This window comes from Oncorhynchus tshawytscha, linkage group LG03, assembly GCF_018296145.1.
Source record: "Oncorhynchus tshawytscha isolate Ot180627B linkage group LG03, Otsh_v2.0, whole genome shotgun sequence".
Lineage (NCBI taxonomy): Eukaryota > Metazoa > Chordata > Actinopteri > Salmoniformes > Salmonidae > Oncorhynchus > Oncorhynchus tshawytscha.
In genome coordinates this window covers 16,635,611-16,759,776 of record NC_056431.1, presented here as the reverse complement: position 1 = coordinate 16,759,776, position 124,166 = coordinate 16,635,611, and the positions used below count along the sequence as shown (strand labels likewise).

General features: G+C 43.1%; 6 protein-coding genes and 1 non-coding gene across 15 annotated transcripts; all 7 read right to left on the bottom strand.

Moving 5' to 3' along the window:
* Nucleotides 1-7,598: 7,598 nt before the first annotated feature.
* On the bottom strand, nt 7,599-13,045 carry LOC112228747 (T-complex protein 1 subunit gamma). Of its 2 annotated transcripts, XM_024394359.2 has the most exons (15): nt 12,919-13,020; nt 12,144-12,194; nt 11,055-11,116; nt 10,898-10,948; nt 10,742-10,804; nt 10,534-10,630; nt 10,167-10,284; nt 9,855-10,041; nt 9,574-9,723; nt 9,351-9,483; nt 9,161-9,242; nt 8,875-9,055; nt 8,448-8,693; nt 8,231-8,362; nt 7,599-7,903 (listed from the first exon to the last, which is right to left on the bottom strand). In XM_024394359.2, the coding sequence occupies exons 3-15, from the start codon at nt 11,106-11,108 to the stop codon at nt 7,811-7,813; spliced, it is 1,587 nt and encodes a 528-aa protein (XP_024250127.1). In that variant the 5' UTR covers nt 11,109-11,116; nt 12,144-12,194; nt 12,919-13,020; the 3' UTR covers nt 7,599-7,810. The 2 variants fall into 2 exon arrangements, with proteins under 2 accessions (XP_024250127.1, XP_024250117.1); XM_024394349.2 differs by lacking the exon at nt 12,144-12,194 and having other exon boundaries at nt 12,919-13,045.
* On the bottom strand, nt 8,005-8,140 carry LOC112246330. The gene has a single exon (XR_002952906.1). It is a non-coding gene; the product is annotated as a small nucleolar RNA SNORA15 (small nucleolar RNA).
* Nucleotides 13,046-13,411: 366 nt separating the features above from the next.
* Nucleotides 13,412-18,048, bottom strand: pdia7 (protein disulfide isomerase family A, member 7). Its single transcript, XM_024394335.2, has 12 exons — nt 17,740-18,048; nt 17,078-17,156; nt 16,648-16,765; nt 16,457-16,564; nt 16,183-16,312; nt 15,777-16,016; nt 15,127-15,309; nt 14,935-15,043; nt 14,723-14,851; nt 14,547-14,626; nt 14,402-14,459; nt 13,412-14,281 (listed from the first exon to the last, which is right to left on the bottom strand). Exons 1-12 carry the CDS (start codon nt 17,895-17,897, stop codon nt 14,192-14,194), a joined length of 1,482 nt encoding a protein of 493 aa, XP_024250103.1. The 5' UTR covers nt 17,898-18,048; the 3' UTR covers nt 13,412-14,191.
* A 1,031-nt stretch (nt 18,049-19,079) lies between these two features.
* LOC112228712 (uncharacterized protein C10orf95-like) lies at nt 19,080-28,155 on the bottom strand. 2 transcript variants are annotated; one of them, XM_024394272.2, is made up of 8 exons: nt 28,049-28,155; nt 25,173-25,367; nt 24,930-25,014; nt 24,668-24,857; nt 24,338-24,491; nt 19,813-20,123; nt 19,621-19,723; nt 19,080-19,502 (listed from the first exon to the last, which is right to left on the bottom strand). In XM_024394272.2, exons 2-7 carry the CDS (start codon nt 25,309-25,311, stop codon nt 19,715-19,717), a joined length of 888 nt encoding a protein of 295 aa, XP_024250040.1. In that variant the 5' UTR covers nt 25,312-25,367; nt 28,049-28,155; the 3' UTR covers nt 19,080-19,502; nt 19,621-19,714. The 2 variants fall into 2 exon arrangements, with proteins under 2 accessions (XP_024250040.1, XP_024250048.1); XM_024394280.2 differs by having other exon boundaries at nt 24,338-24,419.
* On the bottom strand, nt 28,050-39,214 carry LOC112228725 (GON-4-like protein). Of its 5 annotated transcripts, none has more exons than XM_024394302.2 (9): nt 38,550-39,214; nt 31,869-32,168; nt 30,800-30,874; nt 30,616-30,666; nt 30,468-30,518; nt 30,028-30,333; nt 29,538-29,705; nt 28,652-28,859; nt 28,050-28,155 (listed from the first exon to the last, which is right to left on the bottom strand). In XM_024394302.2, the coding sequence occupies exons 2-9, from the start codon at nt 31,881-31,883 to the stop codon at nt 28,145-28,147; spliced, it is 885 nt and encodes a 294-aa protein (XP_024250070.1). In that variant the 5' UTR covers nt 31,884-32,168; nt 38,550-39,214; the 3' UTR covers nt 28,050-28,144. The 5 variants fall into 5 exon arrangements, with proteins under 5 accessions (XP_024250070.1, XP_024250089.1, XP_024250079.1 ...); XM_024394321.2 differs by lacking the exon at nt 38,550-39,214 and adding an exon at nt 32,683-32,814 and having other exon boundaries at nt 30,978-32,168; XM_024394311.2 differs by lacking the exon at nt 38,550-39,214 and adding an exon at nt 32,683-32,814 and having other exon boundaries at nt 30,800-31,203.
* A 2,152-nt stretch (nt 39,215-41,366) lies between these two features.
* On the bottom strand, nt 41,367-101,081 carry LOC112228706 (atrial natriuretic peptide receptor 1-like). Of its 3 annotated transcripts, none has more exons than XM_042310883.1 (22): nt 100,175-101,081; nt 98,203-99,040; nt 74,549-74,736; nt 73,493-73,606; nt 71,032-71,167; nt 57,300-57,394; nt 55,155-55,290; nt 54,872-54,956; nt 54,579-54,699; nt 54,401-54,475; nt 54,188-54,265; nt 53,948-54,052; nt 53,576-53,647; nt 53,179-53,338; nt 52,861-53,016; nt 47,321-47,489; nt 43,558-43,704; nt 43,347-43,470; nt 43,147-43,215; nt 42,849-43,023; nt 42,655-42,753; nt 41,367-42,519 (listed from the first exon to the last, which is right to left on the bottom strand). In XM_042310883.1, the coding sequence occupies exons 2-22, from the start codon at nt 98,966-98,968 to the stop codon at nt 42,362-42,364; spliced, it is 3,228 nt and encodes a 1,075-aa protein (XP_042166817.1). In that variant the 5' UTR covers nt 98,969-99,040; nt 100,175-101,081; the 3' UTR covers nt 41,367-42,361. The 3 variants fall into 3 exon arrangements, with proteins under 3 accessions (XP_042166817.1, XP_042166819.1, XP_042166821.1); XM_042310885.1 differs by having other exon boundaries at nt 98,203-99,017; XM_042310887.1 differs by having other exon boundaries at nt 98,203-98,977.
* A 7,432-nt stretch (nt 101,082-108,513) lies between these two features.
* On the bottom strand, nt 108,514-117,875 carry LOC112228698 (interleukin enhancer-binding factor 2 homolog). The gene is made up of 14 exons (XM_024394247.2): nt 117,631-117,875; nt 117,183-117,354; nt 116,815-116,877; nt 116,614-116,656; nt 116,283-116,387; nt 111,882-111,959; nt 111,648-111,750; nt 111,286-111,351; nt 111,028-111,144; nt 110,718-110,796; nt 110,464-110,551; nt 110,070-110,246; nt 109,573-109,663; nt 108,514-109,472 (listed from the first exon to the last, which is right to left on the bottom strand). The coding sequence occupies exons 2-14, from the start codon at nt 117,185-117,187 to the stop codon at nt 109,306-109,308; spliced, it is 1,182 nt and encodes a 393-aa protein (XP_024250015.1). The 5' UTR covers nt 117,188-117,354; nt 117,631-117,875; the 3' UTR covers nt 108,514-109,305.
* Between the last annotated feature and the right edge of the window lie 6,291 nt (nt 117,876-124,166).

Sequence of the window (124,166 nt, the reverse complement as noted above, 5' to 3'; positions counted from 1 at the left end):
GAGACATACCCCAAGCGACTTACATCTGTAATCGCAGCAAAAGGTGGCGCTACAAAGTATTAACTTAAGGGGGCTGAATAATTTTGCACGCCCAATTTTTCAGTTTTTGATTTGTTAAAAAAGTTTGAAATATCCAATAAATGTCGTTCCACTTCATGATTGTGTCCCACTTGTTGTTGATTCTTCACAAAAAAATACAGTTTTATATCTTTATGTTTGAAGCCTGAAATGTGGCAAAAGGTCGCAAAGTTCAAGGGGGCCGAATACTTTCGCAAGGCACTGTATATATACTGTATTCTATTCTACTGCTCATCCATATATTTATATATTCTTAATTCCATTCCTTTACTTAGATTTGTGTGTATTATTGTGAAATTGTTAGATATTACTTGTTAGATATTGCTGCACTGTTGGAGCTAGAAACACCCTATACCCGCAATAACAACATGTGTATGTGACCAATACTTTAAAAATATATATATTTTATGGCTTTTTTAGTCGAGCCGTATCAAATACGTGTATATACAGTGGGGAGAACAAGTATTTGAAACACTGACGATTTTGTAGGTTTTCCCACTTACAAAGCATGTAGAGGTCTGTAATTTTTTATCATAGGTAGACTTCAACTGTGAGAGACGGAATCTAAAACAAAAATCCAGAAAATCTCATTGTATGATTTTTAAGTAATTCATTTGCATTTTATTGCATGACATAGGTATTTGATCACCTACCAACCAGTAAGAATTCCAGCTCACACAGACCTGTTAGTTTTTTCTTTAAGTAGCCCTCCTGTTCTCCACTCATTGCCTGTATTAACTGCACCTGTTTGAACTCGTTACCTGTATAAAAGACACCTGTCCACACACTCAATCAAACAGAATCCAACCTCTCCACAATGGCCAAGACCAGAGAGCTGTGTAAGGACATCAGGGATAAAATTGTAAACCTGCACAAGGCTGGGATGGGCTACAGGACAATAGGCAAGCAGCTTGGTGAGAAGGCAACAACTGTTGGCGCAATTATTAGAAAATGAAAGAAGTTCAAGATGACGGTCAATCACCCTCGGTCTGGGGCTCCATGCAAGATCTCACCTCGTGGGGCATCAATGATCATGAGGGAGGTGAGGGATCAGCCCAGAACTACACAGCAGGACCTGGTCAATGACCTGAAGAGAGCTGGGACCACAGTCTCGAAGAAAACCATTAGTAACACACTACGCCGTCATGGATTAAAATCCTGCAGCGCACGCAAGGTCCCCCTGCTCAAGCCAGCGCATGTCCAGGCCCGTCTGAAGTTTGCCAATGACCATCTGGATGATCCAGAGGAGGAATGGGAGAAGGTCATGTGGTCTGATGAGACAATAATATAGCTTTTTTGGTCTAAACTCCACTCGCTGTGCTTGGAGGAAGAAGAAGGATGAGTACAACCCCAAGAACACCATCCCAACCGTGAAGCATGGAGGTGGAAACATCATTCTTTGGGGATGCTTTTCTGCAAAGGGGACAGGACGACTGCACCGTATTGAGGGGAGGATGGATGGGGCCATGTATCGCGAGATCTTGGCCAACAATCTCCTTCCCTCAGTAAGAGCATTGAAGATGGGTCGTGGCTGGGTCTTCCAGCATGACAATAACCCGAAACACACAGCCAGGACAACTAAGGAGTGGCTCCGTAAGAAGCATCTCAAGGTCCTGGAGTGGCCTAGCCAGTCTCCAGACCTGAACCCAATAGAACATATTTGGAAGGAGCTGAAAGTCTGTATTGCCCAGCGACAGCCCCGAAACCTGAAGGATCTGGAGAAGGTCTGTATGGAGGAGTGGGCCAAAATCCCTGCTGCAGTGTGTGCAAACCTGGTCAAGAACTACAGGAAACGTATTATCTCTGTACTTGCAGACAAAGGTTTCTGTACCAAATATAAGTTCTGCATTTCTGATGTATCAAATACTTATGTCATGCAATAAAATGCTAATTAATTACTTAAAAATCATACAATGTGATTTTCTGGATTTGTTTTAGATTCCGTCTCTCACAGTTGAAGTGTACCTATGACCTATGTGCTTCTACACCTGCATTGCTTGCTGTTTGGGGTTTTAGGCTGGGTTTCTGTACAGTACTTTGAGATATCAGCTGATGTACGAAGGGCTATATAAATAAATTTGATTTGATAAAAAATGACAGACCTCTACATGCTTTGTAAGTAGGAAAACCTGCAAAATCAGCAGTGTATCAAATACTTGTTCTCCCCACTGTATATGTGTTATTTGTATGGCACACGAGACCCCTGTCATCTCAGTGAACCAATCCATTGCGGAGGCCGAGACTCAAAGACTGCATGGTCAATCCGGCATCTGAAGTGGCCTTACAGCATTTACTGTGATGCAGCCTCTGCAGACATCAGGGCTTTCATACTTCATGAGTTTAGCGGAGCAGAGCTGTTGTCAAGGAAGTGAGTTTGTGTTTATACAGGACGTTCTATCTTAAACCAATCATGTCAATGCGGAGCTATATGGAGCCCTACGCATTGTTACAAAATTTGAGAGGTGCACAGCGAAGTGAGGCCATACGTAGCCAATGTGATTTATAGGATATTTATTTATCAGGATATTTTCTAATTGCAGGCTGCAATGTTTTTATTTGTTGGCTTCATGTAGGCTATTTTTACATAGTTGGCAATGGCAATAGAAGTTAACTTTTAGATTTGTATAATTTTCATTTAGATTTGGATAGAATTTTGATTAACCACATGGCAATGATTTTGAGATATGAATATAAATTAAATGAAACTGTTTCATGAAAATGTGCATATGAAAACCATAACTGGCACGCAGATCAGTATTAGCATTCCACGTGAGAAAGGTTGCCGACTCCTCGTGCAGAGCCTGTTTTGTTACATTGTTTGTTAGCTAACTCAAGTCTTATTGACCACCGAACGTTGCGAAGACTAGATAGCTAGCCAGTTAATTTATATATTTGTTTTTATGTACGTTAGCTAGCTAAGTTACCCATGATATGAATACAACTTATCTGCTGTCGACATTAGGAGTCGATTTGAGAGCACTAGTTAGCTCCAAAAGTGGTTAGTAGCCTAACTTTGGCTGACAGTGCATTCAGCAATTGAAGCAATTGTAATGACAGTCCACTACAACATACCAGGGAGTTTCTTGATTAGCAAGGGGTAGTCGGTGTTTAATTTCATTGTGTATTAAAAACACAGTTTGAGATCATTGTGAGGGGATTTTGCCAGTAGAGAGGGGAGTTGGGCTTCGCAGGAAGATTTTGTCCAGGTTTGCAACAGTAACTAAGAGGGGCGGGGTTGAGCAAAGGGCCAATTGGGCCTATTAGATACGCTTTTATTTAAAGTATTTTGCTCAATGGATCAGGAAGGAAACATGGTTTATAACATACAGGTGAACAGACTGTTGATATTTTTTATTGAAGTGTGTATGGCTACCACTGTAAGCAGACAATGTTTCAGAATTTGGGCAGTGCAGCATAAGCATAGGTTCGAGAAAAAGTCAATGCAAAAAAATCACAATTTGCAATTGTTGTCTTTCATAAACTTTTTGTCTGTCGGATAGACTAGGCTTACAGCAAATGTCACTGCAAAAGTTTAACATTCTGCCGTCATCTACAAAGACATTTGATCAAGTTCGCTATTGCTATTTCCTTTAGAAGACTTCCTCGGGTTAATTCTAATACTTACAAAGTATACAGAATATAAGGGCTCTATTGTCACCATAAAAGGTGAATGGGCATTTTTCAGGCAACATTTTTTGTATAATGTTTTTGATGTACTTTTTACCCCCTTTTCTCCCCAATTGGTAGTTACAAGTCTTGTCCAATTGCTGCTACTCCCTTATGGACTCGGGAGAGGCGAAGGTCGAGAGCCATGCGTCCTCCGAAACACGACACTGCCAAGCCACACGGCTTCTTGACACACTGCTCACTTAACACGGAAGCCAGCCACACCAATTTGTTGGAGGAAACACCGTCCAGCTGGCAAAGTCATCTTGCAGGCACCCTAAGTCAGCTTGCAGGCGCCCAAAGTCAGCTTGCAGGCACCCTAAGTCAGCTTGCAGGCACCCAAAGTCAGCTTGCAGGCACCCAAAGTCAGCTTGCAGGCACCCAAAGTCAGCTCGCAGGCTCCTGGCCCGCTACAAGGAGTTGCTAGAACGCGGTGCAACAAGGAAATCCCGACCGGCCAAACCCTACACTAACCCTGATGATGCTGGGCCAATTGTGCACCGCCTCATGGGTCTCCCAGTCACGGCCTGCTGTGACACAGCCTGGGGTCGAACCCAGGTCTGTAGTGACACCTCAAGCATTGCGATGCAGTTCCTTAGACCACTGCACCACTCGGGAGGCCTTTCAGACAGAATTGTAATGCTTGTTCACGTGCACATTTTCAGGACGGGTCTGATTTATAACAGAAACATGCACCAAGTTTATAAATCCCTATTTTTGTATGTGCTCAGTCTTTTCAGAAATGCCGCACACAGATATTTAGTGTGAAATTTACACAACGGTTATAAATGAGACCCATGTAAAAGCCATGATCCCTTAAATCCACTTCAATTAGTGTAGATGAAGGGGAGGTAAAGAAAAAATTATTTTTATGCCTTGAGACATGGATTGAATGTGTGCCATTCAGATGGTGAATGGGCAAGACAACAGATTTAAGTGCCTTTGAATGGGGTATGGTAGTATGTGACAGGCGCACCGGTTTGTGTCAAGAACTGTAACACTGCTGGGTTTTTCACGCTCAACAGTTTCCCATATGTATCAAGAATAGTCCAGTACCCAAAGGACATCCAGCCAACTTGATACAACTTTTGGAAGCATTGGAGCGAGCATGGGCCAGCATCCCTGCGGAACGCTTTTGACACCTTATGGAGTCCAAGGAAGGTGTTTCTAATGTTTGGTATGCTCAGTTTATACTTTGTACTTCTCACATCACTGATCACGTCCCTTTTTCTGGCCCTCCACTGAGAGCAGCCGTGGATATGGAGGTGGTCCGACCCCAAGCTCCTATTACGGGGGTCATGAGTCTCCCCCCATCCTCTGTACTGGCTCCAGGGCCTCTGGTTCCCAACCTCCAGCCTACCTACCAGCACAGACGCCTCCCCTCCGCAGCATCCAGTGAGGCCAGCATGGGTGAGTCAACACACTTAACAGCAGGTGCCGTCTGTTCATCCCCCCTTAAACGGTGTCAGACACAGGTGCGTAGGTTTTAAAAAGTCATATCATGCTCAAAAAGCTAAATCAAAGGATAAATACTCACACACTGTTGAAGAGTTTGGAAAAATGTAACAGATGCTAATACCTTCATTGCTTTGTAACGATGACTAACGTGCTGATTTCCTCTCCAGAGCTGGACAGCGGTGTTGACCCAGAGACTGGAGAGAGAGCCCAGAGATGACAACACCACTTCTGTTTCTACCTGGCCTGATCCTGGAGATCTGGGTCAGATATATTCAGTGTTATACAATGAGTGTCTAGAACAGGTCAAGTGGTTTGGAACCTGGCTGTACAGACTATCCCAATGTTGTGAAATACTTTTCTCATCCCTTTACATTGGTAGGTGAACAAGCTTTAAAAAGTATCCATCAAGGAATATGAGGGGACGATTTTTTATTAGGGTGTATTGAGGCTTCTGGTACACTGCCATATGCTTCTGTACAGGGCTGGGAAAGGCACAACTTGAAATGGCATTTCATTGCTCCCTTTTCTCATATTCTGAGCCATTGGCCAGATGAGTCAACAAAGAAGGCTCCCTTCATATAGCTTTGAATGGTCTTCTCAGGTCAGCGTATAGAGACGAAGCCCAGGAATCCATGCACTTGCACGGTCTGTTGACACGTACAGTACCAGTGAAAAGTTTGGACACACCTACTAATACAAGGGTTTTACTATTTTCTACATTGTAGAATAATAGTGAAGACAACTATGACATAACACATCGAATCATGTTGTACCAAAAGTGTTAACAAATCAAAATATCGTCACCCTTTGCCTTGACAGCTTTGCACACTGGAATGCTTTTCCAACAGTCTTGAAGGAGTTCCCACATATGCTGAGCACTTGCTGGCTGCTTTTCCTTCACTCTGCGGTCCAACTCATCCCAAACCATCACAATTGGGTTGAGGTCAGGTGATTTTGGAGGCCAGGTCAGCTGATGCAGCACCCCATCACTCTCCTTCTTGGTCAAATGGCCATCACACAGCTGGAGGTGTGTTGGGTCATTGTCCTGTTGAAAAACAAATGATAGTCCCAAACCAGATGGAATGGCGTATCACTGCAGTATGTGGTAATAACCAGCATGGCAAAGTGGGCCTTGAATTTGAAACAATCACTGAGTGTCACCAGAAAAGCACCCCCACACCACTTCTTCCAAGCTTCACAGTGGGAACCACACATGCAGAGATCTGTTCACCTACTCTGCGTCACAAAGACACAGCGGTTGGAACCAAAAATCTCAAATTTGGACTCATCTGACCAAAGAAACTATTTCCACCTTTCTAATGTCCATAGCTCATGTTTCTTGGCCTAAGCCAGTCTAATTGTCCTTTAGTGGTTTCTTTGCAGCAATTTGACCATGAAGGCCCGATTCACACAGTCTCCTCTGAACAGTTGATGTTCAGATGTGTACTTGAACTCAGAATTTATTTGGGCTGCAATTTCTGAGGCTGGTAACTAATGAACATTTCCTCTGCAGCAGAGGTAACTCTGGGTCTTCCTTTCCTGTGACAGTCCTAATGAGAGCTAGTTTCATCATAGGGCTTGGCTTTTGCTACTGCACTTAAAATTTACCATATTGACTGACCTTCATGTATTAAAGTAATGGACAGTCATTTCTCTTTGCTTATTTGAGCAGTTCTTGCCATAATATGGATTTATGGCCACCCCTACCTAGTCACAACTGATTGGTTCAAACACATTGAAACAAATCCCATAAAATGTTAAAAATAAAACACTTAAAGCAAACCTGTTTATTGAAAGTCATTCTAGGGGACTACCTCATGAGGCTGGTTGAGAATGCCAAGAGTGTGCAAAGCTGTCAAGGCAAACGATATTTTGATGTACTACATGAGTCAATGTGTTATGTCATAGTTGTCTTCACTATTATTCTACAATGAAATAAAGAAAAACCCCAGAATGAGTAGGTGTCCAAACCTTTGACTGTATTTTTGTAAAGTTAAACAGTAAAAAAAAAAAAAAAAAAAGTTAACCATGACCTATTGCATGGTTTTATGACTTCCTTAAAGGCCTATTCAACAGTCAGGGATGGGAGTAAATGCCCAGATAAAATAAAATAACCTTTTGACATAACCAGAAGTAATATTTTATCTGTACTCCGTTCTTGTTTTTCAATATGATGGTGAATTGCAATGTCTTTTCCCCCATGCATTTAACTTTAATAAAGCTGAAGACAATATTTTTTATGGCGGTTGCTCATTGAGAAACAGAACCTAAACAGGTTCTACTTTTTTGAGCCTTTTTTTCACTTTAACAGGGTACTACAGTGCTATAAACAATACTCATGGAAGATACTTATTTAATCTGACATGACAAGAGACAATTAACTGAGTGAGTCAAACAGCATTCGATTAAAATTTTATAGCAAATCAAAAACACATGGCTACAGCGTACGCTTGACTAGCGAGACACATACTTGGTTGACAATCGAGGCCAAACAATGTTTTTTGGAAAATAGCATCCCAAAAGAGAACAGTAGGCTGTCCTATGTACACTAGCACAGTCTGTTTGCCCACTGGTCAACCAACCCATTCCTTTCCTCCTCCTCCCATCTTCACTCAGCTCCCTGTCCTCCTCCAGCCTGGTCATCACCTTTCTTCTTGATTCCAGACACAATGTCATCAATGCGGAGGAGCAAGATGGCCGTCTGAAAAGGCAAGAAGAGACCAAAATTACATTAGTGGGGTTCATGGACACCTTTTACTGTTTATTCAAATCATAAAACTAGACTAAATGTGCTCTGAGTTTCATTGCATTCACTTTGATGTGAAGAAGATAAGGCACTGGGAAGCACTCATCCTTTAGAGTAGTAGAAGTGAAAATGTTCTTGCATGGTGTCTGACTGCATTCACAACAGACAAGGTAACACAGAATTCATCCATGCCTTTAAAAAAAATATTGGAAACATTCAAGCATTTGTGGCAGATATATTTGACATGATCACTTTCAACAGCAGCCCATTGGCCCCCCTTACCTCCACAGCAGTCTTGTATGTCTGGGCCTTCACAGCCAGTGGCTCACAGATGCCTAGCTCCATCATGTCTGCCAAGGTGCCAGTCTCTCCGTTCACACCCCATGATGCACAGGCCTCCAGGGTGTGCTTGGCCTACAGAGGGTAAGATTAATACAATGATTCTGCTGTGCCCAACAAAATGACAAAGATGCACATTTTAGAGTAAACACACGCATACCCTGAGAGAGGTGAGCACGCGAATGGTGGAGGCTCCACAGTTTTGGATGAGTGTACGGGGGATAACCTCCAAGGCCTGGGCCACGGCACGGTAGGGCCACTGCTCCACCCCGGTCAGGGTCTTGGAACGCTCCATCAGCCTCTTGGACACAGCCATCTCCACCGCCCCGCCTCCAGGTAGTAGAGATGGGTCCAGAAGCACGTTACGACACACCTGCATGGCATCCTGCAAGTTACGCTCCACCTCCTGAGGGACAGAGAGAAACACAACACTTTGTTTGGATCCACAATGAAGCATTGCGAGTGATAGCACACCATGAGGATCATTCATTCTGTCTGGTTACGGTCTGCCTGACTATGAGCTGCTTCTGCCGTAACGGAGACCTCTTGCTATAGTCTTTGTGCATGAGGGGTAACTTGTTACGTACAGCCAGTATCTCTTTGCTGGCGCCTCTCAGCAGGATGGTGCAGGCTTTGGGGTCTTTGCACTCTGTGACGAAGGTGAAGTACTCGTCTCCAATCTTCTTGATCTCAAACAGGCCAGCGCCGGTTCCCACGTCCTCCTCACGCAGCTCGTCTGTACGGCTGGCGATGCGAGCCCCACATGCCCTGAGAAGGAGGATAATGATATCAGCGTTAATAGTCCGTTAACAGAATATATAGAAGGATTAATAGTCATCATATCTTTAGAATACTGTGTGGACTTGACCTTACCTTGAAATGCGGTTGTTGTCAGTCTTTCTGACACGGCGGATGGCTGTGATGTTGGCCTTCATCAGATAGTGCTGTGCCAGGTCTGGGGAGATGAGTGGAGAGATGAGTTTCTCTGGTCAGTGTAGGGGTAGCTTTGGAGGATTAAGAGCAGTTTGTAGAGAATTTTACATAGTGTGTGCGCGCGTAGTACCGGAGATGCCCTTCTCAGTGAAGATGAGGTCTGGCTTGAGGCGGATGATGTCTTCACAGATCGTCTGGATATACTCTTCCTCCATCTGAAGGATCCTGGAAAAGTCTTCCTCACGTGTGATCTCAATGTCAGTCTGCATAGGAACACAACATTTATTGGCTAGTACCTGCTACTGTTATGCTTATACTGCATGTGTGCATGACTGTACACGCGTTTTCAATACCTGGCTCTCGCCCTTCTTGTACTCCAGGGAGCAGTCCAGCAGGATGATGCGGGGGTTCTTGATCATTCTGCGCATTCGGGGGTGAGTGACGTCCTTGTTGACCATCACGCCTTTTAGCACACATGAGTCCTCAATGAAGCCACCAGGCACCTACAACCATAGCAAAACCACGAGGAATCAACCAACCTGGTGTCACGATCCCAATGACCACACCTTTGTCACTGATATCAATCTTGTAACTGCAAGACATTTAACATATACACGCAAATGTTAAAGCTCACCTTCTCCACTTTGGCGTACAGCTTAATGTTGATTTCCTTGCGTCCGTGCTCCTCCAACTCCACAGTGCGCACGGCGTCCAGGGCAATATTACACGCCATGGTAGACCAACGGCTCAAGGCCTTGGTGCAGATGGCAGAGTTGATGATCTTCAGCATCTGTGCCCTGTCATTCACATCCACCGGGGTGCTGGGAGGGAACAAAGACAGTCGGTCAATAGAACTGAGTGTAAAAGTTTATGAGGGAGAATTGTGTGTGTAAGTGAATGCAATTGAGTGTTCATCAGTAAGTGTGTAAGTGTATGCAATCTATACCTGATGTCTTTGAGCATGTCGAGCATGTCGTCCAGGGCGTGTCTGTAGGCACTAATGATGACTGTGGGGTGCATCTGCTGCTCCAAGAACTGCTCTGCTACAGACAGCATCTCTCCAGCTAGAGACAGACCAAAGATTGAAAAAGAATGTTAACCAAGAGCTGTTTTAAAATGTGCAAACAGTACGATGCTTAGAGGACGATTGATGAGGCATAAGAATCAACATGGGCCCTCTGAGTAGGAGTGCCACAACATCCAATCCTAAATAGCCTGAAGCTCAAAAGGGTACATTGACTATGTTGACTGGATCTCAGTCATTTCCATGTCAATCGAGTGAAATGAAATACTTCCACTACCAGGCCACTTACCAAGGATGATGACTGACGTGGTGCCGTCTCCCACCTCCTCATCCTGGGTGCGGCTGATCTCAATCATGGACTTGGCTGCCGGGTGCTGCACTTGGATCTGTGTTTGTTTACAGGAAAAGTAACTTGAACAGACCTGAATTTGTTTACATGCACTGATTTGGAAGATGGTGAAAGGGTGCTGATGGGAAATGTAGTGCAGTAACCTCACCTCTCGGAGGATGGCGTTGCCATCATTGGTCATGACAATGCCGCCCATGGGGTCTAGCAGCATCTGTTAATAGATGGGGAACGGTTAAGACAGATACTTCAATCCCAAAGTTACGCCAAAATAGAACTGTGCCAGGAATTGTGTCCTGGTACAAACCTTCATCATGGCTCTTGGTCCCAGGCATGTTCTGATGACATCTGCTATTGCCTGTAAAATTAGACTTCGTAAGGCTGCAGGAATTTCTCATGTTTCAGCAAACATCAGAAAGAAAATTATGGGGGAAGGGGAAGTCGGAGAGGTGCGTCATCTTTACCTTTGCGGCACCGATGTTCCCTTTCTGAACCTTGCGTCCAGACTCCCTTTTCATATTCTGGCCTGAAGAGAGAAGATAATTGAGGTGGTGACAGTCTCTTAACTTGGCCTAAGCTCAAAATTACTGACCATGATGCTGCGGTTTGTACAGTGCATTTGGCAACTTGACTGACAAATTGTAGGCCGATAAGTGTATAGTTAGAAGTAGAGGTCGACCAATTAATCGGAATGGCCGATTTCAAGTTTTCACAACAATCGGATATCGGTAATTTTGGACGCCGATGTTGCAGATTTTTTAATATTTTTTTTTTTTTACACCTTTATTTAACTTGTCAGTTAAGAACACATTCTTATTTTCAATGACGGCCTAGGAACGGTGGGTTATATTAACCAGGTGAAATTGTGTCACTTCTCTGGTGTTCATTGCACGCAGAGTCAGGGTATATGCAACAGTTTGGGCAGCCTGGCTCATTGCGAACTAATTGGCCAGAATTTTACGTAATTATGACATAACATTGAAGGTTGTGCAATGTAACAGGAATATTTAGACTGATGCATGCCACCCATTAGATAAAATACGGAACGGTTCCGTATTTCAATGAAAGAATAAATGTATTGTTTTCAAGATGATAGGTCATTAATATGGTCGAATCTGGAAACTAAGGCTCGCATTTCTGTGTGTTATATAATTAAGTCTGATTTGATAGAGCAGTCTGACTGACTCATTCAAACAGCACTTTCATGCGTTTTGTCAGCAGCTCTGCGGTTTATGACTTCAAGCCTATCAACTCCCGAGATTAGGCTGGTGTAACAATGTGATGTGAAATGGCTAGCTAGTTAGCGGGGTGCGCGCTAATAGCATTTCAAACGTCACTCGCTCTGAGACTTGTAGTTGTTCCCCTTGCTCTGCATGGGTAACGCTACTTTGAGGGTGGCTGTTATCGAGCCCAAGTAGGAGAGGTACGGAAGCTATACTGTTACACTGGCAATACTAAAGTGCCTACAAGAACATCCAATAGTCAAAGGTATATGAAATACAAATGGTATAGAGAGAAATAGTCCTATAATAACTAGAACCAGAACTTCTTACCTGGGAATATTGAAGACTCATGTTAAAAGGAACCACCAGCTTTCATATGTTCTGAGCAAGGAATTCAAACGTTAGCTTTCTTACATGGCACATATTGCACTTTTACTTTCTTCTCCAACACTTTGTTTTTGCATTATTTATACGAAATTGAATACGTTTCATTTATTTGAGGCTAAATGGATTTTTTTATTGATGTATTATATTAAGTTAAAATAAGTGTTCAGTATTGTTGTAATTGTCATTATTACAAATACATATATTTGTAACATATTTTAATCGGCAGATTAATCGGTATCGGCTTTTTTTGTCATCCAATAATCGGTATTCCACTTCTGAACTTACATTTGCAAGATTGGCAAAACGGTAGCTAACGATGGTGCAGACACAGACCCGAACCAGATACTGAGCCCATCCCCCCAAAACGAGGAGACACTAGAGAAATAGCGCACCTTTGATCTAGCTAGTAAGGCAGATAGCAAATTAGCATCCATTAAAAATTACCCGAAGGGTTTGTTAACTACGTTAGATGCTGTGCATACCATTACCAAATAGAACACTAGCAGAACAGCAGCCCTGTTTTTTCCCCAAATTGGATGAAAGTGTGTTGATTGTTCCGCTAACTACGCAGCATGACTGTCACAACTCGAGACATCACTGGCTAGCTAGGCCCGAACCCCGCGCATGAATAAAAATGCTCACAAATGTAGCAAAATACACTTAAAACACTTCTGTATTTAATTAATTGATAAATGTTGTAACTTTGCTTATCACTCACTCAACACGACGATTGGTCTTCCCATCATTTTGGCAGCGTGCGTTGATCAGCCGCCTACCAAGTTCTCTAAAGCAGCAAAGGAAAGGCTTATTTGTTTGTGGCTGGGCGGGTTGGGCAAGAAATGACCAATTAAGGACGAGGAAATTTTGATGAACAGCCGTACAACCCAATCTGCGTGTGACTACGAAAGAGGAAGTCGCCAGTGGGCGCTATCTTCAAGTTAATATTGTTTTCCTCGTATGATTACCCTATCAAATTAAATCCTATGTCGCCCTATCAAATCAAATCCTATGTCGCAGTACATATATGGACATTATATAGAAACCCAATAAATGACCAGCTCTGTGGTATCAATTATGTGCATGAAGGCTTAAAGCTACCTGTATCTTCAAACGTTTAGCTATATTTACTAGGCTTACCATTTAGTGCTCGTCACTATTACACGCGCATGTTTTGCATTTTGGGATATGTAGTCCAGAAAGAAACAAGCCCATTCTGTGACGTCTTTTTTATTTATCAAATAATACCCATGCATTGGACATTGCCTAATCTTCAAGTTGATAACTCTTTTCATGCAAGACATCTCAAATGATTTCAATAGTTAAATTTGATGTAAAACATGAATCTCAAGAGGTGCTAGCTGATGTAACTATACATTCTATGAAAAATAAATAATACCAATAAATATCACTAATTTGATAACAAATACAGAGATGTCTCTAATAAAACGTACTAATATGTGGATGATGTGCTATATTGTGTATGTAACACAAAACAAAATAGAGTGATATGGAGTGTATTATAGTAAGTAAATATCAAATGGAGTTCAATATGATAAATTCAGTACAATGAGGGGACATTTCAAACTTTAAGGTTGCCTCTCCTCCAGAAGAGCAGGTGAGATGCTTGGCATAAAAGTCCAACTGAAATCTAAGCCTGTCCATAGTGCTTCAGTAGTCTTCACCCTAAATCTGAATTTCCCAAACTCTGTTCCTTTTACCCCCTTTTTCTCCCTCATCGCTGCAACTCCCCAACGGGCTCGGGAAGCGAAGGTCGAATCATGCATCCTCCGAAACATGACCCACCAAAACACACTTCCTAACACCCGCCCGCTTAACCCGGAAGCCAGCCACACCAATGTGTCGGAGGAAACACCGTTCAACTGACAACTGCATTCAGCCTGCAGTCACCCGACCAGCCACAAGGAGTCGCTAGAGCACATTGAGCCAAGTAAAGCCCACCCCCCCCTTTCTTCTCTCTCTTCATTGCGCTCTCACAAGTCTTCTCTGGCATTGCCCAGGATAAGGGGATGTGTGGCCACCTCCTTCAGATAGTTGAGGAAATCATTCACCTCACTGCCACCCTATTGACATATACGGATGGTTAAAACCGTGAAGAAATGTATCAGAATATTGATTACAGAGCATTAAGTGTTATTTAATCCATGTCCTTTGGAGGAGGAAAAGTGGTGCTGTAGCCTAACCTCGTATTTCCGAGGCTGGTCCTTCTGTCCTGCTGGGACGAAGAAAATAGTGGGGAAACTGGGAAGAAGAAGAACAACAGATGAGATTAAAATAGCAGATTACAGAGTAGTAGACATAGACAATAGACAAAAAGTAGAGGCTCACCCCTGGACATCGTAGGTTGGAGGAACGTCGTTAGCAGTGGCATCCATCTTTGCTATAACAATGTGGGTGTTGGCGGACAACTGTAATGAAGAAGAAAAATCTAAATAATGAGCTTCTGGATGATGGTTTGTAACTTTCAAAACCAGCTAAGCAACACTTGCAGATGTGAACCTCACCTGTTCCCCAAGCTCTGTGTATTTGGGCTCCAGGCTTTTGCAGTGTCCACACCACGGTGCATAAAACTCAAGCAGCACATCCTTGGAAGGGTTGTTCACTAACTCCTCAAAGTTGTCCGCCACCACCACCTGCAGAGGCAAAAGGGATTTGTTTAAATATCTTCCTACCATATTTAAAAGCGACAAACGTTTGTTGGTTCTATTCCGCTCACCTTGACTGGGCCGTCGTTGTTTTCGGGAGCAGCCTCTGACTTGACCTGCCTCTTCAGTTTACCAGCAAAGTAGTCCTCCAAGAACCTCTCCAGGGATTTCCCGTCCCGTCTGCAATGGACGGACAGATGAGCAGTGTGACAGCTGGCCAGACTGCATAAGGGTCTGTGATGGTCATGTGTTATTTAACTCACGTGAACTCCTCCTGCATGCTGTACTTGTGGCCCTCCCGGTTCCTGATGGTGATGAGAGGCAGCTTTCCCCCGTCGGACGTCCCCAGGCCAAACTCCTCCTCCAGCTCTTCCTGGAACTCAGCCCTGTTGGCCACAGCGTAATTCAGCCCCTGAGACTGGAACTGAGTGGCCACTTTCATCACCCTAGGGAGAGAGAAGGGGTAGTGAAAGAGTGATGGAGAGAGAAAAGGAGAGAGGAAGGTATAAGGTAAGAGCAGTTTCTTCCCCCGTGCTGCAGGTCTCACCATCAGGTTCATAGGGACTGTGTGACTTTACACCATGCCATCATCATTCTGTAAAACCTATAACCGCACTATACTGCAATTGCACTTTGTACACCTCTGCACAACACTACATATACACACACATCACGGTAGCATCCATCCCTGTGCATAGATTGATAAATTCCTACTGTAAATTGTATATCGTTACTGTAAATCAGTGTATAATGTAGAGTTCTTTGCTTACTTATATTGTATGTAGACTTTGTGCAAATTCCTCTATCTGTATATTGTCTATAGATGGCAGCACCATTTCACTGAGTCAAATTCCAGGTATGTGTATATGTAATTGGCGAATAAAGGTGATTCTGAAAGGAGAGCAGCTCTCACCTGTTCCTCCAGTAGTTGGTGCCCTTGATGTTGCGGAGGTAATCCACGTCGTAGTAGGCCACCAGCAAGTCCCGTCCCCTCATGTTCTCTCTGTTCTCAGCAGTCAGATGGGGGCACAGCCCAAACACATTATCTCTGATGAATTGACGGAGAGAGGCGATCGAGACAGCCTCATCAGACTTGACCAAGCTGTCCTCAAACTTGCTGTTGAGTCGCGGGGGCCGAAAGAGCACCACCGTGCTGGTTAAGAGAGACACGAGGATTGTGACATCATTATAAGGTACTACTACTTGGCAATAATCTATGATGTCATATCCAACTAATGTGCCCTCATAGTCTAGTGACCAGAGGGCTGAAGGTTCAGAACCCAGGTGGGATTATATGTAAGGGGAACTACAGCACATACTCTGATTCCACGCCGTGTTTGAGGCCCAGGCTCAGGTCTGCAGTGTGGGCAAAGCGGTGGCTGTCTCTCATGGCACTAGACGCCTTCAGAAACTCAGCCATCTGAGAGCTGTCAGCACTTGAGAAAAAACCTAACAGCAGGGAGGGAGAATATAAGTCACTCAAATAGTTCATAAAAAATAGACCTTTTTAAAATAAAATATTTGCATACAGTTTTTTGTATTTCAATAGACTAAAGGATCTCTACTTTGCTGTGATTAATAAAGTGAACTCACCAACCACACTGGCTTCAAAATGGTTGACGAATGCATCTAGGTCTCTCTCATTGTGCAGAGGAACGGAACTGGGACCTGCCTGTTTTTTCATGTAGCTCACAATGCCATCTATGGGAACATGGGACAACATTAGATGAGTCATACATACACTAAACCACAAAACAGAACAGCAATGATTTTAAAGTAGCCACCTGCACTTCTGGGTCCATCATAAGCAGCAAAGTCCTCTCCATTGCGGAAAATTTTGAGTGTGGGGTACCCATTGACCCCAAAACGTCCACACGTCTCAGAGTTCACTGTGCAGTCTACCTGGGGAAAATGACAGAAACCATTTATCAATATACCGTTAAATAGCAGTGCATTCAGAGTGGCGGTATCCAGAAGCAGCCCTGATGTTAAAGCTACTGTGGGAACAAAGATAAAAGAGAAGTGACACAGCTACCATGTACAGTTGATCCCCAAATTTTAAAGCAATACCAATCCTGGGGAACAAAAACTGGTAAAAAAAAAAAAAAGTGTAAAAGGTACACATTTTGAACAAATGGATTTTAACTAATCTGGATGCAAGGAAATACAATGCATCCTTTGGGGTATCATGTGTAGACAAACTAGTATACTCACTTTAGCTAAAGACACTGTCCCTTTTAGTTTTGTTGCTGCAGTTTCATATTCTGGGGCTAGTTGCTGGCAGTGACCACACCTGAAAGAGAGATGAGATGGAGGCGCCATACAAAGAAAAGGAAGAGAATGATAAAATGTCACATGGGAAAAACGTTAGAGGCAATAGTGTGACAGCTGAGCTATCAGGTGGCTCAGAAAAATGTATAAGAGAGACCTAGCCTAGTTATAGTCCACTACTCAAATATGTCAGAGCAGAATACACTGACTCAAGTCATGACTCCAATTATAGCTAACTAGATCCAATTATAGCTAACGTGATTTAGTGTCAGTTCACTCTCAGAAGTGAACTGGTAGTGTAATAGCTAACACGATATATCTAGCTAGAATTAGTATGCACTGTTTATGGCGAAAATAATAATCTAACACTGTTACAGTTTGAATTGAGCAGACACATTGAGTCAAGATAGCGAGCTAGAGAGTAAGACAGTTTAATCGGCTAACGTTAGCTGCAGTTCTAAATGCAAATAGTTCATCTACAACAGTGTGCGGTATAATACATATTAAAATTAGGAATGAATTTGTATTTACTATACATGTTTAGATGGTCGTCTTTCCTTGTATGCTAACGAATTAGCTACAACGCTAGCTATAACACTGCTTACCAAGGCGCGAAGAACTCCACCAACACAGTCTCGTACTCTGCTACCGTGTCATCGAAATCAGAATCCCCGAGCTCGAGCACGTCGCTGGCGGCTACAAAGACGTTCTGCTGAGCCACCGCAAAAAGCAAGAACATGCGAAATGGACCCAACGTACCCATCGCAGCAGAATTAAGTGCTCCCAACAGCGATATACTATAGCTGATATCCTCTGCTTTTCACTACCTCTCACTGCTCTGCATTCAAGTTCACTGCCGGGTGGGAGTGTGTAGTAGAGCTGTGACGTAATCAAGAACATCTGTGTGTGTCTAGATGTGCGCCTTGGAGATTGCACTCTTATAACATTTCTCATAAACGAAAGGGAATTCATCAAAAAGGCAAACGGATAAATTACGTTTATTTTGTATAAAATATATAACTCTTGTACAGGTATTATTACCGTTCATATTTCCCATATTGTGCCAAACATGCACAACTCGGAGAACTGGAAAAAAAGTATACAAAACATTTTTCAACACTGATACCGATACCGATTATTGGAGGACCAAAAAGCCAATACCGATTAATCGGACGATTTTAAAAAATGTATTTGTAATAATGACAATTACAACAATACTGAATGAACACTTATTTTAACTTAATATAATACATCAATAAAATCAATTTAGCCTCAAATAATGAAACATGTTCAATTTGGTTTAAATAATGCAAAAACAAAGTGTTGGAGAAGAAAGTAAAAGTGCAATATGTGCCATGTAAGAAAGCTAACGTTTCAGTTCCTTGCCCAGAACATGAGAACATGTGAAAGCTGGTGGTTCCTTTTAACATGAGTCTTCAATATTACCAGGTAAGAAGTTTTAGCTTGTAGTTATTATAGGAATTATAGGACTATTTCCCTCTATACCATTTGTATTTCATTAACATTTGACTATTGAATGTTCTTATAGGCACTTTAGTATTGCCAGTGTAACAGTATAGCTTCCGTCCCTCTCCTCGCTCCTCCCTGAGCACGAACCAGCAACACAACGAACAGCCACCATCGAGATTGGATCCCCCGAGCTGACAAGGTGAAAATCTGTCGTTCTGCCCCTGAACGAGGCAGTTAACCCACCGTTCCTAGGCCGTCATTGAAAATAAGAATGTGTTCTTATCTGACTTGCCTAGTATATAAAAATATGAAAAATCGGCGCCCAAAAATACCGATTTCCAATTGTTATGAAAACTTGAAATCAGTCCTAATTAATCGGCCATTTCGATTAATCGGTCGACCTCTAACTTAACCTTTGCCACACTAAGAGACTGTGTACCCTAGTCCCTCAGTAGTGCATTTGAGTGATAAGACAAAGGGTGTATTTATTTTAATAAATTAGTGATGTACAGTTACACAGTGCTCACTGTTTAAAATTGGTTATGGTAAACTTGAAAAGCTGCCATCTTTCGAGCTGCTGGTGTTGCTTCCGCTCAGGTGATTCTGATATGAGTTTATTAAGTGTTCATATGCCCTCAATGTTGCCTCCAGATTTCACTAGCCTTGAACTGGTTTCTGGAAGTTTATATGTGGTATGAATATACTGCAGTCACAAATATCCTCTCTTGCTCCTCTCCTTTGAAGTGTCTGAACTTGGTTCTGTCCTTTTTGGGTTGGTTCTGTCCTGCTCCTTGTCTGTGACTGTCTGCTGTTCAGTGGCCATAGTTTCGTCCTCTAAGTTGACCTGGTAGGCAGCGGTGCGGAACAGGCTCAACAGGTCCCGAAACCGCCGAGACACCTGGACAGGAGAGAGGTAAAGTAGTCAGTGGACTAGGGTTCATTTCACAAGCCAAGACTTTTCAACAAGTGCATTACTGTTGGATCTTTATAGTTCGGTTACAAAAAACAACCTTCACCTCATTGAGTGTTTTATCGCCAAGTTGGGTGGAAATTGCCTGGAAAGTACTCTGATTGGCACCTTGCTGCTGACAGGTGGTTAGAATGACACGGTCAGCATCCCTGTAACCCAAAGAGGATTATCACTCTTTAACAAAAACATTTTAAAACATTAAACAAAGATCAAACATTTTCAGGCTTGTCTCTCTCACCTTGTCCAGAGTATGACCTTCTCCCCACTGGCAGTGAGGGAGATGTTTTTGGCACACACGGGGATCAGAAGAGGGGTTGGGACAAGGCTGCAGGGGGTTCTCCATCTCCCCACTAAAGGGTGTTGGGGGGCCATCAGACACCCCCGAGCCTTCTCCATCCCCCGTACTCCTCTTCGGCGAGGGGCTGTGTTCTCTCCCCCCATCCTTATCCTCCTCGTCATCCTCAATTTTGTCATCCTCCTCTTCCTTCTCCTCAGGGATGGAGAGTGAGCCTTCCTCAGGACCCTCCCATGAAGGAGCTCCTTGCTCTTCTGAAAAGCATAATGGTTGTTTATCTGCAACGTGTAAAAGAGTTTAAAGGGGGGCTGAACTTCCTGATTTGGCTCTAATATTTTTGGCTTGTTCAGAAATGCAGCAGCCATGACTGAAGCCAAACGAGAGTTGTCCAACCGGCCTTTACCACCACAGACCACTTGTATGGCGCTGTGTAGGCGAGCGGTTTGCTGACCAGAGTGCCCTATGGTGGCTGTGGGTTATGGTATGGGCAGGCATAAGCTACGGACAACGATTGCATTTTGTCGATGGCAATTTGAATGCACAGAGATAATGGGCCTCAGGATCTCGTCAGTGTGTTATTTATCCGCCGCCATCACCTCATGTTTCAACATTATAATTCACAGCCCCATGTTGCAAGGATCTGTACACAATTCCTGGCAGCTGAAAATGTTCAATTTCTTCCATGACCTGCATACTCACCAGACATGTCACCCATTGAGCATATTTGGGATGCTCTGGATCGACATGTACAACAGCGTGTTCCTGTTCCCGCCAATATCCAGCCACTTCACACAGCCATTGAAGAATGAGACAACATTCCACAGGCCACAATCAACAGCCTGAATAACTCTATGTGAAGGAGATGTGTGGTGCTGCATCAGGCAAATGGTGATCATACCAGATACTAACTGGTTTTCTGATCCACAACCCTACTTAAAAAAAAAAGTATCTATGACCAACAGATGCATATCTGTATTCCCAGTCATGTGAAATCCATAAATTAGGGCCTAAATGTTTTTTCATTTGACTGATTTACTTATGAACTGTAACTCAGTAAAATCCTTGAAATTGTTGCACGTTGCATTTATATTTTTGTTCAGTATAGATAACTTGACCAGGTCTTGTGTCTTGAAGTCATCTAGACTAGCTAGTGCTAGCCAACTTATTTCGCCATTTAACTTCAGCCGGCTGGTGTGCGACCGTGGCAAAATTGGTTTGACATCGATTAGCTTCTCTGGGGCTAGTTAGGGACAGTTGTCTCATTAAATGCTTCCAATATTTGTATATGCAATTCTAAAATGCATAGTTGGTTTTTAAGTCATAGACATTTCATATCGTCTGAGATCCCCAAGGATTGGAAAGCTGCCGCAGTCATCCCCCTCTTCAAAGGGGGAGACACCATGGACCCAAACTGTTACAGACCTATATCCATCCTGCCCCGCCTATCTAAGGTCTTCGAAAGCCACAAACAGGTCACTGACCATCTCGAATACCACCGTACCTTCTCCGCTGTGCAATCTGGTTTCCGAGCCGGTCACGGGTGCACCTCAGCCACGCTCAAGGTACTAAACGATATCATAACCGCCATCGATAAAAGACAGTACTGTGCAGCCGTCTTCATCGACCTTGCCAAGGCTTTCGACTCTGTCAATCACCATATTCTTATCGGCAGACTCAGTAGCCTCGGTTTTTCTGATGACTGCCTTGCCTGGTTCACCAACTACTTTGCAGACAGAGTTCAGTGTGTCAAATCGGAGGGCATGCTGTCCGGTCCTCTGGCAGTCTCTATGGGGGTGCCACAGGGTTCAATTCTCGGGCCGACTCTTTTCTCTGTATATATCAATGATGTTGCTCTTGCTGCGGGCGATTCCCTGATACACCTCTACACAGACGACACCATTCTGTATACTTCCGGCCCATCCTTGGACACTGTGCTATCTAACCTCCAAACGAGCTTCAATGCCATACAACACTCCTTCCGTGGCCTCCAACTGCTCTTAAACGCTAGTAAAACCAAATGCATGCTTTTCAACCGTTCGCCGCCTGCACCCACACGCCCGACTAGCATCACCACCCTGGATGGTTCCGACCTAGAATAAATATGTGGACATCTATAAGTACCTAGGTGTCTGGCTAGACTGTAAATTCTCCTTCCAGACTCATATCAAACATCTCCAATCTAAAATCAAATCTAGAGTCGGCTTTCTATTCCGCAACAAAGCCTCCTTCACTCACGCCACCAAACTTAACCTAGTAAAACTATCCTACCGATCCTCGACTTCGGCAATGTCATCTACAAAATAGCTTCCAACACTCTACTCAGCAAACTGGATGCAGTTTATCACAGTGCCATCCGTTTTGTTACTAAAGCACCTTATACCACCCACCACTGCGACATGTATGCTCTAGTCGGCTGGCCCTCGCTACATATTTGTCGCCAGACCCACTGGCTCCAGGTCATCTACAAGTCCATGCTAGGTAAAGCTCCGCCTTATCTCAGTTCACTGGTCACGATGGCAACACCTAACCGTAGCACGCGCTCCAGCAGGTGTATCTCACTGATCATCCCTAAAGCCAACACCTCATTTGGCCGCCTTTCGTTCCAGTTCTCTGCTGCCTGTGACTGGAACGAATTGCAAAAATCGCTGAAGTTGGAGACTTTTATCTCCCTCACAATTTCAAACATCTGCTATCTGAGCAGCTAACCGCTCGCTGCAGCTATACATAGTCTATCGGTAAATAGCCCACCCAATTTTACCTACCTCATCCCCATACTGTTTTTCTTTATTTACTTTTCTGCTCTTTTGCACACCAATATCTCTACCTGTACATGACCATCTGATCATTTATCCCTCCAGTGTTAATCTGCAAAATTGTAATTATTCACCTACCTCCTCATGCCTTTTGCACACAATGTATATAGACTCTTTTTTTTCTACTGTGTTATTGACTTGTTAATTGTTTACTCCATGTGTAACTCTTGTCTGTTCACACTGCTGTGCTTTATCTTGACCAGGTCGCAGTTGCAAATGAGAACTTGTTCTCAACTAGCCTACCTGGTTAAATAAAGGTAAAAAAATAAATAAAATAAAAACATTTGGCAGCATTGACAAACATTTTGACCATGTACATTGTAATTTACTGATGGTACCTAACTAGCCCCATAGAGATATTGAATGTCAAACCAAATTGACCATAGGCATTAAAATCAGGTCGCGTGCAGCTGCGCTCCGAACTGATGATTACTTGGGTGCTGCCAGCTGTGGGCAGGATTGAAATAAACCCAACCCAAGGAAAACAGTACCCTTCATTCCGTGACATACAATTATTTCCTATCATCTCGCAAATCTCAGTTTAGGATAAGACTGACTTTATGAGTCTTATCGATGCCACAATGCCGTTTTCAAAACGAGAAGTTGCTTTTTAGGGGCAGTCTCTCATTAATGTTTTGCATTCTATAGGCAACAATGTATTTTCAGCCATATTACTTATGTACATTGGTTTTGCTTTTGACCAAATAATGACAACAACCTTACTTCATACAGCATTGGAAGTGCAATTCTTACCAGAATGCGACACATTTTTATTTTTATTTTATTTCACCTTTATTTAACCAGGTAGGCAAGTTGAGAACAAGTTCTCATTTACAATTGCGACTTGGCCAAGATAAAGCAAAGCAGTTCGACACATACAACGACACAGAGTTACACATGGAGTAAAACAAACATACAGTCAATAATACAGTATAAACAAGTCTAATATACGATGTGAGCAAATGAGGTGAGATAAGGGAGGTAAAGGCAAAAAAAGGCCATGGTGGCAAAGTAAATACAATATAGCAAGTAAAATACTGGAATGGTAGATTTGCAGTGGAAGAATGTGCAAAGTAGAAATAAAAATAATGGGGTGCAAAGGAGCAAAATAAATAAATTAATTAAATACAGTAGGGAAAGAGGTAGTAGTTTGGGCTAAATTATAGGTGGGCTATGTACAGGTGCAGTAATCTGTGATGAGCTGGTAGGGGAGCTCTGTCTGGCTGAAGTGCTTCAGCCCCAGTACAATGAGTATGGAACAAAAATCCACATTGCGAGTAAATATCCAGTCTTTAGTCAAACATTCAACCATGCAAGGAAGAATTTGATGCTTGGTTGTAGCAGTAAAGATGACATAGGCCCTCATAGTTCCAACTATGTCGGTGAACGGTCATTGAATGGGTTTGAGAGAGACGGGTTAACACACATTCAACACGGGTTAACACACATTTAAGTGTTTATATTCAGCTTAATACTGAGCAGGCATCACTGACATAAAATACTCACGTTAGGCATAGCTATTTTTGACCAGGGACTGTGTGTAAATGAGGATTGTTTTTGAACAGGTTGCTGTTGTTTGTGAACATGAGCTCCTGTGGAGTTTGTCTCCCCACACAGGACGTGCTGCATGTGTAAATGTGTGTGTGTGCACGTACCTGTCCTCTCCGCATGTGTAGAAGTTGTTCTTGGTGCGCGGAGGGTGCAGTGCGGGGTCCAGGCTGCAGTGGGGCAGGAGCTCTGGATAGAGGAAGACGGAGCAGGTGGTGAGCAGCCAGGCCGTCTTAGCAGGCAGCAGAGGGTATGTACGCACTGCAGGGACAACCAAACACTTACAATCAAGCAATTCACAAACCCACCCTCTGATACATAGATAACACAAAACAGCTACACACAGGTTATCGATTCCATCTTTAGTACATACAATTCAGATTCTCACGTCTTTACATATGAACCACACACACACACCAGACCTCCCTGTTCATTACCATTGTTAGAGCGTGTTTGAGGCCTGGCAGGGGGGGTTGGAGAAAGAGCGGATGGCGAGACAGAGCTCTCCTGCTCCTGGACAAGAGACAGTGCCCCCTGGAGGTTTCAGGCCCTGAAAATGCTGCTGAAGCCTGGATCCCGGACTGACCTGATCGCCTCCTCATGCTGGGTAAACGCCTGGAGCTTCTCCTGGGTGGAAGGCACACAGAGACTAGGACTTGAGAAGGGTATATATAGATAGAGCGAGCCTCAGTAACTCACCAGGTATTGTTTGGTGGTGGGCCTTGTGGTGCAGGGCCTCCACAGGGCTGCACAGCAGGTTCACCTGGGTCAGCAGCTGTATGTACTGAACAGAGACAGACAAAACAGGCAAGGAAGGGGGGGTCTGTGAGTCTAAATAATTAACATTATTGGTGTCAATAATAAAGCAACTTGAAAAATCTAAAATGTTGTATTCCACCAACTACAGTTCCTCAATTAGGTTTTACAAGCGGGCCAACCTACCTGTTGGACTTGCTTCCACAGCTGGAGTTTCTGGGCGTGGTCGAGCGCGGGGCAGCACCATGGGAGGTGATACTGTGACGACGGGGGTGGAACGGCCAGGAGTCTCCTGGAGAGCTCTCCGCTGCTGCAGAACCTCCATCTGCTCCCTCACAGTATGCTGCCTCTGTCAGCATGTTAGCCAGTGGCTCCTGAAACCTGCAGAGGTCAGGGGTCAGGAAGGGGAATAATAATCATATTGATGACATAATACATTCCATTTTTATAGCACTTTATTGCATTAATCATCGGAGTGCTTTAAAGCATAAAAAAAGACAAGCAATTTAGAAAAACATCATTCATGAGATGGAAAGTCCTGAGAGGGTGGGGAAAGTTCATGGCTTGAGTGGTCATCAGAGGAAGATGGTTGTAAGGGGAGAGCAAGAAAATATGGCAGGCAGGCAGCACTGAGTCATCAAGGTGTCTCACTGTCCCTCCCGTCTGTGTGGCTTCTCCTTAGTAGGGATCGGATTAAGTTTTGAGCTCAGCTACTACAGTTCATGGACTCCGTAGTAACGTTAAGTGTAGCTAGCTAGCTACGCCTTCACTACTACCAAAATGAAGTACCCATTGGATGAATCTAAGACAGACATGTGGCGCCAGAAAGCACACCACATTTCAATAACAATTTAAGAGTAGCCTTGTAGGGAGGATTCCTCCCTTCGATCCTCATCACTGCAAACCGTCTTGCTTCAGGCTTATCTCCATCCCAAACCTCTGGACACTGACTGGCATTAGAATATGGTCATTTAGCAGACGTTATACTGATATTTTGGGAGATATGTGGCCCATGTGGGAAATGAGACATGCCAATTGCACGCTCCCTCAAAACTTGAGACATCTGTGGCATTGAATTGTGTGGCAAAACTGAGCATTTTAGAGTGGCCTTTTAATGTCCCCAGCACAAGATGCACCTGTGTAATGATCATGCTATTTAATCAGCTTCTTGAAATGCCACACCGATCAGGTGGATAGATTATGTTGGCAAAGGAGAAATGTTCACTAACAGGGATGTAAACAAATGTGTGTAGAAAATTGAGAAATAACTTTTGTGCATATGGAACATTTCTGGGATGTTTTATTTCAGCTCATGAAACATGGGACCAACACTTCACATGTTGCGTTTTTATGTTCAGTATGTTTGGATTATGCAATATTCTTCTTAAAATGCTCTAGTCTACGCAATGGGATCTGACTGAGGTTCTTTGCGTAGCTATACGTACTTTTGTGCACTGAACTTTTGGAACGTGACAAAAGCGTAGCTCCGCTTGTGTAGACTGAAATCACAGTGGAGACCTAACCCCCTCTACCCACCTCTTATCCTCCTCTACTTTCCCTAATGTTGCTGAGTCATTAGTGGTAGCACTGTCATAGTGCCCTGACTCCATAGTGTGGAAAAACCTGTCTGTCTCTCCCCACGTCATACTGCCTAGGTAACATTTAGAGACACCCATTACAGCCAGGACCAGGACACAGTGACGCAAACGTGTGTGCGCGTGCGTGGACAGTTGCTGGAAGGAAGTAAAGCTCTCTCTGCTCCTGTCAGTTCAGAGACGTGGCCTGAAAACGGCACGTCGCACACACAGAGATCTCTCAACAGACGTCACAGTTCAAACATCAAAGTGGGCACATGTGCCAACCAGCTACTGAACACCTGGTGCACTGGGAGTGTGTGTGAGACACAAAGTGAGTTTGTTAGCGGTGTGTGTCTTCTGTTAGTAAGTGTGAGTTGCTGTAGCTCCAATGTGAGTCCTGTGTGTTAGTGTGGATTGTAGCTCTACTGTGAGTTCTGTATGTTAGTGTGGATTGTAGCTCTACTGTGAGTTCTGTGTGTTAGTGTGGATTGTAGCTCTAATGTGAGTCATGTGTGTTAGTGTGGATTGTAGCTATACTTTGAGTTCTGTGTGTTAATGTGGATTGTAGCTCTACTGTGAGTCCTGTGTGTTAGTGTGGATTGTAGCTCTACTGTGAGTTCTGTCCACCTCCTGATACTTCTGAGGAAGAGAAAACACCAGAGCATTTCTCTGCCTCCCTACCCAAGCAGATACAGCACCCCTCTGCTGCTCTGTCCCGAAGGGAGGACTTGGTGTGTGTGTGTACGTAATTTCAAGTAATTCCTAGAATGTCATAGATGGATAGGCTCAAACGCATGAGTGGCTGCAGTCACGTATCCTGCAGTTGTTCATAACACATACAACAGATGGCCAATTTGGCCCACCAACCAGCACAAAGTCAACAAGAGGACCGTATTTGTAGAAAAAAGGAAGCAAGGGTGAGCTAAACAGTCACATCCATTAAGGTCTGGGATAGATAGCACTGTTGACTCGAGGAGAACCAGGAAGCAATGGATTATTTGGCTCATAATGCTATTATTATTTTTATTTTTCTTGTCACAAGTACAGTGACAAGAAAGTTATAGCAAATTCTAGTTGCTTCCTCTTGTTGTTTACTCCACATTAAAAGCTCTATATCATTATTAATATGAGGTACTGGGTTGGTGGACCAACTCCGTGACCTTGTGGTTAGTGTCCACCCTAAGATCGGAATGTTGGGAATTCGATCCCCAGCCAAGTCATACCAAAGACTGTAAAAATGGGAACCAATGAGCGTCTGCTTGGCACTCAGCATTAAGGAGATAGATTGGTGGTAAGGCCCTGCAATAGACATCCTGTCCAGGGGGTCTATTTGTACATCAAGCTGCCTCATGCTACAGAAACAGGAGATCTGCTCCTACAAGCTGTTCCGGTTCAAGGCTACTTACTTACTGGGTTGGCGGTACACTTTTTGAAAGCCCTTTCTTTCCCGAGAGAAATAGGGAAAGGGTCAGGGTAGAATCATACCGAATGGCTTGTGGAACGTTGAATTGCGGAGCGCTCAGGGGTGGAGCAGCTTCCTCCCTCTCTTCATCTTCTTCGTGCCCATTCACTATTAGCTCATCATCCTGGAACTGAAGGGGTAAAAAGAGTGAGATTCAGAAAGAGAGATTTTTTTAAAAGAAAGAGACTTGCAGATATGATCCCATAATCCTCCTCACTGTCTCGAAAAGCGAAGGAGACAAACAGGAGCAGAGCAGTGGGGGAAAGGTCAAAATTAGCAAAACATGACAGAGCAAACAAACAGAGAGCAATTAAACCAGCTACACACACCTTCCGTAAAACATGTACACACACACAGGTTAAATGCAGCTCCATCTGTCTTCTACTGCCTGCTTGACACTTGTCAGTGTTTGGAGGAGTGCCAATTTTTTTGTGCATTTCACTAATAAAGTATTTGCTCCTAGAAAAAATTAATCCATGGCCCATTTTTGAGAATGATGTGTTCCTTATTAAGCAACAGTGTAAAATCATGTTGCATCGGTTTCTACATGGTTGGACTATTCCATTTCAATAGTACACTGCCCATCCTTGAACCCTCCCTCATTATCCCCTTCTTTGAATCTTAACCGTCATTCTCCATGTCAGATGTCATGAGGCCCTGCAGCCACTTGCTCCAGTCGCAGTCCTCCAGGGCCAAGCTGTAGTCGTACATGTCAGGCGTGATGTCAGGGGCATGTAGCTCCGCCTCCAGCTTGCCCAGAGGCACGTTCCTCAGGGTCCGTTTGGGGCAGGTACGACATGCCACAAGGCTAGACCCTGCACCTTCAGTCAAAGGCTGGAAATAGATAGATGGAACCAATGAAGAAAGAGATTCACATTGACTTTGGTCCTGATATGGCTGAATAGTGTCCCGATAAGAGTCCGGTGATTTCCTGGTATAGCTGAATAGTCTGCTAGTATTCATGGGTTGCACATTTCGTCACAATATTGTTTTGAACGTTCTCTTGAGGACTGATGCCCGAATGAACGTTCTACTCAATGCATTGTCAATAGTGGTGATGAAGATTTAATCAAAAGTGCATTACAGTGGCTTGAAAACACAGTGACAATTCAAAAGGAGGCAAATAATTAGTAGGAAAACCTTTTGTCATAATTGTGATGTCACCAGATTGACTTTAGATGCAGTATAACTTTAGCTAGCTAGCCATGATTGAGGGGACATCACTGAATTTTAGCTGGCTATTTTTGACAAACTTTGCTAGCTAATGGAAACATGGCCCTCTCTCTAAAGTGAGTTTGACGACATTATGATGAAAACATTTTTTTCAACTCATTATTTTCTACTTTAGCACTGTCATCCTATTTCCAAGCCACTGTAGTGTAATTATCCCCTGTCCAAAATGACTTGGCATCAGTCAGGCACAAATATGGCTGAGGCGTCTGTAGAAAGTTCATAACAATAGCAACGAAGTGACTAAGTGATGGAAGTGCAACCCATTAATAGTTTAAATACCTGGAAGGTTTCGGTGCAGATGGGGCTGAGTTCCAGCTCTTCCTCCACTGCATGAAGCTTCTCCAGGAAGGTGCAGACTTGGGCCCTGAGGGTCCGGGCAGGGCCAGTGGAGGACGGGGGTCCCGTAGGAACAGTCTCCACCCTCAGATGTCTGGGCTGCCTTGGCTTCTAAACATAAACCAAGACCAACATTACAGTAAACTCTTACTCATCCAGTGCACATTGTAAACATTAACTCAGTCAGTTAACTCTGACCCTGTATATAGTAGGTTTACTTACTTATTTATATTTCTCGTGTGTTTTTGTTCTACCTTATTTTCTTTAGTATTAAATTTTTATTGATTACTGCATTGTTCGGTTGAGAGCTGTCAAGAAAGGCATTTCACTGTACTTGTGACAAGAAAAATAAAAATAATAGTAGCATTATTTTCCCCCCAATCATTTCAATAACTTTCAAACAAAGGCCAAATGCAGAGGTGCAGTGTGTTACCTGTCTGGGACTGTCAAATCTGTCCTCTTCACACTCAGAGTGTCCAGGGGTCCTGGGCCGCGCCCCTAGGTCACAGCATGGCGATGAGCCTGTGATGTCCACGTCGCTCCAAAACGACAATGTCAAAGGCATGACATTGTAGTCACATAGCACACCCTTTTGACTGATTGAACAGAATTGATTGACTAACGGAGCAGAGATGAAGCTCTTCCTCACCTCTGCAGTCTCATGCTCCTTATCAAGGCAGTACTCTTCATCAGAGGAGTCGTCCTCCTCTTCCATAGGGATGTCTACAAACTGGGGGGGCTGGGGAGAGGAAGCAGGGAGTGAGATGAGAGGGAAAGAGCGAAACAGAGAGACAAAGCAACAGAGACTACACAAAACAGTGAGGAGTAATAAAATATTTGACATGACTCTAGCACTGTGTGACAGGGACATACCTTCACTTCAAGGGCCCTTTTGATAGGATAAATATTCCAGGTGGGGATGCTCTGCAAGGGAAGAAGAAGCCGCTTTAGACTATTGAGATGAATCCAGGAAAAAATATTAAGAGGTAGCTAGCTGCAAGTTGTGTTACTAGAAACCCACCACCCCTTTTTCTACCCCCTCCTTCAGACTGGAGCGGGTCATCTTGGGCTCCTGAGGGAAGCAAATAGAAGGTAAAAACATTGAATTCAGGCAGAGAGAGAAACCATTATAAACATGCAAGTGATATCAGCAACCAATTTCTGAGTTGTACTGTCAGTATAACTTGCTGTAAGTTGACGCTCACAAATAGGGCTAGGTCCTGCATCTCCTGGATGGCTGCTTTCGTCATGGCCACTACATGCTCGTTGGTTATCACCTCCTGAGGGCAACATTCACAGTTGTCAGTCAAAAATGTTCAACACTAACATTAGTACTTAGCATTAACCCCTCTTTTGACCGGATTGAGACTCCAGGTAATTCACATGGAGGATGGTCCGAACGTTGACGGAGGTCAAGTTGTGTTGCTGTGACTTCCTCTCCAGATCCAGCTGCTCAAACTCATCCTCATCGCTGTCACTGGATGAATCTTCCGATGACCTTTTTCCAGCCCTTTTCTGTGTCCCTCTTCCTGCCCATTGTCTAAAGTGCTCTTCATTTTCGAGCTGCTCTTCCTCGTTGTCAGCCTCTGGCCCCCACAATCCTCTCCATCTTCAGACGGAAGTAAGTAATCAAAACAGAAACCCAATTCTCATACACTAGAAATCTGATTCAGTGTTCCCAAAATGGTGGGTACGTTCACTTCCTATAGAGCAGGTATGAGCAACTCATCATGAGGGGCTGCAGTGGCTCACGGGGCTGACTACCAACATCCATACCCACACACACACGCAGTGAGAGCCAGCCCTAGACTTTTGGGGGCCCTACGTGAAATTGTTGGGAGCAAAACCTTTTAGCGGGCTCCCTCTTGACAGTGGAGAGAGCTAATTTCCTGCAATTCCACACATTTTGCCAAGGGATTTGGAAAGCAAGTTTGCTGCAATTCTACATATTTTGTCATGGGACGAAGAGAAGATTTAGCAATTTAATAACTAATTTCATGCAAATGTAAAAAAATAAATGCCATGGGGCAGAGAGAAAATAACTGCAGCTTTATAGCTAATTCCTCCTCTTCTGCCTCGGAGGGGCTGGGATATAGCTGACAAACATCCTCATTCTTAAGCTGGCCTGCAGCCGACACAAAACTAAGATTTAACAATGAGATAGGAGATGATCACATTCCCACCACTGAAGCATGTAAAACCAATTAAATGCCCTTGCACACAAACTCCCATATCCCTTCATATCTCAGCAACACACAGTGTTACTTGTCATACCTCTCTCTTTTCCATTACCCCTTCCTTTTCTCATCCCTCCATACATGAAGCAATGGTCCTCTGCTTGAACCTGGGAGAGTGTCTGCTTTGTGACAGCCCCATCTGGGACCGTCATCCCAAAGCCCTTTCCCTTAGCAGGGGTGGAAATTGAGATATGTCTGTTAACAGAGAGTGCAGAGTGGACCACCATTGGAGATCTGGGGGGCACAGGTTGTCTCATCCCTCTTTAAGGCTTTAGAACTCATGGGCTGTGGTTCTGGGGTGCTCGATTTGCGTTTCTGGGCTTTCATGCTTCGAGGCCTGAAAGAACACAACAGTTTAACGTTACAGTTACATGAGCGGGGGCTAACGTCAACAGACAGTAAAATGTACTTTGTCATAGAATAAGACAATAGGATGAAATATTTGCTGTTGTTACTAGCTAGACAAAATGTATACAGCCGAGTAAAACAGCTAACGTATGGTGTCCCATTTGTGTGCAATTCAAGCTACTATCTAGCTAGCTGTTATTATCTAGCAGGCTGGTGGTGCCACTTTCTCGGTTGCAGTACAACAAGCACAACCAAGTCAACACAGCTATAGAAAACGTTTCTTATTAGCTAAAATAATCGTATGATACAAGTCACGCTAATGACCCTGAAGTAGTTGTTTTGGTAGCTAGCTTGTGTTGTTTTTATTAGCTTGCTGACAAACGACGTATATTTGTCAACAAGTAACCTTGTGTGTTTGTGTGTCTCAAAAATGTACGCCCGACTTTTCTATGTCGACAGTACATTGACCTTTCACATTTAGTAACTTTATTGGTGTCACTTACCCGCAAATCTGCATTTGGTGCAATGAAAAGCTAGCGAGCTAAGTAAATCTCTAAATAATTTACAGCGCCCTTTCCCGCGTGTCACAGATAAATCCATCCCCAATTAATTTCCCCATAGTATTAGAGATCCTACCTCAGTAACAGTGGGCCTGCTATCAGCAGTGAAAGGGTGGACTATTCAATTCACGTTGATACAGCAGCCTACAGTAAATGTTTGTGTTATTAATTACACACACAATCTTTCAAGTTGATTCACCAGGTTGTTTTCTAACAGTTGTGGTTTTAATGGATGGAGCAAACATTGACAATTGCACGTACGCACACAGATTATTTATTATATTATTTGTCGTGTTTTTGTAAAGAATAAACAAATAAACAAACAAAATAACACAAAAAAACTATATTTATATGATTTATTTAGAGGGATCTGGATAGTCTTGCACCTTGATACCTGAAACAAACCATATATATGACAGCAAAGCTGCGAGCTACTAGGAATGGACGCTCCCAAATACTATTATATACGCACCTCCATTATGATGCATCGTTCCAGAATATTTGGAAAAGCACCAACACAGAATATGAATATGGAATAAACATAGCTACGGATCAAACCTAAAATAACTGTTTTATCAACCAACTTTATTTGAAAGCAATTTCTACATGTAAATGCCTGAAATGGAAACTGTGAGTATTATTATTATTTGTTTTCTTTACAATAAACAAGTTTAAGCTACTTTTATCCTAAAATGTTAGTCAAAGTGGACTGGTTTTGCCTGTTAAAAAAAGTGCTTTAAAAATGTTCAGTACTGGTCAAAGTTCACCCTCAGCCTTCTAAATCAAGATATTAATGTATTTAGTGTAAATTCAACTTGTTTGTAAACTCCAAATATTCTCTCGCTCTCCAATTTAAAGATATCCATAGCATACAAGTCAGGTAACCCCAGGCTCCAAAGTGACAGAGGCCTAGAGGTCAAGTCTCTGGTATCCAGGGGTAACAGCAAAGCAACACCTCCATCAAAGGGAAAAGCCACTCACAGGGCTACTGCTGACCTGTACCACCCCCCAAAGTCCCAAAAGGCTAAAGTCTTATATGAGTCCATCATGCTTGTTGACTCCAGCAACCACAATGAAATCAGGATGATCCTGAGGATGATTGGCTTCCCCCTGACAGAGAAGCAGCTGAATAACATAAACAAACAAGAAATTAAATTATTGGAAGATATCAAAAAGAAAGAAATGAAAAGAAAGGAGCTGGAAAAGAAATGGAGCCAGCTGCAGAGGCCTAAATGGATCCTCAAGCTTATCAAGCTGCGACAGGGGACAAAACCCGTCCATGGCAGCAGCGGACTGAAGACAACAGCCAGCCATAGTGAAGGGGGCTCTGCCCATACATCAGAAAAGGCGACAAGCAACAAGGGGCAAAAGAGAACAGCCAGCCAGATGAAAGGAGAAAGCAGCTGTACCTTAGAGGCATCTAGAAGGGGGCAGAAGAGAGCAGCCAGCCAGATGGAACAAGTAGAACTCAACTCATTCATACGCTTCTTCAATATCCCTCCCAGCCAGAAGAAGTTGAGAGTCATTGATATTTACTCATATCGATTTGCACCCAGCCACATAGCCGATCACACATATGCACGCAAGAATAGTTCTTAACATAAAGATTGCAACAATATAAAGTTGGTAAAATAAAATGTGACATAACAGTCATCAGTCAGTGTGTTTTGGTTCACTATTCTTAGCAACAACAGCCAGAGAAAGCTACCCTTTGGACATGTAATTGAGTCATGCAACCATCCTAGAGCTATACTGCAGATAAAATCTTCAACACTTGACTTGACTGAAAAGTATATATTTAATTTCTCAATACTATATACATGGGAACTTGCAGCCACATATTTTAATTTATCCTACTATATATTAGGAGAAAAAAGTATTTCTCCCCAGTCACTAAATACTGTAGCTAGTCTCACTAGAGTCTCTAGACAGATGGATTACCTCCCACAATCTTACAATATTCCAGCACAGTGCTGGTGCCCTAGCTAGGTCTGGGATTTCACAGGCTACAAAATAGATATTTTTAATTTTTAAATTTATTTAACTAGGCAAGTCAGGTAAGAACAACTTCTTATTTTCAATGACGGCCTAGGAACAGTGGGTTAACTGCCTGTTCAGGGGCAGAGGAGGAAGTGGTGGACCATCCTCCTCAGTGAATTTCATAAAAATGTAAATTGTGAAACATTTCAAAAGTAATACTTTTTAGATAAGACTGTACTAAATATAATCACGTCACCAAATAACTGATTAAAACACACTATTTTGCATATAAGGTCTACAGTAGCCTCAGCACTCTGAGGGTAGCACCATGGTGTAGCTGGAGGATAGCTAGCTTCCGTCCTCCTCTGGGTACATTGATATCAATACAAAACCTAGGAAACTCATGGTTTTCACCCCCTTCTATAGACTTACACAGTAATTATGACAACTTCCGGAGGACATCCTCCAGCCTATTAGAGCTCTTGCAGCATGAACTGATATGTTGTCCACCCAATCAAAGGGTCAGAGAATTAATATAGTCCTCAAAGCATAAACTACAGCTTGCACTGCAGTGTATAAAATGTGGTGAGTAGTTGGCTCAAAGAGTGAGAAATACAATAGTTGAACAGTTAAACATTTTATTTCTTCCAAAATGAAGGAGAAGCAAGAGAGAAATAGAGAGAGTCATTTTTTTTCACTTTCAGTTTCACTGAATTAGCTAGCAAATGCAGCTAGCTAGTTTAGCCTACTGAAACACCCTGCTCAAACAGAGGGATGCTTTGTTAGCTATCTGACAATGACTTTCCAACTCAAGACTGGAACTCTTCCAAGTGTAGGGATTACAAGTTTATTGCCACCGGGGCCGCCAATGTAACTTCTTATTGACTGTACACTAACGTTACTGCATGATTCGAATATGGTCCTACGGAAACATGACCGAATACAAACAGTGTAACTATTCCCTCCGCAAGGCAATCAAACAAGCTAAGCGTCAGTATAGAGACAAAGTAGAATCTCAATTCAACGGCTCAGACACAAGAGGTATGTGGCAGGGTCTACAGTCAATCACGGATTACAAAAAGAAAACCAGCCCCGTCACGGACCAGGATGTCTTGCTCCCAGGCAGACTAAATAACTTTTTGCCCGCTTTGAGGACAATACAGTGCCACTGACACGGCCCGCAACTAAAACATACGGACTCTCCTTCACTGCAGCCGACGTGAGGAAAACATTTAAACGTGTCAACCCTCGCAAGGCTGCAGGCCCAGACGGCATCCCCAGCCGCGCCCTCAGAGCATGCGCAGACCAGCTGGCTGGTGTGTTTACGGACATATTCAATCAATCCCTATCCCAGTCTGTTGTTCCCACATGCTTCAAGAGGGCCACCATTGTTCCTGTTCCCAAGAAAGCTAAGGTAACTGAGCTAAACGACTACCGCCCCGTAGCACTCACTTCCATCATCATGAAGTGCTTTGAGAGACTAGTCAAGGAATGCTGTTCATCGACTACAGCTCGGCATTTAACACCATAGTGCCCTCCAAGCTCGTCATCAAGCTCGAGACCCTGGGTCTCGACCCCGCCCTGTGCAACTGGGTACTGGACTTCCTGACGGGCCGCCCCCAGGTGGTGAGGGTAGGCAACAACATCTCCACCCCGCTGATCCTCAACACTGGGGCCCCACAAGGGTGCATTCTGAGCCCTCTCCTGTACTCCCTGTTCACCCACGACTGCGTGGCCACGCACGCCTCCAACTCAATCATCAAGTTTGCGGACGACACAACAGTGGTAGGCTTGATTACCAACAACGACGAGACAGCCTACAGGGAGGAGGTGAGGGCCCTCGGAGTGTGGTGTCAGGAAAATAACCTCACAGTCAACGTCAACAAAACTAAGGAGATGATTGTGGACTTCAGGAAACAGCAGAGGGAACACCCCCCTATCCACATCGATGGAACAGTAGTGGAGAGGGTAGTAAGTTTTAAGTTCCTCGGCGTACACATCACAGACAAACTGAATTGGTCCACCCACACAGACAGCATCGTGAAGAAGGCGCAGCAGCGCCTCTTCAACCTCAGGAGGCTGAAGAAATTCGGCTTGTCACCAAAAGCACTCACAAACGTCTACAGATGCACAATCGAGAGCATCCTGTCGGGCTGTATCACCGCCTGGTACGGCAACTGCTCCGCCCACAACCGTAAGGCTCTCCAGAGGGTAGTGAGGTCTGCACAACGCATCACCGGGGGCAAACTACCTGCCCTCCAGGACACCTACACCACCCGATGTCACAGGAAGGCCATAAAGATCATCAAGGACAACAACCACCCGAGCCACTGCCTGTTCACCCTGCTATCATCCAGAAGGTGAGGTCAGTACAGGTGCATCAAAGCTGGGACCGAGAGACTGAAAAACAGCTTCTATCTCAAGGCCATCAGACTGTTAAACAGCCACCACTAACATTGAGTGGCTGCTGCCAACACACTGACTCAACTCCAGCCACTTTAATAATGGGAATTGATGGGAAATTATGTAAAATATATCACTAGCCACTTTAAACAATGCTACCTAATATAATGTTTACATACCCTACATTATTCATCTCATATGTATTCGTATATACTGTACTCTATATCATCTACTGCATCTTTATGTAATACATGTATCACTAGCCACTTTAACTATGCCACTTTGTTTACATACTCATCTCATATGTATATACTGCACTCAATACCATCTACTGTATCTTGCCTATGCCGCTCTGTACCATCACTCATTCATATATCTTTATGTACATATTCTTTATCCCCTTACACTTGTGTCTATAAGGTAGTAGTTTTGGAATTGTTAGCTAGATTACTTGTTGGTTATTACTGCATTGTCGGAACTAGAAGCACAAGCATTTCGCTACACTCGCATTAACATCTGTTAACCATGTGTATGTGACAAATAAAATTCGATTTGATTTGATGATTGTAGTGGGTTTACTAATGCATTAATTCTATTAGCTATGCTGACTATGATGTTACTTTAGCTAATATGGTGACAACGATGTAGGCTTTGTGTAGCGGTTTGTCTTGGAAACCCAGGCACATACAGCTGATGTGTTGTGCATTGAAGTCCACAAGCGAAGGGAAGAGAAGGAATGCAATGTGTCTGTTATGAGAGTGAATTGTGTTTATGTGTGATCAGTGGTGTATTCCTTCCAATTCTGTTGAAAAAAACAGTTTAAGCGGAAGCAAATGGAACAAAGCGGGGATAAACAAACATTGTTTGCAGCTGTTGGACTAATGATTACACCCTATATCAGGCAAGAGTGTGCAAGGCGGTATTGAATGTCACTGTCTGTCATCTCAAATTTGTCTCTCAACCTGTGTGCACCTACGTTGTAAACTTAATTCATAGGCTAGGTTGTAGCAACCTCATGATGGGTATAGGGAAAATTTGAGTATCATGTAGTAACCTATCTTTCTTATATTGAACTGGGTGAATGAAATATGAATGAGAGTCATCCAATATGCTGTAATAGAAATAAGGCCATGCTCATATAAAATGCTTTTGTCCTCCCTCACCTTAAACGGCACTGACTGCCACTGCTTTTAGCCATAGTATAATAATTGTTTATGACAGTGTCATTGATGATTTGAATGCACAGAGGTGCTTATAAAGTTAACCTCAGTATGGCAAGGGCATCTGTTAGCCAACCCCGTGAGAGGAGTTCAGCTGTTGACTGACTGAAAAAGACAGTTTATTGACGTCAGTAAGTAGGCGATAGTTCCTGAGAACCAATGATGCATGTGCTATACCTGTAACTTAAATATATGGGCACTGCTTACCTGTCACTTCAGAAGCATATCTCCGAGAAATTGGACACTCCTTCATTACATATCTAGTCTGCAGTCGAATATGGTCCTACAGTTTTACACTAAATCAATAGCAAAAGATTATCAAGTGTAAAACAATAAGCTACAGTAGGCTAACAGTGAGGTCTACTGGCTTCGTTAACGCCTTCTGGATGTGCGTAAAAGTTGATTTGCGTAAAAGTAATCGGATCCCAATCCGGAAAATCGAAAATGTCAAAGCAACTGCGACTCCAACCGACCCAGACGGCTGCAAAGACAAAAAAATACATATTTTGAGGACATGGTGAGGACACCTGACCGCATCCCAAAGTTTACCATTCCGCCCCTGGGACAGGCACGATGTCTGCAAACTCCAAGGGACCGGGAAGGGTGTGCGCTGCTCTACCCACGTCGCAATACAATTCCACTGTTGCCGCGCTCCACATCTGTCTTCTGTCGAGCACTGAGTCACGTCTGTCCTCTCCAGGAGCATCAATACATGGCAAGAGAACATTTGGTGGATCCAACGACACGGGCGGCAATGTCTCTTCCGCATTTACCCAAAATCACTACGCCATATGGCTTCCTGACTCTGGGTGAAAGCCCCTGCGTCCGAAGAAGACAGTCATTGTTTTTTAAAGATGACTTGACACAGTCTTTGCATGATCAACCGGACACAATAGGCCAGCACGCCCTCGATCAGATTGTTTTTAAAACATCCCTGGCGCGAGGATAGCGCACTCCTTTTCGTACAACGCTGCGTCAACTCACCGTTGCGCCTCACGTCAGTCAGAAAACTATCGACATTCTGAGCATCTCTGTCTGGACACTGATCAGTCCGGACCTCTGCCACTGTGTTCCCCGGGGAATGGACAAATAAAGCGACTATTCAAGAACCGTCTGGCTTCAATTCGGGCAATGTACAAAGTTGTGCACTGGATGAGTAAGTTGCCCTTGATGTGCCAGAAATGAATGTATTAAAAATAAAAATGTACCTTGTCTATTTCAGTTTTACCCCAATAAATGACAGTTGAAATTAATCAACCAACAAGCAAAATAAATTAAATAGAGTAAAATAAAGTTTAGTACCACATTTCAAAGCTACAATAGAAACAGTTATGTATATTGTCCTCTTCACTCAAGCACTCGATGTTACCGAGACCAAACACATACTTCACAGGCTTCAATACACATTAAATAACGGCTACATTACCTTATGATGGATGACAGGTTACAGTTTAAGGCTTATTCTTATACCTACCTGTGGGCTCTGATCTAAGGGAAAGGGTTACATTTGATCCTTGGGGAGAGAGAGAGAGATTAGTCAGAGATGATTGACTGAGAAAGAGAAAAGAAGGACAGGGACAGGGAGAAAGAACCCTAAACTACAGTATTGCTCATTTTGTCTAGGCTGCCCTGGGTTTAATGAAGTAATCTAAAGACATTTGATAATGGTGAAAGTGGGGTTCAGATATAGTTTAAATGAGATTCGGTAAGTGATTAAAAGGTTTGGTGGAGAAAAAGTACCCGTTAAAGACTTATAAAGGTGGCTGCTTTTTTTTACCCTCCTCTCACACACATGCTCTGAATAGTGAATACACTTACATACACCCCACCACTGATAGGGACACACAGAAATAAAACAGCCACTAATACACATACCATATTTACTGATTCAAACCGAAAAACACAAGGTGAAATATATGTCAACAGGCTGATATATGAGGTCTTACAGACAGTATTGATCTGTTCAACACTTCTCAACAGATGAACACTGTTGGCTTGAGACGCAAAAAAACAATACCATTCTCCATGACTCTCAAACTCAAAGGTTACTGTGAACACCAAACCAAAATATGGAACTTTATACACATCTAACCCAGAATTCCTTTAAACTAATCTACCCCAGAATTCATTTTGTCCTTTCGACATGGTTTGTTATTGCAAAGTTATAGAGGTTCTCAGTGTGAACCCTTTTTAAGAGTTCCCTGGTGACCTCTTCATTTTATTCCAGGGGTGTTTTCAGAGTAACAGTTCAGACAAATCCATTCAGGAAATCAGGAGCCAGTGTGTGTCCAGCGTTCAATCCACAATTTTCATGAAGCTATCCTCTGTCAAGAGCCTGTCTTTCCAGCAGAAATGGTTACCTTTCTTCAATTACTGTTGAATACAGGTAACTGCCAAAATAAAAGAAACACCAACATAAAGTCTCTTAATAGGGCGTTGAGCCAGAACAGCTTCAATTTACTTTGGCATAAATTCTACAAGTGTCTGGAACTCTTTTGTAGGGATGCTACATTCTTCCATGAGAAATTCCATCATTTGATGTTTTGTGGTGGAAAACGCACCAGAATATCTCCTAAGTATTCAATTGGATCAAGATTTGGTGACAGACAGCCATGACATATGGTTTACACCGTTTTCATTCTTATCAAACCATTCAGTGACCACTCGTGCCCTGTGGATGGGGGCATTGTCATCCTATGGGGGAGCGTAGCCAAAATAATAGTCTGCCCATCATTTTGTATATGACCCTAAGCATGATGGGATGGTAATTGCTTAATTAACTCACGAACCACACCTGTTTGGAAGCATGTGCTTTCAATATACTTTGTATCCCCCATTTACTCAAGTGTTTCCATTATTTTGTCTGTTACGTGTAATGTTCAAAATCATGACACTTTCAATGGGTATGATATAAGCTCAGCTGCATATTTTTACTAACAACAATAATGCATTACACTGAATCTGATTAGACAGATTGAGAGGCAATCGTACACTTCAGTGAGAATAATGAAACTGTATACGGTGTTGAAGAAGTGGGACGCTTGACTTTATTTTACCAGAGTAAGAGGATGTATCTATCTTAAGTGCATTTCTGTGAATTGCCCTTTAGGCAATAGAAAAATAATCTATTGAGAAATAAACAACATCTGTATTGTACAAAATAATAAGACTGATATGACTGTAAACAGACAAATCATATACACTGATGAGACATTAGACACACCCACCCACCAACATATATAAAGCAAGTCATTTTAACTCCAGAGTAGGCTCAGTGATTGTGGTTGGGGTCTGAGGATACATGTCACACTACCGTGGAAATTAATCAAATGATAAATCCCAGACCCAAAGTTTGAACGTCATTTCCATGTCATTTCAACCCCCAAAATGTATGTGATGATGTTGAATCAACGTGGGAAACTGATTGGATTTGCAAAAAAGTCATCAACATACAGTCATTTAGTCTTTTTTTCTGAATCCAATGTTAATTTCACGTTGAATTAGTTGACAACTCAACCAAATTTAAATCAAAACTAGATGTTGAACTGACTTCTGTGCCCAGTGGGATCCTATGTACTCATAAAAGACATGAATTCAAAAAACAGTTACATAATGTGACCACCAGGTAGCAATATCCACAACCTCCTGTAAAGGTTTGTTTGTGAACCATTTTTTTTTTACCGATCTAAATACCATCAGTGTTGCATCCAAAACCTTCAACATCGAAATATAAATGGAAAAACATATACACAGAACATCACACACACACTCTCAGAGCATGTAGCTTTCTATATGTCCTTAGAATCTAGATGTTCAAGTGCAGGAGGGCTGAAGTGAAGAAAGTTCTCCACATCCTCCTTCTTCCACATCTACCTCCCCAATCCCCACCTCATTCATTCACCAGGCCTCTTCATTTGTTTACTTGCTCCAGAACATCAATCAGAGGTTCCCATTATTTTCTCACATTTTCCTCCACCATTTCTTCCTTCATGACCTTCCTCCCTCCTTGGCTTGTCCCCTTAGCTCGTTGACTCGTTGCTCTTGCTCTCTCCAAGTAGCCAGTAGGTGGTCATTTTCCCTTTCCCCTTCATCACCACATCTCCTCTCAGCTCCAGCTGGAAGCAGTTGAACTCCTGCAGGACGTCACGTGTGGCCGCAGACACATGGATCTTCAGCGCTGTGCGGGAGAGAAGGTGAGGAGAGCAATCCTTAATTAGTCAATTAACTATTATAGAGATATGAAAACCAGCAGAACTGTGGAACTTGAGTCCCAGATTTAAAACCCACATGTTGTATGACTACTGTGGCTTACCTTCACCATTGGACTCCAGTCGTGAGGAGGTGTTGACTGTGTCTCCAAACAGACAGTACCGTGGCATCTTCAGCCCCACCACTCCTGCACACACAGGGCCTGAATATAGAGTGCAGTGAATTGGTCTATCACACAACTGAAATTGGTATATCATCACTGTGTCTGTTAGTATGTGAACATCACGTGCCGCTCACCGCTGTGGATGCCAATGCGTAGTTTGAGCTGCTGGTCAGGCCGGTGGCGGATTTTGAAGGTGCGTACAGCGTTGAGCAGAGCCAGGGCCATGCGGGCGATCTCTCGGCCGTGTAGCTTCCCGTTCCTCACCGGCAGGCCAGACACCACCATGTAGGCATCGCCGATGGTCTCCACCTGGGGGCGCCAGAAAAGGCAGGGGCAGGGATGTCAGTGTGTCCTAATGGAGGATCTCAATAGAGGCTTCATCTCCTCTTTTCCTTTCCTTCATCTGCACATTGATGAGAAATATAATGTTACCTTGTAAACATCAAAGTTGTCAATGATGGCATCAAAACAGGTGTAGAGGTCATTGAGCAGGGTCACAACCTAAAGAGGCAAACATTTTTTAAAGCAGAATGGGAATTGTTGGGTTTGACTATGGCCTCCCTTGTAAAGTCTATCTTTGTAACTTGTCACACCTGTGTGAGTCGTGTCACAATGTGATTGTACTTTCTCACCTGCATAGGTGTGCTCTCAGCTGATATGGCTGTGAAGCCCACAATGTCACTGAAGTAGATGGTGACTGAATCAAAGGCCTCGGCCTGCACTGTCTCCCCTCTCTTTAGCTGCTCCGCCACTGAACTGCAGGTACAGACAGTAACATTAGGCACTGTGTGTGTGTATAGTATTGACTCAGTGTGTGTGTGTGTTTGTGTAGCAGAGACTCACTGTGGTAGTATCTGGTAGAGCAGGGCCTCAGCCTTGCGTTTCTCTTCATGGTAGGCCTGGGTTCTCTCCTCCACCAGCTCCTCCAGGTTGTTAGCATACTGCTCCATACGGGACAGCAGGTTATCCAGGATGTTAGTGCTGCACTCCCTACACACACACACACATACGCACACACACACACACGCACACACAGACACACACGCACACACACACACACACACACACACACACACACACACACACACACACACACACACACACACACACACACACACACACACACACACACACACACACTAAAAAGTTTGGACACACCTTCAAGGGCTTTTCTTTATTTTACTATTTTCTACATTGTAGAATAATAGTGAAGACATCAAAACTATGAAATAACACATATGGAATCATGTAGTAACCAAAAAAGTGTTAAACAAATCAAAAATCAACATATTTTATATTTGAGATTCTTCAAAGTAGCCACCCTTTGCCTTGATGACAGCTTTGCACACTCTTGGCATTCTCTCAACCAGCTTCATGAGGTAGTCACCTGGAATGCATTTCAGTCAACAGGTTTTCCATTGTTAAAATTTAATTTGTGGAATTTCTTTCCTTCTTAATGTGTTTGAGCCATCAGTTGTGTTGTGACAAGGTAGGGGTGGTATACAGAAGATAGCCCTATTTGGTAAAATACCAAGTCCATATTATGGCAAGAACAGCTCAAATAAGCAAAGAGAAACAACAGTCCATCATTACTTAAGACACAAAGGTCAGTCAATCCGGAAAATTTCAAGAACTTTGAAAGTTTCTTGAAGTGCAGTCGCAAAAACCATCAAGCGCTCTGATGAAACAGGCTCTCATGAGGACCGCCACAGGAAAGGAAGACCCAGAGTTACCTCTGTTGCAGAGGATAAGTTCATTAGAGTTACCAGCCTCAGAAATCCCTATACCAGTCTGTTCAATCCCTATACCAGTCTGCTGTTTCCACATGCTTCAAGAGGGCCACCATTGTTCCTGTTCCCAAGAAAGCTAAGGTAACTGAGCTAAACGACTACCGCCCCGTAGCACTCACATCCGTCATCATGAAGTGCTTTGAGAGACTAGTCAAGGACCATATCACCTCCACCCTACCTGACACCCTTGACCCACTCCAATTTGCTTACCGCCCAAATAGGTCCACAGACGATGCAATCTCAACCACACTGCACACTGCCCTAACCCATCTGGACAAGAGAATACCTATGTGAGAATGCTGTTCATCGATACCTATGTGAGAATGCTGTTCATCGACTACAGCTCGGCATTCAACACCATAGTACCCTCCAAGCTCGTCATCAAGCTCGAGACCCTGGGTCTCGACCCCGCCCCCTGTGCAACTGGGTACTGGACTTCCTGACGGGCCGCCCCCAGGTGGTGAGGGTAGGCAACAACATCTCCTCCCCGCTGATGCTCAACACTGGGGCCCCACAAGGGTGCGTTCTGAGCCCTCTCCTGTACTCCCTGTTCACCCACGACTGCGTGGCCATGCACGCCTCCAACTCAATCATCAAGTTTGCGGACGACACAACAGTGGTAGGCTTGATTACCAACAACGACGAGACGGCCTACAGGGAGGAGGTGAGGGCCCTCGGAGTGTGGTGTCAGGAAAATAACCTCACACTCAACGTCAACAAAACTAAGGAGATGATTGTGGACTTCAGGAAACAGCAGAGGGAACACCCCCATCCACATCGATGGAACAGTAGTGGAGAGGGTAGTATTTAACTATGCCCTTGGTTTACAAGTTTTAAGTTCCTCGGCATACACATCACAGACAAACTGAATTGGTCCACTCACACAGTCAGCATCGTGAGGAAGGCGCAGCAGCGCCTCTTCAACCTCAGGAGGCTGAAGAAATTCGGCTTGTCACCAAAAGCACTCACAAACTTCTACAGATGCACAATCGAGAGCATCCTGGCGGGCTGTATCACCGCCTGGTATGGCAACTGCACCGCCCTCAACCGTAAGGCTCTCCAGAGGGTAGTGAGGTCTGCACAACGCATCACCGGGGGCAAACTACCTGCCCTCCAGGACACCTACACCACCCGATGCTACAGGAAGGCCATAAAGATCATCAAGGACATCAACCACCCGAGCCACTGCCTGTTCACCCCGCTGTCATCCAGAAGGCGAGGTCAGTACAGGTGCATCAAAGCTGGGACCGAGAGACTGAAAAACAGCTTCTATCTCAAGGCCATCAGACTGTTAAACAGCCACCACTAACATTGAGTGGCTACTGCCAACACACTGTCAATGACACTGACTCTACTCCAGCCACTTTAATCATGGGAATTGATGGGAAATGATGTAAATATATCACTAGCCACTTTAAACAATGCTACCTTATATAATGTTACTTACCCTACATTGTTCATCTCATATGCATACGTTGATACTGTACTCTATATCATCGACTGCATCCTTATGTAATACATGTATCACTAGCCACTTTAACTATGCCACTTGGTTTACATACTTATCTCATATGTATATACTGTACTCGATATCATCTACTGTATCTTGCCTATGCTGCTCTGTACCATCACTCATTCATATATCCTTATGTACATATTCTTTATCCCCTTACACTGTGTATAAGACAGTAGTTTTTTTGGAATTGTTAGTTAGATTACTTGCTCGTTATTACTGCATTGTCGGAACTAGAAGCACAAGCATTTCGCTACACTCGCATTAACATCTGCTAACCATGTGTATGTGACAAATACAATTTGATTTGATTTGATTTGATTTGAAATTGCAGCCCAAATTAATGCTTCACACAGTTCAAGTAACACATCTCAACATCAACTGTTCAGAGGAGACTGCGTGAATCAGGCCTTCATGGTTGAATTGCTGCAAAGAAACCATTACTAAAAGGCACAAATAATAATAAGAGACTTGCTTGAGCCAAAAAACACAAACAATGAACATTAGACTGGTTGAAATCTGTCCTTTGGTCTGATGATTCCAAATTTGAGATTTTTGGTTCTAACCGCCGTGTCTTTGTGAGACGCAGAACAGGTGAACGGATGATCTCTGCATTTGTGGCTCCCACCGTGAAGCATGGAGGAGAAGGTATGATGATGTGGGGGTGCTTTGCTGGTGACAGTGTAAGTGATTTATTTCGAATTCAAGGCACACTTAACCAGCATGGCTACCACAGCATTCTGCAGCAATACGCCATCCCATCTGGTTTGCGCTTAGTGGGACTATCGTTTGTTTTTCAACAGTACAATGACTCCTCCAGGCTGTGTAAGGGCTATTTGACCAATAATGAGAGTGATGGAGTGCTGCATCAGATGACCTGGCCTCCACAATCACCCGATCACAACACAATTGGGATGGTTTGGGATGAGTTGGACCACAAAGTGAAGGAAAAGCAGCCAACAAGTGCTCAGCATATGTGGGAACTCCTTCAAGACTGTTGGAAAAGCATTCGTCATGAAGCTGGTTGAGAGAATGCCAAAAGTGTGCAAAGCCGTCAACAAGGCAAAGGGTGGCTATTTTTAAGAATATAAAATATAAAGAATATTTTGATTTGTTTAACACTTTTTTTGGTTACTACATGATTCTACAATGTAGAAAATAGTTTTTAAAAAACCTTGAATGAGTAGGTGGGTCCAAACATTTGACAGGTACTGGAGTCATACTCCTTTTTGGAGTGGAGACGCACAGACATTAATGACATCATGGAACACAAACTCTCCCCACTTCCACACTCTACACCCACCTGTTCTGTTTGCGTAGCAGCAGTTTGATGTGATTGAACTCTGGCCTCTCGGTGGGCTCCTCTGCCCAGCAGCGCTGCATGAGTTGTCCCAGCTCCTGGCTGTGGATCTGAGGGTTGACAGCAGGCCGCAGGCACGGCCACTCACCCAGAGCCACCCGATCCATGATTTCTAGAGGAAGAAGGGGGAGTGTACAAAACATTACGCTCTTTACATGTCATAGACTGACCAGGTGAATCCCTTATTAACGTCACTTGCTGAATCCACTTCAATCAGTATAGCTGGGGGGAGACAGGTTAAAGAAGGATTTTTAAGCCTTGAAACAATTGAGACATGGATTGTGTATGTGTGCTATTCAGAGGGTGAATGGGCAAGACAAAATATTTTAGTGCCTTTGAACGGGGTATGGTAGTAGGCGCCAGGAGCCCCGGTTTGCAACACTACTGGGTTTTTCACGCTCAACAGTTTCCCATGTGTATCAAGAATGGTACACCACCCAAAAGACATCCAGCCAACTTGACACAACTGTGGGAAGAATTGGAATCAACATGGGCCAGCATCCCCGTGGAATGCTTTCGACACCTTGTAGAGTCCGTGCCCCGACAAATTGAGGCTGTTCTGTGGGCAAAAGTGTGTGTGTGTGGGGGGCGTGCAACTCAATATTAGGAAGGTGTTCTTAATGTTTTCTACAGTCAGTGTAGACAGCATTCCTATAGATGGTGAAATACACTGCTCAAAAAAATAAAGGGAACACTTAAACAACACAATGTAACTCCAAGTCAATCACACTTCTGTGAAATCAAACTGTCCACTTAGGAAGCAACACTGATTGACAATACATTTCACATACTGTTGTGCAAATGGAATAGACAACAGGTGGAAATTATAGGCAATTAGCAAGACATTCCCAATAAAGGAGTGGTTCTGCAGGTGGGGACCACAGACCACTTCTCAGTTCCTATGCTTCCTGGCTGATGTTTTGGTCACTTTTGAATGCTGGCGGTGCTTTCACTCTAGTGGTAGCATGAGACGGAGTCTACAACTCACACAAGTGGCTCAGGTAGTGCAGCTCATCCAGGATGGAACATCAATGCGAGCTGTGGCAAGAAGGTTTGCTGTGTATGTCAGCGTAGTGTCCAGAGCATGGAGGCGCTACCAGGAGACATGCCATTACAACAGGAGACGTGGAGGAGACCGTAGGAGGGCAACAACCCAGCAGCAGGACCACTACCTCCGCCTTTGTGCAAGGAGGAGCAGGAGGAGCACTGCCAGAGCCCTGCAAAATGACCTCCAGCAGGCCACAAATGTGCATGTGTCTGCTCAAACGGTCAGAAACAGACTCCATGAGGGTGGTATGAGGGCCCGACGTCCACAGGTGGGGGTTGTGCTTACAGCCTAACACCGTGCAGGACGTTTGGCATTTGCCAGATAACACCAAGATTGGCAAATCCGCCACTGGCACCCTGTGCTCTTCACAGATGAAAGCAGGTTCACACTGAGCACATGTGACAGACGTGACAGTCTGGAGATGCCGTGGAGAACATTCTGCTGCCAGCAACATCCTCCAGCATGACCGGTTTGGCGGTGGGTCAGTCATGGTGTGGGGTGGCATTTCTTTGGGGGGCCGCACAGCCCTCCATGTGCTCGCCAGAGGTAACCTGACTGCCATTAGGTACCGAGGTGAGATCCTCAGACCCCTTGTGAGACCATATGCTGGTGCGGTTGGCCCTGGGTTCCTCCTGGGTTCCTCCTAATGCAAGACAATGCTAGACCTCATGTGGCTGGAGTGTGTCAGCAGTTCCTGCAAGAGGAAGGCATTGATGCTATGGACTGGCCCGCCCGTTCCCCAGACCTGAATCTAATTGAGCACATCTGGGACATCATGTCTCGCTCCATCCACCAACGTCACGTTGCACCACAGACTGTCCAGGAGTTGGCGGATGCTTTAGTCCAGGTCTTGGAGGAGATCCCTCAGGAGACCATCCGCCACCTCATCAGGAGCATGCCCAGGCGTTGTAGGGAGGTCATACAGGTACATGGAGGCCACACACACTACTGAGCCTCATTTTGACTTGTTTTAAGGACATTACATCAAAGTTGGATCAGCCTGTAGTGTGGTTTTCCACTTTAATTTTGAGTGTGACTCCAAATCCAGACTTCCATGGGTTGATAAATTTGATTTCCATTGATAATTTTTGTGATTTTTTTGATTTTGTTGTCAGCACATTCAACTATGTAAAGAAAAAAGTATTTAATAAGAATATTTCATTCATTCAGATCTAGGATGTGTTATTTTAGTGTTCCCTTTATTTTTTTGAGCAGTGTATAATATTTTCTATCTAGTGTCATTCCTTCTGCTTTCATCTCCTCAGAGATTCCAGTCCAATTTCCTTTCCATTGTGTTCATATCTATGCTTTCACAATCTTTCCATTATCTCTCCCTCCCAGTTTATTTTATCCTCTCGTTCACACTTTCATCATTTCTCATCCTCTTCCCCTATTTCTGCCCTCACTCAGAAAAAAATTAAGCATGCAAACACACACACACACACACACACACACACACACACACACACACACACACACACACACACACACACACACACACACACACACACACACACACACACACACACACACACACACACACACACACACACACACACACACACACACGCAGCCTAGATGGCATGCTCTGGTTCTAATTCAGTTCATTGTTTTTCTGTCACACAACAGCTGCTGTCTCTCAGTACAAAGTGTTACACTCTGATGAGCAAACACAAACACTTGCTTCTCTCTCAGTACACCACTCTTGCAATCAACCACAATCATGTTCAATCTTCTTCAATTTTGCACAATTTCATGCAATTATGGTTTAGGTAAAAAACAAATTCACTGAGCAGTGGTGGTTGGCAGACATGGGTGCAGCAATGTTTTCTCCTCAACACGTTGTGATGGAGACTTGACTTGGAGCACAACGACGGCTGTTATTGCTGATCCGTATAGCAAGAAATCCAATCTTCTCTTTCTTTTTCAATTTTCTAAAGAAGGAAGATAATTTGGGAACTACAATCTGTCCTAACTACAATTTAATCGGAAATCCTGACTGATAATAAAAAACATTCTAAAGTCACACACCCCTGCTCAAATGAAAAGGAAATATCTTGTTTGCAGCTATGTACTTACAATCTGATGTTTTATTAAAATTGTGTTGCTTTACTCTAAGCCAGAGACACAGAAAACAGTACAGTGGTAAACAATTATAATATGTTTGTGTGTTATATAAAGCATGTGACTATGTGTTTGTCCTTAGTACAAAGCAGAGAGGTACAGTAGCTCTCGTCCTCCATATCATTAGAGTAGGCTCTTCAGGGTAAGTGGGGTGCAAGAGGGGCTGAGTGAGAAAAAAGAAAACGAGGGAAAAGAATCGGTCACTTTTAGGAGCGTGTTCGACAAATTCATGAACTTTCCCTAGTTTAAGTTGCCAAATGGTTGCAATTGCAAAACTGTTCCATGTCTCCATTTTAACGTTGTGGCATATTAGTCAGTAGCTCTGAAATTACCATTTGGTTGTGTCAATATTTGGGGGTCTACACTTCATTTGTTGAATTTGATGTCACTACTGTCATTTTTGTGAGTAGAGTCAAAGAGGAACCTTGAAATATAAAGAATACAGTTCACATGTAGTAAAATGTAAAGACATACTGTAGCTTTGTTGAGTCACTGGAGCTGTTATATGTTTTTTGATAGGTTTGTGTTTTCTACAGAGCTTTTCCTAAGTAAACAGACTTGCAGGTGCAATGTGCAGAATAACAGCTTTTGTTTTGAGTTGCTCTAATTGCCTTATCGCTCCTCTGCGATAATGCAGTTAGCAAAGACCACAGAGCCTTGACGGGAAGGAGGCTTGTTAGGTTTGTTTGTTATGCTTTTGATGGAAGAATCATACAAACACTGTTTATCTTGGACACAATCTGGGGTATAATTTACTCAGCCACAATGCTATTATCTCTTTCTTTTATAATACATATGTGTTCATGTGCAAATAAGTGTGCTTATGACCAAAAGTGTATGGGAGCACAAATGTGACTCGTTTCAGGAAACTAGGAGTATGTCGCACGTCACTACTTTACAGGATACTTTTTTATCATTATACTTTTTTTATCAAAATGCGTTTTTGGCAGAAATGCCCTCTGGAACAATGAACTTTCATGTGCCTTAATAACAAACTTGTATGCCATCTGTAAATATGAATAAATTACGAGCCTAGTTGGTTTAACCACGGGAAAAGACAGTAACCTTCCAGCTAATAGTAATGGATGGTCTGGACATGCTGAGAGATGAGTTCGGATTGGTCTGCCATGTAGCCTGCTTCTGTCTATAACATGAGCTGCTCAGTATGTGTAGGTAATCCTTTCTACCACAGCTTTTTTGAAAGATATCATGAAGAACTGCAGAGGTGTTGCTACTGCTCTCCACTTTCTGGGGGACGATCGTGCCATGCTGACCCTCTGTGACTCTGAAAATTAATCAGACGAAAAGGAGATCCCTGATATAGATAAAAACATTTTAATTGAACCAGACATTGTAGAGTTTTCTGAAACAGAGATCAACAATGTTGTTGTCATGGAAGAAGTTGAATGCCCGGTGGTAGCAGAGTATGATTGCTAAGGAGATGGAGAAAATTCTAGCGTTTGATTGTAAATATGCAGAGGGAGTCGAAAAGAGAACACAGAAGTCTGTTGTATAAAACACCTGTCTCTGGATTACATCTACAAACTAAGGGCAACCATGGCATTGGTGACAGAGGGAGAAGCGTTCATCCATGTATACGGGTAAGAAAGTCTAGCTAGATACATTTTCAGATATTATACGTTTCTAATTTAGTCAGAAAGTAATTTTCATTTTAAGTTAGAGCGTACTGTTAGCTAGCTAGCTAACATTAGCTGGCTGGCTCACTAGCTAACGTTACCTGTATGATCTGTGTTGTAATATTATTTGTATCTCAGAAATCTATCTGCATTGCTAGTTATAACCTAATGTTAGCTAGCTAGCTAATATTGAACCTAGTTAGTTAGCTTTAGCTACCTGGAGATTCATGCATGGTGCCTAGTTATGACAATCAGTTTGTATTGCTAGTAGTATGGCTTGGGATTATTGCTGTGTTCTTACTTAGTTAGTTGCTGTTTAGCACATGGACTCACATGTGAATCCTTAAAGAGATGGGTGGGGCTAAGGTTTAAGAGGTTGTGAACGATGCTGAATGGGTTTAGACAAAGAAGAGCTCTCTAGTAGGTGTACCAAAACATTCAAGAGCCCTTTTCTCAAAAGTGGGGTTACAAGTTTATAAACTTTCAAAGCAGAATTACTTTCCCATTGTTCCTCAACTGTAATGTATTATATACAATTTCATAATTTAAAAAAAGTCTCTACTTTTATCCAATGTAAAAAATACAATTTCAAATTTTGCTACATAGGATCAAATCATTCCCAAATGTCTGTCATGAAGAAAGATAGAGTGCGTGTGTGTGTATGTGTGTGTTACCTTTGGGGCTGAGCGGCTCTCCCTCCAGATAGAAGGCTCCGTGGCGTAGCGCCACCTCCTGGAGAATGATGCCAAAGCTGTAGACGTCCCCCTTCTGGGTGCCACATAGAGGGGGACTCTCCAACCTCAGCAGCTCTGGGGCCATCCACAGTTTCCCTACAAACATAGAGGACAAATTGACTAAAAGTATAATTAATTTGCCTACAGACACTGATCTAAGGTCAGTTTAGTATTTCACCCTCTTAAGGATTTGATCAGGGTAAGCTAATCCTAAATCTGTGTCTAAAGGGAAATGTCCTGCAGAGCCAGGTGACTCACGGGCATAGTAAGCATGGGCGTCGTCTGTGTTGCTCTCGGTGCGGAAGCTGGACAGGCCGTAGTCGGTGATCTTCAACACAAAGCGGTTATCCACCACGCAGTTGGACGACTTCAGGTTGCCGTGGGAGACGATGACACTGTTGTGGAGGAAAGCCATGCCCTGGATAGGAGAAGGGGAGGGAGGTAGGGATAAGGGTTAAAATATAGAAAGAGAAGAGAGAGATAGTCAAAAGGAGAGATTAGAGATAAATGAGTTATTCATATTGAGCTTTAGTCTAAAAATGTTTGGCAAAGCATATGGACGTTCACTTGTTGAATGATGCAAATGTGTTTTCTCAAGTCAATTGAAGTTGACACATGGAAAGATAAGCAGGAGAGTGTGTAGAGCAGTGGTTACCTTTACAATGTCATTAATTAACGAGTATCTGAACATCCAGTCCAGTGTGATGCTCTCATTTTCCATGATGTCCTGAAGGATGAAGCGCGCGCGCGTGCACGCACGCACGCACGCACGCACGCACGCACGCACGCACGCACGCACGCACGCACGCACACACACACACACACACACACACACACACACACACACACACACACACACACACACACACACACACACACACACACACACACACACACACACACACACACACACACACACACACACACACACACACACCACAGCATTTAGACAAGACAAATGTTTCCTAAAGACTTGAATTGGGTCAGTGGACCATCTTATAGTGGAGTTGTGGTGAGGGGTGGCTACCTGTAAGCTACCCCGGGGACAGTACTCTGTGATGATGCAGATGTTGGGGGGGTCGATACAGGCTCCGATGAAGCGGGTCAGGTGCTCATTCTGAATATCACGCATCTGGGGAGGGAAGGAAAGGAAAGGGAGGGAAGGAAAGGAGGACACCATGTGACATTTAGGGACAGCGCTATTCTCTGATGCACATATGCATTCTGGAGTATACACACGTCACACTACAACCTCATGAAGACTCACATGTTTCAGTTCAAACAGCACATTTCTGGTGAGCTCAATGCGTTTTCTGTTGATGTATTTGATGGCCACAATGTTCGCCTGAAAGACAGAGAAAACATTATGCATTCAATCCAGTTGACATTAAAAGGTTACTATTTCACGCACACACACACACACATGCATACACACACGCATACACACACACACGCACACACACACGCACACCCTACTTACCTTGTAATAGCCTGTCTTGGCAAACACCTGAAAGTTTCCATCTCCTGTTAATAGGGAGCCGTAGTTGGAGCCTCTCTGTAAATAAAGTGAAAGGTGGGATGGGGTCAGTTTTGTGCAAGACTGTGTATATTGCGAAATGTGTGTGTTGTTGCAAGCGTGTGTATGAGTGTGGACTCACCAGGGACAGAGTGAGCTTGCTGCCTGCGCTTCGCAGCACTTTCTCCATGTTGCTCATCTGAATATCCTCCCAGGAGACTCTCCACAGCTGAGCCACCAGTTCATTTTCAAGCTTGAGCTTCCTGTGTGTGTGTGTGTGTGTGTGTGTGTGTGTGTGTGTGTGAAAGACAGAGAGATGATAGATTGCTCTTTTAGATATGTGAACAATGCTATAAACGTAATGACATAAAACTCTTCCCGTAGATTCTAGGCCTTGTGCATACTTGCTGATTGAACTGGCCTGTCTACACTCACCTGTATATGAAGACAGTAATGGTGAGGATGATGATAATGATGAAGAACACCACAATTGTTACCATCTGGTGGATTGTGATGGTTCCTGGAAAAAGAGACAGGAGAAACATTTTTATGGTACCGTTTTCCTTCAATACAGCCACTGCATGACAGTGTAATGTCAGTCATCGTAAGCTGTTTTGACTGATTATGACTAGTATAAATTCTGCTACGTCATGCAAACATAGACATTTTATGGGGGGTATATACAAAGGTGAGTGAGAGACAGACAGAGTCCACTGACGTGCGAGGCAGGCTGGGTTGTCGTTCTTAAAGCCACAGATGGGCACATCTAAAGGAGCAGCGCCCCCTGGCCACTGGATGTCCATCCCAGGCAAGGCCCTCAGCTTCTTCTGAGAGCCGTTGTACACGGACACAATCTGGCAAGGAACACAGTATAACTTTCTAATGTTAAATATTCAATAATGACAAATAACATACCACGCATTGATTGATTTGTTTTATTAGATCATTTAAAGCAGTAGGCTGTTCCAGTCGGAGGCAACATTACATAATTAAACATTTTAGAGGATAATAACAGAATAAAGCCAGAAGGCTTATTTCCATTGTGGTCCTCTTAGACAGTGATATGGCAGGCTGGCAAGATTGACACATTATTCTCAATGTAATGCATTAGCATAGGGTGATAATGGGAGACGTCTTTCAATGAGCCACTAATCAGTCCAGAGACTTGACACTCACCCCCTCACACTAGGTGAAAAACATCCACTCTCTCTCCCTGTTCACACACGCACATATACATAAACACACATGCATGTACGTTCTCGCCCATCCACACATGTACATGTACACACTCTTGATCTCGCTGGATCAGTTGGTCATTAACCTCAGTGGCTTGCCACCAATTAATATGTATCATTCTGTCATTACATAAGACAAACACATTGGCACTGGGTGGATGAAATGACATATTAAATGATCATATGTATGCTGAAATACGGTTTGTTACAGTTTTTCTCAATTGCTAAAACACAATTTCTGAAACCTTGCTCTATTTCCTGAAAACATTAAACACAAAACCTCAACTTAAAGCACTATTTACATAACCTCTGACTCCTCTTGCAAAATGAAACATTCGCCTCAAAACAGTTTTACCTGTGTTCAAAATCAAACACTGCTCTCAAATCATAAACAAAGTGATCAAAATGATATACACTCTCAAGCAGTCAGTAAACAATACACCGAAAAATAGAAAACACATTATTCAAAACATACAATTCTCAGGGAGAAGTACATTTTTAATCTAAAAAAATATTCATATTTTTCCGTCATTGTCTTTTGATGAACGAAAACATGTTCTATCATAGTAGCTCAAAATTTATCAGAAATTACTACTCTGCTTTGCTCTTTTGTTTTCTGTTCTTCCTTCTCCTTGTACCCCTATTTTTACAGTACTGTACCCTGCATCTCACAAACCTGTCCTTTGTCTCTGTGATACTGTAATTCTTGTTCTTTGTTGATATGAACCTGCAACCAGTCAAAATCTATTGAGCAGTCAGTACTGTTAATAAATGGAAAGCACAATATTCAGGGCCATACAATTTGTCCATTGTACAGTATACAGCCTACAATGCACTGTACTACAGTATCCATTCTCAGACTTTCTCCTTCCCACCTTCAACAACCTCTTTGTTCTCTGAACTGGCTTATATTGGTTGTGTCGCATCATTTGAAACAGGTTAAATCAATTTTGAGTGGTTGTGTTCAATCAATGACATATGTTCTCTATTTGTATTTGATTGTTGCCACTTGTGTTTACCAGTATGGATGACATGTGCATTAGAGTGCAGAATGTGTTTTGAGAATGAGAATGTGTTTAGAGTTTTGCTGAAAAGTCTAAGTGAGATCTGCAAATTGTACAATGTGAAATGGTTTAAAGTATTGACAACAGACTGCATAATTAGCTAAAAGAGTCCAGGCAACTGAGAACTTTGTTCAGCCAATGGGTTTTAGTCTTTTTGCAATTGAGAAAAACTGTAATACTGTATGTTATAGCTATATATAGTTGTTGCCCCATTTACCCTCACCCTGAGCAGATGGTATATTGTAGTGTTAATGGAGACATGGAGGTATTTCTATGAACTGTAGAGCTCTTTTCTTCAACATGTTAATGCCTCTGGAGAACATCTAGTTTTATTCTCCAATCTCCAAAACACACAGAGACTGTGTACACAGGCAGGCAGCTTTATGAGCACTGGCAGAATGAAAGAGATGAGGAGCCTTAGTGTATGAGAGAGAGAGAGAGAGAGAGAGAGAGAGGGGTAGAGAGAGAGAGAGGTAGAGAGAGAGAAAGAAAGAGAGAGAGAGAGCGAGAGAGAGAGAGTGAGAGCAAGAGAGAGAGAGAGAGATGTGTGTGTGTATTCAGTACCTGGAAAACACTGGTGTTGGTGTCAGTCATGTCCCAGAAAGCGAAGTCTGTCTCTCTGTCCCCATTTTCATCTATCTGCACCAGGCCTGTTACACCTGTTGAGAGGACCAGAAGGAGAGAGGAGCCAAAGGGAGGTAGAGGAGTCGGACAATATTTAAAGGGAGCAAATTAATGTTATCTTACACTAATAGTAGTCCAGGGATGAAAATAATCATCAAAGCGCTCAGCGGGTAACAGTAATTACTACAAATTATTACTGTCATTACGAAACGAGAGCAGATTTACATTTGAGGTTGTCCCTATTAGCTGACATCTGAAAAGAATATCAGCCATTGAGCAAGTTACAACACCCATAACAACATCTCAAACCTAAAAAATAAACAGCCATAACTATCAAAACAAACATTGGTCATGACAACAATTTCACTTCAAATGATTGTGTTGGAGATACACAGATGCAAACACAAACAGTATAAGTTGGTATACCCCAGGCACACCCATAATCATCCATAATCACAGTAATATAGCTGGGCTATCTTGTTAATAAATCTAGTAGTCGGCCATCTTGTATAACATTACTTTAATTTCCGGCTAAGACAACAGCCCAGGGTTGGTTTGGAGGTGCAGATAATAGCCTGAGAGCCATTCCATATTGAGTGTGAATGGAAAGAGGTGTCTATAGGGATAAATTACATGACAGGCGATGCCATTACCGGCATGGAAATGTCCAATCCAAATGGGGTTATCCTAGTAATAAATAAATAAAGAAATAAAGAAATATACAGGCGTCATCCCTCTAATCAGAGGAGAGAGGGCCTGAGAGATGTGCTATGATATGGGACGGATTATCGGCTAGAGGGACATGCAGAAGATAGGGTAGCATGCCCGCATGCACAAACGCATATACTCAAGAACACACACTTTCCCACAGACGTTATTGCCCTACTCACACACACAGACGTGCAGTGGTTAGAGAATGATTAACCTTGTGGTTGGTCTGGGAAAATTACTTTTGGCCAGCATCTGCATGGGGGGGATGCATGGTGTTTGGTTGTCTGGGACAGGTTAAGGTGTGGAAGTAAGGGGAGTGGAGTCATGATTTAGTACCTATTTAATAGAACATTATACAATTAACATCGACCAATGAGTCATGTGGGTGCTATGTGGGTGACGTCATCACGACTTCCAGGAATTGGAAGTAGCACTTCTTTGGGGGATGGTCCCTGGATGGTCTGTCTATGTTAAGGCAAACTAGGTATGGGAAGTATATAAAATAATGGAGACACATTTACAGTAAAAAAAGTGGCCTTTAACCATCCCTCTGTCTCTCCATGTATGCATCCAAACATCCATTCATCCATCCATTTTTCTTAGCCTCACAAACCTCTTACTGCTGTCTTTGTCACACACTGAAAGCCGCCTACCACCCTGCATCCCACTGCTGGCTTGCTTCTGAAGCCCCACATCTGAATCACCGACCTCTCCCGGCTCCAACGACACAATACCCTCATTAACTAGTCTACTGGTGCCATCATGGGCTGGAGCATGTTCTGCCACGCCCATTGCCTAAAGTCAGCACAATCCTGGGGACATCTGTACTCTCTGTCGGGACCGGAGACCAAGGCTATGGATACCTACATTGGAGACTCCCTAGCTGCTGGATTTATCCGTCCCTCTTCCTCTCCCACCCGTGCAGGGTTCTTCTTTGTGGAGAAAAAGGACAAGACCCTGCGCCCGCGTATTGACTACCAGGGACTCAATGACATTACGGTTAAGAACCGTGACCCGCTACCACTCATCTCCTCGGCCTTCGAGCCGCTCCAGTGGGCCACTGTGTTTTCCAAGCTGGATTTACAGAACGCCTACCACCTGGTGCGGATACGAGAGGGCGCCCGTCGGACCCTGGCCTTTGTGCGACAGCACTTTTAGTGGCCTACTATGGTTCCTGACGTGACCGCATTCGTCGCCGCTTGCACAGAACAAGACTCCTTGGCAAGCTCCGGCTGGTCTCCTCCAACCTCTGCCTGTCCCCCACCATCCCTGGTCTCACATGTCCCTGACCATCCTGACCGTGGTGATTCGGTTTTCAAAGCCACCCACTTCGTTCCTCTCCTCAAACTACCCTCTGCCAAAGAGACGGCCCAGCTCATGGTGCAGCATGTCTTCTGGATCCATGGACTGCCTGTGGACATGGTCTCCGACCGGGGTCCTCAGTTCTCGTCCCAGTCCTGGAAGGTGTTCTGCACCCTCATTGGGTCGTCGGCCAGCCTGTCCTCCGGGTTCCACCCCCAGTCCAACAGCCAGTCAGAGCAGCCAACGAGGACCTCGAAACTACCCCGTGCTGCCTGGTCTCCGCCAACCCCACCACCAGGAGCCAGCAGCTTGTGTGGGTTGAATACGCCCACAACACCTTCCCTGCTCTGCCATGGGCCTATCTCCCTTTGAGTGTTCCCTGGGGTATCAGCCCCCGCTCTTCCCTGAGCAGGAAGAGGAGGTTGGCATACCTTCTGCCCAGATGTTTGTCCGCCACTGTCGTCGTACCTGGAGGAGAGCCCGGTCGGTCCTCCTCATGACCACCTTCAGGCATCGATGACAAGCAGATCTCCATCAGTTTATCGTCCCTTTCCCCATCTCCAAGATCATTAGCCCCTCTGCTGTCCACCTTCTGTTGCCCCATACCCTTCGTATTCATCCTACATTCCATGTGTCTAGAATTAAGCCTGTGTCTCACAGCCCTTTGTCTTCTATTTCCAGGCCCCCCCTCCCCCGTGTCATCGCTGGCCATTCGGTGTACATGGTGAGACGCCTCCTCAGGGTTCGACCACAGGGTAGGGGTTTCCAGTACCTGGTTGACTGGGAAGGTTTTGCCCCGGAGCAGAGGTGCTGGGTCCCCGCTAGAGACATCCTGGACCCATCCCTCATCACCGACTTCCAGCGCCGGCACCCCGGTCAACCAGGTATGCGCCCAGGTAGGATGCCAGGTGGCGCCCCGGGGGGAGGGTACTGTCACACCCTGATCTGTTTCACCTGTCTTTGTAATTGTCTCTACCCCCTCCAGGTGCCGCCCATCTTCCCCATTATCCCTTGTGTAGTTATACCTGTGTTCTCTGTTTGTCTGTTGCCAGTTCGTCTTGTTTGTCAAGCCAACCAGTGTTTTGTGTCAGCTCCTGCTTTTCCCCAGTCTCTCTTTTCTCATCCCCCTGGTTTTTGACCCTTGTCTGTCCTGACCTTGTACCCACTCGCCTGACCACTCACCTGACCCTGAGCCTGCCTTCCGTCCTGTACTTTTGCCCTTGTTGCTGTAATAAACATTGTCACTTCAACACGGTCTGCATCTGGGTCTTACCTTGATACCTGATAGTCTTACTCTTTATTAATAAGTATTTAATCATTATTTATCCTTGAATGGAAATGTTGGGGGCGGCTGAATTCAGTAGGCTGCAGTGATGGATGCTCAGTCCACCAGAGCTGTATTAGTCTGGTAGTGCTGCAAAGAACAGAGCAATCAGAGCAGGCATTCAGAGCATGTGGAGAAGAGTGGCACATTGTGAGCTACAGTACAGCTCAGTAGCTTGACAACTAGTGTGTTAGTTTGGTAAATGGACTGTATTGATGTAACTTCATGAGTGATGCGTATTGGAAGTACAGTATATCAGATGAAGACTGTATTGTCAAAACATGCTGTTTTCAATAATGAAGAAGCAAGTTCTATACATCTTCCACTGTCCTCCTAAAATGTCTGAATCTCTCTCACCCATCCAGGCCCATTAGTTAATGGAACAGAAGCTAGAGAGAAAAGCAGCTGTAACCTGATCCTTCCATCTTGACATCCTCCCTCTCTCTATGTATACGGTCTATACTGGCTGCCTCCCTTCATGTACTGTATCCATCTTTGTACATTATGGAAATTCATATATCATCAACAACAGTAAAACACCTGTATGTCTCATCTTATTCCGCTCACTGTTCAAATCCTTGTAATTACCTAAACTAAAACGGGAATCAGTTTCCCCTCCGCGCCTTTCCAAGTATGTTTGATTTGCACAGCAGTGTGTCCCTGATGGAGGAAGTTAACATCTGATTGAAAGAACATTGCATGACCCGTTCTGTACTGACGGCTAACCTGGTGAAAAGTCACCAGGCACATGCTCCTGGGCTGTCTATTCCTAAATCAGGTGTCAACTCCTTCCATCCAAGACTGCACAACGCACATCACTTTCGTCTGGTCCTCTTTTTGTTGAGGTATAACAAGAAGATCTTGCAGTCAAACAAAGATTCCAGAAACAGCTTGACAAGGTAGAAAAAAAGGTCAAGTGTCTGAAAGAAAATGTCCATGAAAAAGCCAGAGGTGAGTCCACATTAGTGGCATGTTGTGTTTTTTTAGGGTTCTAGCCAATAAATGCACAAGGCAACTGTCAAGGCATTTGAAAAGGGCACACGGATGGAAGACTAGCAACACAATGCAGGTTGTCGCAGTGCGCCCCTAGACATTCATGAAACCTACAATCAAACACTCCTCTGATTCAGGGCAAAAAGTACTTGAAAGCACTTTGTCTTTAAATCTGGGGAAAGCATAGCACACTCTTATGAATAACAATAACCGTTAACAAAGTGCACAGTGCAAAGTGCACAGTGGAAGTGTCATGGCACCATTTGATTTTCCACTGAGTCACAGCGTAGTATATGGATATGTATGGTGCCAACCAGGTGATAACAATCCCTAGCTGCTGTGAATCCATGAGAGCAGCTGCTGATAGAGCTCCAATAGAGCCACATAAACAGCCTATGTTCTTATCTAAAGAGTGAACACATGGGAATAGGTGATATATTGTGTATTTATTATCACTGCTGCTAAACGTGAAGTGGGAGCACTCCTGTCACATACAGTATATGCAAATATTGACCTTATTGTACACTCACTGTAGTGTGATATGATATTGCAGCTCTACATCAGCTAGACCAGGAGGTTAACTTGCAGGCTGTTTTTTGTTCACTCTACTTAGTCGTCTGATGTCTGAAAACACAGGCTTGGAATTTTGGCCTTGCATTGGAGAAGAATGTGATTACGTTTGTCGAAAAATGTATTGGTTAATTAGAAGTATTTTTTGGAATGCTTTTAACAAGCACCTCTCCTTGAAATAATTGCACTTACTGTGAGAAATAACTAAGGCATTCTTCTACCCAGGCAGCCGTGAAATAGTCTGCAAACCACCTGCGGCTTATGTCCCTGGATCAAAGTGTGTTCTGCATACATAACAGCCCCTGCCTAACTAACTAAGGATGGCACACACCTGTTGTCACGTCCAAAAATCTACAGCAATCTATGTGTTTACTTTGAACCTTATCATATCAGTCAACAACAGTCATCAAATAAACATAGTTGTTTCATCAAATATATAGGTAACTAAGGATGGAAAAAATTTACTATTCTAGGACTTACTTATGAATAATGTATAGTATTCATTATTCATCTAGACTTATGTGATTTTCCCCTTAGCCTCTGATGGAGAGATAGGGAGTAAGGGAGGGAGAGAAAGAAAGAGAGAGAGAAATAGAGAGCAAGACCTCCAGTTATGAATGACATGAAAGGGTCTCTAACACTAAATGCTATTAGACTAAGATCTGTAGGGTCTCTGTCAATCCTTTTTACAGGCACTCCATTGCCCACTAATAGCATTGACAAGGTTCTCCAGTTACCAAAGATTTCTGGGACAATGGGGGGCCTACCATGTACCATGTAGCTGTAGATTTTTAGTACATATGATTAACAAAAGGGCACAAGCACAAGAGTGCTTCATTCTTTCTCTCTGTTCATATCCCCCTCTGGCCACCTGTCTGCCTGTCTCCTTTCTACAGTGCACTCTACACTCCAGCCCTGTGCTCTACTGTGGCTCAGGTGACAAGGCTTCAGATTCACACAGCTCATTATCAGCTCGACCCAGGCCATACCTACCTTTGGAAATACCAGCTGCCTAAGTGACCAGGGCCACTGCACAGAAGACAGAGGCAGAGAAAAAGGACAATGAGTGATGGATGGTGGGTAGAGAAAGGGAAAAGAGAAGGAGGTGGAGACAGATGGAAAGAGTGACACGGCCACGGGAGCTCTGGTTTCGCCTGATTAGATTACTATCCTATTTTAGGGATTTCATCTTTTTTTCCAGGGGGATTTTTTGCAACATGACAGCCAAAAGAGAAATTAGATCTTTCCATGGCAATGGACAGAGAGTTTAGATGAGACAGAGAGGTCATGTAGGAGGAGAGGGTAAAATAAGAGTTTGTTCAGGAGGATGAGACACGTTGAGACAGTAAAAATATGACAGAGATTGACAGAGCAGTGAAGTGAGGAGGAACACCTTGATAAGACAGTGAAAATATGGACAGATTGGTGGAGGAATGAAAAAGAGGAAGGCAGATCCCATGGGATGGAATTAGAGAACTGTTCACAGAGGAGAGGATTGAGAGCAGAGGAGAGGAGCGCTAGACCAGGAAATAATGAGACAAGAAGAAGGTGTGAAGGAATAACTATGAGTAAGGACAACGACTGATAGAAAAGAAAGGGAGACTGGCATTAACAAGCTGGCATACGCAGCAGGACATCCACCTCTGAAACTGTAATATTCTTTTCACACATTTTCACAAGTTTACAACGTACAATTACTCATATACTGTAGTTTAACTGCTGAAGTCAAGTTTCAGATGAAAGGTTTGTATTTCACTAGACCAACTTAAAGCTGTCGAACAAAATATAACACAGAATATAACTAAAAAGCACTGAATCGGAAGCATAACAATGAACTAAAGCTACCAAACAGCTTACGTTACAGTATGCACTGGTGTGGGCAAAAATAATAAAAGAAGCATTGTCCTCGCATGCAACCAAACAAACCCCTCAGCCTTTCAATGCCTATGTTCGGATGGGCTAACAGAATCAGTGTGAGGAGACTCCACCTGTTCTGGCTGCTGCCCGCTCTGCCCTCCCACTGTCTGTCTGTCTGAAGTGTTCATCTCTGTTGTTTGTGTGCTCTGGTCCAACTCATAGTGATTGAGGAGAGAAGGATGGCATTTGTAAAGAGAGGTCAGCCAAGGAGATTAAAGGAAAAAGAGGGAGCAGGCGGGCAGTAATGGAGGACAGATGGAGAGAATAAAAGGGAAATGGGGAAGCAGGGTGAAAGAGGGAAGGAGAAAGGAGTGCAGAGCAAACAACCTAGGTACTTACCTGATGAGATGTCCCTGATGACTTATGTCACCTCATCAAGTATGTGTACTGTTCCAATGATTCAACGTATTTGTTCTTGCCGTTACCTTTGACTTGTTGTCAAGCGCCTTTCACTGTCTCCTGTGACCTCACACATAATCTGACTCTGTAACCGCTTGACTCTGTGACAAACCAAACAAACGTCAGCTCAACAGCCCAACCCTTCAAATTCCCTTCAAGTCCCAATAAACAGAGGTTGCTAGGACTTGGCATCTGTCTTCAGGTCTCTCACAAAGGACTGGGACAGAAGGGGTAATGACAACCTGCTACAAGGTTTGAGACCACCATCTTCTATATCGGCCATTAGTAATGTCAAACACTTGTGAAACCCACAAGTCTGGGTAAACACACGTAACCTCAATGCTTAGTCAGTGAGGTGTGTGTGTTTGGGGGGAGGGGGGTACTGGCAGAAGAAACACAATGGAGGCCTTCCTCAGAAAGTAAGATGCTGTGTCTAACTCTTCACCCAAAAAATGTGGTAAAAAGAACAATGTATGTGTTATGAACGATAGATGAGACTGTCTACTCCATGTTGAGCATTATACGACCTCGTCAATCACCTAAGTTGCCACTGAGTTGTGTGTGCTGCGTTTTATGGAAGTTTTACAAACAGAAGATTGGTCATATTCATCAACTTTAGGTGCACAGGAAAAAGGTCACCTTACTGGATCCAGATGTATTTTTCATCCTTAAATCTATACTCTCTTAGGTCAGTGATGAATAAAAGGATGATTAAATACTTTAATTTAGAAATGTGCATGTTCAGCAAGGGGACAACCTCCTCCAGAATGTATAACACAGGGAAAAAGTCACAAAAATATTTTGATGTTTTGTGGTCATAAAGATGTTATTTTATGGATTAATTTGCTTTTAAAAGACAATGATGTCACCTGATTGACACAGCTAGTGACATTCCAAGGACTCTGTGATAAATAACTATTTTTTTTACTGAACTGGACACAATTAAATTAATTTGAATGGCTTTGAGGGACACATTCATTTGTGGTGTCCAGGAATGTGTTTGCTCGAAGTCGAACGTGAAGATGAATTTACTTCCGCTACAGACCTTGGCTTGGCTACAAACCAGCTGCCAGCGGAGATGAAAAATGTTGTTCAATAACAATGTTGGCATGTTTTGTTTCTTTTTGACACTCTTTCTTTCTTTTCCAAGATCTTCAAAAGGCCAAATGACACAACCATGGCCAGCTAATGTATCTTTTCCATTTAATATTTTCCCTGCTTTGAGGAGATCTCTGTTTTTGGCAAAAGTAACAGTCAGTATCTGGTGTGGCCACCAGCTGCATTAAGCACTGTAGTGCATCTCCTCCTCATGGACTGCACCAGATTTGCCAGTTCTTGCTGTGAGATGTTACCCCACTCTTCCAACAAGGTACCTGCAAGTTCCCGGACATTTCTGGGGGGGAATGGCCATAGCCCTCACCCTCCGATCCAACAGGTCCCAGACGTGCTCAATGGGATTGAGATCCGGGCTCTTCGCTGGCCATGGCAGAACACTGACATTCCTGTCTTGCAGGAAATCACACACAGACGAGCAGTATGGCTGGTGGTATTGTCATGCTGGAGGGTCATGTTAGGATGAGCCTGCAGGAAAGGTACCACATGAGGGAGGAGGATGTCTTCCCTGTAATGCACAGTGTTGAGATTGACTGCAATGACAACAAGCTCAGTCCGATGATGCTGTGACACACCGCCCCTGACCATGACGTAACCTCCACCTCCAAATCGATCCCGTTCCAGAGTACATGCCTCGGTGTAACATTCATTCCTTTGACGATAAATGCAAATCCGACCATCACCCCTGATGAGACAAAACCGCTACTCATCAATGAAGAGCACTTCTTGCCAGTCCTGTCTGGTCCAGCGACGGTGGGTTTGTGCCCATAGGCGACATTGTTGCCGGTGATGTCTGGTGAGGACCTGCCTTACAACAGGCCTACAAGCCCTCAGTCCAGCCTCTCTCAGACCTATTGCGGACAGTCTGAGCACAGATGGAGGGATTGTGCATTCCTGGTGTAACTCGGGCAGTTTTTGTTGCCATCCTGTACCTGCCCCGCAGATGTGATGTTCAGATGTACCGATCCTGTGCTGGTGCAGGTGTTACACGTGGTCTGCCACTGCAAGGACGATCAGCTGTCCGTCCTGTCTCCCTGTAGCACTGTCTTAGGCGTCTCACAGTACAGACATTGCAATTTATTGCCCTGGCCACATCTGCAGTCCTCATGCCTCCTTGCAGCATGCCTAAGGCATGTTCACACAGATGAGCAGGGACCCTGGGCATCTTTCTTTTGGTGTTTGTCGTAGCTGAATCAGAATTAGTTGGGTAACATAGATAAGATGTTTTATTTTCAGAATATGCTTGTGAGATGCTTGTCATTAGAATGTTTCCCTTTGGACTATAGGGTTGGCAGTTTGCAGTTATCCCTTCTCAGCTAGGCCTTAGTCACTTGGGGCCCAGAGAGGGGAGAGGTCAGACTTGTCTTCATATGTGAATGTATCTGTTAAACCATGTGATGCTATGCAGAATATCAGAAGGGGAGGAGGACAGAATGGAACATGGTCTTCTTATGGGAATGTGTCTGTAACTATTCCTAAACCATGTGAAGGGATGGCGAGTCAGTAGAAAGGCCTCTTTAGTGTCCTAAGTTTTCAAAGCTGTGACTTTAATTTTCTACCATCTGTAAGCTGTTCGTGTCTTAACGACCGTTCCACAGATGCATGTTCATTAATTGGGAAACAGTTAATGATGGGAAACAGTGTTTAACCTGCCTAGGACTGGGGTTCCGCTAGCGGAAGGACACGGAGGACGCATGGCTTTCGACCTTCGTCCTTCTCGAGCCCGTATGGGAGTTGTAGCGATGAGACAAGATAGTAACTACTAACAATTGGATACCACGAAATTTGGGAGAAAAGGGGTTAAAAAATAAATAAATAAATGTTCAATAATGTTCCAACTGGAGAATTCCATTGCCTGAAGAAAAGCAATGGAACGCAGGTCGCTCTCATGTGAAATGCGCGTGACCAGCGTGTGGCTCTCTGCCAGACCACTGACTCAAAGAGCTCTCATCCGGTCCCACTTCACAGTAGAAGCCTGAAACAACGTTCAAAAGACGGTTGACATCTGGGTGGAAGCCTTATGAACTGCAACATATCCCATATCCCACTGTGAATTTGATAGGGGCTGAGTTCAAAAACTACAAACCTCAGATTTTTGCCTGCCATATGAGTTCTGTTATACTCACAGACATCATTCAAACAGTTTTAGAAACTTCAGAGTGTTCTATCCAATACTAATAATACTATGCATATATTAGCATCTGGGACTGAGTAGGAGGCAGTTTACTCTGGGCACGCTATTCATCCAAAAGTGAAAATGCTGCCCCCTATCCCAAAGAAGTTAAACCCTTTACAATGAAGAACTGTGAAGTTATTTAGATTTTTACAAATTATCTTTGAAAGACAGGGCCCTGAAAAAGTGACGTTTCTTTTTTTGCTTTGTTTATATTTGCATGTAACCAAATAATTTATTAAAATACACTGTTTTCCAAGAAGTTCTACAGCACTCTGTAGGACAGCACAGTCATTGGTGTAGAGAGGATTATGAAGGAGGCAGTCGCAGGTTTAGAACTACAGAATTTATTTAAGTACCATAGATCAACGCGGGACGAAACCCCAACGCTGTTGTGCTCAAAATATATCTCCATAAACAAAAAGGCACAGGGTGAACCCAAAGTGAAAAATATAAAGTACTCAGGAAATAGTAGGAGAGTCCTCTCAGGAAAACAAATAACATTTACAATGACGGACAAAGACAAATGGCAGAGGGAGTATATATACAGTGATAGAGTGGGGATTGGAACCAGATATGTGATATGATGACGAGACAAGTCCAGGGTTGATGAGTGAAGGCCGTTTGCCAGCAGTAGGTTCGGCAGCAGCTAGAAGAAGGCCGTCGACGCCGAATGCCTGAGCTGGACAGGAGGGGGAGCCAAACCGAAGGCTGGTGTGACATGCACCATGGTGTAGCTGGAGGACAACTAGTTTCCGTCCTCCTCTGGGTACATTTTACTTCAATACAAAACCTAGGAGGCTGGTGGTTCTAACCCGCTTACATAGACGTACACAGAAATGACAACTTCCAGAGGACATCATCCAACCTATCAGAGGTCTTGCAGCATGAACTGACATGTTGTCCACCCAATTAAAGGATCAGATAATGAATCTAGTACTAAAAGTATAAGCTACAACTAGCTAGCACTGTTGTGCACAAAATGTGGTGAGTAGTTGACTTAAATAGAGAGAAAGACAACAGTTTAAACATTTTGAACAAATTAGTGAGAGAGAGAGAGCTAGCTATATATATATATATTTTTTTTTTACCTTTCACTTACTTAGCTAGCTAATGCAGCTAGCTAGTTTAGTCTACTCAAACACCCGGCTCAGAGAGTTATGCTATGTTACCTAGCTGGCTATGGCTATCCTACACTGGAACTCTTCCAGGTCAAGGTAAGCTTTTGGTTTTCTTAATTTATTGCCACCGGGGCCCACCGGTGTAACTGCTAAACTGCTTGCTAACTGTACACTGTACTGCATGATTGTAGCAGGTTTACTAAGGCAAAAGTTGTAGTAGCTATGTTTTCTTGACGTGAACTAATATGGCGACAATGCCGAGTGCTGAAACGCGTAGCGCGTAAAAATCATCTGCAATACTCACTACCAAGTTGCCTCTGGAAGCAATGTCAGCACAAGAACTGTTTGTTGGGAGCTTAATGAAATGGGTTTCCATGGCCGAGAGCCGCACACAAGCTTAAGATCAGCATGCGCAATACCAAGTGTCGGCTGGAGTGGTGTAAAGCTCACCACCATTGGACTCTGGAGCAATGGAAACGCTTCTCTGGAGTGATGAATCACGCTTCACCATCGGACAGTCTACGGACGAATCTGGGTTTGCCAGGAGAATGCTACCTGCCCCAATGCATAGTGCCAACTGTAAAGTTTGGTGGAGGAGGAATAATGTTCTGGGGCTGTTTTTCATGGTTCGGGCTAGGCCCCTTAGTTCCAGTGAAGGGAAATCAATTTTCTATTTATTTTTTTACCCCGTTTTCTCCCCAATTTCGTGGTATCCAATTGGTAATTACAGTCTTGTCTCATCGCTGCAGCTCCCGTACGGACTCGGGAGAGGCAAAGGTCGAGAGACGTGCGTCCTTCGAAACACACGTGACCGTGTCAGCGTGCACTGCGCCCAGCCCGCCACAGGAGTTGCTAGTGCGCGATGGGACAAGGACATCCATTCCGACCAAACCCTCAACTAAACCGGACGACAGTGAGCCAATTGTGCGCCACCCCATGGGTCTCCCGGTCGCGGCTGGCTGCAACAGAGCCTGGACTCGAACCCAGAATCTCTAGTGCCACAGCTAGCACTGCGATGTAGTGCCTTAGACCACTGCACCACTCGGGAGGCAGTGAAGGGAAATCTTAACACTACAGCATACAATGACATTCTAGATGATTCTGTGCTTCCAACTTTGTGGCAATAGTTTGTGGGAGGCCCTTTCCTGTTTCAGCATGACAATGCATGCCCCCGTGCACAAAGCAAGGTCCACACAGAAATGGTTTGTCGAGATTTGTGTGTAAGAACTTGACTGGCCTGCACAGAGCCCTGACCTCAACCCCATCAAACACCTTTGGAATAAACTGGAAGACCGACTGCGAGCCAGACCCAATCGCATAACATCAGTGCCCAACCTCAATAATGCTCCTGTGGCTGAATGGAACCAATTCTCTGCCACAATGTTCATAATCTATTGGAAAGCCTTCCAAGAACAGTGGAGGTTGTTACAGCAGCAAAGGGAGGACCAACTCTATATTAATGCCTATGATTTTTTTTAAATGTTTGACAAGTAGTTGTCCACATACTTTTGGTAATGTAGTGTACTTGTCCAGCATACTGTTGAGAGACATATGACTTTTTATGGCCTGCAACTAAATCAATCTCTTGTCTTGAAGAGGTGTACATCTCATTTTAAAGGCACAAAGCACCCAATAGAAGAATCCGATAGGGACCCTCTGTCAATGAGAAGTATTGTTACATCGTGCTGGTTCTCTCTCATTCTGCCACAAATCACTCAATAATTAATCTACCGAGAAATTGCAAGGAAGACATTGAATGTGTTGTTGTTACAGAACTACCTCCTCAAAGGTGGAAACTGACAAGAGATCGTAAGCCAGAGCTCTGAGTTAATCCAGTGACATGAAACATTTTGTTTTCACGCAAATCTTTTGAAATTGTCTCTGTGACAAAACGCAGACCACTGTAGTTACTAGAGACCGAGCACAGAGCTAGTGCTAGACTGAAAACATGTTCACACATGTTCTGAAAAAACCCTAGAACCTTCCTGACCCCTGATTCAACGGAATAAAGATCCAGGTTATGAACTGAGGTCCGTGGAGTGGACTGACCATTGTAGGTGCGGTTCCACATCCTCCTGGTTACGGTTTTCCCCACAGGTCTGTCCTCTGGTGAGGTCATGGTCTCATTCAGGGCGTGGGTGTACAGCATCAACCCGTCGTAGAACCCTCCGGAGATTATGTTCATCTGCAGGGAAGAAAAAGGAAATTTTAGAATAGTCATTAAATCTATCATCACCTATTTTTTTGAGATGGCTTAGATCAACCATACCATACATGCATTAATAGTACATCTATATCCCTCATCCTCATCATTTTCTATCATTAGAAAGCTACTGCGTATGTCTAGCTATATTTGTGCCACTGCCATGGAGAGCAGAACTTATTCTGCTAACTACTTGTCTCTTCTACAAGTTTCTCTACAGTGTTTGATATATTTCAAGTTAATGCCACTTTCCTATTTCTCACAACTATAATTATTTCCTATCATCTCCGTTACCTATTTCTACCCCTTTATTAATTTCACAATTCTGCCTGAGAAACAATTTACTCTTCCATCTCGTCATCTCTCCAAACAGTGGCCCCAAACCAAAAGAGCTGTCCACGTCAATCACATAATGGAATATGAGGACAATAACCCACTCAGACAATTCACTCAGTTCAGTTGCATCAATTGGAAATGTACAGACACAATGTCCAGACAGGGTGAATGAGGACCAGGTAGAGCTCTCATGCTCTGTGCCTCTCTCTCATCCTCCAGACTCAGACCTGTCTATTTATTACATTAACTGCACTTAGCTGTCTGTTACAAGTGATTCATCGGCTTATGAGGGGTGCCAGACAGCCCTGTCTGAAACCAGGACCAATGGCGAGTCTCCCTTCCTCCCGGGGATGGAATAGAAGCCCTGACGTACAATTCTGGATTTGTGTGCATCGAAAGGGGAGGGCAGTTAGATGACGTGGCCTGTCAAGCTCTTTATTTTGCTTCCCCTCCTGAAGTGTAAATTGTCAATGACACGAAAGCACACACATGCATGCAAGGACACACACCTCCATCTGGAGTCAGAGATGAACGATGGATTCGAAGGCAGTCAATCTACCATATTGAGGATACATGGATGTATCGTGCCAATCTTTGTGAGTGTGTGTGTGTGCGCACACGTGTCTCTCTCTCATCTCCTAAACAAGACACCAGTGATTCAACTGCAGAAGTGTGTAGAATATCATCATTGTGCACCTTTGTAGGGAACATAATAATAAGATAAGCTCCACTAACTAAATTAGCTTTTTCTTCCAAAATAAATTGAATCAATCGTCCAGGAATTGCACATGAGCCAATTACGTATAAGCCTACTTATCGCAGCCTCTCCATCTTTCTACACACAAACACACTCTAAGATGTGCAAACACCAATGAACTAGTACTACTGCTGAATGAACTAATACTACTGCTAAATGAACTAGTACTACTGCTAAATGATCCAGTACTACTGATAGTTCTTTGTAGTGTTGCTTTGCCTGTCAGATGTGGCTCAATCAAATGTTTCCTAATGAGATGTTCTCTATAATATGATAGCCCTACACTGAGTGTACAAAACATAAGGTACACCCTCCTAATATTGAGTTGCACCCCTTTTGCCCTCAGAACAGCATCAATTTGTCGGGCATGGACTCTACAAGGTGTCGAAAACGTTCCACAGGGACGCTGGCCCTTGTTGACTCCAATCCTCCCCAAAGTTGTGTCAAGTTGGCTGGATGTCCTTTGGGTGGTGGACCTTTCTTGATACACACGGGAAAATGTTGAGCGTGAAAAACCCAGCAGCGTTACAGTTCTTGACACACTCAAACCGGTGCACCCGGCACCTAATTCCATACCCTGTTCAAAGGCACTTACATATTTTGTCTTGCCCATTCATCCTCTGAATGTCACACAAACACAATCCATGTCTCAGTTGTCTCAAGGCTTAAAAATCCTTCTTTAAACTGTCTCCTCCCCTTCATTTACACTGATTGAAGTGAATTGAACGAGTGACATCAATAAGGGATCATAGCTTTTACCTAGATTCACCTGGTCAGTCTATGTCAAGTTCATAATGTCTTGTACTCTCAGTGTATAGATTATTATACAGAGCTTTATTCTGTGTAGTAGATCTAAGTCTTCATGCCTTAGCATGTCTTCTCCTTCATATTGCCTCAAGTCTGCCATGTTGAGATCAAGTGGTCTTTTTTAAATAAATACTCCTTTTGATCTCAACTCTCTCTCTCTCTCTCTCTCTCTCTCTCTGTCTGTGTGTGTGCAGACACGCCTCCTTTTTCACTGGCTCTTCATCTGCTTTGTTCTCTCTGAATGTTTTTCTCTCCTATTTCCTGCTTATAACCTTTTCTCTCTCTCCTTTCAGTTATTGTCCTCTTGATCACCCACTTTCTTCCTGCAAGAGAGCACGCCCCCACCACACACACACACACACACACACACACACACACACACACACACACACACTTCAGCCTCTTACCAGTGAGTCCTCCACCGTAAAGTTGAACATTCTCTTGGCATCTGTCTTCAGGTCCCTCACAAAATCTTTATATTCAGGGTTCTGTGGTTCTCTATAGGTCAGGATTTTCACACTCTGAGACAGACACAAAGATATTTTTTTATTGTGATTCATAAGACAAAGGGTTCACTGAATTATACAGAATCATACCATATGATGGGGTCAGAAAATCAGGTTATCAATTTCTGCTAATGAATGAATGAACCACAGGTGTGAGAAACACCATTTCTGTGGTAGAAATTAACAGTATGTTCCTCTTTCCCAGGCCTGTCGCTTTTATAAACATGCAACTGTTATTAGAGCCTAGTCGCTCTATTATATGTTGTCAATGTGACCAGTCATCCAGTACACATCCTCCAAAACACCTTATAACATTAATCAAACCATCTCATCTCCCATTCCTACAGTCTGTGTAGATACAGGTCCAACCTAATTCAAGCAGAAAACTAAGGTCTGAGAAGGCTAACATGTAAAAACACAGCAGTGAGAGAAGTGTTCATACGTATGGGTTATGGCATTGGTTCCCAGACCATTAGGACCCACTTAAAAGCTGTGTCAACCTAAGCGAAATGACCACGACCCACCAGAAGGGCCATATGTTGTGCACCACTGATGTACAGTATGTGCATCAGTTACATTTTCAAAACTCAGGCCCTATGTTTTGCTCTTTCAGGCTTTGTGAGATGAGACTGATATCAACACATTGATGGGATGTCACGAAACATATAATTATGTTGCCTCTCTCCCCCTCGATGGAGAGTCTGTTACTCACTAGGGAATTGAGAAGAAAATTAAAGTACTTCACAGTGAGAGAATGGAAAATCAACAAGATTAGATTTGTCATCTCATCTACCTGGCAGCACATTTAACAACAATGACAACCATGGGGAAACACAGGGACATCAAAATATGATTGCTTCAGGGCCTGCTGTGTAAGTCAGTGGAGAATACAGCAGATACCTGTTTCCAAGGTAATGATGGGAATGAGATGATACACTCGACTGATCCGAGGCTTACCTGGAAGGCCTCCTTGGCGACAAGGTCATCTTGGTCCCCTCTGGCCCACGGTTGAGCATTCTGGGAGTCCAGGCTGTGTCCAAACATGTCAATGTAGAAGAAAACAAACTCCTCCTGAGGAAAGCCTGCCCGCCGGAAGTGAACCATCAGCTGCCTGAATGTGTCCGGAGAGCAACACACAAACACCACTACGGGGGCAGAGAGAGAGAGAAAGGGTTATAAAAGGGTTATAAAAAGAAGAGAGTAAAGACAATAGGAGTGTAATGAGTTTTTGTACATATGGTCAAATATTTTTTTTTCTTGCAAAATACACAACAACCCACAAAAATCCTGACTTTAAATTATAGACCTGTCTAATTAAGAATAATATTGTAAATGAATGCGAAATTAAACTAATTCTGAAGCAAAAGCATGTAAGGTAATACAGTGGGGCAAAAAACGATTTAGTCAGCCACCAATTGTGCAAGTTCTCCCACTTATTAAAAAGATGAGAGAGGCCTGTAATTTTCATCATAGGTACACTCAACTATGACAGACAAAATGAAAAAGAAAAATCCAGAAAATCACATTGTAGGATTTTTTATGAATTTATTTGCAAATTATGGTGGAAAATAAGTATTTGGTCAATAACAAAAATGTATCTCAAAACTTTGTTATATACCCTTTGTTGGCAATGACAGAGGTCAAACGTTTTCTGTAAGTCTTCACAAGGTTTTCACACACTGTTGCTGGTATTTTGGCCCATTCCTCCATGCAGATCTCCTCTAGAGCAGTGATGTTTTGGGGCTGTTGCTGGGCAACACAGACTTTCAACTCCCTCCAAAGATTTTCTATGGGGTTGAGATCTGGAGACTGGCTAGGCCACTCCAGGACGTTTAAATGCTTCTTACGAAGCCACTCCTTCGTTGCCCGGGCGGTGTGTTTGGGATTATTGTCATGCTGAAAGACCCAGCCACGTTTCATCTTCAATGCCCTTGCTGATGGAAGGAGGTTTTCACTCAAAGTCTCATGATACATGGCCCCATTCATTCTTTCCTTTACACGGATCAGTCGTCCTGGTCCCTTTGCAGAAAAACAGCCCCAAAGCATGATGTTTCCACCCCCATGCTTCACAGTAGGTATGGTGTTCTTTGGATGCAACTCAGCATTCTTTGTCCTCCAAACACAACGAGTTGAGTTTTTACCAAAAAGTTATATTTTGGTTTCATCTGACTATATGACATTCTCCCAATCTTCTTCTGGGTCATCCAAATGCTCTCTAGCAAACTTCAGACGGGCCTGGACATGTACTGGCTTAAGCAGGGGGACACGTCTGGCACTGTAGGATTTGAGTCCCTGGCGGCGTAGTGTGTTACTGATGGTAGGCTTTGTTACTTTGGTCCCAGCTCTCTGCAGGTCATTCACTAGGTCCCCCCGTGTGGTTCTGGGATTTTTGCTCACCGTTCTTGTGATCATTTTGACCCCACAGGGTGAGATCTTGCGTGGAGCCCCAGATCGAGGGAGATTATCAGTGGTCTTGTATGTCTTCCATTTCCTAATAATTGCTCCCACAGTTGATTTCTTCAAACCAAGCTGCTTACCTATTGCAGATTCAGTCTTCCCAGCCTGGTGCAGGTCTACAATTTTGTTTCTGGTGTCCTTTGACAGCTCTTTGGTCTTGGCCATAGTGGAGCTTGGAGTGTGACTGTTTGAGGTTGTGGACAGGTGTCTTTTATACTGATAGACAGAGGAGCCTCTTAAAGAAGAAGTTACAGGTCTGTGAGAGCCAGAAATCTTGCTTGTTTGTAGGTGACCAAATACTTATTTTCCACCATAATGTGCAAATAAATTCATAAAAAATCCTACAATGTGATTTTCTGGATTGTTTTTCTCATTTTGTCTGTCATAGTTGAAGTGTACCTATGATGAAAAGTACAGGCCTCTCTCATCTTTTTAGGTGGGAGAACTTGCACAATTGGTGGCTGACTAAATACTTTTTTTGCCCCACTGTATGTCACTTTTCTTTCAAGTGTATTCAACAAGCATCCTAAAAAGCATCCTTTAACCAGAGCATATAGTTGTAGGATCTTGATTTGATCACTCTTTTGTTGATGAGAATTTTCCTGCGCAGCAGAAAACTTGTAGTGTATTCAAGGTATCAACCCCTACAAAAACAAATGTCCAATAATTATAATACACATAATAATTCACATTTCCTGTCGCTGCAGGGTTATTTGCCTGCTGTAGCAAACTGGATCAAATTAAGATCCTGCATCTGTAACAATGTGACAGGTCTTCAATGTAGTTCATCCTGCAGGCCAATGTTGTGTGAGCAGAATGAGAAAAGCAAAAACACATGTCTAGCTAAATTGTTAAGGTTAAGAATCTCTTAATTGTATTTGAAATGCTTTATTAGTTACTCTGGTTAGCCTAGTCACACTTATCATCTAACAGCAGGAAAATAATCCGGTAGCAACAGGAAATGTTAATTATTATGTGGATTATAATTAATAGACATTTTTGTAGTCGATACATTTATCGTAAAGGAAAATCAAGCCTGAAATTTCAAAGTGGAAATTACAAACTTTAGAATCCTTGTTAAAGCTCAAATACACTACAAGTTCAACATTTCCTGCAACAGGGTGATCAAATTACGATCTTACATGATGAGAAAATAATACACTAAACGCTTCAAATAACTGAATACATTTTTTAATTGGTGAATTTTAAACCAGCAGACACTGCAATCCTTGGGACCAGGAGTTGTGCACCAAGGGCTTATTGTGTCAACCACCCATTTATCATACATCAATATCCTAATCGGATTGACCCAGTACAATGAGAGCATAGATGGCCATCTATTTATTTTCCTTACACAACAACCACTGGCCACATGACATCCAGATAAACAGACAAACAAACAGACAAACAAGACACACCAACACCTAATAGGCACTTCAAATCACACTTTTTCAAAGACACACACACTTCTTCAAAACTGTTGGAAAAGTATTCCAGGTGAAGCTGGTTGAGAGAATGCCAAGTGTGCAAAGCTGTCATCAAGGCACATGAGGGCAACTTTGAAGAATCTCAAATATAAAAGATATTTTGATTTGTTTAACACTTTTGTGGTTACTAAATTATTCCATATGTGCAATTTCATAGTTTTGATGTCTTCACTATTATTCTACAATGTAGAAAATAGTAAAAATAAAAAAGAAACCTTGAATTAGTAGGCGTGTCCAAACTTTTGACTGGTATTGTATGTGAATGAGATATTTTTGTATTTCATTTTCAATAAGTTTACTTAAATTTCACAAAACGTGTTCACTTTGTCATTATGGGGTATTTATTGTGTGTAGATGGGTGAGAGATTTTTTATTTTTTTTAAATTCATTATAAATTCAGGCTTTAACACAACAAAATATGGAAAAAATCAAGGGGTATGAATACTTTCTGAAGGTACGGTAAATAGGGGTTATGAGAGAAAGGAAGGGGACAGTCAATGTTAGCCCGCAGGCTAATTGTGCTGGGGTATAGTAGTGCCTGTGGCGGTGTGTCCAAGACAGTGATCTGAAACAGGGCTCTATTAGCTCTATGATCAGCTCTGCTCCCATCCAGAGGTTAACTGTCTTGGTCAGACCCTTCATTAGCCTGGGTAATTACTTCAGGCTGCCAAGTACCTGGCACTGCCATGGCAGCACACGGTAAGTGTGTGTGTATGTCAAACCGTGTTCAGCATTCTCTGTGCGCCATTGTGTTAGTTTTGCCTGGTCCAAAAACAACCCTTAATAAGCTCTATACCCCATAAGCAGGTTGTGCTGCTGTGATCCTATGTGGCCTGTTCTAGTACAGGTAGGTCTAGGCTTATCTAGTCTAATCTATTCTAACTTGTCATAGTGTATTGTGTTCTGGGCTGGTCAGGTCTGATGGGTTATTGTGTTATGGTCTACTTAGGGTCTTGTCCAATGACGGACTGGCTATCTGGAGCACTGGGAGTTTTTGGGCCGCTTGATAATTGGGGCCGATGCAAATCAAAATATAAATAATCCCAACCCCTGCTTAAATAAAAATAACCAAGTGCTCTGTGTCTGACTGGCCCAGGCGAGTGGGCTACCGGCCCACTGCAGTTGGGTATTACATCTGTCAGCCTCTCTCTCCCAGCCAATTACTTTTGGTCCAGTCCATTCTAACTTTACCTGAGCCTCGCCCCTTTCCCATCTCTGTTAAGTGGTGACATTTGGATAAATAGTGCAGTGGAGCAAGATGGCCAAACAAAAAGAGAAAAACGTAAAGGTGGTGCTAAAAAGCGGAGAGAGAAGAGGTTGAAGTTCCTTGAGGCTGATGCAGCCAAATGTTTTAAAATAACAAATTATTAATTTGGCGCCGTTACCAGTCAATCATCTCAGCCTAGTGAGCCTGAAGGCACTGGCAGCAGAGAAAAGAGAGAGCAGCCCATTGAGCCTAGCGATACCAGTTCAACTGTTAGTCAAGGTTTGCAGCTGAAGCGGTAAAACAGAAGACAATAGGGATAAGATAAGCAAGGAAGAGACAAGGAAGGTTTTTCATTCTCCGGTGCCTGGGAGGGAGACGGCTTGAAAACTACTGCAGGTACGTCAGAACTCCTGCAGTGTGGCAGACTACGCATTAGATTTTCGCACATAGGCTGCCGAGACTTCCTGGAATCCGGAGGCTCTGTTCGACACCTTCCTCCACGGACTGTCGGATGGATGGATGACCTCGCAGCTTGGGAAATACCACTGGACCTTGATTCCCTCATCGCCTTTTTGAGTAGGATTGATGGGCACCTATGAGAACTGCGGTGTGAGAGGAGGTCGGGCCTCGGGAACACTCGTTCATCTGTTGATGCTGGCGCACGCCCTAAGGAATCCGGAAATCCCCGAAGTATGTATTTCCGAGGAGAGCCGAAAACCCTAGAGGTTCCTCGAGAATCATGGGGACATTATATAGTCACCTACCCTGTTAAGAAACCATTTTCTCTAGTGGGTACAAGTACTGGGAGTCCCCTAATTCCCATCACCCATACACCATTTTTTGTGATTCTGCTGTGGGGAGACCAGTCTAAGACCAGTCTAACCCGTATCTGAATGGGCACTGTGCTATGGGTGACTCTTCCAATTGAGCAATGACTCTGGTGCTGATGAAAGTGTTATGGATGCTACCATGGCTTCTGAATTAGGTATTCCCACTCAAACTCAATCTGTCCCCATGGATGCAAGGGCACTGGACGGCCCCTCAATTAGAAGAGTCACCCATAGTACAGTGCCCGTTCAGATACGGGTTTCAGGAAACCACAGTGAGACCATACAGTTCCTCCTCATCAATTCAGCACATGTTCCTGTTGTTCTGTGATTTTCTTGGCTCCAAAAACACAACCCTGTTATTGACTGGACCACGAGCTCCATCCTGGGTTGGAGCCCGTTTTGTCATTCCCATTGTCTTAAAGCGGCACAGCCATCCCGAGAAGTCCTCCTCGGCATAAGCAAAGCCTCGGATGTCTCTGCCGTTCCCACTAAGTACCATGACCTCCTGGAGGTATTTAGTAAGGCACGTGCTACTTCTCTTCCCCCGCACCGTCCTTATGATTGTGCCATTGATCTCCTCCCCGGCATCACACCACCTCGTGGTCGGCTATATTCTCTATCCGGGTCAGAGACCAAGGCCATGGATGAGTACATTGAGGATTCTCTGGCTACTAGAGGCATCCGTCCGTCTGCATCTCCTGCCGGTGCAGGGTTTTTCTTTGTGGAGAAGAAGGACAAGACCCTGCATCCGTGCATTGACTACCGGGGTCTTAATGATGACTCCTCTCTTCAGCTTTCGAACCTCTCCAGGGGGCCACCATTTTTTACAAGCTGGACCTTCGGAATGCCTACCACCTGGTTCGGATACGCGAAGGAGATGAGTGGAAGACAGCATTTAACACAGCCAGTGGACATTATGGGTACCAGGTCATGCCGTTTGGACTCACAAACGCCACCGCCGTCTTCCAGGCCCTGGTAAACAATGTGCTCCGGGACATGCAAAATTGTTTTGTGTTCGTCTACCTTGATGACATCCTGATTTTTTTTCCCGGTCTGCCCAAGAACACGTTCTCCATGTCAGGCACGTCCTTCAGTGCCTCCTGGAGAACCAGTTGTTAGTGAAAGCCAGGAAGTTTGAGTTCCACCGCTCTACAATCTCCTTTCTGGGATATGTCATCGCTGGTGGAAATGTCCAAATGGACCAAGAAAAGTTGAAAGCTGTGGTAGATTGTCCTCAACCTACGTCCAGAGTGCAGTTACAACGTTTCCTGGGGTTCACTAACTTCTACCACAGTTTCATTCGGGGCTACAGCACCCTGGCGGCCTCCCTCCCTGCACTCACCTCTCCCAAAGTACCGTTCACATGGTCGCCAGCTGTTGACAGAGCCTTTGTGGACCCGAAGCATTGGTTCACCACAGCACCCATCCTCGTCCATCCGGACCCGTCCCATCAATTTGTGGTGGAGGTTGATGCTTCTGATGTTGGAGTGGGGGCCATCCTATCCCAACGATCTGCCCAGGACCAAAAGCTTCACCCCTGTGCCTTCCTGTCCCATCGTCTCAATCCTGCAGAAAGGAACTACGACGTAGGCAACTGAGAACTTCTGGCGGTCAAGATGGCACTGGAAGAGTGGAGGCACTAGCTGGAAGGAGCAGAACAGCCATTTTTGGTTTGGACCTACCATAAAAATGTGGAATATCTCTGTACAGCCAAGCGCCTTAACTCAAAGCAGGCCCGGTGGGCTTTGTTATTTACAAGATTCAACTTCACCATTTCCTACTGCCCAATGTCCAAAAATGTGAAGCCTGACTCCCTCTCCCACCTATACAGTTCCTCTGCCACACCCTCAGTCTCCGAAACCATTCTCCCTACCTCATGCCTTGTTGCTTCTGTGGGTTGGGGTATAGAAACCTTGGTTCGCAAGGTACAACGTTCCCAGCCTGAACCTGAAGGGAGCCCGGCTAACCAGTTGTTTGTCCCAGACTCAGTCTGGTCCCGGGTCCTGGAATGGGCTAATTCCTCCAGGCTGACCTGTCATCCAGGTGCCTGTCGAACCCTAGCCTTCCTCCGACAATGTTTCTGGTGGCCCACAATGGTTCCTGACGTCTCTGCCTTTGTCGCCGCATTCACTGTGTGTGCTCAGAACAAGACGCCACGGCAAGCTCCTTCGGGCCTCCTTCAGCCACTACCTGTTCCTCATCATCCCTGGTCCCATATCTCTCTGGACTTTGTCACTGGGCTTCCTCCGTCTGATGGCAACACCGTCATTCTGACGGTAGTGGATCGCTTCTCCAAGGCCACCCATTTCATCCCTCTCCCCAAACTACCCTCTGCCAAGGAGACGGCCCAGCTCATGGTGCAGCACGTCTTCCGGGTCCATGGACTCCAGGTGGACATTGTCTCCGACCAGGGCCCTCAGTTCTCTCCTCAGTTCTAGAAGGCGTTCCCTAATCTAAAGGCCAGTCAGAGCGAGCTAACCAGGACCTGGAAATCACCCTAAGATGCCTGGTTTCAACAAACCCCACTACCTGAGTATGCCCCGAACACCCTTCCCTGTTCAGCCACGGGACTTCCCAGAGCAAGAGCAGGAAGTCAACGTACACTCGGCCCAGATGTTCGTCCACTGCTGTCGACGTACCTGGAGAAGAGCTTGGGCGGCACTTCTCAAGACCAATTCCAGGTATGGTCAACAAGCGGATCACTGCGGGACTCCAGCTCCCCGCTACCGCATTGGGCAGGGGGTGGTCGGGCCTCGGGAACACACTGGACCTTTCCACACGGGACCTGCCCCTTCGGGTGGAGTCCCGCAGACTGCCCCTCCGTTTCATTGGTCCTTTTCCCATCTCTAGAGTCCTTAGTTCCACTGCTGTCCATCTCTTGTTATCCCCGTACCCTCCGTATTCACCCTACTGCCCATGTATCTAGGATTAAGCCTGTGCCTCACAGCCCTTTGTTTTCAGGCCCATCTCCAGGCCCACCCCTCCTCCCCGTGTCATCGATGGCCATCCGGCATACACGGTAAAATGCCTGCTGGGTGTTTGACCACGTTGCAGGGGTATCCAGTACCTGGTTGACTGGGAGGGTTATGGCCCGGAGTAGAGGTGCTGGGTTCCTGGATCCAGCCTTCATCGCCAACTTTCACCGCCAACACCCCGGTCAACCAGGTATGTGCCCACATAGGATGCAAGATGGCGCCCCTAGAGGGGGCGGTACTGTCACACCCTTGTGCTTGTCTCCACCCCCTCCAGGTGTCGCTTATTAACTTCTTCGAGATAGGGGGCGCTCTTTTAATTTTTGGATAAAAAACGTTCCCGTTTTAAACAAGATATTTTGTCACGAATAGATGCTCGACTATGCATGTAATTGACAGCTTTGGAAAGAAAAAACTCTGATGTTTCCAAAACTGCAAAGATATTATCTGTGAGTGCCCCAGAACTAATGCTACAGGCGAAACCAAGATGAGATTTCATACAGGAAATGGTCCAGATTTTGAATGCCCTGTGTTCCAATGTCTCCTTATATGGCTGTGAATGTGCCAGGAATGAGCCTGCACTTTCTGTCGTTTCCCCAAGGTGTCTGCAGCATTGTGACGTATTTGTAGGCATATCATTGAAAGATTGACCATAAGAGACTACATTTACCAGGTGTCCGCCCGGTGTCCTCCGTCGAATTTAATGCGTAATCTTCAGGTCCATGCGCGTTCCATTTTCTTCAGAGGAGAAACCAAACTGCCACGAATGATTTATCATCGATAGATATGTGAAAAACACCTTGAGAATTGATTCTAAACAACGTTTGCCATGTTTCTGTCGATATTATGGAGTTAATTTGGAAAAAAAGTTTGCGTTGTAATGACTTCATTTTTGGTTTTTTTCTTACCCAAACGTGATGAACAAAACGTAGCGATTTGTCCTACACAAATAATCTTTTTGGAAAAACTGAACATTTGCTATCTAATTGAGAGTCTCCTCATTGAAAACATCTGAAGTTCTTCAAAGGTAAATGATTTTATTTGAATGCTTTTCTTGTTTTTGTGAAAATGTTGCATGCTCAATGCTAAGGTTAAATGCTATGCTAGGCTATCAATACTCTTACACAAATGCTTGTTTAGCTACGGTTCAAAAGCGGTTCAAATATATTTATTTCATTTCATTTGCGATTTTCATGAATAGTTAACGTTGCGTTATGGTAATGAGCTTGAGGCTATAAATAGGATCCCGGATACGGGATTGCTCGTCGCAACAGGTTAACCTGGTGTATTTATCCGTGTGTTTCCTATCTCTCTGTATCAGTTCGTCTTGTTTGTCAAGTCAAACAGCGTTTTTGTGTCTCAGCTCCTGCTTTTCCAGGTCTCTCTTTTCTCGCCCTCCTGGTTTTGACCCTTGCCTGTCCTCACTCTGAGCCCTCCTGCCTGACCACTCTGCCTGCCCCTGACCTCGAGCCTGCATATCGCCTGGTACTGTTTGGACTGACCTGGTTTATGAACTCTCAACCATCTGCCTTCTGTGTCTGCATTTGGGTCTCACCTGGTGCCCTGATAGTATGGTTGTGTCTACAGAGGAGCAGCTGAAAGGAATGGCAAGAGATTTTGAAAAAGTCAAGGCAGCTGCAGACACATTTGTTCAGTGGGCAAACAGGAAGTCGCAGAAACAGGATGAGGAAACAGAGCTGGAGTTAGAGACCACTCTGCCAACGAAAAGGGCTTGAAATAAGAAAACCATGCCTGGAGAGATGGCACAATATGAGACATTTATTGGGGCAGAGAGTGCATACAGGATTGGTGTCCATCTACGATTTCTGAGTAATGGCACTGTGTATGCCAACATGGCTCTTCTGGACTCTAAAAACTTTAGTCAGCTAACATCCAGTGCCAGTGGCCTTCCACAGACAGCCCTTCAAGAACTAAGCAAATGTTTGATCAAATTTGACAGCAGAGCAACGGTGGCCAATTTACAGAGTGAGCTCATTAGTCTGGCAGAACAGTGGACTAGGTTAAAACAATCGGGATTTGAAGAATACACAATCAGGACTATGGAGGATCATGGACCTGAAGGAAATTAAGACGAGGTGGAGATGGTGAACAAGAGCTGTTCATCTTCCAAGGACTGTCCAGTGTGTTGCTACCGTATTCTTAGTCAATACAACTTATTGACGATGCATACCACATCCAGGGTCTTGCTTACAAGTTCCTACTTACCCTGTCAGTAACCCAGGTAGCTTATGAGCGGAGCTTCTCTACTCTGAAATTCATCAAGAGTAGGCTCAGGAGCAATCTATCTCAACAGCACCTGGAGGCTTTTATGCTCATGGCTACTGAGCGAGATGTTTTAATGGCCCTGGACAGTAACCTGGTTATAGATGGCCTTGATGAGAGAAGTAAGCTGCTGCAGAAATTGCTCATTTAAGGAGGTAGGAAATATGTTTATTTTAATTTTATTCTATGACTTGCCTACTCACCAGTCTTTTCACCAACAAATTTCTTCCTGTATTATTTATTTTACTGGTCAGATGGTTCCAGAGATTCTTGCCACCTTCCTGCCAATATGTGCTCCTTCTAGCCAGCAAAACATTCCCCTTATTCTGTTTTACATATATTTTACTAAAATTATTGTTAGAAATATTGTTCAGTAATCTTGTTTACATAAAGTGTGGCGTATCACTGGGGGGGGTTGGTGGGCTGGTCTGAGTCAAAAAGTCCAGGGCCATTTTTCTTTCCTAGTCCGTCCCTGGTCTTATCTAGTTTATTGTGGTCTGGTCTGGCACCGTGTGGCGTGGAAGAGTGGCACAGGAAGTCTCCAGGGGCGTGATGACATTCCTGTAGCACGCACTTCCTGTCCTGGCGGCTCTATTGTTTCAGGGTTTAATGGCCCTGGTCAGGAAGTGAGCAGTGGAACCAAACCAACAAACCTAAGGAGACTAAAAGGGATCTCCCGGGTCGCCCTGGGCTCAGGAGACTTACAAAGGTATAAGGAGGGTCTAAGTGCCCTCCTCCTGGTGAGACTCCATCCTCATCCGGATCCCCTCCAAACAATGGTGCCACACTCAACTTTTAGTGGCACCAAGATATATAACATTTGGTGCAAGACAAGCTGTTGACAACATGAGTGGATGGAAATAAACCAGGATAGCATAACGGCTAGAGGAGTGTAGAGCGGTACAAGGGGGCAAAGCCCAGGCCTGACCCCTGATCCCGGCACCGGGCGGAGCAAACACTGTGACTTTACATACCTTTCATGCCTGATAAGTGCACAGTCACACACACTTCCACTCTCATCTTCAGGCAGTCTGACACTTCCTTTGAACTTCCAACCTCAGGAAGAACTGTTGGTGTAGTGGTTTCACTGTGGACAGCCAGCTCATACCATGACGACTGGGTGAGAGCAAGAGTGAGGCGGAGATAGCAAATAGAATGTCTGTCACACGTCATGGCATACCTATTGGGAACTTTGGATGAAAGCAGGAAGACCAGTGTATGGGCACCCGAAGCTGGAACATTAAATGAGAATCATGTAACAGTATGTACCAGTAAGTACCAGTATGTCACTGTGTACTTCACTCCAAGTGACCGCTCTATGTGTCCATGCAGTCACCATCCCACTGGACAAAAACTGGTTGAATCAACGTTGTTTTCACGTCATTTCAACAAACAACTTTGCAAAAAGTCATCAACTTAAAAGTATTTTGGGAATGTTTGTCTTTTTTTCACCCAATTTTTCACCCAAATCCAATGACATGGTTCAAATGTTGGTTCATTTCTTGTTAGTTGACAATCCAATCAAATGTAAATCAAAATACTTTGAGCAACACTTGTGCCCAGTGGGATATCTATAAGTGAACACTATTGAGATATTATACTTATTTTAGACTGTGGCTACTATCAACCCATTCATAATGAATTTCTGTTTTTCTTCACTTGCCATCATAGACACAGCACACGAAACAAACCCAATACGGCTTTCTTGAAAGGTGGGATGAAATCAGCAAGAGCCTCTTGTATCGCAGCTTAGGCCTGCAGGGATCTGACCAGAAATATGGTATTGTTTATCTGATGACTCAAAAGACAATTTCAAAAGCTTTAGATGGATATGTACTGACACAAACAAACAACACAACAAACAGGTTGGGGAGCCTTGGGAAATGCCCCAGGGAGAAAAGACATGGTCAATTCAACAGTGGAACTGACTTTCAGATCAAAGATGAGATGGTACAAGAGGCCACACCAGAGCTTTGAATTAAAGTTACTCGGAACATTGAGTCCCACCGACTATTGGTTTTATAATAATTTTGCTCATTTCTGTCTGTGGGGGAACCTTGCCTTAGTTCAATATTTCCATCATAGTGTGAACAAACCATTAGGTTTACCCTACCATAAAGACTCCTTATATAAAAGGCTCTGACCACGACAACTATTTAAAATTGGTACAAGACTTCACAAACATTTCCTTGATTCCATCCTGAGATGATAACAGGCCTTATCCCTAACATTTTAACATTGAGGTAAACTACTGTACTCTCTAAATGAATTGTGAGTGCTGAAAATGGTGGAAGACAGGCTAAACAGGGTCAGCTTTCAAAATGTAAAATGCTCTATTCCTATTGAGAGATACAAGAGTCTTGAATTTAGTCCTGTGCTATCTCTCTCTAAGAACAAATGTTGAAGGTTGTGTTGTTTTTTATGACACATCAAGTTCTGACATCATGATTTTCCTCAGCAGGAGATGTACTCAGAGAGTCTGCGTGCATGTGCATGTGTGTGTGTGTGTGTGTGCGTGTGTTCATGCTAGACACCCTGGGAGTTAATCGTCCCAAAATGTGGTAGAGAAGTCTGTGGATTTGTCCCAGGCATGGAACTACCAGCCATGACTAAACTACAATCCAGTGTCTAGTTTAGAGCATTTATTTTCTAAACACTCTTAGAAAAAGGGTTCCAAAAGGGTTCTTTGGCTGTCCCCATAGGATAACCTTTTCTTGGTTCCATATAGAAACCTTTCTGGTTTCAAAGATATTCTACCTGGAACCAAAAGGGTTCTTCAAAAGGTTATTCTATTGGGACAACAGAAGAACGCTTTTAGGTTCTAGATAGCACCTTAATTTCAAGAGTGTACATCTAACATAATACAGAAAACATCCAATTATACAATGTCTAACTATAAAAAGCTTTGTTAGATGTTAAACTAGGATGGGAGTGTGTTCAAAGCTGAACCATTATGGCAGAAGCAGCCTCTGTCCCTCGCAGGACTCCAGACTCCACCTGTGATGAACAGCAGGCCTCACGAAGATAACTCAATGTGTGTGTTGATTCATCTGTGTGTAATCATTCAAACCAACAAATCTAAAACCAACCACAACCATCACCACTACCATCTCCCCCAGGCTCGAAGGCAAACTTATAGGCCTACATGTCTGACTCCCCTCCTTCTCCTTGCCTCTCCAGGATTCCAGGATATTAATTTTTAACTAATGCCAGATGGACTGGGCCGAGGGGGCGGAAAGGGAAAGGCAAGGCTGGGTACGGCCTTGTGGGTAGTTTAGTTCAGCATGGCCACCTTCTGCCTCAGCAACCATAGCGACAGGAGGAGGCGAGCTAGAAGAGATGGAAGCTCCAGGGTCTTGCGTCACCCCTTTTGGGAAGTCCAAGCTATGGGGTGAAGGGGTCATGTCGGGGCAAGGGTGATGTCAACAACCCCACAGAGTTACAGGTCCCTCTTAACACTGGGATAACAAGCTCAACTGCCAAAACTCTCTCGCTCATCAACATTTTCTACAATCTCTACAAAGATCTGCCACCATGAAAGGTAATTGAAAAATCACCCCCTCCCTTTCGCAAGTAGTGTGATGTTCTTAACTGTGTATAGACATTTCTTTATAGACAGGTTATCCCATTGGGATGAATTGAGTGCTCCTATCTCGTCAAGCAATTGGGTGCTGTACATTTCCTCAACTAATGATTAACAACCCAAGCGTTGCTTTTGGATATGCAGTGTATAGCTTTTCTACTCGCATACTGTACTCTCACTAACTTATAGAAGTTATGTAATCACTGGGCATGTGGGTATGTGTAGTGAGAAGGAAAATAACTTTTCTTTGGAAGTGATTATCTTTACTGTATGGCTTTGACAGTAGATAGACTTCCTCATCAATAAGATGAATGGGACTGATACTGAACCACCTGTGAAGCTACACCATCCTTGATTAAAACAGCCCGTTACAAAATATAACTGATTAGCATACCAAGGTGAGGGTGGGGGTGAGGAGAGCAAAGAGAAGGGCAAAATGAAGGTGGAGAAGAGAGGGGGTGGCAAGGGGAGAGCTGTGTCCACATGGGTCCATCATTTTAGTGATACATTTAAGTGATATATTTGCTAACATCAAAGTCCAAATGAAAAATTACTTTCACACTTTTTCTAAGTCACCCCAGAAATGTTAAATTCAGGTCAGGAATGTGTGTGAATATACAGTTAAAGTCGGAAGTTTACATACACTTATGTTGGAGTCGTTAAAACTGTTTTTTCAACCGCTCCACAAATTTCTTGTTAACAAACTATAGTTTTGGCAAGTCGGTTAGGACATCTACTTCGTGCATGACACAAGTAATTTTTCCAACAATTGTTTACAGACAGATTATTTCACTTATAATTGTCACGCCCTGGTCAAAGTATTTTGTGTTTATCTTTATGTATTTGGTCAGGCCAGGGTGTGGCATGGGGTTTTTGTAATTGTGGTGTGTTTGTCTTGGGGTTTTGGTGGTGGTATTGGGATTGTAGCTTAGTGGGTTGTCTAGCAAGGTCTATGGCTGTCTGGAGTGGTTCTCAATCAGAGGCAGGTGCTTATCGTTGTCTCTGATTGGGAACCATATTTAGGCAGCCATATTCTTTGAGTTTGTCATGGGTGATTGTCCTTAGTGTCCTATGTGTACTCTCTGTTAGTTTGCACCAGATAGGCTGTTTCGGTTTCGTTTATTGTTTTGTGTAGTGTTCGTGTTTTCTTTGTTGTATTAAACATGGATCGCAATCGACACGCTGCAGTTTGGTCCGACTCTCCTTCATCACCACTAGAAAACCGTTACAATAATTCACTGTATCACAATTCCAGTAGGTCAGAAGTTTACTGTGACTTTAAACAGCTTAGAAAATTTCAGAAATGATGTCATAGCTTTAGAAGCGTCTGATAGGCTAATTGACATCATTTGAGTCAATTGGAGGTATACCTGTGGATGTATTTCAAGGCCTACCTTCAAACACAGTGCCTCTTTGCTTGACATCATGGGAAGATCAAAAGAAATCAGCCAAGACCTCAGAAAAAAAAATTGTGGACCTCCACAAGTCTGCTTCATCCTTGGGAGCAATTTCCAAATGCCTGAAGGTACCACGTTCATCTGTACAAACAATAGTACACAAGTATAAACAGACCACGCAGCAGTAATACTGCTCAGAAAGGAGACGCGTTCTGTCTCCTCAAGATGAACGTACTTTTGTGTGAAAAGTGCAAATCAATCCCAGAACAACAGCAAAGGACATTGTGAAGATGCTGGAGGAAACGGGTACAAAAGTATCTACATCCAGAGTAAAACGAGTCCTATATCGACATAACCTGAAAGGCCGCTCAGCAAGGAAGAAGCCACTGCTCCAAAACCGTCATAAAAAAGCCAGACTACGGATTGCAACTGCACATGGGGACAAATCGTAAATGTCCTCTGGTCTGATGAATTAAAAATAGAACTGTTTGGCCATAATAACCATCGTTATGTGTGGAGGAAAAAGGGGGAAGCTTGCAAGCCAAAGAACACCATCCCAACCGTGAAGCACGGGGGTGGCAGCATCATGTTGTGGGGGTGCATTGCTGCAGGAAGGACTGGTGCACTTAACAAAATAAATGGCATCATGAGAAAGGAAAATTACGTGGATATATTGAAGCAACATCTCAAGACATCAGTCAGGAAGTTAAAAGCTTGGTCGCAAATGGGTCTTCCAAATGGACAATGACCCCAAGCATACTTCCAAAGTTGTGGCAAAATGGCTTAAGGACAACAAAGTCAAGGTATTGGAGTAGCCATCACAACGCTCTGACCTCAATCCTATATGAAAATGTGTGGGCAGAACTGAAAAGGCGTGTGTGAGCAAGGAGGCCTACAAACGTGGCTCAGTTACACCAGCTCTGTCAGGAGGAATGGGCCAAAATTCACCCAAATTATTGTGGGAAGCTTGTGGAAGGCTATCCGAAACGTTTGACCCAAGTTAAACAATTTAAAGGCTATGCTACCAAATACTAATTGAGTGTATGTAAACTTCTGACCCACTGGGAATGTGATGAAAGAAATAAAAGCTGAAATAAATCATTCTCTCTACTATTATTTTGACATTTCACATTCTTAAAATAAAGTAGTGATCCTAACTGGCCTAAAACAGGGAGGTTTTACTAGGATTAAATGTCAGGAATTGTGAAAAACTGAGTTTAAATGTATTTGGTTAAGGGGTATGTAAACTTCTGACTTCAACTGTAGGTTGATAAACGCCCCATTCACATGATTCCATGGCTTGTGTAATTAACTGATTGAAATTAAACAAGAACCAATCTGGTCTTTCATAATACAAAATATTGTGAAAAAAGGTTACGACATTGATACATTTCTTGTGTTCTGTCCAACCATTTCATCAAAGTAGATAAAAAATGCAGACTTTGCCAAATGTTTTTGGCTGTTGCTCTTTTTGTGTGCAGTCAATTGGGTTGCTTGATAGCGATGGCAGACACACACACACACACACAATATGGGGAAGATTACTACTCCAGATGTTAAAAACAGCTAACCAAACAGAGCTGTCCTGAAATAAACGCTGCTCCTTCCACACACAGCATTCATTTATTGATTAGTCTATGTAGGCTTACCTCTTCAGAGGAGAACTACTCCTACTGTAGCCTATGTGAAATGGCGTTTAATTCGTGACGCTACGAGCTCTGAAACCTTGAAGTAGTTGTTTTGCTTTTCCTGCAAGGGCCCACGGCTTTTGTGGAGCGATAGGTAACGATGCTTCCTGGGTGACAGTTGTCGATGTGTTCATAGGGTCCCTGGTTCGAGCCCAAGTTGGGATAAGCAGAGGAACGGAAGCTACACTGTTACACTACTAATACAGAGACAGCGATTTGTTATTCCCAGAAAAACTTTTTCTGACAGGAAATAACATTTACAGGTTCATTTTAAGGAATTAACACCAAAATAATTGACAAGAAGTGCAGTCAACTGTGTGAATCCACTCATAAAATATGTATGACCAGTGGACTGAAGGAAATCCTTCACAAGATTCAACTCTTCCTTTCTTTATAAGATTATCTCATAAAAACATGATCAATTATTGTAATTATGGTCATGGTTATTGCATCTGATAAATGCTGTGCTCGTGAAAGGACTTGGGTGAAACAAAAGGCAGATTTTTTGTTGTTGTTGACATTTCAGCAAATGGCCCCTTATTAAATTTCACACACCATGTACACCCACCCAGTCCACCGGGCTTAGCTCTTCTGCAAGTTATATGATGAGTTACCAATGTTGAGTTATTTAAACCCTTAAACTTGATCAATATTCAATACACCACCATCTCCATCCTGCTCCCTGCAGTGCAGCAGTGAGGATCCTATTTTGAAAGGAGCTAGAACAAGGGATCAAAGTGCTCAATCAGCAAATGGGCTTTCTGAGCACATTTGTAGTGATCCTATAAAATCAGTTTTATTAAATTTTTTTGCCCATTTTGTTTTACCTATTTTCAGGTTTTCGTTTTCAAAATATTGTTTTTGTTATACAAAAACAACAACTCCTCATGAGGGGCCGCCGGTTGCTCACGGGTCTGCACACCCACATCCATGTGTAACAAGTTGAGATAGCTCGCCGCTAAACTAATTTAGCAATCTAAAATAACTTTAGTTGACATGGGCTAATTAACTGACTATCAGTGACGGACAAATAGGGTTGCAAAGGGTCGGAAACTTTGCGGTAAATTTCTGGAAATGTTCCATGGGAGCCCTGTAATTTGGGGAATTTTGATTAAATTCATCAAAAAAGTTAGCTTATAACAGTAAACCTTTTTTGTGGGATAGACAAGGCACTTCTAGGTCTGGTGGCATATTTTTGTTAAACTATCCCCAATTCAATGGAATTGCAACCCTCTGCATGCACAGTGCATTCTTCCATCACATGTACAGCTGATTCTCAAGATCCTGCACAATAATGAGATGCTATTGAGCCCACACTACTACACTGTCTGAGCCAAGGACTACATGCTTTCTGGTAAGTTTTGATTACAATACTGGGTGGGGTGAATATATTTTATATGACATACATTATTTTTTTGTTAACTAGCGAATAGTATCCTACAGCAAAGTGTGTTTAAATAATTTCTAACTTGTTAACAATTTCTGATAGTTAGTTTTTGCTACCATGTGTGTTTTAGCTTGCAACTTGAGGAGTGTTAATTCACCTGTTTACATATATGTTTCATTTTAAAACATTTATCTTACAAAGGAGTTGTTTAATCTAACTGCTTAACTATTTTTGTTTGTTTTACTCGTTTTTTTTCCAATCTTTACGGGAAAATGTGTGGAGACATTTCACTGCAGCTAACGTAGAATGAAAAGCTGTGTACATTTTCAAATACTGTGCCAAATCATATGAGAAGAATGCAACGAAGATGCAGAATCATCTGGCCAAGTGCATAAAGTATCCTCAGCGTTCACAACAAGCAACCTCTGACAAAGGTCCCTCTACTTCTATTCGAGGTGAAAATGATGAATCAGACACCTTATCCATAGCAACAGCTCATGGTCCTCCTGGAATCAGAAGTATTTTTGACTCAATGGAGGAACGTAGTCAGAGAAATGCTGATGAATGTCTTGCTCGAGCTGTGTACGCAACTGGTTCACCTCTGATGCTCACAGGCAATGTGTATTGGAAGAGATATCTGAATGTTCTTCGCCCAGCATACACCCCTCCAACCAGACATGCTTTATCTTCTCATTTGCTGGATGCAGAGTTCAACAGAGCTCAAGTGAAGGTCAAGCAAATCATACAGAAAACAGACTGTATTGCAATCATCTCTGATGGGTGGTCGAATGTTTGTGGGCAAGGAATAATTAACTACATCATCTCCACCCCTCAACGAGTATTCTACAAGAGCACAAACACAAGGGACAACAGACACACGGGTCTCTACATTGCAGATGAGCTGAAGGCAGTCATCAATGACCTTGGACCACAGAAGGTATTTGACAGAATGCACTGGTGACAGAATGCTGTGAACATGAAGGCTGCTTGGTCTAAAGTGGAGGAGTCCTACCCTAACATCACACCCATTGGCTGTGCTGCTCATGCATTGAATCTGCTCCTCAAGGACATCATGGCACTGAAAACAATGAATACACTCTACAAGAGAGCCAATGAAATGGTTAGGTATGTGAAGGGTCATGAAGTTATAGCAACAATCTACCTCACCAAGCAAAGTGAGAAGAATAAGAACACCACATTGAAGCTGCCGGGCAACACCTATTGGGGTGGTGTTATCATCATGTTTGACAGTCTCCTGGAGGACAAGAAGTCTCTCCAAGAAATGGCCATATCACAGTCTGCCGAAGAGGATCCTCCTGGATGATGCACTTTGGGAGAGAGTGGTAAGCAGCCTGAAACTCCTGAAACCTATAGCAGTAGTCATTGCACAGATTGAGGGAGACAATGCCATCCTGTCTGATGTTCAGACTCTCCTTGCAGATGTAAGAGAAGAAAAAATCCGTACTGCCCTGCCCACTTTACTGTTGCTCCAAGCAGAGGAAACTGCAGTTCTGAAATACATCAAAAAGCGTGAAGACTTCTGCCTGAAGCCCATACATGCCACAGCGTACACGTTGGACCCCAAGTATGCTGGCAAGAGATCAACAAGGCCTATGGTGTCATCACTACCATCTCTCGCCACCTTGGCCTGGATGAGGGCAAGGTTCTTGGCGGTCTGGCGAAGTACACTTCTAAGCAAGGGCTTTGGGATGGAGATGCAATATGGCAGTCGTGCCAACATATCTCATCAGCCACCTGGTGGAAGGGACTTTGTGGATCTGAGGCTCTTTCCCCTGTTGCCTTAATCATCCTCCAAATCCCACCAACATCAGCCGCCTCAGAACGCAACTGGTCCTTGTTTGGGAACACACACACCTAAAGCACGCAATAGGCGGACCAATACAAGGGTTGAAAAATTGGTGGCCATCTGGGCAAATGTGAGGCTTTTTGAGCCTGACAACGAGCCATCCTCAACAAGGTTGGAAAGTGACAGTGAAGATGAGGCCTCAGAGTCTGATGTTCAAGAGGTGAACATTGAGGGGGTCCAGGGAGAAGACACGGAAGCCTGAGAGGAAGACAACCAAAGCTTTAGTTTCTAGACTATCATTTGACAGAATAGTCAACTAATTTAATTAAAGTTCAATATGTAACTAAATTGTTTTTAAAATGTCTATTTGAAGAATTCAATCATTTGCAATTATGTCTACTTATGATAAGGTAAATTGTTTATGTTTCTGTCTCCATATGATATGGTAAATATATCCAATGCAAAAAACATCTACATTTAAATGGTATTTATATTATCGTTAATTCCCAATACATCCCACAGAAAATTTCCACCTCTGAATATTATGTACTACCCTACTAACAAAACAAGAGAAAAACTGCTGATCCACAACCATATTTTGAAATTGCACCTTGTATATTCTAGTATTCTAACTCACAACAGAAAGTTGAGACCTCGACCTATCCCTGTTCTAAAACCACAACAATGCTTAAACCACATGAGGAGACCACTTTAAAGGTCTGTGGAAAATCTAAGACATTTTCATTTTTGGGTGTAGACACACACACACACACAAGGAGATATGAGAGACCACACTTTCAGTCTTTTCTCCTGGATTATTGTTAAGGCCCCTGAAGCAATAATGAAACCAGTCCAAAACAATACAAGCCATGTTCTTTTTCAGTAAAAGGGGCAATTGGGTGAAGCAACAGTTGTTGAGACAATGAATGCACCCAAACAACAGACTGAGGTCCCTGCAGCACGCAAACCGTCTCTGGTGTCATTTCCTCAACATAATTGTGTGCGTATTTATTTATTGCTCCCAGGGGGTGGTGAGGTGGGGGAACATATTGTGAAAGGCTTCCTCTCTCTTGATGAGTGCTGAGGAAAAGGTCACAGCACTGCTGGTGAGTGTGACAGATGTGTGTCTATGTGTTACGGTGGGCTGGGGAGGCTGTTACAATATATTTTCGCACCACACACACATTTTTTTTTTTGCACATTGAGCACTCCTGACCCTCACTCTCTCCAACCATAGCGTGAGATCGGTGTTGGTGTTGTTGCGGTATTACTTGTCTCTGAGCTGAGAAGAGCAATGCATAAAATCTGAATATAAAGCAGGTCTGTCTGATCCTCAAACCATCTTCTGTTCTGAAACAAACTGACAACCACCACAACAACATGTAAATCAACTGCTGATTGTGTGCTCTGACAGAATAGAGTTACAATCAGGAACATAATCAGGAAGTATTTTTGTACTCTCATATACTGTGTAGGCTAACCCAAATGTTCCACTTGCTACTTTTCTTAAGTCATATTTCCACTATAAATCGTCCATGGATATTCTTTTAAATGGAGTTGTACAAATGGCTGTTTCAAGCATTGGAGATTTGCTGATAAATAAATGGGAGTTTAGTTTATTTTGATTCCTAACTGGGCCATGGCAGAGGTTATATTCAGGAAACAGCCTTTTTACCAAATTATTATTTATATTTTACACCGGTCCCAATCTAATGAAACATTGCATCCCTTACGATGGCTTTTTCCCAGGCAGGTGTATGAGCAATAAAAAACACATGTCTACGAAGGTTTTTGGGTTAAACATTTCCCGACTGTGAATGCTAAATAGACACTTTAAAGTGGGAATCAGTAGTTTAAAAAATAAAGAATCTCTGTTTCGGTAAAAATCTGAGGGATGGGCCTGGAGAAATCTAACCACTCTCAAATTCATAGACAGAGCTATGGATGCCAGGACTGACCATCCATGATATTAAAATAATAGATTTAACCATGTTTTGCAGCTATATAGTTTATATTTACTTTGTTTACAAATACTGGAGTAAAACAAGCTTGTATTTTGGGTTCTGATGAGGTATGGCAGTTGAACTAAGCTCATGAGGCATTTATAAGTTATATTCTTCAAGAATCAATGGGTACATATAATTCATGTATAATTCCAAACATGGATGTAGCAACTGCAGATTGCCCCTTTAACCTAAATACATAAAACAACTCATAAGTTCTGCGCACACAGGTCAACTGCACTCCATCAAAATGCATGGCTTAGTGTGGCCATTCTACCAGATCTCAGTTAGAAAACCTTAACCAAAAGCCATAATCAATCACACCATGATGCCTGTGAATTTGGAATAAGCCAAAGACAACAGTCTTCTGGCGCTCCATAAAGTACACATTTGGATCCATGTAACCAAAACAACGAAGTTCACAGTGTGAAAACAAAAAGAAACATGGTAAGTCACGCATGCTTTCTTGTTGAACAGAAATACTCATATTTAGTACTTGTTCCAGGACATGGATTACTTCTGTTTTATTTGAACAAATCCCTAATTTGACTAAGTCCATAATTTGCTCACCTCTGGTTAGATATGATGAACTGCAGACCAACAAAAAGCAAAGGGCCAGGGTAATTAGCCCAATGACAGAGTCGGTTTAGCAGGAAATACCTACAGATCTGATATGTTGACTGCAGCTCCCTTATAATGTCGCAGGGCTCTTGACCTCTGTTAATATATGTCTTCTCTGGAGATGTTTTTATACCCGTGTGGGAACGGGAGAGGGAAGCTCATAGAGAACCAATCGAGAGGCTTATCTATCTATTTGTTGACTCACTTGACTTTGCAAAGAAAGTGATAGATTGGAGTAGCAATGGATTATATTTGCTTTGTACTCACTGTGTCCATTTCCTCAAAGGCAGCAGAAGGGTAAACTGAACCAAAATACAGTGAAAACAATTTGAGGGGTTTCATAAAACTGCTGTATCATCTAATGACGCCGATCTTATTATCTCTGTCTGTCCTGAGGACAGGCCATTTGCAGCAGTGAGTTGTCTGATCTGCACAGCATCGATTGAGCTCATAATTCTTGCTCAGGCTGCCAGGGCATCCATGCCCTGCAGCAAGGATCAAAAGCTAATATCCACGCTTAACAAGCCCTGCTGCTAAGAATCATTCAGAGGGCAGGAGCCATCAAATATCATAGGTAATAAGTGAAACACATACACACACACAATCTTAAATATGAAAACAAGCACATACAGTTTAGCTATTTTTGTACAGCTGTGTCAACAAAGAAATCTATGTCATGAGGGCTTAGGCTGAATAAATAACATGCTCCAAGAAGGTTCTTTTCAGGCTGTTCTTAGGCTGACAAGCCTAACCATAATGAAATAAGTTCCAGACAGAAATTAAAACGAAAAGACACCGTGCCAACCCACTGAACATTAACAGATTTGCTCTCACAATAGTGAGAGTATACAAAGCTGTGAATAAAGTGTAGTGTATATAGGGGACCCACCTCGGCCATCTTGCTTGATGTTGTGGAGCAGGTCAGAGTAGTTGACTGGTCCAGTGTTCTCCTCAAACACCAGGTCCACTGAGGTGATGTTGTTCAAGTGCAGCTCTGTGTAGAGGCCCTCCACAGCGAAGTAGCACGGTCGGTCGTCCTTCTTGTTGTCACTGAACATGAGCAGCACCTGCTCCTTCCACTCAAAGTGCTTGCAGATATGGAGGCCGAACTTGCCCAGCTTCTTGTGCGTGGGGCCCGTGTTGGTGATGGACGGGTACATGTTGATTCCGTTGAAGCCCACGGCTGGGGCGCCCGCCGTTACCATGGGGATGTCCCAGTGGGTGGTGAAGAGGCCCACTGGGGAGGAGGTGTAGTCACAGCCCGGCCCAATGAAAGCCCAGGGGTCGTGGGCGAACTTGAGGTCAACAGCCATGAGTGGGGCGATGGACTCAGAGCAGATGCCCTCCTCGTTCTCGCTGTTCTTAAACACGTAACCCAGGTGGTGGCCAGGGAGGAGCGCTGGGTCAGTGTTGATGGTGTCAATGGCTCGTTCCAGAGCTGGACCCACACGGGGCCATGCCCAGGGGTAGGCAGTGTTTCTCTGTGGTAGGATGATGGCCAGCGTGATGTTCCGGTGCTGCCGATGGTCCCGGTGCTCTCTGGGGCGTCGGTGTGAATCACGGTGCCGGGAGGACCTGCCAGACTGGACCCACTGGAGACAGGCACCCAGCAGCAGAAGAAAAACCAGCAACAGTTTCTCTCCCTGTATCCTCATCCTGTTAGGCTGTTGAATAATGTCCTTGTGAATTATTTATCCTGTTGAGCTTAAGAGGGAGACATAGGGAGACTATTGTACACACACACAGACACACACACACACAAAAGGCTCAGTTTGGAGTCTCTTCATGTCTGTTCAACTCTGTTCAAAGAGCTGTTTTTCTTCGTCACAGCTGAATTCCCTCAAACTATTTTTCTTCATGTCACGTTTGAGTGGCCTTTGCACTACCATGTTATAGAACATATATGAGAGGGTGACTCCCTTATACCAGACTGGAGTTACTGAGTTACTGGGCAGTTCTGTCCCCTCAAATCAGATTTATACTCAGGAGTTGAGAATATAAACGGAATAATTAACCATGCATCAAAGAATGTCAACATGTGTGACAAAATACTTGTCACAGCTCCCTTTAGTAAGTTATGGTGAAGGTGAACTTTCCTAGACAACATGTTGCCTCTATCAAACTGGTAGACCATTAAGCTTGCACCTGACAGGATATGCAGTGATTTAATTGTTTAACTGCACTTGTTGAGATTTGTTTGGCATCAAAGCCCGGTACACCAACAAATACCTAAACAATGGAGCAATAATCGAAAGTGCTTTGCATGGCATTTTCAAATGCATGTAGGCTAGATAGAGCAGTGTTCAGTCTGAGGGCAATTACTTTTATTCATTTCAAGCTATAGGCTAACGTTACATCTTGTTTATAAAGTATTTTATCAAAAACAAAAACAATTGAGTCATAGGGCGTTTAGGGTTATGATAATCTCATGTCTGAAATCAGATAAAGGATTTTTCTAGTAGATAACAAACATTTAGAACTTCTAAATGTATACATAACAAAACCTTAAAACGTTATAAATCAAATCAAATCAAATTTATTTATATAGCCCTTCGTACATCAGCTGATATCTCAAAGTGCTGTACAGAAACCCAGCCTAAAACCCCAAACAGCAAGCAATGCAGGTGTAGAAGCTCCTATAAGGAGGGTATACCTGTTTGTTTGTTTTCCAGCTAACGTTATTAGCCTTATATTAGGCCTAAAGATTTGTTCTCACATCATAGCCTAACGTTACACTCAAAAGTCATTTTGGAGTACATGTGGTGCACTGTCTGGCTGTAGGCGATATAATTTAACATGGATTAAAATGTGTTGCAGCTACAAAAACACATTTGACATTTGCCTAAATATAATACAATTACCTTAAATTGAGTTTACTCCCTCCATGTCAAGCTCCGGTTTATGCCGACGTCTTGGCATCTGTGACTGTCAGTGACTGAGGTGAAATATCAGCTGGGAGGCTCGAGCTGTGTGTGGGCAGAGGAGCTGATGGGTAAGCGAAACCCGCGAAAAGGCAACGCGTGGTTCACGAAAGCGGGGGATATCGGTAAAAAAAAACATCAATGAAGTTTTTCCTTTTAGTGCGCACAAAGAAACCAGAATAAAATAAATAGGAGAATCAACAGAATGAATGCACAGCCACAGTCAGTCATTTGAGAGGTACTAGCTCCCACCTCTTATTATCAAAGAAAACAGACTGGACAAAGTTGGCGTTGGCTTTCCTGATTCAAATATTTTAGGCTAAGCAAAGACAGTCCTTGATTATTTGCTGTGTCAGACAAAGTAGCATATCTCTGCAGAAAATGTGCCTGTTGTTTCATAGTTGTAGCATGAGAAATTTTTGTCTGAATTAGAACATATTCCATGGAAAGGCTAGCAAAGTACCAGCACTGCTCAGCACCTTTAGCTGTGTTCCAGGTCCACAACTCAGGGAAGCTGATTCTATGCCTGCATGGGTCAGCTGTTGAACTCCAGGGTCAGGAAATCCCACGGCATCAGGTAAAGAACACGAGATGACAACTGCCGTCACACACCAAGAAAATTCTCTACAGCCACAGGTCAAAGAAACATGCACACACATACTCTGCCTCCCTTCGTCTGGTCTGAGGGTGTGTCCGGCTCCTCACACAGCTGTATATCCCTGTGTCTGTGTGTGTATGTCTGGTTTCATGCCAGTATCCCTTGTACTCTGTATATTTCAGTGTTACGCTGGATAGCTTGAGGCTATCCATATGAGGCTAAGTTCCAAATGAGGCAGCCTTGGCCAGTCGGGGGGTAGAGACTGACTGTCTGGCGCTGGAACAGTGTGTATGTGCTTGCATGAAAGTGTGTGTGTGTTCATCTCGTGGTGGCGTTTTACTCATTCATGCACAGGTGTAGGCTTTCGTTTCCACTGGAGCGGGAGGGAAGGAGAGAGAATGCGAGAAATGAGGAGTGGATCTAATACAAATATTTATTCTCTCAAGCAATTAGCACAGTGGTAAATAATTCTACCACAGAGGAGCTGTATTTAAAAGCATGTCCAACAGTCTATGTTGAGAGAAATGTTACCAGTTGTTGAGTGCATGCATCTTTCTCATAAAATATAGGGGGTTGAACATGTATATCAGGTTACACACACAGTAGGTTTACGTGGACAGTAATACTTCTATATTGAACTGATTATGGCAGTAGGCAGATTATGCAATAGTAATTTAAACACATTACTCTGTTTATCTTAATCGGCGTAAAGTCAAAACCTAAGTAAGCATACACCAATTAAAACACCAGCAATCTTTCGAATTATGTAGGCCTAAACACCGACGTTCCAGCTGTGTATTTGATCTGCGGATGTGCTAGCACCAACCGAGAGAGCCTCCCTCTTTGAAATGAGTTCGAAACAACTGAATGTATCCGTTTAGTAGTTTTCACAAACAAACGTTATATGCCCGAACTCAGAATCAAAAATGCTTTCCAAAAATAGCACAGTCACAATGGTAGAACATTTCTTTTGATTGCCGATCTTCTGCATTTATCAGAGTGTCATCAGGTAGCCTGATTTTAGATGTGTCCATGTAAATAGGATTATTAGGGAAAATCGTTCTTCTTGCAAAGCATATAGGTTAATTAACGTTTTAATCGAACTGTTATATTAATCTGACTATCCAAAATAATGTCATTATTGTGTGCAGGTAACCATACTCATAAAGTGAGCGAATATTTTTTTCTGATTCAATTGTTTGTGACATGTGAAGGCAATGGTCAGGGCCGCCAACTACTGCATTTGGGGCCAGGGGCAACGACCTCCAGGGGCCCACAGAGAGGGTCAGAAAATCAGATAACTTCCTGCATTTCAACACATATTGCCATGGTGCAGAGATATTTGTTTTGTTTTAAAGCACTTTCCCGTTGCCACGGGGCAGGAGGAAAATTTGCTGTTTTACAGCTCATCTCATGCTTTTGTTTACATTTTGCCTTTAGGCTGAGTCAAAATGTTGCAATTTTAAAGCTAATTTCCTGCAATGCTACACATTTTTCAATCATATGCTATCTGGGGGCCCCTGACACTGGAGGCCGGGCCCCCCGGGGTACGTGCTCTGCACGCCCGTTCGGTAATCCGGCCCTGATCTTTGGAGGCATGATCTATTCCTGGTCAAACTGCCACTGAGCTGAATCCCTCATCTTGGGATCATTGCGGCTATTAGCTTTAAAACTGAAACATGTTCTCTCAGCCTCAGGTAGCCTAGCAGGTTAAGACATTGGGCCAGACGCTGGTTCCAATCCCTGAGCCGGTAAAGTGGGAAAATCTGCTGTTCTGCCCTTGAGCAAAGCAGTTAACTGCTCCATGGGTGCCGATGAAGTGGATGTCAATTAAGAACGCCCCTCGCACCTCTCTGATTCAGAGGGGTTGGGTTAAGTGCAGAAGACACATTTCGGTTAAATGCATTCACTTGTGCAACTAACTACCTATCCCCCTTTCCCTATTTTGTGCATGTCAAGTCATAACTCTCACTCGTGTAAAATGTATGATTGTCATATCTTTTCAAAAATGCTTTCCACCCATCTTCATTGTTTCAAGACAGAATCGTTGCTTTGTGACTGACTGACAACCTACTGCCATTTCTTCATCATCAGGCATATGTAATAGCAGAGAGACATTTCTTGAGACTTGGCGTGGGAAGATTATAATAGTCATTGCCTTCCGATATTATATTTAAAATAAAGCTAGGGCACCATACATTATAAGCAAGCTGTGTAGGTGAAGCAAAATGCTTGAGTGAAAAATGCATTCTGTACATTTCCATGTGAATGCCATGAACATTGTAGCCCTCTTAATCCTTCCTCTGTTCCCTGAAGAGCTGTAGAATCCTACAGTCTTTTCCTCACCCTGTCTTCCTTCCTCCTCACATTTTTGTGGTATTCTTTCTCTAGGGCTTATCTTTCCTCTCACCCAACAGCAGTTTACAGAGCAATAAACTCAACAAATCCATTTGACAAATAAAAAAATAATTATAGGAGAAAAACAATGAAGGGAGACGCCCCTAGTAAATCACATTTGCCAGTGAACTGGCTTTCAACCAATCGGTTTATCTCCCTTGTGGCCAATGTGGTAAACCGTGGGGTGTTGGGTTGAGCGTGCAGAGATGAACACAGAGACAGGGAGGTTCTAGTCGGCAAACACGATTTTATTAGGCAATAAAATAAACATAACATCGAAATCACGTAGATTTGGCTTGGTCCTTCTTCTTAGCTTCTGCTATGTGTCGGTCTCTCTGTTATCCCCGCGGTGTGCCACAGTGCTCCTTTTATGGCCTCCATGGCTCCCTAATTACCTCTGCTTGGAGCCATGCGTGTCGGGGTGCCCAACCCGTGTACTCCCAGCAGAGGGAGCCAAGTCCCCTTTTTCCCTCCAAACATAACAATGGTCATTATGGCCAAACAGTTCTATTTTTGTTTCATCAGACCAGAGGACATTTACGATTTGTCCCCATGTGCAGTTGCAAACCGTAGTCTGGCTTTTTATGGCGGTTTTGGAGCAGTGGCTTTTTCCTTGCTGAGTGGCCTTTCAGGTTATGTCAATATAGGACTCATTTTACTGTGGATATAGGTACTTTTGTACCTGTTTCCTCCAGCATCTTCACAATGTCCTTTGCTGTTGTTCTGTGTCCTTTGCACGTTTCGCACTAAAGTACGTTCATCTTGCTCAGCTGCAGGACAACATTTTTTTTTACCTTGTCAGCTCAGGGATTCGATCCAGCAACCTTCCAGTTACTGGCCCAATGCTCTAACCACTAGGCTACCTGCCGCCCCTAGGTGCACCTTGTGCTGGGGACAATGAACGGCCACTAAAATGTGCAGTTTTGTCAGTCAATACAATGCCACAGATGTCTAAAGTTTTGGCATGCTGACTGCACGAATTGAATGTTAATTTCTCCATCGTCATTTTAGAGAACTTGGCAGTATGTCCAACCAGCCTCAAAACCACAGACCACGTGTAACCACGCCAGCTCAAGACCTTCAAATGCAGCTTCTTCACCTGCGGGATCGTCTGAGAACATCCACCCGGACAGCTGATGAAACTGAGGAGTATTTCTGTCTGTAATAAAGCCCCTTTGTGGGGAAAAACACCTTCTGACATTATGGTTTATTGTGTGTAGGCCAGTGACAAACAATCTCTATTTAATCCATTTTAATTTCAGGCTGTAACACAAAATGTGGAAAAAGTCAAAGGGTGTGAATGATTTCTGAAGGCACTGTATTTTGTGCTAGCACAGACTAGCAGATGCTTCTATATATCCTTTTCACTTGCTTGATCACTGAATATTTCATATTTAACCATGACCTTTACATCAAACCCAACGGGTAACAAGAAAACCTTGTCTTGTTCCACTACAGACTAGGGAAATCATGTTGCGCTCTGGCACTGTGCCACCATAGCATTGGATTTTATTTCCTCTGTCTATTTTAGCACGTTTCCATCCACAATTTTTATGTGAGTAAAGTCATATTGAACAAAAAAAATCACGACAGCTTTGATGGAAACAGGAAGTTTCGGTACAATTTTACAAATGTCGACAGATAATTTGCTCATTCGACATGGTGGGATCTTTTTGTGTCTGTAAAATGAAGTATGCAAGAAATGATGGTGGAAACTCCTTTATGCGCAAATATTGAATAATAATCATGATATCGAAGCAAACTTAGAGTCACTCATTGATATGGCGGTTGGTCTATGACTTGGTAAACTATGCCATTTATTAAGCTAAAGATTAAATACATTCTGATGAACTTCACAGGGTGGTGAAACTGGACGATGATGTGCTTGATGCTCCTTTCCAACAAATATCGAGGGTCTTGACATGAACGGTGCTTGACTGCCATTTAACAAATAAAACTATTCTTGCTCTTTTCCATAATAATCTCATTACGTAGACTAACCTACCTGCACTGTATATGCAAGCTGTTAGCTAGAGTGCACTCTAAGACCAGAGTAGGTACATTTGCCATTTAAAGCAACAGTTCTTGTGACAAAACTATCAGTAGCATTGAAAATGCGATGGAAACACATTGAACTTTACTTTTTTTTTTACACAGTACATGAAAACGTTAGTGAAAAAGTACATTTTGTGTGCACTATGTCATCACGTACTGATTTTTATCCGCAACAATTCAGTTTATTGGAAACACCATTGGTGGGAAAATGTGCATATTTTCTTTATGCAGATTTTGGAATATTTGCATGAAAATCTGTCACCAATTGGATGGAAACCTAGCTATGTATACACACTATTTCATTTTCATCTATGGTTAATACTGTTGATTTTCATCACAATTTTTATCAACCTGTTCCTGCATTATATTTCCTTCCTCAGTTTTGCTAAAACAGTCCATGAAAGGGAGGGGTAAGTGGTGGGGAGGGAGGTCCGTCCATTAGTGGGTTAACAAAGGGTGAGAGTCTGTCATGTCAGCTTCCTCTCTGGTGACCTCTAGCCCTGCACCCCTCTCAAGTACAGATTACTGCACCACTCCTCAGGGCTCCATGCTAAGCAAAACTAAGTGCGGCTTTGGCATTTATTAATGTACTGTTGTTTCCAGTATTGGGCTATTTTAGGATAAATAGGAGTACCCCCCAGTACAGCCAAGATATATATAGGATATATGTCGTTAATTAGATTTATATCAATGACCATATCAGTAAAGATGTCATGTTACAATAGTTATGGGTGGCTGTTTTCCAGAATATCACCACATAAGAAGCTTATATAAGGTGCATTTTGTGCAGCATGAACAGATCACTTGGTTGGCAAAATGAACATGGCATTGGGACAGCAGTATACCCTGCTGCAAATTAGGTTTCTGTTATGTCTCACTGTTGTTCCCATGAGATGCTCACTGGGAGGGAAGAAGAGAGTTCCTGAGTGAAAGAACAACTCAGTTTACTCAATCTGAGTCAGCATACTTGCGTACTATTGTGTGTACAGATGAACGTGGTACATTCAGGCATTTGGAAATTGCTCCCAAGGATGAACCAGACTTGTGGGAGGTCAGTTTATTTTCCTGAGGTCTTGTCTGATTTCTTTTGATTTTTCCATGATGTCAAGCAAAGAGGCACTGAGTTTGAAGGTAGGCCTTGAAATACATCCACAGATACACCTCCAATTGACTCAAAGGATGTCAATTAGCCTATCGGAAGCTTCTAAAGCCATGACATAATTTTCTGGAATTTTCCAAGCTGTTTAAAGGCACAGTCAAGTTAGTGTTTGTAAACTTCTGACCCACTGGAATAGTGATAGTGAATTATAAGGGAAATAATCTGTCTGTAAATAATTGCTGGGAAAATTACTTGTGTTATGGCACAAAGTAGATGTCCTAACCAACACGCCAAAACTATAGTTTGTTAACAAAAACATTTGTGGAGTGTTTGAAAAATGAGCTATAACTTCAACCTAAGTGTATGTTAACTTCAACTGTATATTTTTTGCTATTCACGATTATCATTTGGCTGACCAACTACAATCATCCAAAATCCATGACAGTCACAGGCCTACACACACACCGCTTGTCAAATACCAGCTCCAAAATGTCAAATGGGGTTAGAGGCTGTGAATTATAATTGTTTTACCTCCAGTCATTTTACTTTTTTCTATTCTTATCAGAATGGCTCTGCTACAGCATAGCAACGGGATAGCATCTGCTGAAGGCCAAATTCTATCATGCAGATTTAATTACATTGTCCCCAGTCACTGAATTCCAAAGACATAAATTGCTTAATTACATGTGTGGAAATTGGCCTATATGGACAGGGATAAATTGAAATGTTTCTTACAGAAATCATATGCATACCCATGGTAGCTATTAAAAGGGAACAGTTGAGATTATGTGGAAATTAATAGACTAAAAGGACAACAGTTCACCTGACAAGACAATTCAAACATTAGTTGATTTTATGTGCATTATACATTTACTGTACTTTGCCACATTTGTTGGTAATGAAATCTAAAAATACACTGGATACATTCAGTAACATAAGAAAATTCTTGGAAAATTTGGGGTAGGTGCAACATAAGACAAATATGGGTTTGAGTGACTAACTGATGTCTCCAACTGGCCACACCTCTACAAAGTGTGCACAGTTCCTAAGTAATTTCAATACACTTATGACTAAAAGACGAGTCTTCAACTATAAGGTGATTTGAGTCTCCTAGCTCTGCCATTGAGGAACTAGAGCAAGAACTCTTTTTTGGAACACAGCCCTGCATCCCCGCCTTTACACAATCAAAAAACAGCCCATTATAAATCACAATCTGGGTCAGGTGGGTATAATTTGAAAGCTTGTTCTATTGCCAACATGACTAGCAAAAAGATAAAATATGATCTTACAGTGCTAGGCTTTCTCAAGACATTTCAGAGCAGGTCATAATTGGTGAGCATAGAATAGAGTCATGAGTGCATTCAGATGTGTGGTAGACTGCAAATCTTCACAATACAACAAACATGGTCTCATTCTGTTCAGTACAACCCAGGGTATAACACCATAACATCTAGTAACTGTACATCAAACAGTGATTATAAACAGTGACACTATATTACAAGTTTCATATGGTAATGTGAAGTACCCATTTGTACTCACCGGTGTTTGGCTTGCTTGTATGACATCAAAGTTGTATTTATTACCCTCATCTTTGAAATAGACTACCAGTAATCCTAATTTACAGCAAAAAATATATAATTTTAAAGATGCCCAATTAGGGGGAGGGATGGGGCACCTTCTTGTCCTACGCGGTGCAAGTTCAGAACGGCTGTGTCAAAACCCATACGGAGCTGTGAAGCGCAGAGTCAGAGCTCTGATCTCATGTATAGCATGTTACTGTACAGAGGTCCAATTTAGATACCCGTGTCCAAATCTGCCATTTTCAACCAGTATACAGATACTTCAAAATCAACAACCCAATGAAAAGCTAACCATTGTCAAGGTCCAAGAGCCAAATATTAACAATTTGTACCACTGACAAAAAAAACAAAAAAAAAACTTTTGAAAACAATAGCAAGCATTTTTGTTATTGACACAACAGCATTTTTTTCTCAGAATGATTGGAACACTTGGAAGGATGCAAAAGTTTAAACCTCTGCCATCTGAGGACAAGTACTCCAATACCACAGTTGCAACATTCCATTTGAAGGGGGATGTGGTTAGTCAGCTGGAGAATCAACAATAACTACGGCATGTTTATTCAGCTTTATTATTCAAAAAAAGGTTAACACATTGAAAAAGCTCTGTTCACTGTGCAGGGCAGAATAAATCCTTGAGTTTAAGGGCCAATAGCATAGTATTTTGTGCACTTAATATCAAACAAAATAGATATTCTATCAGCCATGGATCGATCAAGATCTCCGTCTAGCCAGAGAAAACCTCAATAAGCCAGCCTTGGGTTTTAATTGCTGAGCGCTAGCAGCCTCCCCCTCCATTCACAGCTCCTTTAACGATTATGACTGTTTCCAGGTCTGCCGTCAAAGGACTACGCAATTGGGTTCATTGATTAAAGCCCAGTTATTACTGACAACACCACCGCTGTATGTAATAGTCCAGATGACATTATAAACAGATGTCTCCACTGGCTGCTCAGTAACTTCAGACACCACCAAACTGACATGATCTATCCATTTTTGACAGCCAGCTCAGTGAGAAACTGTACACCGGAACACCATCAATTGGGAGTGGACCATAGAAATCAGAATTTTCAATAAAAGTTTTTTTTTAATCAAAATCTTTGCCATACAATAAGCCAAGAGAAAATAGTTCAATTTCTGTTTAGACTTGATATAAATTGAAACATAAAAAACATTGGAAGCCACACCTTGTTTCCCTAGTATCAGGGTTGTCAGAAAACAAAACAAGCCCTTAAACTAGGCATGGGTAGGAGACAGTACAAAAAGAAAAAATAAATCCCCATCCCTCCTCAGAATGGGACCATTCAAAACAGTTGAATGACAAACTGAAAGTCTGTCACCACAATCACTCTTTAGTGTCCATGACCTCTTTAGCATCCATGCTCTCCATTTCTGTATCATCATCATCATCATCATCATCCACCTCCAATTCCACCTCCGGCATCTTCTCATATGCCTTCTCAGAAGGCTTCACTGTCACTCCATCCCACGTGGATGTCTCCACCACTAGATCTGACCAGAGAAAACAGAACAGGTAAACGCGTGTGGGGGAGAAAGTTCAATCACTAATAAAAGTGCTGTAAATGCCTCAAGTTCAGGTGAGTTGACTTACGGCTAGCGTCTCCATCCAGACCCAGAATCTTCATGTAGCCGCCATGAGACAGCAACCTCACCAGGGTCTGAGCAGTGAGGCACACCATGTCCTGGACAGAGCAAATATGTCAGCATCTTGGTATAGTGAAGAAGACACTGAAAATGTATTGTTTAATACACTAGTATTATAAATTAGGCCACGACTGTATTGCAGACTACGTTTTAGACAACCTAAAAAAATGGAATTCAAACAGAATAATTCAAGATTACATTCAGAAAGTTCAGGTTTACACTCTTACAAGATAAGAGACGGTCCGGCAGGTAGCCTAGCGCTTAAGAGTGCTGAGCCAGTAACCGAAAGGTTGCTGGTTTGAATCCCTGAGCAGACTACCTGAAAAATCTGTCAATGTGCCCTTGAGCAAGGCACTTAACCCTAATTGCTCCTGTTAAGTCACTCTGGATAAGAACATCTGCTAAATGACCAAAAATGTAATGGAGAGGCCAGCAGGCAAGTACCTGTTGCTCCAGGTTCATGACAGTGAATACACGGTAGTGTCCATTCTCACAGGGGTCTGCAATACCAGCTGAACCAGGCAAGAAAAGCCCCGATGACAGCATCTGCAAGCTCCGCCTGAAGGCCACATTGAGGGCTAGCGGCTGTCTGCTGGGGTTGTTCATGACTGCAGAGTGACCCTGGACAGAGAGCGAGAGAAACTGAAAATCTTCACCACGGAAATTAGAATAAGGCCAACACTGAAGTCTAATGAGCACATTAACATATGGGAGTGCTTTTTACACCTCTTCAGGTTAAACAATCTTTCCAACGATGACAACTAGTTTGCTTAAATAGGGTCAGGACAGACATACAACATAAATTGAGTGTATGCAGACAGTTGTGCATGGGGCTCACCAGTAAGTCCAACATCCAGGGGGTAAGGGGTTCAAACCCTGGGAAGCGGATCCTCAGGTCCTTCAGCAAACGGACCAGGACCTTCACCCTGATAGGGCAGAACCAGACCACACACACAAATTGACGTGTTTGGATAGGTATATTTAACATCAACAACATTTCCATTCTCTATTCAATCCAAAATTGACCGTTAAAAAAATAAACCACTGATGAAGCCATAGGTGGGTGGGTGGGAGTTCGCATTGGCAGCTCACGTAGAGTGGGAGGCATTTTCTTCAAACCAGCGAGCGTGGCGAACAGCAGCCAGGGAGTTCTGCAGGAGCTTCATATCGACTGTGGAGAAGGGAGACACAGAATCACTCAATATGTCTGGCTAAACCTGATGACATTGATGTTTTAGTCCCTCATGTCAGCTATAACAGCAATATTTCTTCGATCAGAGGATACACCGTAGAAGTGAAAGGTTAACAGCTAAACCATCTCCATATCTCTGGTTGCCTCCATCCACCCTTCATCCCCCCCATCCATTGGAAGAATGCCGCTGTTAATCCTTGCTATACGTACTGTGCACATCAGGCTCCAGCTTGCGCATGTTGTGGGGCACGGTGGCAATGAGGATCTTCACTGTGGCGTCGGCCGAACTGATCTCAAAGCCCGTCTCGTTGGGCAGCATGGAGAGTACTGGGGAAACATATTCAAACACATACTGTAGATTACCAATATAATCTCAGAAAGCCAGACCTAAAAGCATGCATAATTGCACCAGATACTTGATTAGGTTCCAAGACCGATGAGAACATAAAGAAAAGTGATGTGCATTACCTTCCGAAGGGTCCTGTGTGCGTAGGGTCTCCACCACCTTGGTTCCCAGAGCGGTCACCGTCTCCACTGGGAGAAACAGACACATTAGTGGTCAGTTGACCATGTTCCATCCACTACCCCATTTCCTCTGAGTAGTGATTACGTATTTGTAATAGTGACATTAGCAATGCATATAGCCTGGTTCCTCTCTAGGTTTCTTCCTAGGTTTTGGCCTTTCTAGGGAGTTTTTCCTAGCCACCGTGCTTCTACACCTGCATTGCTTGCTGTTTGGGGTTTTAGGCTGGGTTTCTGTACAGCACTTTGAGATATCAGCTGATGTACAAAGGGCTATATAAATAAATTTGATTTAGGTAAAAACTTACCAGAAGGCAATATCTTCAGAATGACAGCAAGGTCTGCAACATTGTGTCCTGTTGTCATGGTGCCTTTCTTGTAGGAGCCTACCTGTCTCATTTCCTCAATTTCCTAGAGTTAGAAAAGTATGAAAACAATGTCACATTCAACTCAACTGGTTTGAAATTCCCTCATCCCTGCATTTGAGGATTCACCAAACTGTATTTCTCTGGCGAGATGAAATCTGACACTGTAGTACGTACCACCTCATCAGCCCCAGCTGAAACGATGAAGTTGTCAATGACGTTGGTAATTTTGGTGACCAGTGACAAGATGGATGACTAGAAGAAAGAGAGAAAAGGTAAAACTACTGACGGCAGTTCTAACGTGCTAGTTCTAACTGGAGTCATCTTGGACACTGGTTCAAAATGGTTTAAGAAACACCGGTCTATGAAGCAGACAGCTGGAGTGAAGTAACACATTGGGCGCCACTAAACTATGGAGTAGGCTGCCACCAAGTGTCTGAAATCAAAATGCCATAAACACACAACTTGTTGAGCACTTGAAATCCACATCCCTGCCACAACAGTTCTTGCCTGAGAACATTGCAGACATGCCAGATCTTACAACGTATTAGGTATTTGTAATGGGAAATTATAGCAAATATTTTTATAGTTATAGTTATATAGTTTTTATAGTTATAGTTATAGTTACTGTGGATAGGTAAATAAATAAATGTTTATTACCTAACTAGGCAAGTCAGTTAAGAACAAATTCTTATTTACAATGACGGCCTACCAAAAGGCCTCCTGCGGAGACAGGGAATGGGATTAAAAATGAATTAAATACAAATAAGACAAAAACACATCACGACAAGAGAGACAACACCACATAAAGGGAGACATAAGACATCATAGCATGGCAGCAACACAACATGCCAAACATTATTTGGCACAGACAACAGCACAAAGGGCAAGAAAGTAGTGCAAAGCAGCCACAACTGTCAGTAAGAGTTTCCATGATTGAGTCTTTGAATGAAGAAATTGAGATAAAAATGTCCAGTTTGAGTGTTTGTTGCAGCTCGTTCCAGTTGCTCGCTGCAGCGAACTGAAAAGACGAGCGACCCAGGGATGTGCGCTTTCGGGACCTTTAACAGAATGTGACTGGCAGAACTGGTGTTGTGTGTGGAGGGGGAGGGCTGCAGTAGATAGTAACATGATTGTATCTGTGGGGAGATCCAGCCAGAATCATTCCCTTGGGGAAGGGAAAAAGGAGTTAACCATTCATGTTTAAGTACCATATTTAATGAAGCAGTTTGGTGCCTGTTTATCATTATCTGATGTAACTATGTACTGATGATCTTACCTGTGATCTGTATCGAATGTCTGCCAAGTGTTGAATGTTGTGGATTTAGTTTACTGACAGTAGCTAGGCTTCCATCCAATTGGTGACAAATTTTCATGTGAATGTTCTAAAATCAGCATAAAAATTAAATCCATTTTCTCACCAGATATGTGTTTCAATCAAATTACAGTGTGCGCAATGACGTAGAGCACATAATAACTGTAGCGGTTAAATTCCCATGTACTGAACAAAAAAATACAAGTTAAATGGGTTTCTATCACGTTCTCAACTCGACTTTTATTTTGGTAAGAAATATTGTGTTATACAGCAAATCTCTGGTCTTGGCAAGTGCACTCTAGCCAACAGCTCACAGATACAGTGCAGGTAGGCTACCTACATGATGAGAGAGATTATTTTAGTTTGTTAAAATGACAGTCAAACATTGATCATCATGTCATCAGAATAACACCCTCAAAATGTATTGGAAAGGAACATCAAGCTCATCACCATGCACTGGACTTCCTGACGGGCCGCCCCCAGTTGGTAAGAGTAGGCAACAATACATCTGCCACGCTGGTCCTTAACACTGGGGCCACTCAGGAGTGTGTACTTAGTCCCCTCCTGTATTCCCTGTTCACCCACGACTGTGTGGTCAAACATGACTCCAACACCATCATTAAGTTGGCTGACGACACAGAAGTGGTAGGCCTGATCACCGACAACGATGAGACTGCCTATAGGGAGAAGGTCAGAGAACTGGCAGTGTGGTGCAAGGACAACAACCTCTCCCTAATTGTGAGCAAGAGAAAGGAGCTGATCGTGGACTACAGGAAAAGGCGGGCCGAACAAGCCCCCATTAACATCAACGGGGTTGTAGTGGAATGTCGAGAGTTAAGTTCCTTGGTTTCCACAGCACCAACAAACTATCATGGTCCAAACATACCAAGACAGTCGTGAAGAAGGCACAACAAAACCTTTTCCCCCCCTCGGTAGACTGAAAAGATTTGGCATGGGCCCCCAGATCCTCAAAAGGTTCTACAGCTGCACCATTGAGAGCATCCTGACCGGTTGCATCACCGCCTGGTATGGCAACTGCTCGGCATCTGACCGTAAGGTGCTACAGAGGGTAGTGCGAACGGCCCAGTACATCACTGGGGCCAAGCTTCCTGCCATCCAGGACCTATATAATAGGCGTTGTCAGAGGAAAGGCCATAAAATTGTCAGAGACTCCAATCACCCAAGTTATAGACTCTTCTATCTGCTACCGCACGGCAAGCGGTACCGGAGCGCTTAGTCAAGGACCAAAAGGCTCCTCAACAGCTTCTACCCCCAAGCCATTACACTGCGGAACAATTCATAAGAATCCCTCTTGCTACTCTCGGTTTGTTTGTTACATCTGCAGTCACTTCACCCCCAACTACAGTTACCTCAACTAGCCTGTACCCCTGCACACTGACTCGGTACCCCCTGTATATAGCGTCATTATTGTTATTCTTGTTATGTTACTTTTATTTTAACTTTTTATTTTTGTCTACTTGGTAAATATTTTCTTTTTGAACTGCACTGTTGATTAAGGGCTTGTAAGTAAGCATTTCACAGTAAAGTCTACATTTGTTGTATTCGGCGCTTGTGGCAAATAAAGTTTGATTTGATTTAACCACCCTGTAAAGTTCATAACATATTTCATCTGTAGCTAAATAAAGTATGTTTTCCTGAGTTGTAGTGAGAGGACCACACAATATCATTGCGTGACTCCCAGTTTACTTTGATATGATGGTTATTATATAAATAGTTGTGAATAAAAGGCATTTCCACCACCATCTCACACTTAATTTTATCGACACAAAAAGATCCCACCTTGTCTAGCGTATTTTGTTTTTGACATTTGGAAAGGTAACAAATTTGCTGTTTCCATCAGACCTGTCGTGACATTTTTTATCCTTCATGTAATTTACTTGCATAAAAAGGTTGGATGGAAACCTGGTTACTGTGTGATTCTGTAGCAGCAGGGGTGTATTCATTACGACAATTTTTTTGCAAAATGTTTATCAACAGAAACCATTTACTCCAAACAGAAAACAAGTTTCTATTTGACAAATTCAAGTAGGTCCCTCCCCATTTCGTTCCATTTGTTTCTTAACTTCTTGGTGACAGGGGGCAGTATTTTCACATCCGGATGAAATGCATGCCCAAATTCAACTGCCTGCTACTCATCCCCAGAAGATATGAATATTATGTGTAGATTTGGATAGGAAACACTGAAGTTTCTAAAACTGTTGGAGCATAACAGAACTTATGTAGCAGGTGAAACCCAGAGGAAAAACCATTCAGATTTTTTTTTAACATCACTCTTTTCAATGGTTTTTCATTGGGAATCCAGATTTCGAAAGGACCTTCTTGCAGTTCCTACCGCTTCCACTGGATGTCACCAGTCTTTGGAAATTGGTTGAGGTTTTTCCTTTGTGTAATGAAGTAGCCCTGTTCAAAATGAGAGTAACTTCGCAAGTGTACTGTTTGTTAGAAGCGCGTGACCAGAAAGGTAGCATCAGTTTGTTTTCTTCCTGTATGGAACACAGATCCAGTCTTCAATTCTATATATTATTTACTTTAAATAATACTTAAAGTTGTATTACAAAAGTAGTTTGAAATGTAGCAAAATTTACAGGTAACTTTTGTATGCACGTTGCGCAAGTTGGAACCGGTGTTTTTCTGGATCAAACACACCAAATAAATGGATATATATATATATATATATATAGACGTAATTAATCAAACAAAAGGACAATTTGTTTATGGAACATATTGGAGTGCCAACAAAAGAAGCCTGTCAAAGGTAAGGCATGATTTATATTTTTAGTTCTGCGTTGTGTCACGCCTGCAGGGTTGAAATATGTTCTCTCTTTTGTTTACTGAGGTGCTATCCTCAGATAATAGCATCGTTTGCTTTCGCCGAAAAGCCCTTTCGAAATCTGACATGTTGGCTGGATTCACAACACGTGTAGCTTTAATTTGGTATCTCACGTGTGATTTCATGAAGTTTGATTTTTATAGTAATATATTTGAATTTGGCGCTCTTCATTTTCTCTGGCTTTTGGGCCAGGTGAGCCGCTAGCGTCCCACATATCCCAGAGAGGTTTAACAACATAAATGGATATTATTCCCAGCTTATATTACAGACACAGAACTAAAAAGGGCACTTGCTGCTGTAGTGTCTCATCAGACCACCGCACTTGAATTACTCCAGTTGTAAGGTCTGCTGCATGTGAACATGTTTAAAATAGTAAATGGTCATGTGTGCACGTGTGCGTCTAGTTACAGACCTGTTCAACAGAGGTGGGGCCAAGGTCCTGGTTCCTCTTCAGTAGGGCCTCACTGAAGGCTGTCTCATCGGGGGCAGGCTTCAGACGAGGGAAGGCTATTTCACACTGATGGGGAAATTGATATTTATTAACACATAATGGTACAAATATAATCTCAGTCATGTTGTATTATGTAAGTAGCAACATCTTCCCATTAGTCATCTCTAGTAGAAGGAAACTCTGCATCTAAAGAGTGCTGTGAAGCAGGGTCTTGAGAAGAAATGTGGAAGCTCAAGGATGGAAATATTAACCATAACTTGTCATTTCTTTGAAACTGAACAAGAATACTCACCACGTAGAGGTCAAAGGGGATGTGAGGGACAAATGGGCGAAATCTACAAACGGACAGGGCAATTTCACAGATTAATTTTATAAATGCATTTGAATTTCAATGCATTTCCTGAGTTGGTTTGAGTTTAAATATAATTTACCTCAAACATTACTAAGGGCGCACACTTTGCAATGTTCAGTGTGGTGCTCAGAAGGTGCTTACCCTGGCACAGGTCCTCCCCCCCGAACCCCAAAACGGCCACCACGGCCTCGACCCCTCTCGCCTCTGGCAAATGAACACATTCATAAACTTGATGCAAAGTATTGAACACAAAGCAACATTAAACGACGTTCAAAGTGATGTATTAATTAATAAACAAGTAAGGGGCGTGCTCTAGTACAATAGCTAGCTAGCGAGTTCCCTGAACTCTGTACACAACACGAGGTAACGTTACGCTTACGACGCTAACGTTAGCTAGCTAGAACACCTCGAGCGAAGTTTTAACTAGTGTTTAAGCGTGGTGAAATGCGTTTGGTAATTTATTATTGAAAGCCATCTAAATCACATACGTGTAAATATATATAATTTACCTCATTATGTGAGACGTTGTGGAAACTTCCTTGAAATCGATATGGAAAATGTGCACTTCTGCTGCTAGGAGTGTTCGAACCGGCTGCGTTGGCTTGTTAGTGGGTGTGGATTCTTCTTCTTTTTTGAGGTTTAAATGGCAGACTACAACCTACTGTGTATTGCCGCCACCTACTGTTAGAGGTAGTGAAACAAAAATGTATATTCCTCACTCTATCAACCACGTGGGTCAGATGGTGAGCACCAACCACTTGATCCAATTCTTCACATATATCCTTTGCTTCTAGCACCACCCCAGACATACCCCCCCCCCTTGATAGGCACGCTGCTTCAAAGATCCACACACTAAAATCCAATATCTTATTGAAGCGCAGAGTATGCTCTGTCTGTTCTACTGATAGACAGAAAACCAAAATAAATCAAAATAAATCCACTTCTTGTTACGCTCACCTTCTCCAACGCATCCACGATTTTCAGACTTAAAATGAATCTCCCAGGTAACTCCATCAATTCAAAACCCTCACTCTCACCCAAAAAAATATCAGAACTAGGCTTGGATTTACCAACTTCAACTACCACTTTACTTCACTTATTTCCTTTCGTATTCGCCACTGATTCCAATACTTCTCATCTCCACTCGACGCGCCATCTGATTCAAACAGAACATGTAATTCCACCATCTTCCCATTAGTATTTTCCTGTTTGACCGTGTCTTCTTCTTCTTTGGATTTTATGGCACACTATATCCTATAAGGTGTATTGCCGCCACCTACTGTACGGGTTAGTGAACGATATGTGGGCTTGGCTAAAGTGTGAGTTAGCATGCAGCAATGACTGGTCCACCATGAGAATGCTGGCACTTCCGTCTCCTTTGTCGTTTCACTTAACGCCTCATTTACATTACAAAAGGCACATCTCAAAAGGGCTTCAGGTAAGTCATGAAAGCACAAGTGATAGCACTTATTTTTTCAACAAATCAATACATTAAGAACATGGGGAAACAGATATATATAAATAACATACAAAGGATAATTGGGCTAGGGGGTACAATATCACATATATTTAATTGTCTTAAAATATAGTTCAATTTCTTTTTGTAAGGTAAGAAAATGTGGTGTTTTGTTTGTAAATTTGCATTTGTGAATATGAAATTTGGCCAAAAGAATAATGAAATTAATTACATAAAATGTTTCAACTTATTTCTATCATAGGTAAAGAATCCAAGCAGTACATCTCTCCACAATAGTGTAAAATCTTCATAAATGTGTTCAATTATAAATCTACTGATGTCTTGCCACAGTTTCATTGCATGAATACAATGCCAAAAAAGATGCAACACCGTTTCTGGGTGCTCATTACAAGGTACAATTTGAGTTTATGTTTTTCTTAAACTTCATCATATAGTGGTTGGCATGAATAATTTTAAAGGAAACTTCCTTAATTTTAGTAGATATGTGTGTGGCAACATCCAAACTTTTTTCCAACAGATATTAGCAATAAAACCGTTCCAATAATGCATGACTTAAGGTACAACATCCTGCTGAAACAAGGTTCGTATCGCTGTGTTGTTGAATGGACCAAAGGAGAAACAAATCTTTCCTACTAATGAGTCAACAGGGTTAATGGAAGGTAGGTTCTGAGGGTCAGGTCTTGACACGTTCCTGAATAATAAAGCAACACCTGAGGGAATGGCATCTAAAACAACTGCAAAATCTTTGGGTGTTACAGGGATCTTGTAAAGTGATGAGAATTCCTTGTAACTAAGTAAAAAAACATTTACAAGTTGGCTCACCAATAGGATATTATTTCGGAACCAATATTCTAAAAACAAAGAAGTATTTTAATACAATATATCCCGATTATTCCATATACAATTTATGTGTGGAGAAAACGTATGCTTACAAATTAAGGACCATGGCAAGAAAACATGCCGATGAAAAGCAGAGTTTCACTGGAACTTTGTCAATATTATAATTGCAAACCAACATGAAGTTAAGGCCACCAAAAGTAAAGAAGACAGGAATACAATTCCACATAGAAATGGCTCCAATTGATCCTGAAAGTATTATTTAAGGTAGTAAAGTCCAGAAAATTCAGCCCACCATACTCATAAGTGTTCATTACAACAGTTTTCCTAATGTAATGGGTATGGTTTCTCCACGGAAAGTTGAAAAGCATCTGGTCTATCTCCTTGCTTATTTTACCATCAAGATATAAAGATAGAGCGCCATATGTTAGTCTAGAGATACCTTCTGCCTTGGTTATTAGGATTCTTCCTTTTAAAGATAAGATCCTTAGTAATGGTTATGCCTAAATATGTAAGTTCTTCTTTTACTGGAATACCATAATATGAAGGTGTCACACAATCTTCGACAGCCATGAGTTCACATTTATTAATGTTAAGATGTAGACCAGACGCTTTGGAGAAGGATTGTATCACATTGATCGATATGGGAATTTGGTTGGCATCTTTCAGAAAAAGTGTAGTATCGTCAGCCAGCTGGCTTATAATCATTTCTTTACCAGCTATGGAAATACCTTGTACAGGACTATTATTTAAAGAATTTGTAAAGAAGTTGGGTGATTAATAAAAACAGATTCTGTATTGCCGATCGAGTGAACATTATTTAGTGAGTCAAAAAACATATTTACGGATTCCTGAGAGTACGTAGAGCTATACAATTTCCTGTAAAAATTACTACAGTATTTAGCGATTCATTTTTGGTCATCTGTAATAACACCATCAATGTGTAACTTATGGATAGTGTTATTTGTAGAATGAAATTTCTCAAATCTAAAAGAAATAGGATGAATTCTGTTCTCTCTCCTCAAGTCATTTTTTCCTAGATCTAATAAAGGCTCCTTCTGCTTTTAATCTATAAACAGTTGAAGTCAGAAGTTTACATACACCTTAGCCAAATACATTTAAATTCAGTTTTTCACAATTCCTGACATTTAATCCAGGAAAAAAATCCCTTTCTTAGGTCAGTTAGGATCACCACTTTATTTTAAGAATGTGAAATGTCAGAATAATAGTAGAGATAATGATTTATTTCAGCTTTTATTTATTTCATCACATTCCCAATGGGTCAGAAGTTTACATACACTCAATTAGTATTTGGTAGCATTGCCTTTAAATTGTTTAACTTGGGTCAAACGTTTCGGGTAGCCTTCCACAAGCTTCCCATAATAAGTTGGGTGAATTTTGGCCCATCCCTCCTGACAGAGCTGATGTAACTGAGGCAAGTTTGTAGGCCTTTGCTCACACAAGCTTTTTCAGTTCTGCCCACACATTTTCTATAGGATTGAGGTCAGGGCTTTGTGATGGCCACTTCAATACCTTGACTTTGTTGTCCTTAAGCCATTTTGCCACAACTTTGGAAGTATGCTTGGGGTCATTGTACATTTGGAAGACCCATTTACGACTAAGCTTTAACTTCCTGACTGATGTCTTGAGATGTTGCTTCAATATATCCACATAATTTTCCTTTCTCGTGATGCCATCTATTTTGTGAAGTGCACCAGTCCCTCCTGCAGCAAAGCAGCCCACAACATGATGCTGCCACCCGCGTGCTTCACGGTTGGGATGGTGTTCTTCGGCTTGCAAGCCTTCCTCTTTTTTCTCCAAACATAACGATGGTCATTATGGCCAAACAGTTCTATTTTTGTTTCATCAGACCAGAGGACATTTCTCCAAAAAGTACGATCTTTGTCCCCATGTGCAGTTGCAAACCACAGTCTGGCTTTTTTATGGCAGTTTTGGAGCAGTGGCTTCTTCCTTGATGAGCAATAATCTATATATACACTGCTCAAAAAATAAAGGGAACACTTAAACAACACAATGTAACTCCAAGTCAATCACACTTCTGTGAAATCAAACTGTCCACTTCGGAAGCAACACTGATTGACAATAAATTTCACATGCTGTTGTGCAAATGGAATAGACAACAGGTGGAAATTATAGGCAATTAGCAAGACACCCCCAATAAAGGAGTGGTTCTGCAGGTGGTGACCACAGACCACTTCTCAGTTCTTATGCTTCCTGGCTGATGTTTTGGTCACTTTTGAATGCTGGCGGTGCTTTCACTCTAGTGGTAGCATGAGACGGAGTCTACAACCCACACAAGTGGCTCAGGTAGTGCAGCTCATCCAGGATGGCACATCAATGCGAGCTGTGGCAAGAAGGTTTGCTGTGTCTGTCAGCGTAGTGTCCAGAGCATGGAGGTGCTACCAGGAGACAGGCCAGTACATCAGGAGACGTGGAGGAGGCCGTAGGAGGGCAACAACCCAGCAGCAGGACCGCTACCTCTGCCTTTGTGCAAGGAGGAGCACTGCCAGAGCCCTGCAAAATGACCTCCAGCAGGCCACAAATGTGCATGTGTCTGCTCAAACGGTCAGAAATAGACTCCATGAGGGTGGTATGAGGGCCCGACGTCCACAAGTGGGGGTTGTGCTTACAGCCCAACACCGTGCCGGACGTTTGGCATTTGCCAGAGAACACCAAGATTGGCAAATTCGCCACTAGCGCCTTGTGCTCTTCACAGATGAAAGCAGGTTCACACTGAGCACATGTGACAGACGTGACAGAGTCTGGAGACGCCGTGGAGAACGTTCTGCTGCCTGCAACAACCTCCAGCATGACCGGTTTGGAGGTGGGTCAGTCATGGTGTGGGGTGGCATTTCTTTGGGGGGCCGCACAGCCCTCCATGTGCTCGCCAGAGGTAGCCTGACTGCCATTAGGTACCGAAATGAGATCCTCAGACCCCTTGTGAGACCATATGCTGGTGCGGTTGGCCCTGGGTTCCTCCTAATGCAAGACAATGCTAGACCTCATGTGGCTGGAGTGTGTCAGCAGTTCCTGCAAGAGGAAGGCATTGATGCTATGGACTGGACCGCCCGTTCCCCAGTCCTGAATCCAATTGAGCACATCTGGGACATCATGTCTCGCTCCATCCACAAACGCCACGTTGCACCACAGACTGTCCAGGAGTTGGCGGATGCTTTAGTCCAGGTCTGGGAGGAGATCCCTCAGGAGACCATCCGCCACCTCATCAGTAGTATGCCCAGGCGTTGTATGGAGGTTATACAGGCACGTGGAGGCCACACACACTACTGAGCCTCATTTTGACTTGTTTTAAGGACATTACATCAAAGTTGGATCAGCCTGTAGTGTGGTTTTACACTTTAATTTTGAGTGTGACCCCAAATCCAGACCTCCATGGGTTGATAAATTTGATTTCCATTGATAATGTTTGTGTGATCTTGTTGTCAGCACATTCAACTATGTTAAGAAAAAAGTATTTAATAAGAATATTTCATTAATTCAGATCTAGGATGTGTTATTTTAGTGTTCCCTTAATTTTTTTGAGCAGTGTATATTATCAAGTTGATTTAATCTATATTTATTATCCAGTTTATTTAATCTATATATATTATCCAGTTTATTTAATCTATGTATATTATCCAGTTGATTTAATCTATATTTATTATCCAGTTGAATTAATCTATATATATTATCCTGTTTATATTAATCTATATATATTGTCCAGGTTTTTTTGTAACTCAATCAGTTCCATCTTCTCCTCCCCCAAGTGGCCGGCTGAGGACCTCTGAGAAAGGGAAGTTATCTTAATGATCACCTTGTCCTCCTCAGCTCTTCTGGTCTTGCAAGATTACTACCATATTTTCTAAGGAGTTTGGACACCTCAAATTTAAAGAGCTCACAGTTCTTGCAATAAGATTTTTATTCACAAGCCCTTTCCCAAAAGTGTGAGAGCAGACCTTTAACCCCAAACTTAACTATATCATTATTTAATAACAAGCTATTTAGCTTCCAGTAGGATGCTCTACCAAGGTTAGTATCAGGGGTAAATATTTTGATATCAATGTAAATGGCCCGTTGCTCTGTGAGGGGAGTAGTACAAATATTTGTAGTAACACACTCACTATCATTACATTTGGATATAAGCCACAAATCTATTCTGGACTGTCTGGAACTTGTTTTGTTACTCCAAGTGAACGATCTGTCGGCCGGAAACCTCTCCATCCATATATCAGTAAGATCAAACTTTTCCATAAAAATTATTAAACCCAAATTCTGACTGTTTGGCCTACCTGGGGGCTATCTATCAGATGAGTTATCTTTTGTAATGTTAAAGTCCCCTACTATCAATAATAACGAATTAGGAAATGTAGATAATCAATGAAGTACATGTTTCTCTTTAGGTTCAAGCAACTCATAATTTTCACGTTTGGTGTTATACCCGTAGAATTTTACAGCAATGAGCGTAATGTCATTGTAACTGATCACAAGACAAATAAAGTGACCAAAAGGGTCACATTCCGAGTGTAGAATATTACCACCAAAGGTATTTTTCATTGTAGTGACACCAGCGGAGCGTTCAGATCCATGGGAAAGCCAAATATCGTTGCCTCCAGAAGTTGGCATCAGCAGAAATTGAGTGAGACTCTTGAAAAAAGCAAAAATCTGTTTGTAATTTTTCTGCAAATAAAAATAAGGCCTTGCGCTTCACATTGTTTCGCAACACCCTAGCATTAAGATCAAGTATAGACAAAGACAAAACAACAAAGATAATATAAAAGTATAAATTGTAGGATGAGTCAAAAATGTAGGAGCAGTGAACATAAGCGATAAGGAACCAAGATCTGCACCATTTAAGTCAACTTAAAGTGAAAATAGCTTATACCATGAACTTTGAGCTAGTTGTTATCCGGCTTTTGAAATTCAACTCAACAGAAAATTATGTTCAAGACCAAACCAAGGGTTCTCTGTAGTAAAAGAGAATAAAAACCCTCCTTATGTCACGACTTCTGCTGAAGTCGGGTCCTCTCCATGTTCGGGCGGCACTCAGCGTCGCTGGTCTAGCCATCATCAATCCACTTTTAATTTTCCATGTTTTTTGTCTTGTTTTTCCTCACACCTGGTTTCAATTCTCTCAATCACTTGTTGTGTATTTAACCCTCTG

Coding starts and splice junctions, on each gene's coding strand:
- LOC112228747 (XM_024394349.2), bottom strand. CDS start 12,946: ATGATGGGAAGACCAATCGTCGTGTTGA. Junction 10,631..10,741: donor GCAACGCCATCCTCCGAGAG/GTGAGGTTACTG, acceptor AAACAAACACAG/ATCCAAGTGCAGCACCCGGC. Junction 8,694..8,874: donor CCAGCAAAGAGATACTGGCT/GTACGTAACAAG, acceptor TCTGTCCCTCAG/GAGGTGGAGCGTAACTTGCA.
- pdia7 (XM_024394335.2), bottom strand. CDS start 17,897: ATGGGTACGTTGGGTCCATTTCGCATGTTCTTGCTTTTTGCGGTGGCT. Junction 16,565..16,647: donor TGATGGACCCAGAAGTGCAG/GTGGCTACTTTA, acceptor ATGTTCCCATAG/ATGGCATTGTGAGCTACATG. Junction 14,852..14,934: donor ACAACGACGGCCCAGTCAAG/GTGAGCGGAATA, acceptor TTGCCTCTGCAG/GTGGTGGTGGCGGACAACTT.
- LOC112228712 (XM_024394272.2), bottom strand. CDS start 25,311: ATGGAGGTTCTGCAGCAGCGGAGAGCTCTCCAGGAGACTCCTGGCCGT. Junction 25,015..25,172: donor TGTGGAAGCAAGTCCAACAG/GTAGGTTGGCCC, acceptor GTCTCTGTTCAG/TACATACAGCTGCTGACCCA. Junction 24,858..24,929: donor CCACCACCAAACAATACCTG/GTGAGTTACTGA, acceptor CCTTCCACCCAG/GAGAAGCTCCAGGCGTTTAC.
- LOC112228725 (XM_024394302.2), bottom strand. Junction 30,667..30,799: donor TGCAGGACCTAGCCCTATTT/GTGAGCGTCAAC, acceptor TGCTTCCCTCAG/GAGCCCAAGATGACCCGCTC. Junction 30,334..30,467: donor AAAGGGCCCTTGAAGTGAAG/GTATGTCCCTGT, acceptor TCCTCTCCCCAG/CCCCCCCAGTTTGTAGACAT.
- LOC112228706 (XM_042310883.1), bottom strand. CDS start 98,968: ATGAGGATACAGGGAGAGAAACTGTTGCTGGTTTTTCTTCTGCTGCTG. Junction 43,216..43,346: donor CTGAGAGCACACCTATGCAG/GTGAGAAAGTAC, acceptor TTGCCTCTTTAG/GTTGTGACCCTGCTCAATGA. Junction 43,024..43,146: donor ACAACTTTGATGTTTACAAG/GTAACATTATAT, acceptor TGGCGCCCCCAG/GTGGAGACCATCGGCGATGC.
- LOC112228698 (XM_024394247.2), bottom strand. Junction 116,388..116,613: donor TCCCCTTTGACCTCTACGTG/GTGAGTATTCTT, acceptor TTTCCCCATCAG/TGTGAAATAGCCTTCCCTCG. Junction 110,247..110,463: donor CCTGGATGTTGGACTTACTG/GTGAGCCCCATG, acceptor CTCTCTGTCCAG/GGTCACTCTGCAGTCATGAA.